Here is a 144,179-nt window from a genome sequence, read left to right on the forward strand (position 1 = left end):
TGAAAAGTAGTTGTGAGAGGGGACATCCCTGCCTCATTCTTGATCTTAGTGGGAAAGCTTTGAGTTTCTCATAGCACTAAGTATGATGTGAACTGTAGGTTTTTGTAGATGTTCTTTATTAAGTTGAAGTTTCTTAGTTTGCTGAGTTTTTATCCTGAATAGGTGTTAAATAATTTTTCTGCTTCTACTGATATGTTCATTTGATTTTTCTTTACCCTGTTGATGGTGGATTCCATTAGTTGATTTTTGAGTGTTGAACCAGCCTTGAATACTGGGGCTAAGTCTCACTTGGTCATGGTGTATCTCTCTTGGTCATGGTGTATAATACTTTATTTTTTTTGGATTTGATTTACTAATATTTTGGTGAGGATTTTTGCATCTGTGTTCATGAACATATTGGTCTGTCATTTTCTTTTCTTGTGATGTCTTTGTCTGGTTTTGGTATTAGGATAATGCTGGCCTCAGAATGAGTGAGGAAGTATTCTTTGCTCTATCTTATGAAAGAGATTATAGAATATTGATATTTCTTTAAACGTTTGTTAGAATTTACCAGTGAACCCATCTGAGCCTGTTGTTCTCTGTTTGGGTAGGTTATTTATTATTGATTCAACTTCTTTAAATTTTTTTAGAACATTTTTATTCATTTTTTGAGAGACAGAAACAGCATGAGCAGGGAGGGCCAGAGAGAGAGAAGGAGACACAGAATCAGAAGCAGGCTCCAGGCTCTGAGCTGTCAGCACAGATACCTCCCAAACACATGCAAGATCATGACCTGAGTCAAAGTCCGCCGCTTAACAGACTGAGCCACCCAGGCACCGCTGGTTTTATTTCTTTAATAGATACAGGTTTATTCAGAATGTCTGCTTTTTTCTTACCTGAGTTTTGGCAGATTGTGTCTTTCAAGGAATTGGTCCATTTCATCTGGGTTATCAAATATATGAGCAGAGTTGTTCATAAGATCTCTTTATTATTCCTTTAATGTTCATGGGATCTGTAGTGTTGTCCCCTGTTTCACTTCTGATATTTGTAACTTACATCTTCTGTTTTTTTCCTTACAGAGCCTGGCTTAGAGGCTTACTGATGTTATTGATCTTTTCAAAGAACCAGCTTTTAGTTCTATTTCTTGTTTTCAATTTCATTGATACAGCTTTAAAAATTTTTTTTTCTTCCATTTGGGTTTAACTTGCTCTTCTTTTTCTGGTTTCCTAAGATGAAAACTAGGAGGGTGGATGTTACATCTTTATTCTTGTCAAATATGTATACGCATTCAATGCTATAAGTGTCCCCCTAAGCACTGCTTTCACCCATCCCAGAAATTCTGATAAATTGTAAACATAGTGGCAGTGGCTAGGGAAGGAGTTTTAGGCTATGAAAATCTGAGTGAGGAAAGCCTGTGTTAATTGTTCAAATTATCTCTTCCAAGCAGTGGTAGCAGCGTGAAGATGGGGAAGAGACAGGATAATAAAGCACACTGCTCTCACCAAACACATCCAAGTGAAGTGGCACCGTTACATTAGGGATTTAAGATGCATTCAGGTACAACCCTATTTTACAGGTGACTAAGTTTAGATTGCAGTAATTCTTTTCTTGACCTAATTGAAATGTATCAAAATGTAACAAAGCAGTATCTGTGTGTGTGAACAGAATTTGCCATCCTCCCTTAAGGACTGGGCGATGATGGTTTCTGAAATACTTTTTGAGCACAATTTTCCAGACTGGGCTTGGAAACTAAGATCTCTGCCGAAGCAGAAGAGCTCAGCGAGCAGAGGTGCCTGGAACCGCTGTGCGGGCACCGTCGGGGTGGCACGAAGTCGGGAGCCCAGCGCGCACCCGCGCGGGAGGGCCAGGTGCCACGCCTCCTGGACACAGGAAAGCGGGGCATTGACTCTCCTTTGAAGCTGAGACCGCTAACTCACTGAGCAATGTCACAATGTCACTACCCCTTTTCAGACTGTGAACCCTTGGAGAACATTCCTCAATCACACAAGGAAGATTTCTCAGTAAAAAAAAGGAAAAAAAAATTTTTTTTGCGAGAAGGTGGCTACTATTCTTCCCATCTTTGTAGTGCCCGCAGCGAAAGGAGGCTCAGAGAGTGTTTGGAGCTCAGTCAACACACCATCTCGGGGCCCAGGCCCGCCGCGGCGGCGGCAGCAGCAGCGGCGGCGGCGGCGGCGGCGGCGGCGGCGGGAGGACCCGGCGCTGGGGGCGCTGAGCGCCCGCCGCGCTTCCGGAGCCCCGTAGGAGGCGTCAGCGGAACGGGCGGTTCTGGCCGCGGCGTAAACAAGGGCCGGCTGCGGCGGGCGGCGAGTGGCGAGCTGGAGGCGGGGCGGGCTGGCTGGATTCTAGTCCCGGCCCCAAGCGGACCCCCTTTCCGCCCTGCTCCCGGCGGGCCCCGCCGCCGCCGCGCCCCCGACCCGCGCCCCCGACCCGCGCCCCCGACCCGCGCCCCCGCAGCGCAGCCCAGGCAGCGGAGGGGCTGTCCTCCCCGAGGAGGGCTGAGAGGGCGCGGGCGGCCAGCGGGCGGCCTTAACCCCGTCCCTGTCGCCGCCCCTTTCTGCTCGCCTGTCGCCGCCGTGCATTTCTGCCTTTTCTTTTGTCTCTTTCCCCCGCGCGGGTGTGGGGATTGTTGGTGAACAAACGTGCAGCCTCAAGATGGCTGATGGCAACGAGGATCTGCGAGCGGACGACTTGCCAGGGCCAGCCTACGAGAGCTATGAGTCCATGGAGCTCGCCTGCCCCGCCGAGCGCAGCGGCCACGTAGCCGTCGGCGACGGGCGCCACATGTTCGTCTGGGGCGGCTACAAGGTCAGTGGGCGGCCGGCCGCGGCGGGCATCGCTCGGCTGGACCCCGAGTCCGGGTCGGCGGGGGTGGGGGGTAGGGGGGGGCAGAGCGGCCGCCCGGACCCCCCTCCCCGCGTCGCGACTGTGCCCGTCGGTGCATTTTCTTGCGAGCGGGCTTCTCCTCACCGGTCCCCTAATCCGCGCCGAAGCTCCTGGGCTGCTGTCACTCCAGCCCTCTGCTTACGGGGCCCGCGGCGGCCCTGGGCGCTGTGGACTTTGGAGCGTTGTTTGGGGGAGGGCACTTTGGGCGGCGCACGACTACGATACGTGTTATGTTTTAAAAGGTGGGGCGCGGGTGGGAGATAAGAGAGGTGACGTTGTGTGATGTCACTCTTACCGTTTGTCGGCCCGCTTAGAGCACTTCATTCTCTGGAGCTGGGGTCCTTTGGCCCACGGATACCGTTGCTCGCTTGAGCAGTAATCGGGGTGTAGGAAAACTCTCTAGAATTCCCGAAGGCCGCAGGGATGGCCTTATTCAACCTTCCCGCCTGTTCGGGAGGCCTAGCTACACCTGTGCAGATGGCCGTCACCCTGCTGTTTGAACATTCCAGGGCTGTTATGCTTTCAACTGAGAAAGAGTTGACAATTTTCAGAGGAAACCCCTATTAAGAAAACTAATGGAGAAGGCGCCACCAGCAACCAAAAAATGAGTAGCAACAATTGTAACTACCAAGTTCAGCTCTCTGACCCCTGCTCATAAACAATGTTTAGAGCCAGTTGCATTTCTTGTTACCACTGGCTTCTTGTTACCAGGTGTCTCCTGTTTAAACTTTGTTCTCTAGTTCTCCTGCCCTTTTGCTATTAGAGCTTCTCAGTAACGATCCATATCCTAGCACTGGCTCATTTCATTCGCTGGGGTTGCTCTGAGACATTCCTACCAAAAGTTAACTCTTTTTAGTCCCGTTTGGTCTTAACATTGATCTCCCTGCCCCCATTTGCTTGAGATCTGGTCCACTACACCTGTGTGCTTGATGACTGACTTTATGACTCTGGTAATAGGTTTTAGCTTCTTGCACGTTGACGTGGTCATAACTGAACACTTTTGAGATGACTGTCAAAAAAGACAGATGGAATAAACCACTATAGCTGTCCTGACTAATTTAGTTTAACCACAAAAGCATTTTTTTTAAATTTTATTTTGCCAGTCCTAATTAATCTGTAATGCTTTCCTCAGCCCCCAGTGAATAGCTGGTTAGAGGACGGTACTTGGTAGGAAGAAGAGGCAGTTATGTAGTGACCCTTATTAAAATGTCAATCCATTGGAGAAAAGTTAACCTGTTAGTCAAGCACACTGTGGTCTAAACTACATATTCATAATTCTGTTTGTAAAAATCAGCAGCATTGAAGGAACAGGACTTTTCTTTGGGGAGTGGGGAGAGCGAGGGTTGTCATGAAGGACGATTTTTTTTTTTTTTAATGTTTGTTTTTGAGACAGATCAAGGTAAGTGCAGAGAAGGGGGGCTGGGGCAGAGGACCCGAAGTGGTCTGTGAAGGGTCTGTGCTGACAGCAGAGAGCTGGATGTGGTACTTGAACCCATGAACTGTGAGATCATGACCTGAGCCGAAGTTGGATGCTTAACAGACTGAGCCACCCAGGCACCTCAGGAACGAAGGTTTCTGATGGTGAGTGTTTGAGGGCCCAGAAGTCTAGGATTTAGGCAGGATGACCAGTGATGACCAGTGAAGTGGAGTGGTTCCAAAACCGGCTGTCCTCAGTATTTTGGCTAGAACTCTGAAAAGCCCTTGGATATTGTTTTTGAGGGCAATAAACCTTAGCTTCCCACACAGTAGTCCCTTTCCCTCTTCAGACCAGGCTGAGCTATTCCAGGTGAGCCTGCTGTCATGCTTCCAGCCTTCTTTTAAGTGGTGGAATAGAAAGAGAAATGTCTACAAGGCCACGTGCACTAATTCTGTATGGTACTCAAGCTTATTAGACTCTGACACCCATTCTCCATGAACTGCTGTTGTTCACCGTATGTTGACATTGTTCAAAAAGTGGGGAGGTTCAAAGGCTAGGAAGGTCAGGCAGTGATTAAAGTTGCCAATTCAGGGAAAGGAGGGTAGAATGCTGATTCCACAGTTACTTGCCAAGTAATCTTGGGCAAATTACTTACCTCTCTAAAAAACCTGTTTTCTTGTAATCTCAACTACTTTTTAGGGTTGTTATGAAGATTAAAGAAAGTAATCCATTGGGGCACCTGGGTGGTTCAGTCTGTTAAGCGTCCGACTTCAGCTCAGGTCATGATCTCACGGTTCTTGAGTTCGAGCCCCGCATCAGCCTCTGTGCTGACGGTTTGGAGCCTGGAGCCTGCTTCGGATTGTGTCTCCCTCTCCCTCTGTCCCACTTGTGCTCTGGCTCTCTCTCTTAAAAATGAACATAAAATTTTTTTTCTCTTAAAGAAAGTAATCCGTTGATAGTGTTCAGATAGTTCTGGCATATGGTAAACTTATTCTGTTAAGAATTACTATCTGAAGGGAAATGGAGCAGAACAACGAACAGAAAATTTTGCATATTGACCGAATAATTGCACACTGGCAATTCTGCCGTCTGTTTCTTGGTAGAGAATGGATGGATGAGAGTAAAAAATGGCTAGAAAACGACACGTGTTAGTGTGAGTCAGGCACTCACACGGTAGAGCAGTCTTTAGTGCGCAAACCATGGCATAGCTGACCTCTCCTGAAGTCATGCAGCTGAAACCTGGTGAATGGTCTGTTCAGCATAAAGTGACATTAGAGATTTCCTAGAGATTTCGTAACTTCCTGCATCATTGCACCTGCTGCATCAAAAACATGAATTAAGGGTTATCTATATTAAGCATTACTTTGAGTATGTGGCCTGGAGCAAGGAAGATTGTCCATTTGATAGTATTGTTAAGACCCATTTAACATCTCATAACTCTTAGTACTATCTCAAGGTAGATATGAAAAAATGTACAGTAGTGCTTCTTTAGAATACCAATTATTTTTTATATTTGCTATTTTTTTTATTCTTAGAGTAATCAAGTCAGAGGATTGTACGACTTTTATCTGCCTAGAGAAGAACTATGGATCTACAACATGGAGACTGGAAGATGGTAACTGTGGATATTATGAGGGGGACTAAAAAATTCAAGTAAGGTTGCAAATAAAAACTCCGTGAAGCCCATTCTAATAAAACTATTTTATTTGAAGATGCAGAGTTATCTCTATGTTCTAAAACCAACCTTGTACTAGCTTGGTTCAGCTGCTAAGCTTAGATACATTAGCAACTCTTCAATAATTAGTTGGTGATTTTATTTTTTAAGTTTATTTATTTTGAGAGAGAGAATCTCAAGCAGGCTCTGTTCTGACACAGGCCTGGAACCTACGAACGATGGGATCATGACCTGAGCCAAAATCAAGAGTCAATATACTTAACTGACTGAGTCACCCAGGCACCCCTACTTGGTGCTTTTATGACCTTCGAAGAAACTTGTATTCAGAGCTCTATGTAGTATCATTGTAATAATAAAGTAAAGAGGTAGATAGAGGCTTCCAATCCTGGAATGAAAATATTATAAAAGTTCCATATGATGTTTTTTCAAGATGTTAGATCTTCTGTTACGTGGAAAATGAGAAAATAATTTCTAGATTGTATCTGCTAGAAATAAAGGTGGGTTTTATTTTAATGAGCTCTGCCATTAAAGTTTCTATACAAATCTCTTTAAAATAGTGTGTTTTGTTTAAAAAAAGAAGTTAAATTTGCCTTCCATACAACTGGGGATATTCTGAAAAGGATCTTTTGCCAGTCTTGTGACAGTGGTCCTCAAAGAGGCTCTTGGCAGAATCTTAAGAGTTCAACTAAAAATGGGGCGCCTGGATGGCCCTGTCGGTTAAGCATCCCACTTCGGCTCAGGTCACTGTCTCACGTTTGTGAGCTTGAGTCCCACTTTGGGCTCTGTGCTGACAGCTCGGAGCCTGAAGCCTGCTTCAGATTCTGTGTCTCCCAGTCTCTCTGCCCCTCCTCCACTTGCCCTCTGTCTCTCAAATAAATGTTGAAAAAATTTTCTTAAAAAGTTCAACTAAAACTAAGTCAGGATTATTTCTGTACATAGCAAATCAGTGTTAATCTGAGCTGTTGGCTCATCTTTTTTTTTTTTTTTTTTCAAGAGAGAAATTGATAATGGTATTCCTTTAATAGGGGAATTCTACGAATTTTTAAAAAATTGAGCCCCATAAGGAATTTGTAAAACTAAGCCTGCCAAAGTTAAAGCTTAAAGTGATAGCATAAAGTGATAGAGTGAGCAGAAGGCCTTAACAGTCCTATTAATACTGTGAATCTTAGGCCTTTTTGATTCAGATTCATTTTTAGATTCAGAAGGATTTAAAGCATGCAAAGCACTCCCAGGAGTGCCTGGCCTAGAGAAAGTATTACCCACGTGCCTGTCGTAGTACATTAGGTTTGAATCAGATTCATTTGAATGGCTAAAAGGTGACTAAATAAAACACACTTGTGGAATTAACCGGTCAGGAGTGGGATGTTTTCCTTTTAGGTACCTGGGTGACTCAAAACCAAAAACAAAATAGCCACTTATGGTTATATCAATAAAGAGCAGGTTAGTTTGAGAAACATAAAATGGTGCGCTCCTGGGCTTCCAGAGCTTCTCACCGTCCCTGTGTGTGGGGTCAGCTGGCGCAGCCTGTGGAATGGGTGAACAAAGAGGAAGGAACTCATTCTTTGAATTAATTTTAGATGTAGACGAGACTCCCAGACTCTATCTAGCCGGCCAGCCCATTTTATTTTTTCCCTTTATTGTGGGGATAGAAGAAAAACAAGTAACTTTTGCATTTCTTCTCTTTTGGGAAACATTTACATTCAGTCTTTTTGGCCTCAGGAAAAAAATTAACACAGAAGGGGATGTTCCTCCTTCTATGTCAGGAAGCTGTGCAGTGTGTGTGGACAGGGTGCTCTACTTGTTTGGAGGACACCATTCAAGAGGCAATACGAATAAGGTGAGTGTTTCTAAGGATTGTGGTTTAAGAGCTCAACTAAACATGGGGTGCCTGGGTGGCCCTGTTGGTTTTTACTCTTTTTCAGACAACCTCCAATTTCTAAGGTTAGCCCATACTTATCCCTGTCCCGGTTAAAACATGCATGTCCTTGATAACGGTATGAATGTGCATTTTAGTATTTTGTCTATCAGTCTGTATTTCTCTATGCCTTTTGTAAAGTCAACTTTGATAACTTGTTTGCAGTAATTTCCTGAGTGGGTTTTCTTTGTGCTCTTTGCAGCTGTGGTTCTCTTAGAACCCTGGGGTGTTAGATAAATATTAGCAAACCAAATGAAAACAAGATGCAATGATGAGGAGCAGGGTAAAATGAACAGACCACCACTCGGCTATGAGGATAAATTAATACATAATTTTGTATACTAAAATTCCCGTAATATGGTACCATAAGGTACTGTTGTTCAGACTTTGTGTTTTTTCCAAATAGGAAAAAGATTAACAGTTGTTTTCTCAGGCCAGCAAGACACAAATATCAATCAGAAAGATGCATATGATTTAGGGAGTCTCTTAATAAATTTATTTAGCAACGTAGCACCTTATATACGGAGCACTTGGTTAGACATTGGAGACACAGAGACGAATGATACAGTTCCCATCTCTAGGTGCTCACATCCTAGAGGGGATACACATAATAAGTAGATGGTTCCAGTAGCATATGATAAGAAGATACATAGAGCCTGGCTCATAAAATAGCTCGGTAAATATTGTTAAATCTGAAAAAGAATCCTTGACATTGTGTTTGGCAGGATGGAGGAAGAGAATAAGTAAAGTCTTTAACCAAGAGGGTTGAATAGAATCATAACTGGGAGAGGTAGCCAAGATGCAAGTATCAGGAGGCAGAAATATAAGCAAATGTTTTGTTCACGGAAATGCTAAGTGGTTTGGTGTGACTGGAGCATATGGCTGACAAAGTTTCAGACTATTCCTAGGAGCTCTAGGGATTTCTTTGAGATGCCTTGGGACCCCTGTGGGAGGAGCGTCATGGTGTTAGGCAGGCTTCAGATCACCCCCCTACCCCTCCATCTTAACAGGTGTAGCTCTACTTCAGTTAGGCTTTTGCTTAAGATTTTGTGTGAAGTAAGGGTTCTGTGCCTAAAAGATTTTGTGAGGCACTGCTACAGGCTGTAGTGGAGGTGTGTGTGTTTTAGGGCAAGGAAGAGAAAAAGAACCTTAACACCACATGAAGCAGCTTGGGGAAAAAAAGAAGCCGTGGCTTTAGGGGTAGACAGAAATGGCTAGAGTTGAGTATTTTTAAGTCTGATCAAAAGGAAGCTTAGGAGTCTTAGAAGAAGTAAAAAGATATACATATAATGGCCAGGTCTCTTCAAGTATCTGGATGTGAAACCTTGGAAAGACAGACCAGTACTTAACTTTTAAGATTTATCCTTTGCTCCCAGAGTTAAGTAGGTGCTTAAGACATGTTTGTTAAATTGAATTTGAAGGTGAAATTGCTAAGTTGAATTCTTTTGGTGATACCGTCTTCAAACCCATAAATAAGATGAACATAACTCAAAGTGCCTAGGTAAGGCACAATATACTTCTGTTCCTTCATCCAAAAAATGAGGCTGTTAAACTGAGAACAAACTGAGGGTTGATGGGGGTGGGAGGGAGGTGAGGGTGGGTGATGGGTATTGAGGAGGGCACCTGTTGGGATGAGCACTGGGTGTTGTATGGAAACCAATCTGACAATAAATTTCATATATTTAAAAAAAATGTGGCTATTAGGAAAAAAAAAATGAGCTCAACAGGGTGCTTAGCGACTTAGGTAATTTATATTCTGGCATAAGTTCCTTATGTATATTTGGACCAGTAACAGTCTATAGTCACAATTGTAGATGCACTGAATTAGATGACATTCCTATAGTCATAAATCACAACAAAACTAAATGCCAAGGTTGAGTTTCTTTTGCATAACCAAATCTAACTGAAATCATTGCTTCTGACAGTTCTACATGCTGGATTCAAGGTCTACAGACAGAGTACTACAGTGGGAAAGAATTGATTGCCAAGGAATTCCTCCATCATCAAAGGATAAACTTGGTGTCTGGGTATATAAAAACAAGTGAGTTAGCCCCGTAGGTTTGGGTTTTTATGTGCAAAGTGGTTTGCCATTCAAGTATCCATAGCCCATAAACACTGTAACCCTAGAACATAACTTCTAGGGCCCATATGAGGATTATGTGAATTAATACATCAAAGCACTTAACACCTAAGACATAATTAGGCACAGTAGGCATTATTCTATGAATAAGAATTTTCATATACTCAAGCATGCCTTCTCAGTTCCTAGCATGACAAAAGAAAAACTTCTTGTAACTTCCTAACCTGTGGATTAGAATTTTTAGTGTCTTGGTTTTTTATCAAACAGGTTAATATTTTTTGGAGGTTATGGATATTTACCTGAAGATAAAGTATTGGGAACTTTTGAATTTGATGAAACATCTTTTTGGGTAAGTGAAGTTTCATATTTGTATATGGTCTACTTAGTATGTTCAAATAATACATCTTATGTCTGCTAGTCTTGTTCATTTTGCCTTGTTCATAAACCAGACAAGGATATGTAAGTTTACAAATATTATTTGAAAAATAACTCAGATTCTTACTCATTTTCTGTAGAATTCAAGTCACCCAAGAGGATGGAATGATCATGTACATATTTTAGACACTGAAACATTTATCTGGAGTCAGCCTATAACTACTGTGAGTTACTGAAGAATAATGAATTATTAAAGTAAGGCTACCTAGAGGAGAAAGGGAATTGGGAGGTGGTGTAAAATTGACAGTTCATTCTTGTTTTTCTGGAGAAAATCCATTGCTTTCATTATTCTCCAAGAAGTCCATACCTCAGAAAAGTTTAATGAATGTGTGGACTAACCTGGCATCTACTATCTAATAGATGTTAAGGGGTATTGCTTATAACTAAATAAATGACCTGGCAGTAGACTGTTAAGTAAATTTCTTTTTTCTCTGACGCAGGTGTCTTATAATGTGCTACCTTTTTATTTAAAAAATAAATAAATAAACAAGCATTCCATTAACTAGTGCATTCAGTAATAATATCTCCAAAATCTAAAATTACAGCTCCCAGGGTTAGTACTGCTGTTGACTAGACATCTGCACTTGAGCTTAAAAGCTCAAGCGTCTTGCATACCCTCATCCCACCTCCAGAGAAGACTGGTGTTTATTTTAAAAAATTGCTTTTGTGACTTTTATAGGGTAAAGCACCTTCACCTCGTGCTGCCCATGCCTGTGCAACTGTTGGAAACAAAGGCTTTGTGTTTGGAGGCAGATATCGAGTAAGTTTGTGAACAGTTTCAATGATTTGCTTATGAGTCATTCAAAATGATAATTACTTAATTATCCTTTTTCAGGATGCTAGAATGAATGATCTTCACTGTCTTAATCTGGATACGTGGGAGTGGAATGAATTGTATGTATCACTTTAGATAATTTCTAAAATTTTTTAATATTTTTATTCTGTTAGCATAGAAATTTAAGCAGGTAAATAACTGAATTTAAATAAACATGATGTCTAGATCCTTAAATAAGGAATTTTATTTTTTTGATTTCCTGTTCCACAACATGTGCTCAATGTTTGTTGAAAAGGTCTAAAGTTCACTCTGCCTTCTAAAAACATAGTTAATACCAAGCATGCAGCTATTAATACCAAGAAGCTTTTGGGGCACCTGGGTGGCTCAGTCGGTTAAGCATGTGACTTCGGCTCAGGTCATGATCTCCTGGTTCATGGGTTCAAGTCCCATGTCAGGCTTTGTGTTGACGGCTCGGAGCCTGGAGCCTGCTTCCTGGATTCTGTGTTTCCCTCGCTCTCTGCCCCTCCCCGACTTGTACTCTGTCTCTGTCTCTCTCTCTCTCTCAAAAATAAATAAAACATTTAAAAAAATTAAAAAAAAAAATACCAAGAAGCTTTTTAAATTTAAAGTCTCTTCTGTCAAATATTCTGTATAAATTTTCACAGAAAATTTAAATATTTTTCCATATTAAACAGTAGCTACTTTTAAACACAGATATTGTAACTTAGCTATTATTTTCAGAATTCCACAAGGCATATGCCCAGTTGGCCGATCTTGGCATTCACTAACACCAGTTTCTTCAGATCATCTCTTTCTCTTTGGAGGATTTACCACTGATAAACAGCCACTAAGTAAGTCCTTTAAAAATATAAGAAATCATTATCATTCATATGTAATATATAAATAGAAGAAAATAATTCAGTCTATTTTAGTTGTATCAGAAGGCTACAGGGTTGGTTGGAGGTTTGCTATTACTTTTGATCCTATAATAAATTTATAATTGTTTTTGTACTATAACATCCATCTATTCTGTCCAGTGCAGCCCTTAAAAGCTCCACCTAAGGGTTGTGACATGCAGAAGGCTTACTTGATTAACTGCAGGGAAAAACCAGGATATTTACTTTCTCTTTCTACTTACAGTTTATTACCTTTCTTGCTAAAGCTGTGCCCTTTCAACATGAATGTCTCATTGACAAAATAACGTATTTCATGGCTCTTCTTTCTTCGCTTCAATCAGGTGATGCTTGGACTTACTGCATCAGTAAAAATGAATGGATACAGTTTAATCATCCCTATACTGAAAAGCCAAGGTAGGAAGTATTTAAAAAGTAATTCTTGTACATCTTTATGGACTTCAATTACTCAGTACAAGACTGGGGACACCTGGCTGCCAGTCAGTAGAGCATGTGACTCTTAATCTCAACCCTGAGTCCCACACGTTGGGTATAGGGATTACTTAAAACCTTAAAAAAGATGTACAAGACTGGTAATGATTGAGGAAATTGTGGCTGCATTACATCCACTATTCTTATGATAAACACCCTAGCATTCACTAAGGTTTAACATCCTACCTTTTTTTTTTTTTTAATGTTTGAGAGAGAGAGAGTGCACACGTGTGAGCATGAGTGGGGTAGGGACAGAGAATTCCAAGCAGGCTCTGTGCTGGCAGTGTGCAGATGCAGGACCCAGTCTCAGGAACCGTGAGATTGTGACCTGAGCCCGTATCAACAGTCAGATGCTTAACAGACTGAGCCACCCATGCGCCCCTAACATCAAACCTTTTGAAAGAAAAGAAAACCAATGCTATCCTTGTATTAAATGCTTTCTTTTCTGTCATGGTGCATGAAAAACAGGGCTGGATGTTGACTTCTGCTGTTTTTATCATAAAATTGATGTAGTTAAAATTTATAATCAAGGTCTTTACTCCAGTGAATTGAACTGCTTCTAGGTTTGTCACTTAAAAAAAAAAAACTGGAATGTATATGGGGGGGAAATCCAGAACTTTCTATTAGATTGGTAGGAGCACTGTATAACAAATACTGAATCAAATCACCCAAAAAGAAGAGTTATTTTTGTTAATCTCAAGAAGAATTCTTACAAAAACTGCCAAAGCAAATGATATAGTCACAACTGGTATTCAAAGCATATTTAGGTAGGTCAGCCTGCATTTCCCCACAAGTCTCTAATTTAAGTACACTTATGCCATAAAGGCTTCATCTGGCAGAAAAATTCTTCCATAGAATTACCAGGCCTGAGACTTTGAGTAGGTCAGGCAGATTCACAGCATCCTTCAGATTTTTTCTTTAATGTCAACTGACCCTGCCTATGAAAAGAAGAAGATTGAGAGGGCATGTAGCACACATCTCCCGTAAGATTTTTATTGCTAACAAAGACCTAGAGAACAGATCATTCAGTTCAAACCCATCATTGCATAAGTTAGGACTGGACGAGATAGATAAAATGGTAACATCCAGATAAAACAGACATTAATAGATTTTTCTAGCTTTTGCTACTTAAGATAATTGCTGCTCAACATTAGGTTTTGGTCTGTACTGAGGATCTCTAGTCTTTATTTCATCATTGTGTTCGTAGTGTAAATTGTCAACTTGGTGTCTGGGTAACTTAAAACTCTTGTTTTAAATTAGATTATGGCACACAGCTTGTGCCAGTGACGAAGGAGAAGTCATTGTTTTTGGTGGATGTGCCAATAACCTCCTTGTCCATCACAGAGCTGTAAGTGTATTAAGTATACTACCCTGTATTAAAGGACACTTCATATTTCTGAAACTTGTGGAGTACTTACTTTTTAATATGTTCTTCATTTTCTATTTTTCAGGCACACAGTAATGAAATACTTATATTTTCAGTTCAACCAAAATCTCTTGTAAGGTAAGTAACTTTTTACTTGGTACTCAGATTATTTTAAATTAGTGCTCTTGAAAAACCAGGCTTACAGATAATTTAAAGGCAATGACAAGTTTCCATTGATAAAACTAGTTCTTTAAACAAAGTGGGCTTTTGTTTTTTTGGTAATTCTTCAAACAGTAAATTTATTTTTCTCTTGTCCACTTTCAGGCTAAGCTTAGAAGCAGTCATTTGCTTTAAAGAAATGTTAGCCAACTCGTGGAACTGCCTTCCAAAACACTTACTTCACAGTGTTAATCAGAGGTTTGGTAGTAACAACACTTCTGGATCTTAAGGCTTCATAGATAATGCCTCTGATCACCTTGCATGGACAGCAATTCTGTAAACATCAGAGAGTGGCATCGTTTGTATAATTATATGCATTGTTGTAGTTTGCAGCTTTTTGGTTTTAATGTGCATGTGAATGGCCTAGAGAACCTATTTTTGTGTCTAAAGTTTACAATAAATGTATTTAACACCAGTAACTGTCTTCTATTAAAGCAAAAGAAAATGATACTTGGCTTTTTACCCCAAGGAATGGTTATTATATTTCCTTTTTGGTAACTTCAGGATATATAGCTATAGAAACATACTAATTATTCTTATCACTATCAAAATGGTGATGTTTTTTTTAATTTATATATATATATATATTTAAATAGCAAGAGTAGTCTGTTGTATTTACAACACTGGCTATATGTATAATTACAAAGTTGTTTTTTTTTTACATTAATTTCAAATGGAAAAACATTATCAACAGGACTAAGCTGGTAAAAGAAATTTTGGAAGGACCAACAGCTGTTTAGTGCTTTGACCTTAATGCTTTGGTATAGGGGCTGGGGCAAATGGTCATATTGACTGTAGGTAGCCATTGTCTCATCATTTAAAAAGTGACAGCTTTTTAGTTCATAAAAGAATGGAAATGACGTAGGACTTTATTCTCCATTTGTTCGGAGACAGAAGAAGAAAGCTGTGTCAGGAGTCTTTAGTGGTAAGCCTAAAAGTGCACTTATGATATCCTAGGTTAAGATACTCTGTAACATGCTGATAATTACTAGAGGTAGAAAATAAAATGGTACAGAACTGAATGAGATTACAAGGAAGAAGTGAGGATGAAAAGTGAAGTTGTATAAATGAATGGAAATGATCAATACCATTTTTTCTAGGTGTTGTTTCTTAGGCTGAATTATGTCTATTTTAAATCTGGTCTAATATATTTTTTGACAAGTACAGGTAACGGCAGAAGGCTTCCAAGACTTAATCCTAAATGTTTAACTGCCCCCAAGCCCCACCACCGCACCAGAACACGAAAAACCACCTGTGACTGGCCTGTAACAGAGCTCTGACACTGTACACGGTAGACGACCAAGTCAATGTCCGAGCAACTGAGCCACTTCACTCCAGTTTCTGTACAACATGAAATGAAAACTTAGTATTAACCTCCCAAATTTTAAGAAAACGTAGGAGAATAACTACAGATGTATACAATTAGCATTTAACTGTCCACAAATATTTTAGGAAATCCTATCCGCGTTTCCTCTCTATAAAACTGGAAAAAAAACAGTAAGTCCTTTTGGCGAATATAGCAAGGCAATGTTTAGTTCATTTTTAAATGCGGAAGTCTTGTTACATGGTGTGTTTTCATCTCTGAACTTCCAAAAGGCTATAAAATTGGCTCTTCTCAAATATTCTAGGGTTTCATTTCAGCTATTTTCTTTTTACATTCAGAAGATTGGGTGCAGACACTTTGACTTTGCCAGGAATATTTCTTGATAAATCCGTGTCCTAAAAAAAGAGAATTGCTGAATATCTTCACATGCTATATGGTAGTCATGTTTCTTTTATGATAATTATGTGCCCTCTGCTGTCAAAAGAAAGGCATTTCCAAAATTTCCAACTGAAATGATCTTATTTTACTTCTTCTAGTAAGACAGCATTTTCTACCAAAACAAGAGCTGCAGCTTGGCATGTATTAAATAAAGAACCAAAAGTAGAAAAGTATAACTGCTAACATTTTTAATTGCACCACCCATCTCCAGACTTCTGGAGGAATACTTTACCTTTACACTGCGAAATAAGTCTTTTTCTCTTGCTGTTGCTTCTTTGGAATGCATGAAACTATTCAAGGCTGTTTTTGCAGCTGTAAATAGAAAATAGAAGAATCTACTTCTGTGCAGAGAAGAAGCGATCAAAATCATTCATAAAAAGATTTTAAATACCTTTTCCCTTTTTCTGAACTCCAGGAGTAAGTTTCACTTTGTATCTTTAAGAAGGAATTACATGTATTACTAAATAGAAATTTCAAAACAATTCATAACCATTATGTCAGCTATTTTGAGTAAACTAAAGACGACTTACTTATAGTTTGTCATGGTGGAGTAAGGGGCACAAATTGGGATGGCAAATAGTAATACATCTTCAGGATGTGGCTGCCCTGTCAAAGAGTCAAAGAGATTTTCCTAAAAGGGAAAAGAAAAACAATTATAAAATGCATACTAGTCCTAGAAAAAGGAAAACTCTAATATTTCAACTCATATTTTTATCATTTTTATCTTTTTCTGATAGATCTTTTTCCCCCACCCTTCCCTCGATAGACCTTCAGTCTTAAGACCAAAAGGTATTTATACTTCTATTCTTTACTAAAAATTTCTTCCATAGCATAATTCTCACATGATTTTCAAAATGGCACTTGTAAATACATACAAGGGAAAAAGGAGAAAAAACTTGTTGGATAACAGTACATTGCAGAAAACTGCTATGGATTAAAAATAACGTATAATAATGACCACAAATAGATTTAAATCCATTGCATGGAAATGAGACTGATACTTTGGCTAGACCAGTAGTTCCTGACCACGGGGATTTTTCTGTCCCCATTCCCCACTCCCCTCCGCCCCTGGACACTTTTGCCTATTCTTAAGGAAGAATCTTCTAGCCTTCTTAGAGTTGCTCTTTGGTGGGCTGCCTATAAGATGAGCCGTATTTATTTAGCAACATGAATAACCTTAGACAAGATGCTTGGTGTTCAAGTAGTGTTTACTATGTGCCATGGACTTCTCTAAATGCTTCATGTGTATTTTCAAAACAACTCTCTCCTGGTAAGGACAATTATCCCCACTCTTCAGATGAGGAAACAGAAGCACAAAAAACAATGGCTCAAGGTTGCAATTATATGTAGCAAAGTTAGGATTTAAACCCAGAATGTTGGACTCCAGAGCCTGTGATCTTGTCTTAGCTTTTAAAGTTTTAATTAGTGCTTGCTTCGGCAGCACATACACTAAAGTTTTAATTAGTTAGAAACTGTGTGTCAAATGTTTTGGGAACTAGACTGTAGTCATTGTGTGTCACTGTAGAGACCCCAACACAAAAATCATACCTCATTACCCTGTTGATCCAGATCTTGCTCTTCCTGCTCCAAACATAAAATTTTAAAAGTCAGCTATAACTTAAATTGAAATTCCAAATGATTAAAAACTATGAGGAGAAAAAAATATTAATATAGCAAGACTGTCACATTGAACCAACAGGTTATGGACCCCAAGAATGTATTCTTCAGTGTCACAAAACTCTAGTGAATTAATTTGTGCATCTAATATTTTATTTTATTTTTTTTTAACATTTATTTTTATTTTTGAGACAGAGACAGAGCATGAACGGGGGAGGGTCAGAGAGAGGGAGACACAGAATCTGAAACAGGCTCCAGGCTGTGAACTGTCAGCACAGAGCCCAATGTGGGGCTCGAACTCACGGACCGCGAGATCATGACATGAAGTCGGATGCTTAACTGACTAAGCCACCCAGGTGCCCCTGTGCATCTAATATTTTAGAGAACAATGCAATTCAAAGAGAAAAAGGATTGTTCTCTGAAGTTTTTTTTTTTTTTTTTTTTAAGGACTTTCACTTGGAGTACATGCTAAAACAGTAAAATGTAAAATGCCAATTTAAAATTACAACTAAATCTGATGTTTGCCAAAAGAAAATGGAGAATCCTAGGGAACAGAACTTTTATTTTTTAGTCTTTCAACAGTTCTAAGAATTTTTCACTATTAAGGTAAGCTTAGGGGCGCCTGTGTGTCTCAAGTTGGTTAAGCGTCTGACTCTTGATTTTGGCTCAGGTCATGATCTCACCAACTGTGAGCTTGAGCCCCACATCGGGCTCTGTGCTGTATGGAGCCTTCTTGAGACTCTCTCTCACACACACACATAATAGGTAAATATAAAAGAAAAAGGTAAGTTTAATTTTGTTTTGCTTTGCTTAGATTATCTCCAAATAGATTTTTTATGTATAATTCATTACACCCCAATATTTATGAGTTTACAGTTTACAGAATTACAAATATGAGAACAGTGTAAAAAAATCTGAGGATCAAACTGAGTTATAACATCACTAAACAGTAACATTGTCCAGAGGAAAAAAACAGTAACACATTTAGAATCCCTGTAAGCATTATCTGCACTGAACAGAGCAAACCATTCTAACCAAAGCTTTAACTGCAATAAATAAAATACAGGCTAAGTGAAATTTTTTCCAATTTTATAAAATAATCATTTGCTCAAGATTTCAAGATCTCAGGCAACCATCTTAACTGGAAAAAAGTTAACTTCTAACTGGTTTTTCAACCAGAGCACTTGGCAGTTTCAACATTATGTAAGATAATACAGCATATATTCTCATAGAAAAATCTAGACTAGCGCAAATTTATTCCTACTCCTCTTCAAGATAATCCCAATTATTTGTCTTATTTTAACGAAGTTCCCACTAGAATCAAAGCCTCTCCATACAATTCTTTTCTAAAGGCTTGTGATAAACTACTTACCTATGAACATGACCATTTTTACGCTTACATCCTGGAAATGTAGTCTTTTAGGTTGTATTTCTAAAATGACTTTTCCATTAAGGATAAAGTTACCACTTGTCCTGGTTTTAGCACTTGTAAGCCTCATATTTTGGGAACCTGAGGTGGTTAGTGACCCTAATTAATGAAGCAAAAGCCCACATATGTGTGGTAGCCTTACCTTGTCATCATGTGGATCATCTACAGCCAAGTCTTGTAACTCTGGAGTTACAACCTCAAGGGAGGGAGTTTCTTTCTTTATGCTTTCTGAAGCCCTTTGTCCACCTCTAGGTTTCTGGGGCTGTTTCTTCACAGGTTCATCCTTTGTTTTTCCTTTCTTCCCCTTCTTCCCCTTTTCTTCTTTGTTTGAACCTGCAGACTTTAATTCATAGAGGTAAAATAATGTAAGTATGTTCAATATTGTCAATATTTTAAAAGTTTTTTATTTATTTGTTTAATTTACACCCAAGTTAGCATACAGTGCAACAATGATTTCAGGAGTAGATTCCTTAATGCCCCTTACCCATTTAGCCCACCCCCCCCCCCCACAACCACTCCAGTAACCCTCTGTTCTCCAGATTTGAGTCTATTATGTTTTGTCCCCCTCCCTGTTTTTATATTATATTTGCTTCCCTTCTGTTAATATGTTTTGTATCTTAAAGTCCTCATACGACTGAAGTCATCATATGATATGTCTTTCTGTAATTTCGCTTAGCCTAATACCCTCTAGTTCTATCCATAGTTGCAAATGGCAAGATTTCATTCTTTTGATTGCCAGGTAAGACTCCATTGTATATATATACCACATCTTTATCCATTCATCCATTGATGGACATTTGGGCTCTTTCCATACTTTGGCTATTGTTGATAGTGCTGCTGTGAACATTGGGGTGCATGTGTCCCTTCGAAAAACCATACCTGTATCCCATGGATAAATGCCTAGTAGTGCAATTGCTGGGTCCTAGGGTAGTTCTATTTTTAATTTTTTGAGGAACCTCCATACTGTTTTCCAGAGTGGCTGCACCAGCTTGCATTCCCACCAGCAGTGCAAAAGAAATCCTCTTTCTCCGCATTCTTGCCAACATCTGTTGTTGCCTGAGTTGTTCATTTTAGCCATTCTGACAATGGTAAGGTGGTATCTCATTGTGGTTTTGATTTGTATTTCCCTTAAGATGAGTGATGTTGAGCATGTTTTCATGTGTCAGTTGGCCATCTGGATGTCTTCTTTGCAGAAGTGTCTATTCATGTCTTTTGCCCATTTCTTCACTGGATTATTTGTTTTTCGGGTGTTGAGTTTGAAAAGTTCTTTACAGATTTTGGATCCTAACCCTTTATCTGATATGTCTTTTGCAAATATCTTCTCCCATTCCGTCGGTTGCCTTTAGTTTTGCTGATTGTTTCCTTCTCTGTGCAAAAGCTTTTTATTTTGATGAGGTCCCAGTATTTCATTTTTGCTTTTGTTTCTCTTGCCTCTGGAGACACGTTGAGTAAGAAGTTGCTGCAGCCAAGATCAAAGAGGTTTTTGCCTGCTTTCTCCTCGAGGATTGATGGCTTCCTGCTTTACATTTAGGTCTTCCATCCATTTTGAGTTTATTTTTGTGTCTGGTGTAAGAAAGTGGTCCAGGTTCATTCTTCTGCATGTCGCTGTCCAGTTTTCCCAGCACCACTTGCTGAAGAGACTGTCTTTATTCCACTGGATATTCTTTCCTGCTTTGTCAAAGATTAGTTGGCCATACGTTTGTGGATCCATTTCTGGGTTCTCCATTCTGTTCCACTGATCCGAGTGTCTGTTTTTGTGCCAATACTGTCTATATTTTAACAAAAATGTATTGAATCCTACCATATGATAGGCCGTGGTCTGGATGCTCCTTAAAAAAGGAAGAGGGGCGCCTGGGTGGCGCAGTCGGTTAAGCGTCCGACTTCAGCCAGGTCACGATCTCGCAGTCCGTGAGTTCGAGCCCCGCGTCGGGCTCTGGGCTGATGGCTCAGAGCCTGGAGCCTGTTTCCGATTCTGTGTCTCCCTTTCTCTCTGCCCCTCCCCCGTTCATGCTCTGTCTCTCTCTGTCCCAAAAATAAATAAACATTGGAAAAAAAAAAAAAAACAAACAAAAAAAAAACGAAGAAAAGACTTTTAGATGTTACTTACCCCCAGCAATTTCATGATGAGTTCACGTTCTTCTTCATCTTGGTCTTTGTATTTTTCCTTCATTTTTTTCATTTTACTCTACAAAATCAAAAGATTTTACTTGGAATACTTCAGTTAAAAAATGTCAACAAATGTTTGTAAAGAAAAGGTGCTCCTGGGGCGCCTGGGTGGCTCAGTCGGTTGAGCGTCCGACTTCGGCTCAGGTCATGATCTTGCAGTCTGTGAGTTCGAGCCCCACATCGGGCTCTGTGCTGACAGCTCCGAGCCTGGAGCCTGCTTCGGATTCTGTGTCTCCCTCTCTCTCTGGCCCTTCCCTTCTTGAGCTCTGTCTCTCTCTCTCTCTCTCTCAAAAATAAACATTAAAAAAAAAAATTAAAAAAAAAAAAAAAAAAAAAGGTGCTCCTATTCTCTGTCAGAAATGGTTACCAAGCAAGGTACCATTATAATAAACAACATGGAGGCCAAGAAGATGGATAAACCATAGTCCTCAGCCTCAAGGAGTTTACCATTTGGTAGAAAAAAATACATATAAGAGCAAGGATAAATTAATGCAACATATTCTAAATGCAAACATTATTCCTAAGATACTTCAGAGAAAGAAATTTCTTTCAGCTTAAGCAAGAACTGTGGGGAAGAAATAAAGTAAAACTTGAAAGTCTTAAGTAAATTTTATAGTATCAGGGATTATATAAAAAGCAGTATTATAAGGTAAAAACAGGACAGTATACTAACAGCAAGTTATTGCATTTGGTTGGAGTCAGGATATACATATAGAGGAAGAACAGGAAACAAGGCAGCAAAGCTAGTCTGGATAAAGGCAAGGCACTTAAGGCTTTGAATTTTCTCAACAAACTGGCTTTAATCTTTACCTTTTACCTGGGCTACACTTCCAAATCACCTAGTAATTTTTTTTTTCGTCTAGTAATTTTTAAAAACAGACATCTAGGCCTGACCTCCAAAGATTTTATTTTTGTCTTTATTAATCTTAGCTGGGGCCCAAATACAAATTTTACAAGATCTTATAAATCTTGTAAAATCTTTACAAAAAGATTTCTTTAAACAGGACACAAAAAAAACTATAAAAGATTGATGATTCAGATTTCATTAAAATTAACAGATGCTGCTCATCAAAAACACATGAAAAAAAAGCAAGACTGAGGGTGCCTGGTGGCTCAGTGAGCTGAGCATCTGACACTCAATTTTGGCTTGGGTCATGATCCCAGGGTCATGGAATCAAGCCCTGTGTTGGGGCCCTTGATGAGCATGGAGCCTGCTTGGGATTCTGTTTCTCCCTCTGCCCCTCTCTCTCCAGCTCAAGAGGTCCCTCTCTGCCTAAAATAAAAAAATAAAAAAAGGAAGCCTGAAAAGTATTTCTAACCTATACATCCAAGAAAAGACCTATATTCAGAATTTCAAAGAACTCATATACATTAATGACAAAACTGGACAACCTAATTTTTACAACTGGGCACTTAAAAAGAGGACAGATGTCTAATAAACATGAAAAAGTGTTCAATATCATTAGTATTCAGGGTCATACAAATTAAAGCCAGAATAAGACTGTGGTATATACATGCTTGAATGACCAAAAGACCCCTGACGATACCAAATGTTACAATGCAGAACAATTATAATTCGGATATTCTGCTTGAGAGGAAATTGGTGAAGTACTCCAGAAAACTGGTAGTTATCTACTAAAGCCAAACACAACATGAATGCTATAAATCAGCATTCAACTCTTAGCTATACACAACAGCGATTAAGATTTTTTTTTTTTTTTGGTGGGAATACTAATTAGGCGCAAGTGTGGGCTTTCTGGAAGAGTACTGGAAACATTTAAGTATCACATGATGGTGGCTTCACAGATACATGTGTGTTTAAAAATTCACTGATCTAAACAGTCTAGATTTGTGTATTTTACTGTATGTACATTATGCCTCAAAAACAAAAACAAAAACAACCCTGAAAGGGGCGCCTGGATGGCTCAGTCTATTGATCGTCCGACTTCAGCTCAGGTCATGATCTCACGGTTCGTGGCTCTGTGCTGACAGCTTGGAGCCTGGAGCCTGCTTCAGATTCTGTGTCTCCCTCTCTCTCTGCCCCTCCCCCACTTGCACTCTCTCTCAAAAAAAGTAAAAGCATTAAAAAAAAAATTTCTTTTTAACCTGACAGTAAAATGAACAATATTATCATGAAAATGAACCAAGAAATGGAAAACCCAATGAACAGAACAGTTTGGAAAACAGAAGTTACGAAACTCAACTTTGAAGAAACAAAACTGAATGGACCTATCATCACTGGAAAAAATTTAATTAGCATATACAGTACAACTTTGGTTTCAGAGCATAATCTGTTCCATATACATGCTTATAGTCCTAAGCACTTGTATATTTTTTGTTTTAATGTTTTATTTATTTTTGAGAGAGAGACAGTGCAAGCAGGGAGGGGCAGAGAGAGAGAGACACAGAATCCAAAGCAGGCTCCAGGGTCTGAGCTGTCATCACAGAGCCCGACACAGGGCTTGAACTCAGACCATGGGACTGTGACCTGAGCTGAAGAAGGCCGCTTGGCCAACTGAGCCACCTAGGTGCACCCCCCCTCCTTTTTTTTTTAATGTCTAAGCACTTGTATATCAAAGTGAATTTCAAGAACCATTGGCTCCATTGTGATCCAGCATCACATACTACTCATATTCCAAGATATTGCTCGTTTATCATTAGCTAAAATTTATTAGAAATGTGTGCTGCTCTTGTGAAACACTCACAGAACAAGTTACTGGTGCAGCCTCTCTGGAAAACAGTATGGAGGTTCCTCAAAAAACTAAAAATAGAACTACCCTATGACTCAGCAATTGCACTAGTAGGCATTTATCCAAGGGATACAGGTATGCTGTTTCTAAGGGACACGTGCACCCCCATGTTTATAGCAGCACTATCAACAATAGCCAAAGTATGGAAAGAGCCCAAATGTCCGTCGATGGATGAATGGAAAAAGAAGATGTGGTGTGTGTGTGTGTGTGTGTGTGTGTGTGTGTATACACACACACAATGGAGTATTACTCAGCAATCAAAAAGAATGAAGTCTTGCCATTTGCAACTACGTGGATGGAACTGGAGGGTATTATGCTAAGTGAAATTAGAGAAAGACAAAAATCATATGACTTCACTCATCTGAGGACTTTAAAAGACAAAACAGATGAACATATGGGAAGGGAAACAGATATAAAAACAAGGAGGGGGGACAAAACAGAAGAGACTCATAAATATAGAGAACAAACTGAGGGTTACTGGACGGGTTGTTGGGGGGGGGTGGGCTAAATGGATAAGGGGCACTAAGGAATCTACTCCTGAAATCATTGTCACACTATATGCTAACTAATTTGGATGTAAATTAAAAAAGTAAAGAGCCAAAAGTAAAGTACAGAAACCAAGAGAGGGGGATGAACAATATGATCTTCGTGTACGTGACTTCTTCCCAAAATTGGTATTTTGTATAACGAAGGCAGAAATTTGGTCTTTCTTGTTTACCACTGAATGTGCAGTACCTAGCAGGGTAGCTGGTACAAAGTAAAAGTAAAACCTTGCATTGCAAGTAACCTGTTCTGCATGTGTTCCACAAGACAAGCAAACATTTCTAATAAATTTTAACTTGATAAATGAGCGATGTCTTGCAACACGAGTATTACGTGACACCGAATGTCACATGATCACAAATTTCCTGATTACAAAGTGCTTTGGATAACAAGCATATTTCCAGAACCGATAATGCTCACAAACCAAAGTTTTACTATACTTAAAAACCGACGCACAAACTGCCAAAATACCAGGTCCAGTTATAAGCAAACGCTATCTATCACATTTCAAGGAACGATCTCCATTTTATACAAAGTTCTAGAGAGCAGAAAAAGGAAAACCTTCCAAACTTATTTTATGAAACTGGTATAACCTAGATAGCAAAACCCCAAGGGCAGTATGAAAAATCAGAGGCCAATTTAATCGATTTTCTTAAGTAATTTACCACATTAACTAAGGGAAGAAAAAGCATAAGGAAGTAAAAGAAAAATGCAGAAAAGGCATTCAATAAATTTAATATTAAAAATAACCCTTCATAAAGGCTATCTACCAACCAACAACTCCCAGGAAACATCCCACGATGATAAAAATCTTAGCAACAGTCCCTTTAATGTATAATTAACAAAGATACACACTATTATTACTTCTATGCAACACTGTACTAATGTTTGAGCCAATGCAAAAAACAGAAGTAATAGATATTAGGATTAGAAGAAAAGCCATTATTTGGAGACACTAATGCTGCCTACAAATGGAATACTAAAATGTACAGTAAGATTACCTAATACTAAATCAATGTAAGAAAATCATCTCCCCACAAACCAGTAATGATAGGAAGTGAAAGTTTTAAAAATATACCATTAACAAAAAGTAAGAAAAATTATAAGCAGGAACAGATAAGATGTATAAAACTCTATGGGAAAATATATCTTTACTGAAGACTATAAAATATTCTTACAAGACTATAGTCACATTCAAGGACAGGTAAACTCAATGTGGTAAAGATGAAAGTTCTCCACAAAATTATCTAAAACTTCAATGTCTTTTAATAAAGATCCTCAGGATTTGCCTTGGAACTTTATCTGCAGAATATTTCATTGTATGAAAGCACCATGTTATTTTATGTTGTTGGGCATTTAAGATTTTTTTCAATTTTCGGTTTGTTTTTTGCAATTACAAATATCAACCTGATGAATATTCTTATGCTAGTGCATGCACATGATTTTTTTAGGATAAATTCCTAAAGGTAGAATTGCTGAGTCAAAGGGTCAATACGTTGTTAGGACTCTTGATGGGAATTCCCATGGTGTGCACTCAAACATTTACTGAATGACTGAATACACGTTTTCTATTAATTTGATGGGTGGAATTTCCTTTTATCACTTTTTTTTTTTTCACATTTGCCATTGGTCTTTCCATTTTATAAATGGTTCTTTTTGTCACCTGGAATTATTTTTTTTTAACATGACTAACCACTAATTTTGAGTATTTGATACTTTCCCCAATAATCTGTAATAGTATTTTATCACATACTAAATGTTTAAATATTACAGTTAAGGTCTTATGTCTAGATTTTATTCAGTTTCACTTTTTGTATTTGGCTTTTTCTATGTTAATACCATACTGTTTTAATAGTTCTAACATGAAATGTTTTACTACCTAGTAAGGAAATCCCTCTTCAATCTTCTTTTTCAAGATTTCCTTAGCAACTCTCTAATATTTACTCTTTGAAATGAACTTTAGAATTATTTTATCAAGTAAGTTAAAATCTCAATTGTGATTAAAGTCATGTTGAATGTACAAGTTTATTTACTTTGAGAGAGCATGCACGGTAGGCAAAGAGAAAGAGAGGGAGAGAGTATCCCAAGCAGGTTCCACACTGTCATAGTGCAGAACCCAATGTGAGCTCGAACTCACAAACCATGAGATCATGACCTGAGCCAAATTGAGAGTCGGTGGCTTAACCGACTGAGCCACCCAGGTGCCCCTGAATGTACCTATTAATATGAGGAGAATTATATTCTTCTCTTCCATATGCTCAGCATGTCCCTTTATTTTTTTGAGGTCCACTGGAAAAAAAATCCAGGAAATTGTGACCACTATGGATGGAGGGAAAATCATAAAACATGACCTTTATTAAGATTTCAAAGGAGGGGCGCCTGGGTGGCGCAGTCGGTTAAGCGTCCGACTTCAGCCAGGTCACGATCTCGCGGTCCGGGAGTTCGAGCCCCGCGTCGGGCTCTGGGAGGATGGCTCAGAGCCTGGAGCCTGTTTCCGATTCTGTGTCTCCCTCTCTCTGCCCCTCCCCTGTTCATGCTCTGTCTCTCACTGTCCCAAAAATAAATAAACGTTGAAAAAAAAAAAAATTAAAAAAAAAAAAAAGATTTCAAAGGAATTTAATTTTTATAGTGATAAATGGATACATATTAGCTCATAATTTCCTCTTTTTACACTGCTACAGCATTTTTTAAAGTATATTCTGTATCTACTACCTCTTCCTTCATTATCCACCTTTAATAAGAAATACAGGACCTCTAACCAAAATCTCATTAATATTTGAAAAAAAACAAATATCACTAAATATCACTAATGACCAGCACCAGCTGTTACTAGCAGAGTGTCACTAGCAAATCACAATCTTCTAATTCTTCTTCTACATAAAATGAGAGCTTGTATCTAGATGATCTTCAAGGAACATAGAACAGTGATCTCCATGTTCCCCAAGCCTTGTCTCTTTTTAACTAATTTTCAAAGAAACTCACATAGGATTATTTTTTTGCCTACATCTTTTGTTTCGCTTAAACTTTAAAAAAATTAAGAGCCTCATAACTTCATTTGTGAGCCAAGGAATACTAAGTTTAACAGTTCACTCCCAAGTTTTATTACCTTTTGTCCTCGCTTCATTGGCTGCACAGCTGGGACACTTTTGCTTGTGTTCTGATGAGTTTCAATGTGTAGAGCATTTTCTTTTTCTTTGTCCTTTACCTCTATCACTTCTAAATCCCCTGAGTCACTTGGAAGCTTTTTCTTCTTCATTTCCCTACACATAAATGAAATGGGAACATCTAATTCTTTGAATTTCAAATCTTTAGTGCCTTAAAATAGTACAGGGGAAGGAGAACATGTACAATATGTAAAAGATCATGGCTCCTGCTTAACTTCATAACCACCAGGCTACACTATAAAAGAAGCACAAATCGTCACACTGGAAAAAGTTGAAAATTTTTTGTTCATGGATTTATCATTCTGTCAGCCAGGCTTAATACACCGTTACACCCTTTACTTATCCTTACTCAGTAACCACATTCAGTCCCTCCACACCTTAATGGCCAGGCACTGGGATCTGTAGTCTTAAGTTAGCATGGCCTTGACCGATCTTAAATATTCAATAAAATATCTGTTGCCAGGTTAGTTGAATAAATAATGGATAAAAATATGCAGATTAAGGAGGAGGGGGAAATTCTATTACTATGCTATTTTTCATGTGCAATCTTTTTATCCCCACTGCCACTGTCTAGTCCAGGTCCTCATCACTTCCTATCTAGACCTTCCTCCAGTGTTTCCCCATAATCTGCTCTATGTGAACTTCTAGTCTTCCTACCTATATTACATTCCCATTTAAAGTCTCCCAAAAGTGCTCATCACTTTCAGGAGAAAGTCCAAAAATCCTTAATTTATCATTCTAATAACTTCTCCACTTTTGGTCCAAATTCACTTTGCCAATCTTACCATCTACCAGTTCACAAACATGAACTTTTTGCTCCTTTCACCTCAGTCTATCATTTCCCCAAAGCACTATGTGTAATATTTCCAATTCCGTGCCCTGTTCTGTTCATGCTTATTTTCTTCTGAATCTCTGACCATCTTACCTTCATTTACCTATAAATAAGTTCTAACACATTTTTAAGGTATACTTATGATGGTATTTCCCAAAACACCTGAACTCATAGCAATTTCTTACCCCTGAACTACTGTATCCCTACCATATGGCTCTTTCCTGATCCAGGACTCAAAAACTTCTCGAAGGCACACATTTTATATTTTACCTCTTTGTATACTCAGTATCTAGCATAGTGCCATGTCCTCAGAGAGATCACTGAAACTGTTTCATGACTACCTTCGTTAAACAAAAAGGCCTATCGTCCACTCCACCCTAGGGTCTCTAGAGTGCTTTACTAGCTGTATAGCCTTTTTCTTTTTTCTTTTTTTTTTTTTTTTAGCCCTATAGTGGGTTTTTTTCTTTTACCCTATAGTTGTTTCTTTCCTTCTGCTTCCCCCTTTCTACTTGCCTTCCGAGGCCTGCTATGTTAAAAAAAAAAAAAAAAAGAAAAAGAAAAAAAGTCTTTTTATTAAATAAAACTTTCCTAGTTATTTTCAAGTATTCCTGTCAATATTATCCTAGAACCAGTCAATTTAATGCACTGCAATCGCTATTGCATATATTTACGTAACAAAGGGTCTCACTCACGTTTCTTTACCTATATAACTGATTGTAGTGACAGATCAGGGCTCTAAAACAGAAAAACCTATGAGAGCTGAATATTAAGAACTAAACAAGGTTTATGCTAAATCTTGGTAATTTTAATAAGGGAAGTCTTTGGAATAGCCAAGTGATCTGTCATAACTGAACTGTCGGTAAGAAAAAAAATTATATGCTTTTCAGTTAGATAACACAAATATGTTTACCTTCTTTCCTTGGCTGACAAATGTCTCCGGCTCTGTAATTTACTGTCACTCTATTAAAATTAAAACAAAAAAAAAAACACAAGCAAATACAAACAATAACATCACTACTATTAATTTTTCAGAAAGTAAAATTAAAAAGTACAAAATTACTCATTGAGAAGAACATGATGTTCTTCACAGAACTTTGAAAACAGCTTACCATACTAGAAGATTCTTCTTTTGAAGCCAATTTCTGGAGGGACCTATGAAAACAGAACGAGGCATCTACTAGGTTGTAAAAGGCATTCATTTAAAGTCTGCTGGGGCGCCTGGGTGGCGCAGTCGGTTAAGCGTCCGACTTCAGCCAGGTCACGATCTCGCACTCCGTGAGTTCGAGCCCCGCGTCAGGCTCTGGGCTGATGACTCAGAGCCTGGAGCCTGTTTCCGATTCTGTGTCTCCCTCTCTCTCTGCCCCTCCCCCGTTCATGCTCTGTCTCTCTCTGTCCCAAAAATAAATAAACGTTGAAAAAAAAAAAAAAAATTTTAAAGTCTGCAAACATTCCCGTATCATACGCTTAATTACTGGCAATCCTACAAACTTTCAAACATTGACAAAATTTTAAAAAACATAATCAAGTTGCTCATCTCACACTTCTAAATATATTCTTAAATAGCAGACATGTATTGAACACTTACTATGTCCCAGGCACTGCCAGATGCTTTATATACAAATAATCTTCACCAAAACCCAATGAAAGGAGTAACATTCCATTTTCACAGAGAATGAAACTTAAGCTGAGACACAGAGTAAGTTACCCTATGACACCCCCTAAGACCCAATTCTGGTCAGACTCCTAAGGTGTTCCTAATTACTCCAGTGATAGAGCTTTCAGAACTATGTTATTGTTTACCTGGTGATCAATAAGACATTAAAGATTAAAACACCTATATATATTTTTTTTAATGGAACTGCCTCTCTTACATTATTAGCATTTATATTCATTTACTTGTTTCTATTTTGACCTACTTTGGCCATTTTCATATTTACTGTATTTTTCTACACTGGGTCCTCGAAATTTCTTTACAGAGATCTACCCCCCAATCAAACAGTAAAAAGATAATAAGACTGTTGGACAGTGGAGGGTAAAAGTACTGAAGTCAATCATGTTATTATCTTTGTAAGGATTAACTTTTCCATCATTCCCAGCTATAATAGGTTTTAATTACCTTTGAGATTGAAGGTGGGACAAATCAATGGTAGTGTCAGGATAATTTAATGTGTCTTCACCTTCATCCATCATTTCAGCAACAGGTTCCTGATCTTTTACCACTTCTTCAGATTCTCCTTCATCTTCCGAGCTCTCTTCCTGAATTATTTCATCATTTAGCTCATCTCCACCACTGTGAATAGTGATATCCTCCTGGTCAACCTGACTCATAAGCTCCACTTCCACAGGAGTTTCGTGTGATTCCTCTTTATCTTCGTCACTGCTACTGTCACCTCCGTCTGTAGAATCATCATTAAGAAAAGTCAGAGTGCTATCACCATAACAAACCTAGAGGATTACCTTGAAAACTTCAAAAACAATAATATTCTGTTGACTCTCTGTGTCTCCAAGACATCACCAAAAAAAAAAAAAAAAACAAAAGCCTGATCACATCCCCAAAGGGTACTCAGACAAAAAAGGATTCTCTTGTATCATGAACTGGTTGGAATAAATGCTCTCCGAGATACTTTACCACAATAAATATCTTGGACAATGCAACCATTTCTATAACGAAAACTTTAACTTGTCTTGGTTAGGTATTTCCAAAGAGGAGGACAGGAAAAGTAATTCCATAAATTCTACTGCTGTTATTGTAATTTGCACATGAGAAGTGAAATGAGACAATACATGCAATATAATTGGCACACAGAAGGTATTCATACCTTTGCAAAACAAACAGTGTCTAGTAATAATATTACCTAATTGGCTCCCTAATAAAAGGAGATGCCATCACCATCTGACAAAGACGGTTGTGAGAATTCAGTTAAGAATAATGTAAATAGGGGCGCCTGGGTGGCTCAGTCGGTTAAGTGGCCGACTTCGACTCAGGTCATGATCTTGCAGTCCATGAGTTCGAGCCCCGCGTTGGGCTCTGTGCTGATAGCTCGAAGCCTGGAGCCTGCTTCTGTTTCTGCGTCTCCCTCTCTCTCTGCCCCTCCCCCATTCGCACTCTGTCTCTCTCTGCCTTTCAAAAATGAATAAATGTTAAACAACAACAACAAAAAATAAAAATAACGTAAAGAACTTTGTACAGTGTCAGAAACATTGTGAAAATTCAAAAAAATAAAATCTTGTGATACAACAGTAGTCATAAATGAAGCCGCAATATTACTCCTAAAGAAGAATGACCCTAGGAAAAAGAATAACTGTAAAAGTAAAACAGTGGGCATACTTTCCCTATTCCTTCAGGTAGGTGAGTAAATTTATTCCAGCAACCACAGTTGCTCTCTCCTTGAAGCAAATGTATTATTACATCAAGCCAAAGTCTCACATGAGAAATTCTACTTATTATAAATTCATCTCTGTATAAGTTCTAATTATTAAATCCAAAAGTAAATGCTCATTCACAAATACCTGAGTCTATCTTTGCTGAACACATTTACATATGACCCATTAAATACCGAAGTTTTACTACATTTGTTTATATAGTAGTTATGGTCCAATTAAATACTTTATAATTCATTAGAACAAGTATGTTTAACATTTCCAAAAACAAAATTCAGTAAAATTGACAGCAACTGTATTTTTGAAATTTCAATTATCCCAAAGTAGATACGATCTTCTAAGAATTCAGAAGCAAAACTAGACAAAAGGTAACACTATAAGCTACTTTATTAAAATCTGTAAACTACCTAGTTGTTCCATTTCTTCTGATATGAGTTCACGTGTGCAACTTGCCAATGTTTCCATGTCTTCATCCTGCACTCTGACTTTTCTTTCACCCCGATGTCTCCAAATACAAGACTCATCTACCTATGGAAATAGTTATTTTTCACTGATGAAACTTTAGGTAAGACTAAAGAAAATTTAAAAAAACATTAACAAAGAAGCTGAAGGATACCTTAAAGAGGAAACTAAACCCCATCATTAGATACGAGGGAGGAAGGAAATTCTTCTTTCCTATAAAAGATAATAAACATAAATGTTAAAAATTGTTTTTTTCCATTTTATGCTTACAAATTATCTGACACCAATGGTCACATTTATTTGGTCTTTTCTCTGTCATGAAGGAACACAGAATTTGGCATTATGTATAGGAACAGGAATTAAGAAAGAAAAAATATGAATGCTTGCTCTCATCTTTGGGTTAGTCAATCCCTGAATAATCTTTTAGAAAAAAAGGTCATGTTATATGAAAGCACATCCTCGTCAAGAAAAATATCTATGGAGATGACATAACAAATGCTAAATCTGCCACAGCAGCACAAAATTTTCCTTATTTAATAATAGATTTCATATATGAAATCATAATAATTTCTGTTCTGAAAATATTAGTAAGTAATGGTCCTCAAACCGGTTTCCATAATCATTACCTCGTATCATGAAGCTTCCTGTTGTCAAATATTCTCCAGTTGGTGCTGTTTTAGACACCTGAGGAACACAATACCACATCATACTGTTGTCTTAAGACACGTGTTTTTAAATTTTTCACTCAAGAAAGTAAAGTCATATTTAAGTAAATAGCACCATCTCCTGAAAAGTTTATGATTTAGTAAAAATTCTCAATACTGAAATATCTCTTCAAAGACAGAAATACCATTGGCAGTAACAAAGAAAAGAAATAATGAAGGATATACTACATTAATAAATTTCAAATGCCATGGATTAGAGGCAGAACTTGTTGACACATTTCCTCTGGTTTGAGATATAATAGGAAAAATAAGAAAAGTTTAATAAAACTATATTTACTAAAATAAAACTATACTGGGGCGCCCACCTGGGTGGCTCAGTCGATTAAGCACTTGACTTCGGCTCAGGTCATGATCTCATGGTTTGTGAGTTTGAATCCTGCATCAGGTTCTGTGCTGACAGCTCAGAGTCTGGAACCTGCCTCAGATTCTGTCTCTTTCTCTGCCCCTCCCCCACATGTGCGTGCATGCACTCTCTCTCTCTCTCTCAAAAATAAACAAAAAAATTAAAAAACAAACTATATTTACTAAATAAAGTCCTTTCCTAAGATACTGTTTTGGGGGTAGTAAAATAACCTTTCATTTTAGGAAATAAAATGATGTATTTAAAAATTGTATGTTATCTGCGAAACCCCCAAATCTGAGAGTACCTTTGTCATAGTTTTTGGAGGGATTAAAAGCACACTAATTTCACCATTAAAAAACCTGTTCAATGAAAGAATTAAAACCACTTTTATAACAGGTAAAAAATATAATACCAGAAATGATATTAATTTCCTGAAAACACAGTATCATAGTATAAGCAGAAAATAATGACTATAAATAGATACAAGATGAACCTAAGGGAGGATAATAGTAATGAACTCTTTATCTTGCTGTATAGCTGTAAGACCCTGTAATATATCATTATCAATTGCAATTATTGAAAATGTGAAACAGAAAATTAAGTCAAATATGGAGTGAAGTATCAAGTAACAGCAATAACGACAAAGAAGGACAATTACTAAAGCCAAATGAATAAAAAACACTGGATATAACTATTTTTCAGGAAGGGCCAAAGAGAGATCAGAAAATTCCAACAAAGATGAAGAGGAACACTCTTCATCTTATATAACTGCATAAATCATTCTCTTCCTTTAGGTGTCTGCTCAAATCTTACTTTCCTAGAAAGGCCTTCCCTGACACTACTTTCAAAATGGTAACCCCAATCACTCTTTAGTGCCTACTCTGCTTTAAAGAAAAAACGTTATAGCACTTGTTACCAGACATTATGTATGTGTTTTTCTCCACCACCAAAATGTCACCTCAATCAAAGTAGGTACTTTGCCTTGCTGACTTCTATACCCTCAAAATTTGGTACACAATAGCTCTTAATAAATTAAGAAAAAGGACCACAGCCCTTATTACCTGATGATGGTACACCCACCAAGCACTAGTGATAACTCGTGCATCCCAGGCAGCACTGTAGCAAAGTGCCATTGTGCCGGCTTCAGTCAAGGTCCGAGGCGGAATGGGTTCTCCTGTGATATAAACACCACAATGCTTCAGTACCCAAGTACAGAGTTTCTATACAGCAAGACCTGAAAATCACATGCAACATGATGGATTTGATCCTCTTACATCTTAAATACTGATACCACATTTTAATTTCAGTATTACATGAAGTTATGATTTTTATTAACAATATATTTACAACATCACTCACATTCAGGGAAATGCAAATCAAAAACCACAATGGACTATCACCTCACACCTGTCAGAATGGCTAAAATCAAAAACACAAGAAGTGACAAGTGTTGGCAAGGATGTGGAAAAAAAGGAACCCTTGTATACTGTCGGTGGGAATGTAAACTGGTGCAGCCACTGTGGAAAAAAAGTATGGAGGTTGCTCAAAAAATTAAAAATACAACCAGCATATGATCCAATAATTGTACTACTGCGTATTTACCCAAAGAATACGAAAACACTAATTCAAAAGGATATATGCACCCCTATGTTTATCTCAATATTATTTACAACAGCCAAATTATGGAAGCAACCCAAGCATCCATCAATCGATGAACAGATAAAGATGTTGTGTACACACACACACACACACACACACACACTCACACACACAATGAAATATTATTCAGTCATAAACAAGAATAAAATCTTGCCATTTGCAACATAGATGGATCGATCTATAGAGTATAGTGCTAAGCAAAATAAGCCAGAGAAAGACAAATACAATATAATTTTACTCATATGTGGAATTTAAGAAACAAATGAACAAAAGAAAAAAAAAAGAGTCCATCAAAAAACAGACTCTTAACTAAAGAGAACAAACAGATGGTTACCAGAGGGGAGCTGGGTGGGGGGATGGGTGAAATAGGTGAAGGGGATTAAGAATACACATTTATCTTAATGAGATACACAGAATTGGTGTAATACACAGAATTGGTGGATCACTATCGTATACCTGAAACTTACAGAACATTGTATGTTAACTATACTGGCATATGTTATGCCAGATAAAAAAATAACAATTACAAATATATATTTACAAAGCAGGTTTTTAAACAGTCTAAGTAAATAAAACAAATCAGAGAAGAAATGCCTTCTCACTTATGTCAATAACTCTAACTTCATTCCAGAAAGAATCACCTAGAAAAGCCTAGTCAAAGTTTGAATTCTTCCAGAATTACTATAAATCACCTAAACTGTCAAAATGAAGAGCATATTAATAATATATCCCCACAATTAGATTTCAAATACTTTTTAATTGGGATGTAATTCATGTACCATAAAATTCACCCTTTTAAAGTATATAATCCAATGGTCTTTAGTATATTCATAAAGCTACATAACCATTACCACTAATTCCAGAACATTTTCATTATCCCTCAAAGAAATCCTATATCCATAAATAGTCATTCTCCATTTTCCCAGCCCCTGACACTCATTAACACACTTTGTGTTTATGGATTTGCCAATTTTGGAATTTCGTATCAATGGAATCATATATGTCTGGCTTCTTTCACCTAGCATAATGTTTTCAAGGCTCATCCCTGTTACAGCAATTATCAGTACTTCATCTCTTTTTAAGACTGAATCATATTCCATTGAATGGATATACAACTTGTTTATTATCAACTGATGAACATATGGGTTGTTTCTATTTCTTGGCTATTATAAATAATGCTGTTAGGAATATCTGCAAACAAGTTTAGTGTGGTCAGTTTGTCTATATAACTAGGAGTCGAACTGCTGGGTGACAAATTTTATGGTTAATTAAAAACAATTTTTTTTTTTAACGTTTATTCAATTTTGAGAGACACAGCATGAGTGGGGGAGGAGCAGAGAGAGAGGGAGACACAGAATCCAAAGCAAGCTCCAGGCTCCGAGCTGTCAGCACAGAGCCCGATGCAGTGCTTGAACTCACTGACTGTGAGATCATGACCTGAGCTGAAGTCGGAAGCTTAACAAACTGAGTCACCCAGGTGTCCCCTATGGTCAATTTTTTGAGGAACTGCCAACTCTATTCCATAGTGGCTACATCATTTTCCATTCCCATCAGCAGCATATAAGGGTTCCAATCTCTACATCCTTCCCACACGTTTTGTCTATTTTTTTTTATTACGACTATTCTCCTGGGTGTGAAGTGGTACCTCTTTGTGGTCTTGATTTGCATTTCCCTAATGATGAATGATACTGAGGATCTTATGTGCTCACTGGCCATTCGTGTATATTTGGGAAAATATCTATTTGAATCGTTTGTCATTTAAAAACTTTTTTCCCTTTCTGTTGTTGAGTCTTAAGAGTTCTTTGGATACTGGTTCCTTAGCAGATAGATAAATGACTTGCCAGTATTTTCTCTTACTCTGTGGGTTGTCTCTTCACCTTTTTTTTTTTTTAATGTTTATTTATTTTCAAGAGAGAGAGAGAGCGCCAGCGAGAGACAGAGTGTGAGTGGGGGAGGGGTAGAGAGAGAGGGAGACACAGAATCTGAAGCAGGCTCCAGGCTTTGATCTGTCAGCACAAAGCCCAATGTGGGGCCCAAACCCATGAACCATGAGATAATGACCTGAGCTGAAGTCTGGCACTTAACCAACTGAGCCACCCAGGCACCACCCCCCTCCCCCCACCGTCTTTTCATTTTCTTAATAGCGTCTTTGAATTAAGGTTTTTAATTTTGATTTGTCTAATTAATCTGTTTTTCTTTGGTTACTTATGCTTTTGATGTCTTATCTAAGAAATGACTGACTTCCTGATTCATTATGAGATTTATGCCTTAGTAACAGTTTTATAGTATTAGCTTTTAAGCTTACGTCTTTGATGCATTTAATTTTAATAAATGCTGTGAAGCAGGGGTCTAACTTTATTCTTTTGTACATGGATATTAGTCCAAGCACCACTTTTTGAAAACAGTATTCTATCTATCCCCATTGAATGGCTTTCATACCCTTGTGCAAAGTCTACAGACTATAAATGAGAACTCTCAATTCGCTTCTATGATTTATCAGTCCTTCCTCATACACCTTGCTGTCTTTATTACTGTTGCTTTACAGGAGGTTTTGAAATCAAGAGGTGTGAGTCCTCCAATTTTGTTCTTCATTTTAAACATGATTTGCCTGACCTGGGTCCTTTGCATTTTCATGTGAATTTTAGGATCAACTCATCAATCTTTGTTAAAAAAAAAAAAAAAAAAAAAAAAAGGAAGCTGGAATTTTGACAGATTACATCAAATCTGGAGACTAATATGGGAAGTACTGCCATCAGAAAAATATCAAGACTTCCAATCCATAAACACTGAAAGTCTTTCCACTTAAGTCTTCTTTAATTTCTTTCAATGATGTTTTTTATATTTGGGGTGTATATCTTGCAACTTCTTTTTGGTGAATTTATTCAAATTTTTTTTTTTTTTCAACGTTTATTTATTTTTGGGACAGAGAGAGACAGAGCATGAACGGGGGAGGGGCAGAGAGAGAGGGAGACACAGAATCGGAAACAGGCTCCAGGCTCTGAGCCATCAGCCCAGAGCCTGACGCGGGGCTCGAACTCACGGACCGCGAGATCGTGACCTGGCTGAAGTCGGACGCTTAACCGACTGCGCCACCCAGGCGCCCCTATTCATATTTTTTTAATGCTATTATAAATGGATGTTTTATTAGTTTACTTTAGTACCGTTCATTGTGAGTGCACAGAAATACAACTGACTTTTATATATCATACAAATGTATCCTGAACATTTGTAAAGTTATTAACTAATAATTTGGGGGGAATTCCTTGAGGTTTTAAACATATAAGATCATGTCATCTGCAAATGGAAATAGTTTTACTTGGTCTTTACCAATGTGGGTATTTTTTCTTTTTATTGCCTGTCTACTTAGAACATCCATACAAGGTTGAATAGAAGTAACAAGGATAGGAGCACCTGGTGGCTCAGGAGGTTAAGTGTTTGACTTCAGCTCAGGTCAAGATCTCATGGTTCTTGAGTTCGAGCCCCGCATCGGGCTCTGTGCTGACAGCTCAGAGCCTGGAGCCTGCTTCAGATTCTGTGTCTCGCTCTCTCTGCCCCTCCCCCACTCTTGCTGTCTCTCTCTCTCTCTCTCTCAAAAATAAATAATAAGCATCAAAAGATTATTTTTTTTTTCAACGTTTATTTATTTTGGGGACAGAGAGAGACAGAGCATGAACGGGGGAGGGGCAGAGAGAGAGGGAGACACAGAATCGGAAACAGGCTCCAGGCTCTGAGCCATCAGCCCAGAGCCTGACGCGGGGCTCGAACTCACGGAGTGCGAGATCGTGACCTGGCTGAAGTCGGACGCTTAACCGACTGCGCCACCCAGGCGCCCCTCAAAAGATTATTTTTAAAAATTAAAAAAAAAAAAGGGACAACAACAGACATGTTTGTCTTGTTCTGGATGTTAAGGGGAAATTTTTCAGTCTTTCACCATCAAGTATGATGTTAGCTCTGGGTTTTCCATAAAAATCCTTCACCAAGTTCAGGAGTTCCCTCATATTCCTAGTTTGTTGAGTGTTTCTATCACAAATATGTGTTGGATTATTGCCAACAGCCTTTTCTGCATCATTGAGATGATCACGTGGTTTTTGTCCTTCACCTATCAATACATTGATTAATTTTCATACATTAAATCAACCATTCCTGGGATAAACCCCTTTGTCACAGTGTACAATCCTTTTAATATGCTGCTGGATTCAGTTTTTTAATATTTTGTTGAGAAATTGTGTGTGTGTTCATAAGCAACACTGGCCTGTAGTTTTCAATTCTTGTGACGTCTTTGATTTTGTTATGAGGGTAATACCGGGCTTAGAGAATGAGTGAGGAAGTTTTCCCATCTCTTCTATTTTTTGGAAGAGTTTATGAAGCACTGGTGTTCAATCTTCTTTAAGTTTGGTAGAATTTGCCAGTGAAGCTACCTGGGCCTGAGCAGGGTTGTTTTTTGTTTTTGTTTTTTTTAATTTTTTTAAATTACTATTTCAATCTCTTTACTTGTTATAGGTTTGTTTGATTTTCTATTTCTCCTTGAGTCAGTTTAGCTAGTTTGTATCTTTCTAGGAATGTGTCCATCTCATCCAAGTTATCTAATTTGTTGCCCTACAACTGTAGGTAGCATGCCCTCACAATCCTTTTCCCCCTCAGCAAATGTAACTTTTTTTTTTTTTTTAACGTTTATTTATTTTTGAGACAGAGACAGAGCATGAGCAGGGGAGGGGCAGAGAGAGAGGGAGACACAGAATGTGAAACAGGCTCCAGGTTCTGAGCTGTCAGCACAGAGCCTGATGCGGGGCTCGAACTCACGGACCATGAGATCATGACCTGAGCCGAAGTCGGACACTTAACCGACTGAGCCACCCAGGCACCCCAGCAAATGTAACTTCTAAAGTTATTTAATAAATGCTCCAGACACAGACTAGAGATGTGACTAATGTTTATCACAGTGAAAAGTTCATTCTTCATTTAAAGAAGCCATTTATGACAGGACTTCATTCTGCTGTCTTACTGCACATTCGCCACCCAGAATACTACACAAGTATTGCTAAAATGGTGTTTTATAAGAAGCAGCTAGGGCACTTTTTCTTTTAATCTTCTTGATTTCTGCAAAGTTGGTAGTAATTTCCCCTCTTGTGTTCCCAATTTTAGGAATTTGAATCTTCTCTTATTTTTTTGGTCAGTCCAGTAAAAGTTTTATTAATTTTGTTGACCTTTTTTAAAAAAAACAAGTTTGGTTTCACTGATCTTCTCTATTGTTCTTCTATTCTGTTGCATTTGTTTCCACTCTAATCTTTATTAATTCCTTCTGTTCCTTACTATGGGTTGTATGCTTTTCTTTTTCTAGATCTTAATGTTACACTTTTGTTAATGATTTGAAATGTTTCCTCTTTTTATAAACATTACAGCTATAAACTTCTAAGCACTGCTTTAATTGCATCTATCATTTTGATATACTGTGTTTCATTTCACTCATCTCAAAGTATTTTCTAACACCCCCCTATGATTTTCTCTTTGACACTGGTTATTTATGACTGTGCTGTTTAATTTCCACACATTTGTGAATTTTCCAAATTTTCCTCTAGTAGTGATTTCTAATTTCACTCCATTATGGTCAGAAAACTTACTTCGTATGATTTTAGTAGTTTTAAATTTATTAAGACTTGTCTTCTAGACTATCATATGGTTTAGCCTGGAGAACATACTAGGTGCACTTGAGAATTAGCCTACTGTTGTTAGGTGAGGATATCAGAGATTTGTATTAGGTCTAGTTAATTTAAATTATTTGTTCATATCTTCTATTTCCTAGTCAATCTTGTATCTAATTATTATATCCATGACTTAAAGTTAGGTATTAAAGTCCTGAAATATTATTGCTGAACTATTTCTCTCTTTGAATCTGTCAGACTTTACTTCAAGGGTATTCTAGGGCTCTGTTGTTGGGTGCGCATATATTTATAATAGTTATAAATATGTTGATGAATTGACCCTTTTATCATAATAAAGTGTCCTTTAACTCTATTAACAAATTTTATCATATAATAAGTTTTGAATTAAAGTTTGGAATAATAAAGAGAATAAATAAAGTTTTGAATAATAAAGAGAAATATATTACCTGTTGGATTCTTAATTACACAGCTAGTAGCTCCATGAAGATCAGCATGTACATAAATGTCCCCTTAAAGACAAATGAGAAATAATACTTTAAGTCCTGTTCCTTTTTTTTTTTTTCTTTTTAATGGTTTTAATGGGTTCAAAATCCAAAGGGGATAAGAAGGCATATAAAGTCCATTTCCCACCCCTAGGAGATCTCTCATAGTCCTCCTTATAGGAAACAGCAATGGTAATATGGCAGATTACTAAAATCGTCAGTTCCTCTCTCCCTTGTTAGCCACACCTCTTTGCTCTGTGACCCTGAAGCTTCTCCCATCAAGTGGAGTCACTTCCCAATCTCTCGAATCTGGACCTGCCCTGTGATCTGCCTTAGCCAGAATATAGCAGCTGTGACCAAGTGCCAGTTTTCAACCTAGGTCTTAATAGGCCTTATGTGCTTCCTCCCTTTCTCTCAGAAACTTGCTGAGTTACCATGTAAGCAAGTCTAGGCCAGCTTGCTGGAGGGTGAGAGATGAGTCATCTAGCAAATGTAAAGGTCCTAAGGACCATGGATATTTGACATGTATGATGAGCAGTCAAGAGGTCAGACTAAGGGAAGAATGGTAAGAAATGAAGAAGGAAAGAAGCCAGGAGGCTTGTAAGCCACAGTGAGAACAGTGAGTTTTATTCTATGTGTGTGCTACCAATGAATAAACAAATGAACAAACAAATGCAGGAGTGAGATCTTTCCTCTTTTGTTAAGGAAAAAGGAAAGTTCCTAACAAGTAAAATGAGCAGCCATTGCTTGCCCCAACAGTTCGTCTGGGATTTGGAACTCAAAGAAGAGAAAAACTCATACTGCCCCAACACAAGCTGAGCTCACAGAGAACAAAGCTACAGAAGAGAGAGACCATGCCCTAAGCACCATGGAATACCATGATCCCTGCTGCTTTCTTTTCTGGTCTGGGATCTGCAGTGGGTATCAGATTAGTTCTGATTATTGGTTTCTGATACCCACAGTGAAGGTTCAGCCACAGCGAGGTGGCTGTTATCAGCAAAGAAAAATAAATGAGAAGACTTACATACACCACAGGGCTTAAGTTCTTTTTCTAAATATGGAAAAAAAAGTTACAAACTTCCGCACTAAAAAAACAAACCTTTAAAAATTTGATCCACACTAACTTTGGAGGACTGAAAGCTATTTTGTTATAATGTAGAAGAGAATCAAAAGTCCAACACTGCAAGATTAGCTCACCATTACTACTTTAGGAATATTCACTTAAAGTGAAGATTAAGTGTCAAAATGCATATTCAACAAACCATAAACCATCAAGATAAACTCCTTCTACCAATTAAACCTGTGATAGAAGATGAAAATCTACATCTAATATTGAAATAATTGATCCAATTATATGACAAAATTCTTTAAAATTTTTATCTTACCTAAAAAATATTTTTTTAAAATCTTACCTACCTGTTGTCAAGTATCTTTTCACAATCATTTCATTCTGTTGCTGATCTCTTCCACCTATAATTAAATAGTTCTCTGAGCTAACGAACCACAGAAATTTCTCAAACCTACCAAATTGAAAGAAAAAAAATTAACATTCTTTTGCTTTATAGTCACCTTAATTCACATCCTTTTTGCTAACAAAATTCCAAGACGCTATCCTACCTTGTAGGTTAAGACAACTTGATGGTTTAATTTATTAAAGCATCAAACTGAATTTTATTGAAATCTTATCATACAAATTGGCCAAGGATATTCTTATAAAAGTCTTTAGAAGTAATTAAATTCTATGTTTGAAAATATGTTCTCTCCTTATCTCCCTCTCATATAGTCCCTTCTTAAACTCAAGGATAACATAACAATGAATTACACAAAGCAACAACATACAATGTCACACGGTCCCTAGGTTTAGTTTTCTTTCAGTGGGGCACTGGCTAACTTTTGAGGCCACAAGTAAGAAAGAAGTTTTCTCACTCTGTCCTGAATCAACTGAATACTTACATATGTGGTATTCTTTATACTTTTATACTTCTAAAGGTAATTTTTGCTCTATAAAACTAACTTTTCTCAAAAGAAAAAGTAATTTGTTTTTCATGATTAATACATACCATCATGATAAAAAGTAAAGAGTATATATTTGTATAACATTTAGAAAATGACAAAATAGAGATGAACAGAAATGTTTTCTATATTACATATGACTATTTCTTTGACTTAATCTACAATTTAAAAACTTCTGATTAAAAATGATAGATTAAGCACTGGCATTAAACTCCCTTTTAACACTCAAAATATATAATAGCACAAGTATTGTGTTCCTGTTTTCTCATCTGATTTTTTATTAATACATATACATGGTTCAGAAATGTTTTAAATCAGACAAAAAAGGTATAGTTTAAGATCCTGCATCCCCTTTCAGTTCTCATTACCAATATCAAACAGAAGTCCACTGTTACTAGCTTTCTGTATATCCCTCTCCAGAGTTTCTTTATACATATAAAAGCTTTAAAAAATGCTTATTCTAAACCTTTTCTTTTAAACACAACACACACTATTCTGCAAACTGCTTTCTTTTTTCCACTTAAAAATGTTTTCTTGGAGCACCTAGCTGGCTCAGTTGATGAAGCATGCGACTCTTGATCTCAGGGTTGTGGGTTCAAGTTCCACACTGGGTATAGACATTACTTAAAATCTTTTTTTTTATTTTCTTAAAAATTTTTTTTTTAACATTTATTTATTTTCGAGAGACAGAGCATGAGCCGGGGAGGGGCAGAGAGAGAGAGAGAGAGGAGACACAGAATCCGAAGCAGGCTGCAGGCTCTAAGTAAGCTGTCAGCACAGAGCCTGATGCAGGGCTCGAACCCACAAACTGTAAGATCATGACCTGAGCCCAAGTCGGATGCTCAACCGACTCAGCCACCCAGGTGCCCCAACATTACTTAAAATCTTAAAAAAGTCATCTTCATTGTTGAATGGATGTACTATACTTATTTAACAATTCTTCTATTGATGGTAGAGAGGTTTCTAAAACAACATAAATGCACAAGTACAAAGACAATGAGAAGCATAAGGATGTATTTCTAATTATTTTAGTAAAGGAGCATAACAGGAAAAAAAAAATCAGGAGGAGGCAAAAAGACAAAGAATAAAGAACAAAATAGAAAGCAAACAGTAGGGGCGCCTGGGTGGCTTAGTCGATTAAGGGTCAGACTCTTGGTTTCAGCTCAGGTCATGATCTCACGGTTCAGGAGTTTGAGCCCTGCATTGGTTACATGCTTACTGCAAGGAGCCTGCTTGGGATTCTCTCTCCCTCTCTCTCTCTGCCCCTCCCCCCACCTCTCTCTCTCTCTCTCAAAATAAATAATCTCAAAAAAAAAAAAAAAAAAGAAAAAGACAGCAAATAATAAAATGGATAGATTTAAACCCAAATATATCAGAAATTGCATTAAATGTAGTCAATTCTCCAGATTAAATGTAAAGACTGTCAGACTGGAAAATGATATATACACTCCTTTAAAATATTAAAATATAAGGATATAAAAGGATTGAAATAGAATGATGGAAAAAGATTTATCATGCAAGCACTAACCAAAAGAAAGCTGATGTAGTTTTAATATCTCACAGAGAAGGGAAAAAGAAGTTAGAAGTTAAAGGAACATCTGATTACAGTTAATAAAAGGCTCAATTCTACAGGAAGACATACAGCTTTGTATTTATACTGCCTCATATATATAAAGCAAAAAATGGCTGAAATAAAAGGAGAATGACACAAGTGCACAAGTATGTGATCTTTTATTTATTAAAAAATAATTTTTTTAATGTTTATTTATTTTTTGAGAGAGGGAGAGAGACAGCATGAGTAGGGGAGGGGCAGAGAGAGAGGGAGACACAGAATCCGAGGCAAGCTCCAGGCTCTGAGCTGTCAGCACAGAGCCCTACACGGGGCTGGAACTCATGAACCATGACATCATGACTTGAGCTGAAGTCGGACATTTAACTGACTGAGCCACCCAGGTGCCCTTATTTATTTAAAAAAAATTTTTTTTAATTTTTTTTTTTTTGAGAGAGAGAGACCAAGTATGAGCGGGGGAGGGGCAGAAAGAGTGGGAGACACAGAATCTGAAGCAGGCTCCAGGCTCTGAGCTATTAGCACAGTTCAAATAGGTCTTAAACTCGTGAACCGTGAGATCATGACCTGAGCCAAAGCTGGACACTTAACCAATTGAGCCACTGAGGCACCCCACAATTATGTGATTTTTAACAAAACTCTCAGTAATTAAGAAAACAATCACTAAAAAAAGAATTAGTGGGGGCGGCTGGATGGCTCAGTTGGTTAAATGTCTAACTCTTGATTTTCGGCTCTGTGCTGACATCATGCAGCCTGCTTGGGATTCTCTTTCCCTCTCTCAGCTCTCACACTCTCTCTCTCAAAATAAATAAACACTTTTTAAAAAAATTAGTAAAGATGCTAAAGATTTGAAAAACATGATTGATGGATGTGATCTAATTAATATTTAGAGAGATGCACTCAACAACTATACAACAAACACTCTTTTAAACTATATACAAAACATTTGTAAATAAAGTGGACCATAAATATGCTGGACCATGAAACAAGTTTCAACAACATATGTCAAAGGGTTGAGATAATTCAGAATGCTATCTCTGAACATTATGCAAATTAAGCTAGAAAGCAATGACAAAAATATAACCAAAAATCTTCATAGGTTTGGAAATTAATAAACATTACTTTTAAATAAGGCATGGGTGAAGAAATCACAATGTAAATTAGAACACATTTTGACATGAAAGATAATGAAAACAGTACATAACAAAACTTTTTAGTTACAGTTAAAGCCAGATTTAAAGGGAAATTTACTGCCTTAAATACTTATCAGAAAAGAAGAGAAGCTGGGAGTAAAAAAGCAATATACCAAATTTCCATCTCAAGAAATCATAAAGGGATATACAAATGAATCTCAAAGAAAAACAGAAAGAGAAAAATAATAAAACTGAGAGCACAGATATAATAGAGGAGATCAACAGTTAAAACTGGTTCTTTTTTTTAAGTTTATTTATTTTTGAGAGAGAACGCACTCGTGCGCAAGAAGAGCATAAGCGGGGGAGGGGCAGAGAGACAGGGAGAGACAGAATCCCAAGCAGGCTCCATGCTACCAGTGCAGAGGCTGACGCAGAGCTGGGTCTCACAACCATGAGATCATGACCCGAGCCCAAATCAAGAGTTGGATGCTTATTAACTGACTAAGCCACCCAGGTGTCCCAAGAACTTCTGAGACATGAAAATTACAAGTCAATCCTATTCATCAATAGAGATGTGAGAAAAAGAAAGGAAAGAGAGAGAAGAGCAACAGAATTTTTAAAAATGGAAAAACCAAGGGAAAAGTGATCAGGCTCAAGAAGCTGAATCCCAGGCTGACAATGGAAAAAGCCAAGAAACAAATCAATCTACACTGTGTAACCCATAAAAAACTTAAAAACAGCACAAGGTACTGCTAGAAATAGGTTAAGCTGGGGTTAAAAAAAAGGAAAAAAGTTCCAGCTGTGAACATGGTAGTAGCTGCTCCTTCCACATCCTAACAGAAAGCCAGAAGTTAATGTTCTACAAAGTGTACGAAAAGGATCTTCAAATTAGGGGAAATGTGGCACAGTTGTAAGTAGGAGAAACATATGTAAAACAGCAATTTAGTAAATGTATGAATTACTGGGTACTAAGCCTCTGCAACCTATTATTCCCATTGGGCTTCCAAAATGCTGACAACCAGCTCTTCACTTTCCAAGCAGGGGAAAAACAAAAAACACCTTTCCTGAAAAATGAGACCAGCTGAGGAGGAAAAAAGCTAAACACAGTGAGAATTCCACACAAAATAGCCCCCATACATCATTTTATAAGCCTAACCTCCCACAGAGAACTTCCAATCGGCATTTTCATGCTCTACTATAAAATGTGAACAGACAATACGAACAGACAATTAAGGATCACAAGACAGTAATAAACGTCCTTAACAAAAGCTGAAGACAAACCCAACAAATAAAAGAATATTAAAAAAAACAAACAAAAAACCAAGGGGTGCCTGGTGGCTCAGTTGGTTTAGCGTCCGACTTCAGGTGAGGTCATGATCTCGCGGTTCATGGGTTCGAGCCCTGCATCAGGCTCTATGCTGACAGCTCAGAGCCTGCAGCCTGCTTCAGATTCTGTGCCTCCCTCTCTCTCTCTGCCCCTCCCCTGCTTGCACTCTTTCACTCTCTCTCAAAAATAAATAAACATAAAAAACAAACCAAAAACCAGCAAGAAAAGAATACTTTTAAATAAAAATATACCAAAACTACTCTGATTATAAAGAACTTGAGCAAAAGTTTTTAAAAAGTAACAAAAAAACAAAAACACTTAAAAATTCAGAGGAAGGACTGAAAGATAAAGGAAATCTCTCAGAATATAGAACAAAAGGATTAAAAGTTGAAAAATAGAAAATGCAAAAAAATTGGAGGACCATCCAAGGAGTCCCATATTAAATTTTTTTTTTTTTATGTTTATTTATTTTTGAGAGAGAGACAGTGAGAGCCAAGTGGAGTTGGGGTAGAGAGAGAGGGAGACAGAATCTGAAGCAGGCTCCAGGCTCTGAGCTATCAGCACAGAGCCCGGCGAAGGGCTCGAACTCACAAACCGCGAGATCACACTGAGCTAAATTTGGATGCTTAATTCGACTGAGCCACCCAGGCGCCCCCAAGGAGTTCCATATTTAATAAATAAGACTTCCAGAAGAAAACAAACCAAAAAAAAAAAAAAATCCGTAAGAAATATTTCAAGAAAATTAATCAGAACTGAAAGATTCCAAATTAAGAGACTCGGAGTATTCAGCCTAATAGATTAAAACATCCTCGCCAACCTACATCATTGTGAAAATTTGGAAAACTGAGAGGAAAAAAATTAAGATCTACAAGTTTACAGAAAGGCAAAAACAAATTTTCAATAAAATATAAACTATCAAAATGACATCAGACTTCTGAAGATCAAATTTGAAGCTAATGCAATGAACAATGACTTTAAACCTTTTCAAATCAGAATTCTATCAGCTGCACAATTAAATAAAACAATTGTTTTTTACATATCAAAACTTCAAAAGCTTTACATCCTATACACGCCTTCTTATGTAGCTTCTCGAGTACACATTCCATCAACGAAGAAAAGAAGTAGGAGATTCAGGACAGAGAATCCAACACAGAGAAAGGTAAAGAGAACTTCCAGAATAAAATAAAATGAAATCTTAAGATCTTTAGGGTAACCAATTTAGAACAAAGTAGGTCAAAATCTCAGGAGAGACTTCTGCAAGATACAGATAGAATTCCAATGTGTCTGAACACACCTGGAAGAGGAAGGTAAATGAAACAAAACAATTACCACCTTCACGAAGACAAAAAGCTGAGCAGGGAAGGAAAAGAAACAGTGTTATATGACTCAGCTGTGACTACACTAAAATATTATTGTATATTAATGCTGGATATCTACCTTGACAAAATTATGTCCCTTTACTGGGAGGCTGGCTGGTGTGTATCTGTGTAATGGAGCACCAAATGGAAAGAATAAAATCTTCATCTTCCATAGTGGGAAGTCATTGACAGAGTATAAAACAGAAATACCAAGAAGCAGCAATATAAGCACATTACTAAGAGGAAAGGAGGTAAATACCAAAACAATTAGCTAAAAGAGCTAAAAATAGTTTCCATAAGAGAAGAGGCAACAGGACTAGGGGTAAAATACTGCAAGGCTACTGGTTTTTGCAACAAGCTTTGTAGAACTGCTTGATTTTTCTAAACAATGTACATGTATAATTTTAATTAAAAAACAAAAAAACTATATTTTTAAAAGGTAGAACACTTACCAGTATACTTTTCTTGCTTTCTGAATAGAGGTAACTGTTTGGACTTCTTTTAACGTTTGCTTTGTTTTTTTTTCTGCTGATTTAAATGCCTATTTATAAGAAAAAAGTTTTTAAATAATTTGTTGACAATGTATTTAAATAACACTAAGTAAATAAGACAAGAAATTATTTTTAAACGTCACAAAATGGCAACTATTTACATACATACACCATATACACACAAAATAAAGATTTGTGCCTTAAATATTAAAATAATTTAAGTCAAAGGTTAATGTATACAAATATTTGCTCAAGACCTACAAATTTTAAAAAGTTTCATTTGTTAACAGATACTGAGTATCTATCATACGATAGGTTCTGGGCTAGATGCTGGGACACAATAGTGAATAAGAGGAAGTCCTCACTCTCACCCTACTAGAGGGTTGAGGAGAAGACATGAATATCAAACACATAATCATTCAAATAAACATGTTAAGTGCTTCTAAGGATGCTATGAGAATATAACAAGAGAACCTAACTTATAAATGCTTATGGTCAAAGAAGGTATTTCTAAGGAAATGGCATTTAGGCTGAAGTCTGAAGGGTAAATGGAATTATCAAGGCAAAGAATAGGAAGAGCACTATAAGCAAAAAGAAAAGGCCAACTTCACCAAGAAAGTAGTGATTACACAGTAAAATGTCAAGAAATGAGGTTGGAGAGAGAGATAGAAGACAAGTCATGAGGGCTACTCATTTAACAGATACACATATTTTTAATGTTTATTTATTTTTGAGAGAGAGCGTGCGTGAGCAAGTGAAGGAGGGGTTGGGGGGGGGTGGTGGTGGACAGAGGATCTGAAGCAGGCTCTGTGCTGACAGCAGAGAGCCCCATGCCAGGCTCAAACTCACCAACTATGAGATCATGAACTGACACGAAGTTGGACCAAAGTCGGATGCTTAACCAACTGAGACTCCCAGGCACCCCTCATTTAACAGATATTAATGTTACTATGTTCAAGGCAATATTCTAGGGGCTGGGACAAAGCAATGAACAAAACAAAGATCTTACTTTCATACAATCTACATTCTAGAGGAAAGACAGATCAAAATATGTTGGGAGGGGTGTTTTTTAAGAAGAAAAAGCAGAATAAGAGGGAGTGGTTGAGGGTACTACTATTCTTTTTTAATGTTTATTTGCGAGAGAGAGAGAGAGAGAGAGGACACCAACAGGGGAGGGGCAGAGAGAGGGAGAGAGAGAATCCCAAGCAGGTTCCATGCTGCCAGTGCAGAGCCTGATGCAGGGCTCAAACTCATGAATCATGAAATCATGAACTAAGCGGAATCAAGAGTTGGCCCCTTAACCCACTAAGCTTACTAAGTAGTACTACTTTTAGTAAATATGGTCAAAAAGGCCTGTCTGGGGCATCTGGGTGGCTCAGTTGGCTAAGTGTCTGACTTTGGCGCAAGTCATGATCCTGCGGCTCGTGAGTTCAAGCCCCACATTGGGCTCTCTGCTGTCAGCTCTGAACCGGCTTTGGTTCCTGTCTCCTACTCTCTCTGCCCCTCCCCAGCTCGTACTTTCTCTGTCTCAAAAATAATAACATCAAAAAAAGGGGCACCTGGGTGGCTCAGTCGGTTAAGTGTCTGACTTCAGCTCAGGTCATGCTCTCACCATTTGTGCATTCGAGCCTGTGTCAGGCTCTGTGCTGATAGCTCAGAGCCTGGAGCCTGCTTTAGATTCTGTGTCTCCCTCTCCCTCTGCCCCTCTCCCACTCAAGCTCTCTCTCTCTCTTTCTCAAAAATAAACAAACATTAAAAAAATTTTTTTTAAACATCAAAAAAAAATCTTTTTAAAGAAAGGCCTCTCTGATAAAGTCTCATTTTAGTAGACATGCCAATGAATGGAAGGATCAAACCATGGAAACTTTAAGGGAAAAACATTTTCTGTAGAAAGAGCAACAAACACAAATGCCCCGAGAAGGCAGCATGCATCACTGTTACAGGAACACCTAAGATCCCAGTGTCACTGAAAAGAGTGTAGCAAGAGGAATGCAGGTGATTAAATTGGAGGGGAGTGGATCAGGTAGGACCTTACAGGGCAGGAGAAGGGCTTTGACCTGTCTTGATAAGATGGGAAGCAAATGGATTTTGAACAAAGAGAAATAATTTCATTTTTTATTTAAAAGGATCACTATGGCTACTGTTTGAAGAACAGACTGTAGGGGGGGAAGGGTAGAAGGCAGAGACCCAAGAAGAGGCTACTGTTACAGTCTATGTGAACAGAAATGACGGGGGCCGGGATTATTGAGAAGTGGTCAGATTCTGGTTATACTCTACAAAAGACCTACAAGGATTTGCTGATGGACTGGATATAATTTATGAGAGAAAAGCCTAGGATGACTCCAATACTTTTAACTCAAGCAAAGGGAAAAAGGAAGGTGCTATTTATAGCATGGGGAAGACTGGGGAAGGAGCAGGTTTGGGGAAGAAAATAAACACTGGAAATACATATAATTACAGCAAAATTAAGTTTGAAAGTTATTTCTGAATTAGAAAACCTCATTTAAACGAAATAATTAAAGCCACTCATTTAAAGCAGAGAAAAAAACAATTCACATTCACTCTAAGAAATAGTAAGTACCTTCTCAGCAGCTTCAACGGTCTTTTGTGTTTTCTTAGCAGCATACCTCTTGTGATCATAGTATCTAGAAAAATGCATTTCTCTTAATTTTAAGTAAAATTAAGCTATTAAAATTTTAAGTAAAATTAAGCTATTCTTTACCTTTCTATTTACGTTACTTCTAATTTTACACATTCAAATCATATGGAACAAATTTTGCGCATTATGCAACTTTGTTTTGTATGTTTTGAAAACAAAGTTGTATAATGCACAAAGATTTTAAAAAGTGTTTTCACCCCAAAGCACATACATACGTAATATATATACATATATTACCCTTATTATCCTGATTTATTGCAGATATTTTACTTACAATTCATACTTAACACTTACTTTTTGGCATTGGCATATGCTGACAAGCTGAGATCAACATCAACAAGTAATGGCCTATTTTTCTGAGGCTTCTGCAGCTGTTTATTCTTTTGCTTTTTCTTTTTTCCTTTTGGTGCTTCGGTTTCATTTTTTTCAACAGTGATGTCACCATCAACATCGTCATCTTCCTCCTCTGATAACAAGTATGGATTTCTATTAAAAATATTCAATAGTATTTCACTAATGTCAATGACATCACTTTTTTATTTTCAATTTTTTTCCTCAATGAAATTATAAAGTTATTTGCAGTATTTAAATAGTTGCATTATTTTAATGTAAATAATGTTTTTTCTGTATCTTCAAGGATAAACTTCCAAATACAAGAGAAAAAATTTTAAATGAATACAGTGAACAATTAAACAGCAAAATAAAAACAAGCATTAACTGCTTAACTAAGAATCAAACTCACCTTAGTAGCATTGTAACATGGTTTGTTTGTAGTTTTAATTCTTTAATTGCACTTGCAACAGGGTCTCCTTGAGCTTGGGCTTCTTTCACAATTAACCCAATTTCTGTCCAATCTATCTGGTTGGCTAAAGCACTTCGAACAACCTGAATAGCTCTGTCAACTATCTGTAGGTTCATTTCTATGAGCTCTCCTTTAAGTTTGTCTATTTCCTTAAGAAACAAAAACAGTTACTGTAATACCATGTTAAAGTTATGTTTTTAGTTTTTATTTTAATTCCACTTAGTTAACATACAATGTTTTATTTAAAGTTACCATTTTTGAAATCTGGGAAAAAGCTAAACAGAATACCTGAGCCTGTTGAAGAGCTTCTAATCTGTTTTCGTGATCCTTCCGGACGTTATCTAATTTCTTCAATGCTTGTTTTTCCTTTTGTGGGCAAAACATATTTTTTAAAAATTAGTTTTCTTCTGCCTTCTGCACCTTTCCTCTCTTACATCCTGAAACTCTCCCTCCTCCACTTCAACCCCACAATGCTGTCTGAGGTTCCTGCAGTCCAACACCCAGGTCTACCCTACCCCAAAGTGTTTCAAGCTCCCAAATTACCTCTCCCCACTACCTACTTCCCATTCCCTATATAGGAATGTATTCTGACTACAAGACATTTTCTTCTTATCACATAACTGTAAAGTTTTAGGGAAATGCATTCTTAAAGAACACAAATTAGGGGCGCCTGGGTGGCGCAGTCGGTTAAGCGTCCGACTTCAGCCAGGTCACGATCTCGCGGTCCGTGAGTTCGAGCCCCGCGTCGGGCTCTGGGCTGATGGCTCAGAGCCTGGACCCTGTTTCCGATTCTGTGTCTCCCTCTCTCTCTGCCCCTCCCCCGTTCATGCTCTGTCTCTCTCTGTCCCAAAAATAAATAAATAAACGTTGAAAAAAAAATAATAAAAAAAAAAGAACACAAATTACCAAAAGAGCTTCTTTTTAAGTTATTGCTGCTTTTAATTTTCTCAGTATTATTTCTACAGAGTACTCTTTTTCTTAAATTAATGCCACAAAGTCTCACAGTAGCTAATTTACCTTCTATATAGCATTTTAGCATTTATCATTTGCATTTCAAGGTTATTGATTTGAGGCAAATTTTCTAATACTAGTAACAGAATCATCAGTTAATGAAGGTTTGAATTATGGGATGTAGTATTTAAAAGATTTGAATCATAAGAATGGTGACTATTAAAAGAACACAAAGTGATTACTAAAATAATTCATGAATATTCTGATGCACATAAAAACATGCAATCCAATGTTACTGCTAAATACATTTACTAGCTAAAGTGCTGCCACCGTGTGGCAGGCACACTATTTAATTCACTCAACCCACCAGCTTTGAAATTGTGCTGTTAATTTTTTAAACAGAGGGGAGGGCACAGAGATTCATATAATTCCAAACTTTTGCACATGTACTTCAAGAATTTATTAATATTTTTGAAAAATTAAATCCTCTTCAAATCAACAGTGACTGTGGCTAATTTCTAAAACAACTCTGTGGCAATGCTCCAAAATCATGGTCAAATGTACCAAGAAACAGAGCATATTAAAACTTCCTGTGGAGTTTGAAAGCCCACTTAGAATAAAACCCAGTTTAATGAAAAATACACTTATTTGTACAGAAAGAACGTTTCCCTTTCTTTTGGCCTACTTAAAAATCTCCTTGGAACAATGTTCCCTTAACAGCAAAGGTTGAAAAGCTTTGGGTTGCTATAATAACCCATATTATACTAGGGAATAAATAACAGGACTCACCTTCCCATTGTATTTTCCATTTTAGAGAATATCTTACGTACAGATGGAACAAACGAGGGAATGCTTTTCAACAATGAGATCTCCCCTGGACCATTATCAGTGAGCCAAGGGATCAGGGCATTCCCATACTACTGCTGAAACATGAAAGCATCGTCTACACAGCAAATCACACCAAGCCTAGTTAGTTTAATGTTTTTAACAATACCATACCTGTTGTAAAGCTTTTAAATCTATTTTCTGACCTTCTATCTTGGAATAAAATTCATCCACGGCCTTATTTAAAAAACAGAAAAAGACAGTAACTGGTTAAAAAAAAAAACAAAACAGGGTCTCTACTTCAACTTAGATACACAGAATTTTAGAGTCCATTTTGTTTCATAACACTACCCAAAGAACTTGAACAGACTCCCAGGAAATGTATTATATAGCTCAAAGGGCCAAAAATCAAATTAAGTTCAAAGCTTTGGTCCTTCATCTTGAAATAAAGTGACAATAAAAATTTCCAACAGTTTTTATTTGTGACTGCAATGATCTTTAATGCTCAGATACAGTGATTGTAAACCAAAAATATTTTTAATTTATCAATCCAATCAAGTTGGTATTAATAACTCATATCATACTAACTGGTCAAAAAAACAGAATTGGAAAACCCACCTTGTCAAATGATTCAAATTCTATATATGGACATTGTGAATGTTGAGAAAACAAGAAAGGATGAAATTCCTCATACCTGCAAAACATATTTATTATATCATTCAAGAACATTAATAAATATCCAAAGTAAACTGACTCATGCCTATATGCTTACGTGAGTATGTCTTCAGTTGGTTTATCTACTTCCAAGCTTGGTTTTATTTCTCTTTTCTGAATGATGTACCCCTACAAAAATCCAATATTAAAATTCATTTCTCTTCATAGTTAAGATGTATCTTCCATGACTGATCCCGATTTTATTAAACTTACAAAATTATTCTAGTTTTAAATAATCTGCTGCATTTGTCTATTGATTGTATCAATTCTCAAAATGATGTTTCTAGGCTCAATAAGTATTATTAAATAATACTTTTTTTCATATGGACAAGAAAAATAAGGAATAAAGAAAATTAAAACTAGTGATTTGATAAAACGATGGGATTATCCGTGTACATTTTGCTTTTTTCTTCCTAATTTTAGATATTCTGCAACTTTAAAAAGTCAATAGCACTTTACTTTCAGGAGAAAAAGTCTTAGGTTTCCTTTGTTGGTAAGAAATTTTAATTCATTTTAAAAACTGGGCAGGTGTATCTGCACTGAATTTAGCTGGAATTAATCAGAACTTCCTCTGAACTTCTAGTATAAAGTTATACTCTGAATAGGGAACAAAAACAAGATATGAGATGATTCAGAGGATGTTTACCTATTAGAGTGATGTAAATTGCTAATTTTTTAATTAAGTGCTAGCAATTAAAAAGTATTTCTCTAAATAATATCAACCTAAGAGGAATTATTTTCAAATTCCTCAACTTTCCTGGTATGCCAATTGTGACCTGACCTAGTACTTTCTATAAAAAGAAGAGAAGAAGGGCGCCTGGGAGGCTCAGTCAGCTAAGCATGTCACTCTTGATTTCAGCTCAGGTCATGACCTCAGGGTTCATGAGATCAAGCCCCATGTCAGGCTCTGTGCTGACAGGGCAGAAGTCTGCTTGGGATTCTCTTTCTTCCTCTCTCTCTCTCTGACCCTCCCCTTGTTTGCATGCTCTTGCATGTGCATTCTCTCCCTCTCTCAAAATAAATAAACTTAAACAAAAAAAAGGAACAGAAAAAAATTATAACCCAACAGCAATTAGAAAAAAAACACCAAAAAACCCTAGAATAAGCATATTACAGATGTTGAATTTCCAAATTAACAAAAAACTTACATGTAGTGATCCCTAATTCACTGTGAATTCTGAAAATCTAAAGAAATAAAACCACAATATACAATAGTACAATATACAATAATAATATGTGGTACTACCTTTCCACTGAAGTTGGATGTTGTTTTCATATAGTCTTCTGCTTTCTGCAGACAAACAAGTACTTTTTCAAGGTCTAACAGAACAAAATGGAAAAAAGGAATGCCAATCAAGTGTTAATTAACTATTACAAAACCATACTGAAAACAGAAAAGTGCTTATGAAATAATAAAAGTGTTCAAGAAAATTAAATATAGTTACTTCGTGTTTATAATCAGTATATGTAAATAAGAATATGTTTTGGCCAGCTTGTGATCCCAATAGTTTTTTACTGAATCCATCTTTACCCTCATGATGTTAAAGATACTTTGTTTATATACTAAATTCCCATATGTATGTGGGCCTGTTTCTGAATTTTTCATTTTGTACTTTTTCAAAAACTATTAGGTTCTTAATATACCTTTATCTGTAAAAGGGTTATTCTCCATCACTACTGTTATTTTCCAGAGTTTTCCTGAACATTTTCACATGCTTTTATTCCACAGTATTTATTTAAAAAACCAGAACACTGCAATTGCAAAAACAATACCACCTGTTGGCATCTTGATCAGGATTGCACTGAATTAGTATGTCAAACACAAAGTCACTCACTAAAACATTAATTTGTATTTTTAAACATAAAAACATTTACAGCATAAAAATTAACATCCCCAAATCTTAACTGATATGTAATCCCAAAATATAAACACGAAGAATATATTTTTGTAATTTTACATGAGAATCTGCAAATAAATTTGTCAAAAGCCAAGTCTTCCTTTTCCCTTATGTTTCCTGTAATTTTTTACTGTCCTAATCTGGCAATTTAGTTAGATTCCCTTAAGTAGTTACAAAAGCCTCATTCATCACATAGACACACTACAGTTCTTATAGAATTAAAATGCATGAATAAAGCTATTACTAAAAGCACTCCAACTTCCTAGTCAGAAGGTGAATAACTCAACTACATCAAGTGTTATACCAGATCCTACCTCAAGTATGGTAACCACTTCAATTATTCAGGGGAAGGAGAATATTGTAAAGTTGAAAAGTACTAAGGTAGGTCAAGAGACTGAAATGTGAGTTACCAGGGATAACGTGCCACATTAGAGCAGGAAGCCAGAAATACCATATGGATAGAACATTCATAGACCTGGGGCGCCTGGGTGGCTCAGTTGGTTAAGCGTCTGACTCTTGATTTCGGCTCAAGTCATGATCTCACAGTTCATGGGATCAAGCCCCATGTACCTCTCTGCCCCTCCCCTGCTCACATTCTTTCTCTCTCAAAATAAATAAATAAATAAATAAATAAATAAACATAAAAAAATAGATCAAATATTTTATAGTTTTTACAGATTTACTACCTGCTCACTTTTATTACTTTCCCAGAAAGAATTTTCATAGTTTTTTAAAAAAGGAAATACATGAAAATGGGCAAAAATCGTAGAATGCAGCCATACCTTTACTTTCAAATTTTTCATCCACTTTGACATTGCCAGAGAATCCATTTTCTATAAGACAGTGTTCAATGAGAGCTGGTCCATAGGCTGTAAAAGCAGAAGATATTATTTTTAGTATTCCCCTATATAATATTCAAAATATAATACAAAATTTACATCCCAATATAAATATCTACTCAGAAGTCAATGAAAATAACAATTTACTTATTTTGCTTTTTATGATTTTATGATTTTATTTTTTTACTTTACTTATTTTGAAATGTAATTAGAAATGATAATTCAAGTACTTACAAAAATTTGAGACTACAACTGCAGAAGTCAGTGCATAAATTTTATAAGAATTTAATGGAATTGAGCCACATATAAAGGATTTCAAATCAGGAATGAAAGACTGCTTTAGCATCCAAAAACTGGTTAATACAATACCCCATATTAATAAGTTAATTTTAAAAATCCAAACTTAACAATTTTATGTATGCTATACTAACAGTTGGAAAGCTGTAAAGGTAACTTATTAATGCATTCTAATTTCAGAAGAGAGGACAAGTGACTCCCTAATGCCCAGTAACTGAGGATACCTGCCTGCCCAAGTCCTCTCCAGACTCATCAGTATAGGGATGAGCAATGATTTTTCAAGTATAAGTTTATTGGATTATCTTTATCCTGATTGAAAGTACCTGACAGATTCTGGGGTACCCTGAGACACACCAATTAAAAACAAAAACAAAAACTCAAGTGGTTATTAAATCAAAGATTCACAATGAAAAGAAAAAAAACACAATTTCTCAGAATAGTACACTAGCACTAAAATGCTAGATAACATACTATCAGTTTATTTAGCTGTATTGCTTTTAAATAAAAGCTAACACATAAAGGTCAAACTTCATGTGGTATAACAAATTCCTCTTTCCTTAAAAATAAATTCTTATTTATTCAAAAGATAATTTTAAGCTCCCTTCTACATTATCAAGTGGTTGTAATACTCTCGAGTTATAAAAGATTTAAATATATTCCTGAAAACTACATTTTCTTGCAAACATTTCATTGCTCTATTTAGGCTTACTCACGAAGTAATGGATTAAGAACTCTCTTCAGTAGTTCACCTTTAGGTGCACTGGCTATTATTTCAGTCAGTCTGTGAAAACAAAATTGACACGCCTCTCATTATCTTTTATTTAATAAAACTTACAGCAATATTCATATTTACAATACTTTCATTTCCATCAAATTGCCTAATCATCACAATACTCTAACATACAAGAAGAATTAGTTCACTTTGTAGGTAAGAAAATGGGTCATAAAAGTAATTTACCCAAGGGTAGTAGGTTCCTGAGCAGCAGACTAGGACCTGAAACCAAGTCTTCTAAGAAAAATCAATACTTTTCAACTTAGTCATATTGTTTATTGAAAATGTGCCCATATGTGTTAAGAAAGAGATGTTCCTATATAACAGGTAAATGTTTGTAGAGCTTGGTGATAGATCTTAATACCTGGAATGGCTTTACCTAATTATGCATTTAGTAAGAGCTCTTAAGGATGCTGTTTGGCCACTCTGATCCCCAGATCAGCAGCACAAACATCACCTGAGAACTTGTAAGAACTGAAAATTCCTGGGCTCTACAACAGATCCACTGAATCAGAAACTGGAAGCAGGGGCAGGATATGTTTTATCAAGCCCTCCAGGTGAATGTGACGCATGCTAAACTTTGAGAACCTCTGCTATAGCTATTAGCAAAACCTTCCAGCCAGAAGAGTACCTAAAATCAGTACCTTATCCTACGGTACTCCCTTTTCTTAGCTAAACCATTTCCATTTGTACTCTGTGCAAGATAGCCATCTGTCTTCCCACAGAATAGCTAGTAAGTTCCCTCACTTTACCAAGAAATCATCAACACCTGAAGTAACACCAGACTTAGATTAAAAAGACACACAGCTGCTACTTGCAAATGAGGTTTAATTGCTTACATGCATATTTAAATAGTTCAAGCAGTCCAAATTTAGTTATTTTATGCAAATGAACAAAATATTTTATGTGACAGTTCTTTAATATTCTGACATATGATCTATTTTACCTTTTAATACAACATGAAATGAGTTTAGAAACAAAACATGTTACCTTTCCAAAGTAAGCAAAGGTTCAGCAGCTCTAGCATGATCAACTGGGTAGCGTTCACGAACAGCAAATTTAACATCATCTGACTCATCAGTTCGAAATCTTAGTATATTCAAAATTAGGTACTCATAATCTGTAAGAACAATGTTTCCCTGTAATAAAATAAAATATAATTTATTGCTTTTCCCAATCATTCTTGAAACTTCTTAAAAAGTGAGAAAGAAAATGGGGTCTCTTAAAAACCTGAATCAAAGCTACAATGAAGTTACAAACAAAAAGCACTTGAGTCACATCTAAACAGTGCTCCTTGCACTTGTCCATCATAGACTGAAGTAAGATAAACAAATAAAGGACCCCAAGTTTGAAACATAATGAAGGAATATAAAGCAACTTTAAACTCACTGTCTGATCATTCTACTGAAGTCACTAATGGAAATACAACAGTTATCACCTACTTTTCACAACTTTGCTTTACACCGCCTTGCTTTTACAAAAAAAAGACCTATATTAATACCGGTCTTCACTGACCGAAAGAAATCTGAAATTAATTTTCACTTTTATGAAAATAAGGCAAAAAACAAAAAAAAGCACTCAGTTTGTTTGGCAGTGACCTGTTATAGAGTCAGCAGGCAACTCAAGCAGTGAGTCAAACCCCATTCCCTGGGAACTTAACTCAGCATTTCAGCATCAAGCCATCATAGCTTTGAACTGTGAGCATCTGTGCTTTACCTCTACTTATTTTGTGCATCTATTAGTAAGATATGTCCTTACAGTATCAGAAAAGCCTAAGAGAAGGTATTTTCTGGGGATGTTCAAAAGTTTTTCTATATAAATTGGTGACAACTGCTTCTTTGCTTTATGCCATTTCAGCTTACAAAAGTTTCCATATGAACGCTCTACTTTCGGAGAGCAGGAGAAACCTGTAGTCAGTTAACACCTTGATGATCACCAGCTAAACTTACTGTTGTCCTTGCAGGAGGTAGGTCTACAAATACCGTGGCTTATTAAAAACAATTCAGAACAGACAGATATTTCAGAAACCAAATAAAGAGATATTTATACTTTCATCTGCAATTTGTCTTTGGATAGCAATAGTTATGTGGCAAAATCAATACAGATAGTTACACTTTATACCCACGTGGTTCCACACTTGTAATGTAGCCCAATGTAAAAACTCCATAAAACCAAAAGCTAGATGCTTAAAGATATTCACTGCAGTTTATTTCCAATAGAAAAAAATGGAAACAGCCTAAATGTAAAAATTGAGGAAATTGCTGAATTATGATATATCAACCTAACAAACTATTTAAAAGCTGTTAACTTATGAAGACTGTTTTGAAAAAGTAGGAAAATGTTTATAATCTTAAGTAAAAAATAGCAAGACACAGAAAAAAATCTGTATCCTAGGAAGTGGAAAGCAAATATATGGAAAAATGAAAGTATCTATTAAAAAGTTAAGATTAGGGGTGTCTGGGTGACTCAGTCAGTTAAGCGTCTGACTCTTGGTTCCAGCTCAGATCATGATCTCATTGGTCTGCAAGTTCGAGCTCCACCTTGGACTCTGTGCTAAGCATGGAGCCTACCTGGGATTCTCTCTTTCTCTCTCTCTCTCTCCTCCCCCACCCCATCCCTCTCCCTGACTTGCAGTCTTTCTCTCAGAAAAGAAAAGAAAAGAAAAGAAAAGAAAAGAAAAGAAAAGAAAAGAAAAGAAAAGAAAAGAAAAGAAAAGAAAAGAAAAGAAAAAGTTAACTGAAAGAGCAAAGTTTGGGTGAGGGCTTGGAAAGAAGTCCACATAGTGTCTGACTGAAGAAGATGTAATTTAACGTGACTTGCAAAACAGACCCAGCCATACAGCCTGGCACAAAGAAGGTGCTCAATAAATGTTTGTTGAAACAAAGCATGCAGTTATCAAGAATATCTGGCAGATTCCAGCAAGGCAGTTACTTTCCTGAAAGCGTTTTTTGCCTTAAACCAGGGTTTCCCAAAACTATTCTGTAAGATGGTTCCCCCCACCTCCATAAAAAAAGAACTCTGAGCAAATAAAGTTGGCAATTCTGTGTAACATATCCTTCTCTAGGGGATATACACATCACATTATTGCATTAAAGGCACTGATAAGTCCTAGAGTTAAAAAAAAAAATTTTTCCCCCTTTATTCTCAAAGGCCCTCAAATTTTAATGGCTATGGGACCTATTTTTCTAGGTACACCTATTATCTAGGGAAGGTAGTATCTAAGAAACATACTTTGGGAAATATTGTGCTTGACTCTGATGTACTCAATAAACTACTTTCTGACCTTAACTTACTTTCTCCAGCATCTTTCTTATTGGAATTTTATTGCAAATTAATAAACTGACTTTGTTAAATGAATTTGAGCAGCAATCACCTCTTTAACCAAGGTCTAATCAACTCTAGATAGACCATACATCAAAATTCCAGACATGAAGCCTAGGAGATCAAACCCTGGTATAAAGAGAGGGAAGAGCAATCTTCAAGATCTACTGTTAAGAGTCAACCAACCTACCTCTCTTAAGTATCACAATAACTGCTGAAAATTCCCAAGCACATACTTTCATGTATAAAATCCTTTATCTGTATTTCCAACTCATCAATACCTGGACCTCTGAAACCTAGGCAGTATGCATACTAATAGCTCAAACCCCTCAAAATAGAAAGGCCCTAAATGCAATGGGGTATCCTGGATTGGATTCCAGAACACAAAAAGGGTATGTACTACAAAAACTGGTGAAATCTAAGAAAAAGTCTGCAGTTTAATTAACAGTAATGCGTCAGTGTTAACTTCTTAGTTTTAACACGTGTACTGTGATTATGTAAGAGGTTAACATTAAGAAAAATGAAGGATATACAAGAACTTTTCATATTATCTTCACAACTTTTCTATAAATCCTCAATTATTACAAAATGAAAAGGTTGTTTAGATTTTTTTAATTAAAAACAATTTTTTTAAGTTTATTTCTTCTGAGAGAGGGAGGGAGCATGAGCAGGGGAGGGGCAGAGAGAGAGAGAGAGAGAGAGAGAGAGAGAGAGAATCCCAAGCAGCCTCCACACTGCCAGTGCAGAGCCAGATGCAGCGCCTGAACTCATGAAACCGTAAGATCATGACCTGTGAGCCGAAACCAAGAGTCCTATGCTTAACCAACTGAGCCACCCAGGTGCCCCTAGTTTTTTTTTTTTTTTTTTTTTTTTTAATTTTTTTTTTCAACATTTATTTATTTTTGGGACAGAGAGAGACAGAGCATGAACGGGGGAGGGGCAGAGAGAGAGGGAGACACAGAATCGGAAACAGGCTCCAGGCTCTGAGCCATCAGCCCAGAGCCTGACGCGGGGCTCGAACTCACGGACCGCGAGATCGTGACCTGGCTGAAGCCGGACGCTTAACCGACTGCGCCACCCAGGCGCCCCAGATTTTTTTTAATAATAGCAAAGATTACACAAAATCATTGTATGCAAAGAATTTTTACATATCGTTAAGGGCTAAGTTTAAATTGAAAAAGGAAAAAAAAAAAAAAAAAAAGGAAAGGTCCGTGCCTGGTACATAAGTTTAAATTTAGAATGTAAGCATATTGACCGAAACCTAAGCATGCCTTCAGTTACATTCTAGAGATTTTTTCCCCCCACAGATGAAAAAAGAAAAAAAAAAAAAAAGGTGTTTGGGTTTTTTGTTTGTTTGTTTTGATGGTGGTGGGAAGAGGGGAAGGAGATCATAAATAAGACACCATACATAACAGTGGTTACCTTGGAATGAGGAAATGGTTTGGGCTAGGAAGGGTAAGACTTTCCATTTTAATTTTATGTACTTCTCTATATACTGAGAATGTATTCATGAACTACTTGTATAAACATATCTAATTTAAATGGTAGTCTAGATAATTCCAACCAATGTCCTACTGAGAAACAGAAAAACTGGACAAAATACACAAAGCTTGTATTTTAAGAAATCAAAAATGCAAGCAAGACAGTAAACCTTCACAGGACCAAAACCTAGGAGAAGAAAACTCAGAAAGATGAGTCACACATCCCTAGGATCGTTTGTCTAACAGTTAAGAAACAACTGATAGGCTAAGAAGCTGAGCATAAATTTTGATAGACTCATGGAACAACTAAGGGGAATAAAAACTGGAGTTCAGAGCCCAAGTGAAAGGTGACTGGGGCAGTGTCAGGGGCAGATATCCTGATAAGTCCTGAGAAATCCAGTTCTGAATAGTGACTCTAAAAGGCTGCTTCTTAAGGGAAGGTGTGAACCAGAAATATACCAGATTTTCCAGGCCCAACTTCTAATCAATTCAATTCTTGATTGGAGTAAGGTAATCTGGAATTAGCTGTACCCTTAGCCACTTGTCAAAAGCAATTATCTTCTCTAGAGAAAGACAAGTCATTCTGGATCTCAGACTACAACTACTGTTTTTTCTACTCAGTTCCTGGCACAAAATGAAATAACCAGGCATGTGAGGAGACAAGACAGTGTAATTAAAATCAAAAGAATCAACAGACAATAAAAATAGCAATTCCAAGTGATTCTTGTCTGGTAGCAATAAAATTAGTGAACTGGAAGACAGATCAAAGAAAATCGGGCTGAATTTCCCAAAACTGATGAAAAACATCAACTCGGATTCTAGAAACCCTATGAACCCCCAAAAGATAATTACAAATAAGAACTCAACTAGGCACAGCAAAGCAAAAATACTGAAAACCAAAGACAAAGAGAAAAAATTTTAAAGCATCCAGATAAAAAGGCCAGATTACCTTCAAAGGAGCTGACAGATTTCAGTAGAAATAACAGTTGCCAGAAGACAATAAACTATTATTGTAACTGTCAAAATTTATTTAACTAATGAATAATAAAACCACTAGATGGTAAAACTGGTTGTAAGAGAAATGAAATAAATGAACTATTTACAATGAGAATAATTGTGTAAGATTGTCAATTCAAGGCAGTAAGACTGTAACCACTGAGGATATCTTTTCTCTGGACAGAGACAATTTGAATCTCTACTGGATCAAATAACTTTCATTGCTATCAGGCAAGAATCATTTGCATTGCTATCAGTTTTCTACAAGTTAAAGTCTACACTTAAAGAACTGTAAAAAACAGAACAAAACATAAAACCCTAATCAATAGTAAATAGCAAATTCAAGATACACAACTCTAGAGGAAAAACTAACCCCCATAAGTGCCTGCTAGACAACACCCAGCAGGATACTAAAATGACAGTTTGGTCCTTTTTGTCTCTTTTCAAACTTTAGATACTTTTTTACAGTCCTTTCTCATCATAACATCTAAAATTATTTTGATGACAAATATACATAAACACAAGCTACTCTCATTGCATCTTGGCCTGATTTACATAGGTCCAGCAAGAAATGTTAAGTAACATAAATATATCTCCTCAGATATAGTCAGCAAATCTAGAGTCACAAGATATGAAGCAATTACTAAAGCCATAATAATGACTGCTGCCTGGAGAATTCATAAGAAATCTGGGATTTTATTTTCAAAAGTTTTCTATTATCCCAGAGACTTAAAAATTAGTATTTGAAACCAAACAAAAATCACTACTGATTGTGTCAGTGGTAGACCTATAAATACAGGTAAATTCCTCTTTAGAGTTATTCAGATCTACAGTTATTCAAATCTATTCAAATTCTTTACCACCAATAGGCTAGGATCATATATGCCACAGAATAGGTAAAAGATCAGTTTCTCAGGATGTTTTGTGGACACTGCTTCTACATATAAAATATAACCTTTGTCATACCTAGTTAAGTGAGACTTATTCACAAATATGACACCCTAAGTTTGACCTAGTTTGCACAATTTGCCTTATTATATCTTGGTAAAAAGAATTACAAATTCTTATTGAACCTATGTAAACATACACATTGCCATTAGCTGTGTAAAAAAAAAAAAAAAAAAAAAAAATCTCAGTAAAAAATCTCATTTGTTCCTAAATTCTAAAGGATCAATGAGAGGAAATCACCCTTTAATTATATATCACTCCAATTTGCAGAAGTACAGACTACTAAGGATGAAGAGAAAGGTAAAGGGCTCTATCATACATCACCATAAAATATTCATCATAACACCAAAAATATTCTAGAAAATAACTAACCACAATTAGATTCTCTCCAGTTTATTCAGTCCTGTGTAATTTATTTTGATCACCCTAGAACACAGGTTAGCACTCTATTTTCATGGAAGCACTTGCTTCTAGATTAAAATGAGTCTTATAAATCCTACCTTAGCCCTCTGATATATTTTGGTATTTGTCTACACACTGTTGGCTCATACAACATGAGTCTATAAGAGCAGAGGCCAGCAAACTTTTTTACAAAGCAAACTCTGTAAAAGGCAAGACAGTAAACATTTTAGCATTTGTGGCCACATATGGTCTCAGTTGCATATTCTTTTTTGTTTTTTAAGAGCCCTTTTTAAAACATAACCATTCTTAAGCTCACAAGCTTTATAAAAAGGGGCCACAGGCTGTAGTTTACCAACTCCCATTTAAGAGTATCTGGTATGTCCTTCTACCAAGGTTCTGAACCTGACTTCTTTGTTGAAGACCCAATTTATAATGACAAAATTATAGGGACAGAACAGATTGGTAGTTGCCAGGAGGGAGGGATGGTGGGAGGAAGAGTGGGTGGGTATGACCATAAAGGGGTATCACCAGGAAGATCTCTGTGGTAATGGAAAAATTCTGTATCTTGATTGCAGTAGTGATTACATGAATCTACAAAGGTGGTAAAATGAACAGAACTAGATGCATACATTGTACCAGCATCAATTTCCTGACTTTGATATTGTACTATAATAACGCAAAATGTAACAACTAAGGGAAACGGACATCTCTATCTCTGCAACTTCCTGTGAATCCACAATCATTTGAAAACAATAAAGTTTTTAGAAAAAATTTTTAAAGAGGGTATCACACAAATTTCAATTGACCACTCACTACCTGAGACCACACACAAAAATCAATTTCAGATGGGCTACAGCTGCTGTTCCCTGCCCATATTTTACAGTGTAACAGTATTACACAGATAATTAACAATACAACAATGAATTATCCTTCATCTCACCACCCAAATTTAACTTACCCTATCATAGAGCTCAATGATTAAGTGATAAGCAGCTTCATCACTTCCAAATTGAAAATCTACAATTCTATCCACACCAAGTTGTTTTGCACTGACTAATCGCCGACTCTTCAAATGTTTTCGGCACTAGTGGGAAACAGAAGAAAAGGGCATTCATATAGTAGAAGTGAATTCCTAACCATTTGGTATTGGCTTGTAAATAAGCTTCCTCTTTTCATTTCCATCAAGAATAACATTTAAAAAATAGTAAACAAAAGCCTGCAGATGATAATCAAAGGAAAAACACTTTCTGTCAGGACTCTGACTGCTAACTCTGAAACAGTATTTTGTACTTTGCCCTATAGAGAAATGTACTCTGTTGTTTATATCACTGCTAAATCTCTTTTTCTTACCCTGATGACCTCACTCAAAGCCATAACCTTTTTTCATAAAGCCTCATTCCAGTCTCATCTTTTAAGGATCCCAAATTTCCTTTGTGTTCAATATTAATTAGTGGTTTCCACCAAACTTCCATTTCAAATACAAATTCTGAACCATGAGCTTATTGGTATTCTGTAAGTCAGTCTTCAACGTACATCCAATTACCTTCTATTCCCACAAATGTATTAATATAGCCCAGACAGAATCTTTCTGGTACTGTCTCCAAAGCTTTTGACCAACTTAGCTCAAATCCAAATATAATAACTCTTATTCCTTATCAAATCCCATTCTTCCTATCCCTAGTCATGATGTTCTTTTCTTATTAGCAATTAAAATACAATTAACGTTTTAAACCCAAATATAAATTACTTGGTCAACACCTATTGCTTTAGATTATATGTACCATCCTTTAGTACAAATATTTAAGTATAACATGAACCAGAAACAAGACTACTGTGTAGTGCCTAAAAATTCTTACCACTGTTTCTAATTCTTTAATTTGGAAGGTTGCTTACTCAAGACCAGTAAGAAAGAATGCTTTCAAGACTCAAATTCAAGATAAATTTTACAGAGAAGCTAATATAAATTCACCTTTAAAAATATATACAATCATTTTTAGAACCAATGCCAACTCTTTCATAACCAAGAAGACTTCTTCTCCAGACCTAATAGTTCAAATTGACGAAAATTCTCATTTTATGTACTTATACATTCAGGCAGATATAATAAGCCTTTTCAAACTTCTAACAATCTCTCCCTCCTATATTCAATAGTTCTAAGAGTGGTCTATAATGGTTTTGATTTAAACAGTGACCTACATATAGGGCTATTTTTAAACTCCCAGGGGAAAATCACAATCCTCCCAGAGGCCCCCAGTAGTATTTTTATTCAAGAAAAACAAAGTTAAAATGGAGATAAAAGGCATCCTTGAAAGGAACAGAAATCCACACCATGGAATGGAGAAAAGGGAAGATTACTTATCATGAGTATAGATGGGCATACAGTACATACATAATGTTTGTTTTATTTATTTCCTTATTAGCAGCTTGGTGAAAACAACAGTGCCACAAAGCTATCACTGGCATCCCCAAATGTAAGAATGAAGAACAATCACTGTGATTTGCCACAACTGAGCATGACTGTGCCATACAAAGGTAGCAGCTCTTTATTTTAAATTATTTATCATGTGCTTAACACTGTGTCTGCTCCATTGGAGGGTATCTCTCTATATACATTTAGATTAACATGTACACCTAACTCATAAAATTCTTTTTCTTTTTCTTTTTCTTTTTTTTTTTTTTAAGAGTGTTTGGCCTCCTATTGGTATAGCCTGATTTGGGGATTTTTACACAATCCCAGTATCATGTATCTTATCATCTGTAAAGCTAAAATAACCGTTCTTCATATCCACTGACATATTAAACAGCTCAAAATATACGTTATTAATTTATTTTAAAAAATGCTATACAAATACCAAGTGTCACCATTATTATGGACAATTCCCAAAAGAACCATTTGGGGTTACTATAAATTAAACTTTTTAAGAGTTTGATAATTTTGTGACAGGCCTTGTGATTTGGGAAACACTTACCTAACTTGTAATCCAAAACAGATTCTAAGTTGCTGGGGATAAGATTCTTCTCTGTAAAGCCTCTAATGAAATAACACAATGCCAAAACAAATAAATTTCTGAAGGAAAGTGAGGAGGAGAGGAAGAAGGAAATTAATACATATGGAGCCCTAATATGTGTCAGGCATTGTGTTAGGTGCTTTACATGTTACTTCAAATAATCCTCACCAATAACCCCAAGGGGGAGTTATTATCCGCATTCTACATTTAAAGAAACTAAGTTTCAAGAGGTTAAGTTACTTTTCTGGGTTTATAAAATTATTTAGCGGCAAAATCATTAATTCAAAGTTAGGTATATTTGATTCTAATGTCTTTCTTCTGTACCACATAAACTTTCAGTATCTTTGTTATGCCAATAAACGGACAGGTAATACGTCCACAAATGCAGACTCTCTGTTTTAATAGAAAAAAACAAAAAAAGACAAAAGCAAAGAGAGAAGTGAAAAGTAAAAAGATATGATTGGTAACATACTAATGTCATTGAGTATTTCAATAAAATACAGATTGGCAGCTCAAAAGTGAGCTGCAGAAAACTAGGAAAAGGTTACGGGGGGGGGGGGGCATATCACAGAAAACCAAGAATACTAGAAGATAGGATATGAATTCAGAAATTTGGGAATCATAAAAGGTAAGAAACTAATGAAAATGATGCTTTAGAAAAATTAACTCTGGTCTAACAAAGAACTGTTTTGATAGCAAGAAGTATACTGTAATTCAAAGGACTTTATGGGAACGTTATACAAGCTTAAACTAGAATAATGACTGTGGGAACTGAAAGATCTAGAGCATACTGGGGTGTGAAGGGTAACAGGGAGAAGTCAATAAAAGTCTACTTTATTCATCCCAGTATCTATCAACTATTTTATCTATACTTTATTCATAATAGTGAAGGAAAACCAAACATTTTAAAACTTAAATTGTTAGTGACCAATCTCAGGGCCTTAAAATTTAGCTTCAAGTATAACTTAAAGTTTACCTTCATGGCAAAACTAGATGGCATCATATTCTTAGGCCACTCAAATTCTGTTGTGTGAATTCGTATGCCAGATTCAAGTAAAAGCGTAGCTTTAAAGTCTGGTCTGTGGAAGAAAAAAGTTAAATTTTTCTTTAAGGCATTTGTCAACGCTAACTCAATAAAACAGACTAAAAGTGCAGGTTAAAAAAAAAAATCAATAATCTCATATTTAATTACCAAAGATCAAACAAGCCTGTAAAATGCTCTTACTTTTGAAGACGAATAAGATAGGTCTTATTATCCACATCATAAACATTGTTTACTCTCATTCCTAGTAAGCTGCAAGAGAAAGGAAACACGTAACAACATCTGAAATACAAAACTTCACTCAAATTAAAGCCGCAGGAGGAAGCAGGGCCTTCAAAGAGGGGATCTTCAACTCAAAGGATATGGAGTCAACCAGGGAGCAGAGTGAAGGCCACCAGGCATTGAGCCCAAAAGAAGTGTAACTTCTTAAGAACAAAAGTTAAGACAAAAAGAGCAGTCCTAGGAACACCATGCAATGCCCTGCGTCCTTGAAATGACCCGATATTTCTAAGGAAATATCTAACCCCCTTTATTACAAAAGAAAAAAAAGGTAACAAAACTCTGGAAAAAAAAAATGACAAAACTCACACAGCTGCATAACAGAAACCAGATCAGAATGTTACTTTCAGCTAAAACGCCAATATTCCGTCTCCTAGGAATGAGGAGGAGTGTCAAAGAAACCAGGCCTCCGGTCTGGAAACCCCTGAGGCAAAAGACTGCTGGGCACCCCGGCGTCTACTTGGTGTCTCGTGTCTTAATAAACGTTCGCTGCCAGACCGGGGCAACTCAGGCCAACAAGGCGAGAGCTCGGCGAGGGCCCCGCCAAAGCCTGACACAAGATCCGGCGAGACAAGCAGCCCGGGAGTGCGGGGTGTGGGGCATGCGGACGCTGGGGTCCCCAGATATCCCGAGGGCCGCGGGAAAGATGTCACGCGCTCGCCCACCCAGGCCTAGCCAGGTCCGCAGAGGAGCACTGGGGGATTAAGTGGAAACATCAGGCTGGTCTTTTTTTCCACCACGGGGCACCGGCCTCTGCCTTCTGCATTCCCCGCAAGAGCCTAGTCACCTATCGCTCAGTACCTGGCATTCAGCTCCGCGAGTACCGCGCGGAGGTCAATGGTGCTGAAGCGAGTCTTCATGGCGAGGTCTGAGGGTCGCTATCGCAGTTTTCTCCACTGACTACCTGACTCAACGCCGCTACTCTTATGCGCAGGCGCACTTGGCCGAAATCTACGGCCGCGCAGAAGACCCAATATTCCTTGAAGCGAACGTGTTTGCGTCGCTTTTCTGAAGAATTGGAATATCCAGTCGCCGTCAACTAGCTTTTCGTTATACCAAAACAATTAGACATAGATCCGAACTAGTGTCTTGAAACTGCATTCCTTCCTGGAAAGCTGACGGACTAGTCCGGTCACCTTTCCCTCTTGTGTTTCAGTACTCAAACTGACCTCCCTAGCGACCTCTGCTGGTCATAACAATTTATGATGAGAGTACTGGGAGGATTTCCCCTAAATGGGCGGTAGGGTTCGGTATGCAAGAGCAGTGAGCCCTTTCCATTCGGTTAACTGGACGAGTAGAATTTTGAAATATAACGAAACGAACTACCTACAATTACCTACAATTACCCTCAACAATAAAGGCGAAGAAACGTTCAAAAAAGAGTTCCTATTTTGATGGACGCTCTCTGAAGAGCGTTTTGCGATGTCTTGTGGGATTCTCGTCTAACCTCGGTCTTGGCATCCCCTTGCCTCAGCATAGTACCTGGTATACAATAGGAACTCCGTAAACGCTTGGCAACCTGAATATTCAGGTGTTTTGCTACATAATGTTTTGAAATGAGATACAAAATAATAGAAGATTGCCCCACCATGGGGGACTCGTGGGGTAGTAGGAAAACTGCCGGGCAAGAATGCAAGTATGCCACTTCTCGTTGTGTTACGATAGATACAAGGAAAGAACGCAAAAGAGACAGGGTCTCGCTATGTTGCCCAGGCTGGAGTGCAGTGGCTATTCACAGGCGCGATCCCACTACTGATCAGCACGGGAGTTTTGACCTGCTCCGTTTCCGACCTGGGCCGGTTCACCCCTCCTTAGGCAACCTGGTGGTCCCCCGCTACCGGGAGGTCACCATATTGATGCCGAACTTAGTGCGGGCACCCGATCGGCATAGCGCACTACAGCCCAGAACTCCTGGGCTCAAGCGATCCTCCTGCCTCAGCCTCCCGAGTAGCTGGGACTACAGGCGCGCGCCACCGCGTCCGGCAAGGATCCTGAGCCTAGGGAGGATTCTCCAGCCTGCCGGCTGCAAGTCGTCACAATTTCCAACAGCAGAAGGCGACTGTAAATTCGAAGGGCGCCGATGCCGTTTCAGAAGAAACCGGGAATTGTAGATGCTAAGGGGTGCTGCCATAAGACATACGGTACAGGGCATTACTGCATCGTAGGGCACAGTAAACCATGCTGAAGAACTCAAAATGTGAAATAAACCATTTGGAGAGTTTAGGAAAGAGTGGGAGCCAAGTTTGTGCTCCAAACTGCAAAAATGAGAGGTCCGGCTAGACATAAACAATACTAAAGTTATTATGTTGGCTCTGAAGGCATCCCCAAAAGATCGCCTAGATATCTTGCATAAAAACATACGAGTAAAACTCCACAGTGAAAGGGACGACACTCAGGTGTTTCTTTAAAAACAAAAACTGAAGTACTCAGCAAAACTCCCTCCTTAGGGCACTAGACAGGTAAGATAGGAGCAGGAACACTAAGTAATACAGGGAACGTCTGCCTATCAACTAATTCATTCATTTCTTCTGCTTTGTCTGTCAAGGAAAGTGGGCATCAGAAAGAGCATGCAAGAAAATACTTAAGGGAGAGAAGTAGATCAAGATAAGAGTAAAAATGACCAGAGAACTGCATCAATTACTATTGAATTCTATCATTCTAGTTTTTGAATTTCTTTGAGAAAATTCTGAACCAGGAATACTTGAGGACTTGTTGGGGGGAAAAGAGGAAACAGGAGGTGGGTAAATCATCTGATTTTCAAAGAGTAGATAAAAGTGACTATTTGAAACCACAAAACAGGTGCTATTAACATTTGGCCCAACAAAAAATTTAGAGAAAATTATTAATGGGTGACTTATCAGCACCTAGAATCATGATTCTCGAACTTTAGTGTGCATTCAGTAATTACTGTGGAGATAATTAAAGCTAATTCCTGGGCACCACACCCAGAGTTATTCATTAACTTTGACTCAAGGTATCTGCATTTTTCGCTGCCGAGATGAAAGGGGCCTCTGGCCCATACTTGAAAGTTCACTGATCTCTAGAAGATGAAGTGGTGATCACTAGGAACCAATGTAGTTTCACTTAAAATAAGATATTTAATCTTACTTTCTACTCAATTCATGGAAATATTCTATATGTAGTCTTTGAGATTTTTTTAAATTTGAGGTAAATTCACTAACATAAAATTCACCATTTTAATTCATCATTTTAAAGTGCACAATTCAGTAGTTCTGAAAATATTTACAATGTTGTGCAACCATCTCTGCTATCTAGTTCCATAAAATTAGGGTGCATTTGTCACTTAAGACCTACCCACCCACTTTGGAAGTTTCCAATGGACACTTTTCACCACAACAGTGAGAAATATATTTGTGAGGGGAGCCTCAACATCTTTGAAGAGCTCCATGATCACTTTTCTCTGTAGGCCAGAACCTACTGTGGGGAACTGTTGCTACTAGTTTGGGAATCCTAAATGCAATGGGAATAACTGGATGGCGAATTGTCAGGGTCCAAATGGCAGCATTCCATCACCAAAGGCAAACTGGGTATAATTACCATAGTGGGCAGCAAAGTCAAAACAGCAATCAGATTTGTCTGACTGGAGACCTGTTATGCTGGCTGTTTGATCATGGTGTTCCTAGCAGAAAAATATATGGGAAGCCTACTAAATTCTCACTTGATCCATATAAGAGTTCTAGCTCAAGTGAACCAAAATCTAGCCTGAATCATAAAAAGTCATAGCCCTTCAATCAATTTCCAGACTTGATCAAGTTTACAGGCCCAGCGCCCCTTGAAAGAAAGGGAGTCCAGGTCCCCTTAAGGAAGGACCCTAGTAAACTTCCAAAAGTTTATACTGTTAATCTCTCTCTTAGTCTTCCCCAAGGGGACCTATGAATGTTTAACAGGGTAACTATGCTTTGGGATAAAAAGAAATGGTCAGTAAATCATAAAACTGAGTGTTTTTATTTTATTTTTGAGAGAGTATGAGTGGGGAGGTACAGAGATGGGGGGACTGGCGCGGGGGGACAGAGTATTCAAAGCAGGCTCTGCGCTGACAGCAGTGAGCCAGATGAGGGACTCAAACTCATGAACAGTGAGATCATGAGCTGAGCTGAAGTCGGATTCAACCAACTGAGCCACCCAGGCACCCCTGAATCATAATTTTTAAAAAAAAATCCCTTTTGGGGATTGCTGGACACTGACTCTGACCTGACCCTAATTCTGAGACACCCAAAATGTCACCTTGGTCCACCAATCAAAGTAGGGGCTTATGGAGGTCAGGTGATAAATCAAATTTTAGCTCAGGTCTGCCTCACAGTGGCCCCAGTGGATCTCCAAATCTACCTTGTGGTTATTCCCCAATACTAGAATGTATGATTGGAATAGACATACTCAGCAACTGTCAGAATACCTACACAGCTTCTCTGGCCTGTGGAGTGAGGGCTATTATGGTGGGAAAGCTCAAGTGGAAACCACTAAAACTGCTTCTACCTAGGGAAATAATAAACCAAACACAATACCACATTCCTGGAAGGGTTGCAAAGATTAGTGCCACCATCAAGGACTTGAAAGATGCAGTGGTGGTGATTCCCCACATTCCATTGAACTCACCCATTTGCTCTTTGCAGAAGACCAATGGATCTTGGAGAATGACAGTGGATTACTATAAACTCAACCAGATAATGACTTCAACTGGAGTTGCTACACCATAGTCTCATTGCTTGAGCAAATCAACACATCCCCTAGTACCTGGTAGGCAGCTATTGATCTGGCAACGTCTTTTTTCCACCTTTGTTAATAAAGACCACCTAGAGCAATTTGCTTTCACCTGGGAAGGCAGCCATCACTCTTCTACTTTAGGGGTATCAACTCTCCAGCCCTATATCATAATTTAGGTTCACAGGGTTTTGATCTCCTTTCCCTTCCACAAGATAACACACTGGTTCGTTACACTGATGACATTATGCTGGTTGAACTAGTATGTTGCACATGGTACAACAAAAAAGAAGTACAATGCCCAGTGGGCCTTTTGAATTTTGGAGACAACATATCCCTCATTTGCGTATGCTACTCAGGTCCATTTACTGAGGGACCCAAAAACCTGCTGGTTTTGAGGTACAAGAATGATTCCATTGAACTGGGAGTTTAGACAGCTGCCTTTTCCACTTTGGGCTCCTCATACCTCTGAATCAATGGCAAAGAAGGAGTTATGGTGCTTACTGGGGTGATTGATTGTTCCTGACTACCAAGGGGAAATCTGCTACTCCACAGTGGAGGTAAGGAAGAGTATGTCAGCAATACAGTAGAAATTTATTATGGGGGCACCTAGGTAGCTCAGGTGGTTAAGCATCTCTTTTATTTAAAAACATTTTTTTATGTTCCATTTATTTTTGAGAGCAAGAGAGACAGAGCATGAGCAGGGAGGGGCAGAGAGAGAGAGAGAATCCAAAGCAGGCCCCAGGCGCCAGGCTCCAAGCTGTCAGCACAGAGCCCAATGAAAGCCTGACACGGGGCTAAAACTCATAGACTGCAAGATCATGACCTGAGTTGATGTGGACACTTAACTTACTGAGTTACCTGGGTGTCCCTAAGCATCTGACTCTTGATCTTGACTCAGGTCATAATCCACAGTTTGTGAGATCGAATCCCTTTTTGGGCTCTGCGCTGACAGAGTGGAACTTGCTTGGGATTCTCTCTCTCCCTCTCTCTCTGCCTCTCCCCTCAAAATAAATAAATAAACTTAAAAATAAGTATGGTTTAGGAAGACATAAATGAATATCTAGTTGACAAGGGGTGGACTTGTGATAGTTAATTTTATGTGTTAGCTTGGCTGGGCCACCATGCCTAGATATTTGGTCAAACATTTATATTGTTTGTTGTAGTTGTTGTTTGTTTGTATAGTAAACCAAACACTTCAGTTTTTTTTTTTTTTTTTTACTGAACTAATTTTTTCCACTTTTTATTGTGTTTAAATACACTCTAAAGAAAATTTACCAACTAAACTATTTTTAAAATACATTTTTTAAATGTCTTTATTTATTTTTGAGAGACAGAGTGTGAGTGGGGAGGGGCAGAGAGAGAAGGAGACACAAAATCTGAAGCAGGCTCCAGGCTCTGAGCTGTCAATCAGAGCCTGACATAGGCTGTGAGATCATAGCTTAACCTACTGAGCCACCCAGGTGCCCCAAATATATAATGTTGTAAACCATCACCACTATTCATCTTTATAGCTCTCTTTGTCTTGTAAATCTGAAACTCTATACCCATTAAACAACAACTCCCAATTTCCACTGCTCCCAGCCCCTAAAAAACCTGCAAGCTAACAGCTCTACAACTTTGACTACTTTAAATACATCATATAACTGAAATCATACATTTGTCTTTCTGTGATGGGCTTATTTCACTTAGCATAATATTCTCAAGGTTCATCCATGCTGTAGCATGCTAGAATTTCCCTCCTTTAAAAACATTTTTTTAATGTTTATTTTTTTATTTTTAAATTTTTTTTAAAGAGAGTCAAGTTTGGAAACTTTTTTTAATGTTTATTTATTTTTGAGAGAAAGAAAGAGCACAAGCAGGGCAGGGGCAGAGAGAGAGGGAGACACAGAATTCAAAGCAGGTTCCAGGCTCTGAACTGTCAGCCCAGAGTGCAACGTGGGGCTCGAACTCACGGACTGTGAGATCATGACCTGAGCCGAGGTCGGACGCTCAACCGACTGAGCCACCCATGCGCCCCAATGTTTATTATTTTTAAGAGAGAGAGAGACATCTCTCTCGCGCGCACGAATGGAGGAGGGGCAGAGAGAGAGGGAGACACAGAATCTGAAGCAGGCTCCACGCTCTGAGCTGTCAGCACAAAGCCCGATGTGGGCTCGAACTCATGAAATGCGAGATCATGACCTGAGCTGAAGTAGGACGCTCAACTGATTGAACCACCCAGGCGCCCCTACAATTTCCTTCCGTTTTACGGATGAATAATATTCCATTGCATGTATATACCACATTTTGCTTATCCGTTCATCTATCAGTGGACACTTGAGTTGCTACAACATGTTAGCTATTGTGAATAATGTTGCTATGAACATAGGTGTGCAAATATCTCTTCAAGACCTGTTTTAAATCTTTTTCAGTACGTACCCAGAAGTAGAATTGCTGGATCATATGGTAGTTCTATTTTTAATTTTTTGAAGAACCATCGTACTGTTTTCCACAATGGCAATACCGTCTCACATTTCCACCAACAGTGCACAAGTATTCCAATTTCTCTACATTCTTACTAATGCTTCTTATTTTCTGTGTTTTTTTTCAAATTTTTTATATTTGCCATTCTAATATTTATGTATTTGCCATTCTAATGGGTGTGAAGTGATATCTTGTAATATTAATTTCTATTTCCCCAGTGATCAATGATGTTGAGCAGCTTTTCATATGCTTATTGGCCATCTGAATATCTTCTTTGGATAAATGTCTATTCAAGTCCTTTAAAGCAGAAATTTCTTTTGTATTTAAAAATTTTTTTAGTTAAAAAAATTTTTTTAGAATTAAAGCTAATTTAATTTAATTTATTTTTTTTTAATTTACATCCAAGTTAGTTAGCATATAGTGCAACAATGATTTCAGGAGTAGATGCCTTAATGCTCCTGACCCATTTAGCCCATCCCCCCTCCCACAACCCCTCCAGTAAGCTAATTTAATTTAATTTAATTTAATTTTTTTTTTTAATTTACATCCAAGTTAGTTAGCATATAGTGCAACAATGATTTCAGGAGTGATTCCTTAATGCCCCTGACCCATTTAGCCCATCCCCCCTCCCACAACCCCTCCAAGTAACCAACCTTCTGTTTGTTCTCCATATTTAAGAGTCTCTTATGTTTTGTCCCTCTCCCTGTTTTTATGTTATTTTTGCTCCTCTTCCCTTATCCTCATCTGTTTTGTCTCTTAAAGTCCTCATATGAGTGAAGTCATATGAAATGTGTCTTTCTCTGACCAATTTCACTTAGCATAATACCCTCTAGTTCTATCCAAGAAATTTCTTTAAAAAAAAAAAAAACAAAGTTTATTTATTTATTTTGAGAGAGCACAAACATGCACAAGTGGGGGAGGTGCAGAGAGAGAGAAAGAGAGAGAGAATCCCAAGAAGGCTCTACCTGCCAGCATACAGCCTGACATGGGGCTCAAACTCAGAACCGTGAGATCATGACCTGAGCCAAAATCAAGAGTCAGACATTTAACCAACTAAGCCACCCAGGCACCCCTTGAAGCAGAAATTTCTAATTTTCCCCATATATGCAGTTGCTTTTGAATGTCATAGTCTTTGTCATCTGGCTCCCCAAAGGGGGAAAAGAAAAAGGAAAAATATAAGAGAGGAGAAAAAGGGTGCTGACCCTTGCAATCCCCTGGAAGTTAGCAGGGGCTTCCAACAATGGTGGGAGATGCAACAACAATGGCCACCTACCTCTTTTCCTGCACCTCTGTGACCAGAAACTGCAATTGTCAGTCAGAGCATAGATGCTCAATATTTGGAAAACTGGGTCCTTTTGTGCATTCTGGCTGCCAAACGCTATGCAAGCTGCTCCAGGAACATGTATACATCTGCCTGCTGTGGGGCTAGGCGCTGAAATTGACAAAAGTTAACCACAGTTTACCATCCAAGACCTTTTCTGGAAGTTGCAGCCATTCAGTTCTGAAATAGGTACCCTAGACAGACTCTGCCAGTTGTTGTCTGCCATCCTTCAGTTGTTGTCTAGGTGGAGAGACAGATTCCTGGTGCTTCCTACTCTACTATTTTCCCAGAATCCTCTCTTTTGAACTAATTTTGGTAAGTCTTTATTTATTCCTTGTTGTTTGTGGCCACTGAAGTTCTGTTCCATTAGAATAATGTGCCACTAATGGTTTGACAGAGATTTCCTTAAATGTTTGAACCAACCAACCAAACAGACAAACAAAAGAATTCTCTCTGATTTTGCAGAATGGACTATGTTGGGGCACTTCAACATTTAGCATGTCAGTTTATAACTCTGCCTTAGCCTTCATTTCCTTCTTGTTCTGAGCCTGAAGTCCAGCCCAAAGTGAGAGCTTAGTGAGAGGTCTCTTCTGAGCATGCATTCTGCCTTGGGCATGTATTTGACCTTCTGGATTCCCTGGACTATACCAGAGTTGTCAGTCTATATTCCTCCAAGTACCTCCTTCCTCAGCTTCTTTCTTCTTAGCCTTTTTTATCTATTTTTTGCCCTATTAACTCTTGCCATGGCTGGCAGGAGCTAATACATTTGCCTTTAAATGCTTTCAACAAATACTGCTTGTGAAGCCTTTCTGGCCCTGGAAAAGCCCCCATGTAGTTAAAACAAAGGAAAACTTTCGAAGTGATCCTTTAGGGAGCCACCAGGCAGGTCAAAATGGACAACAATTTCTTGATAATTATATCTGTAATACTTCATCTGCTGTCAGCACTTTGCACCAAGAATGTGAACCCCCAAAAAAGTAAAGAACAAGAAAAGCATTGTTTTGGAGAGACAGTGGTATTTTTAAATCAATGACATGTGTACTCTAAAGATAAGAGAGTTATAAACATTAATATGACTATTTATATGCTCTTGAGATGGATGAGGCCCTTCAAAGTAAACACCCAAAGTATAAACCATAAAGGTTAAGACTAATAGAATAGTTGTGAATACATAAAACTTTTAAGTTAGTGTATATCAAAAATATTACACCATTAACACAAACTCTTTTTTTTTTTTAAAAATGTGGTTAACATCATGACATACTGAACTTCTTTCATGGATATTGTAGGAAATTGTAGTAAAGTATAACCAAGTATCAGGAGGGTGGCTGAAATAGACATTCTCTAATGGTGTTTTTGTACATGTTTTGTACAAATGTACAAGTGTATTTGTAACTGAAAACCATGCCTTAACCCAGGACAGAGTTTTTCGTATTGGCGATTTCAGGCATGCAAGCAGGCTAATGAATTAAATATACTCAGCAGAGCATAACAAGAATGCTAAAACTCACCTTACATGGATCATTTTTAAAAGATGGTCTCCTCCTCACCCTCAACGAGACAGAAGCTCTACAAGGACAATAATTTATCTATACTGTTTCTGCTTATCTAGTATAAATATATGATCTGGTAAATATTCGGCACTTACTTAAACAATTTTTTGAATGGGTAGATGGCTAGATGAATGGATGGATGAGTTCTAAATTCTTATAGTTTAAAGAAATACAAACCATGAGAAAAGGTATCAACCCTAAAAACTGGTTCAACATGAAAAGTTCTTAAAGAAAAAAAAAAAAAGCACAAGTATATTACAGAAGACAGTTACTGTAATGAGTTCTTCCCGACCTTATAGGGGTTTTTTTCAGGTACAGACTAACCTTGACCCCTCTCATGTATTTTCACGTGTTTTCTATTGCTACCGTAGCAAAGTACCACAAATTCAGTGGGTTAAGCAACACACATTTATCATACAGTTCTGAAGGTCAGAAGTCCGGGATGGGTCAGCAGGGCTGCATTCTTTCTGGAGGCTCTAGGAGAGAATTGGTTTCCTTGCTTTTTCCAGCTTCCAGAAGCTGTCCACAGTCTCTGGTTGGTGGCTTTGCAGGACTCCAATCTCTACTTCCAGGCTGTATTTATCTTCTTCTCTGACTCTGATCGTCTTGCCTCCCTTCTTCATAAGGATTCTTGTAATTACACTGGGCCCCCTGGGATATTCCAGGATAATCTCCCCATCTCAAGATCCTTAATTTACTCATACCTTTTACCATGTAAAGTAATATATCATAGGTTCCAATACGAGGATGTAGACATCTTGGGGGGGGGGGGGGAGAGGTCATTCATTATTCTGCCTACCACACTTCAGTTACAGAAAGCTGAGAAGTTCTCCTAGAGGTTGTGGAAAAGACTGAAGGGGAATAGAAACTCCAAAGCCAGCAGAGGTGGCAACTCAAATGCAGTCCTTATAGTCACAGTTAAGTCATTCTGGGCTAAATTTAGGGATCCATTGGGGGGGGGGGGGGGGGGGTAGGGGGTTGGGGGGGTAAAAAAATGTTCAAAGTATTTTTCTCCTATTTTCTGGGTGGAGTGGGGTAAAGATTTAAAAAGTAAAAATGCATTTCTGTATATTTCCATTTAGTGAAAGTGCATTGATTTGGAGGTGACTTTTAAAGTCTTCAAATGTCCTGAAGAATTGGAGTAGGACTTAGTCCATGAAGTTGTAGAGGGTAGACCCAGAAGCACCAGAAGAAGATATTTGTTCAAGGAGGGCCTTTTCTAACAGTTATTTTTGTTTAAAAAAAAGAATCACCTCAAAAAAAAATGGAATACCATTAGCTTTATGAAAAGCTTGCTACACTGTCCCTTTCCTTGTTATTTTACAAGTGGTGTAAATCTGTGTTTAGTGCTTAGTCTTTAAATTCCCAATAGATTATCAGATTAATGTTAAGACTGATGTGGATATTTGATCAACTTCCGCAGCCCCTAAAATGTCTGAATTTAAAAGGGAATCCTTTAAAAGACAGTTCTTTCATAGAGGTGAAATTACAGTCACAACCAAGAACTTCTGACAACTTGAAAATTCTATTCCTTCAAACTTTGCTCATGTATTTCCTTTTTAAAATGAGATAGGGACACCAGCCTTGCTCGAGGCAGCTCGGTGGCGGGCGCTGAGGTTTTGCTCTCCGCAACACTGAGTTGGCATGCAGCCGCGCGCGGGGGGCTCGAAGTTATAGGCGCTTCCTTCCATCTCTAACGTCGGCTTTTGGCAATCCAAGAATCGAGGGGAGACCGGGTGGCGGCATTCGTCCACGCTGGCCCCTTACCTCTGCTCTCACAAGGGCGTCTGGGCGCCTCCTAAGTTGTCCCCGCCACCCAAGGATGGAGTAGCAGGGTACCCCGTCGGAAGCTCAGCCCTATCCATAAACAGTTGAATGTAAGGATTCGGGTGAAAGGCTGCTGATCTGTCAGATCTTCCGTCTGCAATATTTGAAAGCAAAAACTTTAACCTAACAATGGTGAAAGAAGGTAACCTTTTCTGGCAGGACGTGGGGAGGAAAGGTCCGGGGAAACAGTGGTAACAGAGCAGCAAGCTGGACCGCCGCCAGGAGAACTTGGGCAATCTGGGGTCAGAGGCGCATTTTTGTGCTGTGGCCCGGCAGCCATTTTCTCCAACAGGCTGTGAGTGAACGAGCAGCCCCTGTTGGCGGCGAGGGTGATTAACAATCTTTAGCAGAGAAGTTTTGGCGATGGTCCGATAGGGGTCAGCAATGAGGTGGCTACTAAACGCCAAATATCCTGTGTCATCGGGTGAGTTTTAACCCTAAAGGAGACACAAAATAGGAGACAAACGTAAAATACTGGGGAGAGTCAGTAATATAGGCCACTTACATTTCACTTATTTTTAATGCGCCTATTAGTCGGCTCCTGAGCACATAAAAGATGGGGGGAAGCTTCTGCCGTTTATTTAGGAGACACAGGCTTCTCAAATCCAGAGAGCCAAACAAAAGAGACGGGGTCTCGCTATGTTGCCCAGGCTGGAGTGCAGTGGCTATTCACAGGCGCGATCCCACTACTGATCAGCACGGGAGTTTTGACCTGCTCCGTTTCCGACCTGGGCCGGTTCACCCCTCCTTAGGCAACCTGGTGGTCCCCCGCTCCCGGGAGGTCACCATATTGATGCCGAACTTAGTGCGGACACCCGATCGGCATAGCGCACTACAGCCCAGAACTCCTGGGCTCAAGCGATCCTCCTGCCTCAGCCTCCCGAGTAGCTGGGACTACAGGCGCGCGCCACCGCGCCCGGCGCTCAGAGAGCCTGCAAAGCAGTACTAGAGGCTGTGGTAGGATGACGTTATCTGGAGGCGGAGCAGGGGCGGGGCTGCGGGAATGGATACGCCCAGTGCGAGGCGGTCCGGAGGCTGAGGTCGTGTGACGTCTTCGGGGATGGGTTGCTGTCCTGCTTTACGAGGCTCCGAGCGCGTGAAGCCGCTTTCGCTGTTCGGGCTTAGGCTCTGGGCGTGTTGCTCCGAACGCTGTGTTCCTGTACTTAAGCCAGGCTTTAATACATACTGCACCTTTTCGAGGAAGTTACTTACCAGGGAACCATCTGTCCCTAAATGTCTCATTGTCCACAGCAAGCAGGTCCTTTCTCCGTACAGCTGTAAGAGGAAGTGTAACCTGTAGTAGCAAGGGGTTGGGGGTCTGCAAAAGTGCCGGGGCCCGCTCACTTTTCACTACTGAAATGCAGGAAGCCTAAGGGAACGATCTGCTTTTGTCGTCCCCGCATGTTCGTTGCCCGTTATTGTTGGAGAAAAATCGTGTCTGGGTGGATGGGCGCAAGGATTAGGATTTGGCAGCCTGGAGGGTTTTTCGGAACAGGTGTAGGTTAGGAAGGGGTAAGGAGAAGAAGGAAAAAAGGATTTCCAACCATAGTAGATCTCCAACCACCAGACTTCTCTGTCCGGTCACGATCTTCCTTCCCCATTCCTGTTTTCTTCTGGAAGGTAGTCCCGACTTCCCCCTCCGTTGCATCACCTAACTGCTCCCTCCTTCATAGATAAATTAAAGGCCATCAGAAAAACTTGGTCAACTTCTTGCCACTCCCTCCTCTAATACATCTTCAAGGAAGGACGACTTTGTTGTCGCTTCCTATCTCAAATCCAGTAGGTAAAAATTCCTCCATCAGTCATTTCCACACCCATCCTATCTCTCTTTTACTTGTGGAGATACTGAGCGTTCTTTCATCTTAAAAGCTCTCCTTTGGCCTTGCCTCTCTTTCCAAATGGAATCTGTGTTGTTTTCATGGCTGCACTTTTTTGAAAGCATGTTATACAATTACTACATTCACTTCCTAACATTCCATCTTTAGTCCACAGTCCACCTATACACGAAAACTATTCTGATGCTCCCATGCCTAAGCTCCCAACTGGCAGATCTAAGGGACCCTGTAAGACCTCTGTCCACATAATTTATCACCCTCACCCCCAGTTTGTGTCATTTATGACCACTACCTCCTCCTTGAAATGTTCTTTTCCCCGGTTCTTGTTGATAGCCTCTGACAGGTCCTTCAAAGCTTTGGCAGTCTCTCCTCTGCCAACGCTATAAATGTTGCTGTTCCTTGTAGCTCCCTTCTAAATCTTTATTTTCTTGCTATGCTCTTCATGAGTGATCTCACCAATTGTCAAGGCTCTCAAATCTAAAGCTCCAATATGATGCTCTTTCCAGAGCTCCAGATCTATATTTTTAGTGGCCTACTGGATGTCATCTTGAAATCATTCAACACTTCAAATTCAACTTTTGCAAGCAAAACTGACCATCTTCTGATTCCTACCTTCAAACTTGCCTGGCCAATTTCCCGTATTCTCACTCTTTGCCAAAATATTTATTTGGTCATTTCAGAACTCTTTCAGTCATCCTTGACCACTGTTTCATTCATTTAACAGCAGATATTTTTTTCTTGCCTATCCAATGACAGGTACTGTGCTAGATGAGATGAGATGTGATGAAAACAGACACTTGGGGGAAACAAACAAAAAACAGCAATACACACACACACACACACACACACACACTTGGGTACTTATCACAGTGTATACGCTGTGATAAGTATCATTCAGGAAACAAAGTGCTGAGAGAAAAGCAATGATGGGAAGAATGGGGAAGAGACATACTTTAGAGAAAGTAGTCAGGTAAGCCTCCTTGAGAAAGTGTCATTTAAACTGAGACCTGAAGAATGAGCTATCAGTTAAGGTACTTCGATTGCCAGCAATAAGGGTTATATGTAAACCAAAGTAAAGGAACTCCTCTGAAGAAGGAACTGATTTAAAGGAAATTGGGGAAATGTGGCAGAATGGTAGTTGTCCCCATCTGTTCTCACCTTTTACTAATATTTAGTTGGGTAGATGAAACCCCACTTAGAGACTGATGGGATTTGATGTAAGGTCCAAGAGTGAAAGGTCAAGAAACCATTGTTGAGACATTTTTGGTGCAAAAAAAGGTGGTTTTATTAAAGCATAGGTACAGAACCTGTGGGCAGAAAGAGCTGCACTGGGATTGTGAGGAACAACCAGTTATATACTTTTAAGTTTGTTGGGGCAGTAGAGACAAAGAAAGTTTCCAAAAGGATTTTCATTATGTTAAGACTTACAGGATCCTGGAGGCCTAGCTTCTGTCAAGCTAAGGTTCCTCTTTGCCACTAGTAAAGTATTAACATTAAGACAGTTGGGAGTTCCTAGAGGAATGTCATACTCAGTCTGTCTTAAGTATTTGTCAGTGGGCTGCAAGTTGTAAGGAAATTTAATTTTATCTACACTTTTTTTGCCTTTGTTCTCCACATCAGAAACCACATTTCCCAGTTTCTCCCACAACCAAGCGTGTTCAAGTTCTCACCAATGGAATATGTGTGCAAGTGATAGTTGCAGCCTCTGCATCGTTTGCTTACAAATAAATCTTTTGTCCTCTACTTCTGCTATTTTGCCCTTCCCCAGAGCTAGGTGGCGCCAGTGCAAACCCACAGCAGTGCCCCAGCTTTATGCAAATGAAGAAAGTGTCCTAGGGTATATAGCAGAGCATCAAGAGGAAAGAAACCAGGGTCCATTAACGACCTAATGGAGCTGAGCCACCCTGCCAGCCTTGGTCACTTCTACCTCTGGACTGTTACATGAGAATAAGCTTCTGTCTCATTTAAATTACTGTATTTGAGGGGGGAGTCTCCTATTATTGTAGCATACTCAATATTCTAATGGATATAGGGAAGCTCACAGATGACAACCCTGACTAACCAGAACTCAGAAAGGACAGGAACAAAAAGAGCTATAGGCATCTGCAGCTTACCCTGATTGGACAAATCAGCCTCAACCTCCTGTAAGAAGGGTCTGATTTTCTAGTTTGAGTCCTGTGCCCTCCTACAACCTCTATATTCAAATCCACTTTTATTATAATTATGTTGTAAATAAAACTTTTATGTTCTGTTTTTCTCATTTGTCAATATACTTTTAGTGGCAGTATAAGCCTCTCAATTTGATGCATAGCTTATAATGATTTAAATCTAACGACGGTCAATTACACTAACCAGTTTTCAATCATTCTATACATTTACCTGCATTGTTTTATAGATTAGTAATATGTATAACATCCAGTGTTAAGTCAAGTATTCACAAGCCTGAATTGGTGTTTGCTTTTTTTTAAGGTTTTGTAACTTTTTCTTCCAGCTTTATTGAGATGTAATTTACAAATAGAATTGTAAGCTATTTAAAGCATACAACATGAATATATATATATTATATATATTAAAAGGATTCCTTCCATCAAGTTAATACAACCATTACCTCACATATTTCCTTTCTTCCCCCTTTGGTAAGAACATTTAAGTTCTACTCTCTTAGCAAATTTCAATTATGCAATACAGTGTTAAAGTGTTATAGTCACCATATTATACATTAGATCCTCAGACTTTTTTCATCTTATAACTGAAAGTTTGTACCCTTTTACCAACTTCTCCCTATTTCCTCCCTCCCCAACCCCTGCTCAACCACTTTTCTACTCTTGTTTTCATGAGCTTGACATTAAAAAAAAAATTCCACATTTAAGTGATACCATGCAGTATTTTTCTTTTTCTGCCTAACTTATTTCACTTAGCATATGCCCTCCAGTTTTATCCATGTCACAAATGACAAGATTTCCTTCCCTCTCTCTCTTTTTTAATGCTTATTTATTTTTGAGAGAGACAGACAGAGTGCAAGTTGGGGAAGGGCAGAGAGAGAGAGGGAGACAGAATCTGAAGCAGGCTCCAGGCTCTGAGCTGTCAGCACAGAGCCGGACGTGGGACTCGAACGCACAAACTGTGAGTTCACGACCAGGGCAAAAGTCAGACACTTAACCGACTGAGCCACCCAAGCGCCCCAAGATTTCTTTGTTTTTAAAGACTGAATAATATTCCATCATTATGTATATATAGATAAGCATTTTCTTTAATCCATTAATCCATTGATGGATACTTAGGTTGTTTGCATACCTTCACTATTGTAAATAATGCTGCAGTAAACACAGAAGTACAAGTGTCTCTTCCAGATAATGGCTTCCTTTGGATATACACCCAGAAGTGGGATTGCTGGATCACATGGTAGCTCTATTTTGCATTTCTTGAGGGACTTCTATACTGTTTTCCATAATGGTTGAACCAGTTTACATTTCCACCAACTGTGCACATGGGTTCCCTTTTCTCCACATCCTGGCCACCATTTATTATCTAGGTTGTGCCTTGTTGTTTTAACCTATGTGCACGTTTTTTTAAAGTTAACTTTTATTTATTTAAGTAATCTCTGCACCCGATGTGGGGCTCCAACTCAGCACCCAGAGATCAAGAGTCACATGTTCGTCCATCTGAGCCAGGCAGGCACCCCTAGGTTGTTTACTTGTAAATAGTTCAACAAACTAGGTCTTGTCTGGCTATTTGAGGTTTTGCTTCTTCAAAACATAACCTGAATGAGTTAATTTTTAGGTGCTTATTAAACATTAGCACTCATCCCAAATGGTTTGTCTCCATACGTCCACAAAAATCCACTCCATGGAGCTCAAAACTTTTATACATTAGTCCTTCTGGGACACTAAACGACGAAGAGCGTGGAGTCAGACGAAGAGGCTTTCTGCCCAGGTCGGGAGAAAGGGCTTTAGGGCAAGCGAGGTCCGAGATTACGTCCTCAGCAGCCATCAGGCAAGAGTACCCGACAAGGCTGAGGCTGGCCAGGGCCGAAGAGGCCTCAGTTGCTAGGCCCGAGAGAACACCCGAGGAGGAGGCTCCCCGTGGCAGAAGAAAAGCAGGCTCAGAGGTCACAGAGAAAAAAAACTGGTGCAACCTGGGTACGATTGCCAGCCAGGATCGCGCAAGTTTACTCCAGGGCTGCAGAACGCGAGAGGAACCTGGAGGGGGAAGGCGGGGCCTCCGGGAACGAAGGTGGGCCACCAGGGGAGGGAGGGGCGAGGCCACTTCATGGAAAGGTGGGGCCTCCAGAGGGAAGAGAGAGGCGAGACTGCCCTGGGAGGAGAAGGGGCGGTCAAGGACCTGAAGTGGTTGGGAACGCTGGAGGCGAAGGGAGAGAGGGGGAGAGGAGGCGAGAGGCGGGGTTACCCAGCGAGCGAAAGGCTGGGCCCGCAGGGGAAGGGAGGGCGGCCGCCAGGGGGCGAGGCGGACAAAGTGCTCACTACCCCCTAGGTCCCAGGATCTGGCGGTCCGGTACTGGGCTGCATCATCCCCCCAAAGGCTCACCTGTCCCTGCCCTTTGACAGGCTGCCGGTTCGCCGCTGCTGACCACAGGAGGATCACTTGCAGGCGGCAGGATTTTCCTCAGGCTAGGTTATTTGCATTTCAGAGACAAGCCTCTGTGGGCTAACCTTGATTCTATTACATTTAATAAACGAACAATGCATTAAGGAGAACGAACACTTTGACATAATAAACGTTTACTTCTTGGGCACACCCTACATGGAGGAAGAGCCTTTAATATAGTTAATGATATCTCATATATCCAGAAACTCTTTTCTTGTGGCAGGTTTTAAAACTTAAGAACAAATCCTAGTAGTGGGCAAAATTATTCACCCTGTCACTCCGCTGGACCGATAAATATAAAAGTTAAATTTGGGAGTGCTATTTTCTTCAATTTGAATACGTTTTGACTTTCATCCAACGGTTCTGCGGAAATGTTTTAACGTTTTAGAACTTAGTAGAACTCCATCCGAGCCTGGCTATTTATTACATTGATTCTGATCTGGTGGAATAAATCACATGCCCACACCAAAACTTCAAATCCTGATATTTAACACTTGATCGCAGATATTGATTCTTAACGCCAGCGTGGCAAAAGCTTTCTGCTGTATTTAATTTATTCATCTTGAAAGTATTAGAATGCATTAGAATGTTTCGTTTTCATCAGATAGCGTTTGGAAGAGTGCTTCCTTTGTTTGGGGCCTCGGTTGACTTAGGCTAATGTCACGGCCAGCCAGAATAACTGGCAAATTGATTTACTTTTTTGTGACTTTCTGTTCTCAAGGCTAATTATTTTCCCAGGTTAATATATCAGAACAGCCTGGCTTTTGGTAGGAAAACAAGTACTTTAAGTTGCATACTGCTTTCACTGACTAAGGTGAGAGACGATCAAGATAACACTCTTTGCTTAAATCACTCTCATCCAACAACTAGTTATCGAGCACGTGCAAGGTGCCCTGAAGTCTTAACTGTTGGTTAATATTGGGGATAAAGGTTAATTTTGAGAATAAAAGTGTAAACAGGGAAACAATGAATCTGCTTGATATGAAACAAATAATGTGAATTGGTTTATGTCTATTCACCTTGGACCCTGAGAAAGGGCATAATTTCTGAGAGGAATGACTGGAAAAGTATCTAATCTTGCATGACTGCTGGCCCCGAGTATGGCTAATATAAAAATCCTGAGGTTTTTCCTATGTGGAGTTGGTGAGGAGGGAAATATCTTCCCCTAGACTTCCTCCCCTTGTCATGAATGGGGGGAAGAACACTGAGACCTTCCCAAGTTCAAATAGCAACCTACTTTCACTTTTATTTTGGAGGGGGGAAATTTTAAGCTTTTCTCTGTGTGTACTGAAGGAACAGGCTGCTTGTGTCTGTTCAAATGAACCCCCTCACTAAATGAAAGAGCTGTAATTCATTGTATGGCATACCTTATTTTCCAAGGAGGGCAAAGTCTGGCATGTGGCAAGAAATAAAGACAAAACCATTACACATTAGTTGCAATATTCTCTTAATGGAGACAATCTAGAGTCACCATGATGTATGGATAAACAATATTATATATTACCAAAAGTGTATTTGTATAACCAAGGCAAATATATACAAATGCTGAGGTATGATTTATCATTATCAAAACTAGTAGTAATGCTTTTATGCATTAACATAATAAGAATAATATAAACTGTAAGAGAGATTTACCCTTTTATGATAATTTTATTAAAATAGTAAGTCCCTGGGGCCCTCAGTTGGTTAAGTGTCTGACTCTTGGTTTCGGCTCAGGTCATGATCTCACAGTTTCTGGGTTCAAGTGATGGTATGGAGCCTGCCTGGGATTCTCTCTCTTCCTCTTTCTCTACCCCTCCCCTGCTCTTTCTCAAAATTAAATAAACTTTAAAAAAAATAAAAAAAATAGTAATTCCCTTTGTGCATTCATTCATTCATTCATTCATGAACTCTACCCATGAATTCTATATCATTCCCCACTAAGGAAATGGAATCAAAACCACAACGAGGACTGCCTGGGTGGCTCAGTCGGTTAGGTGTCCCACTCTTGATTTTGGTTCAGGTTTTGATCTCACTGTTGTGAGACGGAGCCCCACCTCAGAGTGCGGAGTCCACTTACGATTCTCTGTCTCTCTCTCTCTCTCTCTCTCCCCCCCCCCCACCCTCTGCCACTTCCCCACTCATGCTCTCTCTCTAAAATAAAAATAAATAAAATTTAAAAAATAAGATACCACTTCACACCTACTAGGAATTGCTATAATTTAAAAAACCAGGGGCGCCTGGGTGGCGCAGTCGGTTAAGCGTCCGACTTCAGCCAGGTCACGATCTCGCGGTCCGTGAGTTCGAGCCCCGCGTCGGGCTCTGGGCTGATGGCTCAGAGCCTGGAGCCTGTTTCCGATTCTGTGTCTCCCTCTCTCTCTGCACCTCCCCCATTCATGCTCTGTCTCTCTCTGCCCCAAAAGTAAATAAACGTTGAAAAAAAAAATTAAAAAAAAAAAACCAAAAAAAAAAAAACCAAACAAAACCAGATAATAACAAGTGTTGACAAGAATTTGGAGAAATTGAAACTCTTGTACATTGGTGGTGGAAATATAAAATGGTGCAGCTGCTAGAAAAACCAGGTTGGCAATTCCTCAAAAAGTTAAGTATACAACTACTTCATGGTCCACAAATGCCACTCCTAGGTAAATGCCTGAAAGAATACAAAACTGGGACTCACTTACTTATTTCCAATGTTTGTTACAGTGTTATTTACAATAGCCACAAGGTAGAAACAACCCAAGTGTCCATCAGCTGAAGAAGGGGTGGACTAAAGGTGGAATGGAATATTATTCAGCCACAAAAAGGAATGAAGTTCTGACACATGCTATGTCACAGATGCACCTTGAAAAAACATTGTGCTAAGTGAAATAAGCTAGACACCAAAGGACAAATAGTGTATGACTCCACCTACATGAAGTACCTAGAACAAGCAAATACATAGAGACAAAGGAGAAGTTGAGGGGAGCAGGATATTATTGCTTAATGGATATAGAGTTTATGTTTAGGGTGATGGAAAAGTTTTGGAAATAGATGGTACTGGTTGTACAACATTGTGAACATAATCAGTGCTTCTGAATTGTAGACTTAAAAATGGTTAAAATGGCAAGTTGTATGTTTTACGTATTTTACAATAGTGTATGTATGTGTATACATATGTATGTGTATATATACATATACACAAATCAGTTGGGCATATTTGTGTGAGTCTGTATCTAGATTCTCCATTGTGCTCCATTAATCTATATGTCTATCCCTCCATCACGATCACAGTCTTTTACTGTAACTATGTAATAACAAGTCTTGAAATTGAATAGACTGATTTCTCCCGCTTTTTTTTTTAAATTGTTTGGCTTTTCTAGTTCCTTTGCTTTTCCATATATATTGTACAGTAATTTTGTCTATAATGACAAAAAGTCTTGCTGGGATTTTGTAGGAATTGCATTAAACTGGAGAAAATTGACTGGAGAAAATTTACCATGTTCAATCTTCCAATCCATGAATGCAATACATCTTTCCATGTATTTAGATATTCTTAGATTTATTTAGCCAGTGTTTTGCAGTTTTTAGCATACACATCCTGTTCATGTTTTGTTAGATTTATTCTTAAATATTTCAATTTTTGAGTAATTATAAACATTATTGTATTTTTAATTTCACTGTCCATACATTCATTACTACCATATAGAAATACAATGCATTTTTGTGTTTATCTTGTAATCCTGCAGTCTTCTGAACTCACTAATTAGTTGTAGAAGGGTTTTTTTGTTTTGTTTTGTTTTTGTAGGTTTCTTAGGACTTTTCTATGTAAGCAATCATGTCTTTTACAAATAAAGGCAGTTCTATCTCTTCCTTTCCATTCTATATGACTTTTATTTCCTTTTCTTGCCTTAACACACTGGCTAGAACTTCCAGCACGATCCTGAATAAGAGGAGTGAGGGTAGATATCTTTGTCTTGTTCCTGATCTTAGGAAGACAGCATTCAGTCTTTCATCACTGAATATAAGGCTAGTTGTAGTGTTTTTTTGTAGATTAAAATTTAAAAAAACAACTTGGGGAAGTTAGTTCCTTTTTTTTTTTTTTTAAGAGCATTAACCATAAATAGGTCCTGGGGCACCTGGGTGGCTGACAAGAGTCGGTTAAATGTCCGACTCTTGATTTCAGCTCAGGTCATGATCTCATGGTTTGTGAGTTTGAGCCCTACATTGGGCTCTGTGCTGACGGTGTGGAGCCTGCTTGGAATTCTCTCTCTCTCTCTCTCTCTCTCTCTCTCTCTCTCTTTCTGTGCCCCTCCCGTTCTCTCTCTCTCTAATAATAAACAAACTAATAAAAAAACATAAATAGGTGCTGAATTTTGTCAAATGTCTTTTCTGCATTGATAAATATGATTGTGTGCTTTCTTCTTTAGCCTGCCAATATGGTGGAGTACATTGATTTTTCAAATACTGAGACAACCTTACATGTCTGAAACAAATTCCACTTGGTCATGGTGTATGGTGCATGATTGGTGTATGATTTTTTTTTTTTTTTTAGAGAAAGAGAGAGAGAGAGAGAGGAAGAGGCAAAGGAAAAGGGAGAGAGAGACTCAAGCAGGTTTCACACCCAGAGCAGAGCCCAATGCGAGACTCGATCTCAGAGCCCTGAGAGGATGACCTGAGCTGAAATCAAGAGTCGGATGTTTAACCAACTGAGCCATCCAGGTAACCCTGGAGTAGGATTTAAAATATATAGAGAGAGTAAAACCTTGGATTGCGAGTAACTTGTTCTGCGAGTGTTCCACAAGATGAGAAAACATTTCTAATAAATTCTAACTTGATAAATGAGCGATGTCTTGCAATATGAGTAGTATGTGATGCCAAACATCACATGATCACAACTGAGCCAATGGTTCTTCTCTCTCTTTCTCTCTCACTTGCTGTGGGATTGTGGGTGATCGTCTCTCCTATGCTCAGCTGCTTGGTCTCAGGCCAAGGTGTTTGGGAGAAATGAGTGATTTTTCAGAACGCTAGAAAGTGCCCACAACTAGCACTAGTGTATTTTTGTCACTTCAAAGCACCTATGGACGGTCCTTTGCTTTTCCATACAAGAGTAAGCTTAGGAATGCTTGGCTTCATTCTAGGTCAGGCTGCCTTTAGATATAGAACCTTTCCTTTTCTGCCTTATTGCCAGCTACACTAAATACAGTATATGACAAGAGTTTATTAATACTGTACTACAGTCAACATCCGAGCAAATACATACAATGGCCCCCATGCAGAAAAGATTCCATTGAGCCAATAGATAGCAGTGATTCCATTAGTGATAGTGAAAGTTGTCCTACACAATAACCCTCCTCTCTGTCTCCCTCACACCAGCCATGAAGGTTTTCAAAAGTAAGTGCAGGTTAATTTATTTTTCTTTATATTTTGTGTTTTCTTTATTATTTTGTATTATATTACAGTACTGTAATAATTTTTATATGAATATTTTGGGGTTGTAGAACAAATAATCTGAGTTTCCATTATTTCTTAGGGGAAAATTTGCTTTGATATATAAGTGCCTTGGATTACAAGCATGTTTCTGGAAGAAACTATACTCACAAACCAAGGTTTTACTGTATATTGCTGAATTTTATCTGTTAATATTGTTTAATCATTTTGCATCTTGGGGCCCCTGGGCAGCTCAGTCAGTTAAACGTCTGATTTTGGCTCAGGTCATGATCTCACGGTTGATGGGTTTGAGCCCTGCATCAGGCTCCACACTGATAGTATGTAGCCTACTTGGGATTCTCTCCCTCTTCCTCTCTCTCTGCCCCTTCCCGACTCACGCTTTCTTTCTCTCAAAATAAATTAAAAAAGATTTTCTGCATTTTTATAAATGAGTAATATTGGCCTGCAGCTTTGTAATTATTTGTTTTTCATATCAGGCTAATACTACTTTTATAAAATGAATTGGGATGTGGTCCCTCCTCTTCTATTTCCTAAAAGTCTTCAAATGTTTGGTAGCATTCTCTAGTGAAACCATCTGAGCCACCAGATTTCTTTTGTAGAGTTTTAAAATTATTCAATTTCCTTAATAATTATAGGGCTACTCAAATTATCTATTTCACATTAGGTGTGTTGAGGTAGTTTGAACTTTTTAAGAATTGGTCTTTAATTTGTCAAATGTACATGTGCAGAGTTGTTTGTAGCATTCTATTATTATCATATTGTTATCTGCAGGGTCTATTGATATCTCATGTTTCATTTCTGATATTAGTAATTTGTGTCTTTTTTTTGTCAGTCTTGCTAGATAGAGGTTGTCACCTTAATTGATTTTTCCAATGAACCAGCTTTTTTGTTTCATTGATGTTCTCTATTGTTTTTCTGTTCAATTTTATTAATTTCTGTTTTTTAATATTTCCTCCTTTGGTTACTTTGGATTTATTTTGTTCTTCTTTTTCTAGTTTTCTAAGATGGGAACTTAGATTACTGATTTGTGACTTTTCCTCTTATTCTCATGTGTGCATTCTATTGCTATAAATTTCCCTCTCAGCACTGCAGAAGCTGGTCCCACAAAATTTGATATGTTGCATTTTCATTCATTTCAATGTATTTTTCTTTCCCTTGAGACTTACTCTTTGACCCATAGGTTACGTGGAAGTGTGTTATTTAGTTTCCATTTAGAGACTTTCCTGTTACCTTTCTAATTTTCCAGTTTGATTCCATTGTGGTTGGAGAATATACTCAGTATTATTTCATTCCTTAAAATTTTCTGAGATTTGTTTTATTGCCCAGGATATGGTCTATTTTGGTGTATGTTCCATGGGTAAGAATGTGTGTTAGGTGAAATATTCTACAAATGTTGATTATATCCTATTAGTTGATGCCACTGTTCAGTTCTATAGCCTTGCTGATTTTCTGTCTAGTTTGTTCTATAAATTGTTAACAGAGAGGCACTGGGGTCTCCAATTATAAGTGTAGATTTATCTATTTCTCCTTCCAGTTCTATCAGTTTTTGCTGCACATATTTATGTTCCTTCTGTTTATATTGTAATTGCCTTTAATACATTTCCTCTATAGGGGTGCCTGGGTGGCGCAGTCGGCTAAGCGTCCGACTTCAGCCAGGTCACGATCTCGTGGTCCGGGAGTTCGAGCCCCGCGTCGGGCTCTGGGCTGATGGCTCAGAGCCTGGAGCCTGTTTCCGATTCTGTGTCTCCCTCTCTCTGTGCCCCTCCCCCGTTCATGCTCTGTCTCTCTCTGTCCCAAAAATAAATAAACGTTGAAAAAAAAAATTAAAAAAAAAATACATTTCCTCTACATACATTTAGAACCATATCAGATAGTGGTCTAAATTTTTGATGCAATCATCAAATGTAATTTAGAAAACTGAAGAAGGAAAATCTATTGCACTTACCTATATTTTTGCTTACTATGTTCTTTATTCCTTCCTGATGTTCCAAGATTCCTTTAAAAAAATTCCTTTTCTTTCCATTTAGAGAACTTCTAACTTCTGTTGGACGTTTTTTTAAGGCTAGGTCTGCTGGTGAAATTCTCTTAGTTTTCCTTCATCTGAGAATGTTTTGATTTCCCTAACAATATTTTACTGGATATAGGGCTCTGGGTTGACAGTTTTTTTCTTTCATCACTTAAAAAATGTTATGTTGCTTCCCCCTGGCCTCTATATTTTCTGGTAAGAAATCCACTATTGTTAAAAAATTTTTTTTTCCCTTGTGGGTAAGGTGCTTTTTTTCTCTGGTTGCTTTCAAGATTTTTTTGTCTTCAGGTTTTAGAAGTTTGATTATAATGTGCTTTGGTGTATCAGATTTATCCTATTTGGAAGTTCTTTCAACTTCCTAAATCTGTAGGTTTATGGTTTTTGCTGAATTGGGGAAGTGTTTAGATATTACATCTTAGGGAACTTTTTAGGCCCTACTCTCTCTCTCCTCTCCTGGGGCTCCAGTGATATGAACATTAGCAGTTTTGTTATAGTCCCACAGGTCTCTGAGGCTCTTCTTTATGTTTTTTACTCTATGTTCTCTCTGTTGTTCAGATTGGCTAATTTCAGTGGCTGTATCTTCCAGTCCACAAACTTTTCCCTCTGTCCCTATCATTCTGCTGTTGAGCCCATCAACTGAGCTGTTTGTTATTATATTTTTTCAGTTCTGAAATTTCCATTTGTTTTTCCTTGTATCTTCTAGATATTTGCTGAGACTTCCTATTTCTTTGCTGAGACTATTTTTTCAGTTGATTCAGCTGTGTTCACAATTGCTCACTGAAGCAATGTTATGATGGCTGCCGTAAAATCTCTGTCAGATAACTCTAACATCTTTATCGTTGTAGTGTTGGCATTTATTGATTGTCCTTTCTCACTCAGTCTGAGATCTTGGTATGATAAGTGAATTTTGGTTGAGATCTGAATATTTTGAATATTATAACAATCTGGACCTTATTTAACTTTCTGTTTTAGCTGGCTTCCTCTCACACCTCTCCAACAGGAAAAGTGGAGCACCATCTAATTACCACCAGGTTAGGTAGTCCTGGTTCAGAAGTCCAGGTTCTTCACTCCGACTTTGTTGACACCCTAATGGGAGGCTCCTTGTTACTGCTGGGTAGGGGTGGGAGTACTGGCTTCCCACCAGGCTTCCAGTGATACCTCCCTGGTTGGAAGGGATACAAATACCTCATTACTGCTCCCACATGTTTTTTCATTAACACTACACCACAAGTGGTGAGGGGTGTTGGGGATGAGTGAGGTGTTGGGAAGAAGGGGTGGCCTTGTTACTATGAAAATACTGACTCTCCACTAGGACTTTTCTGATTCTACCCCAGCAGACAGAAAGGGGTGCCTCCTGTCAATGGAGGTGGAAGTCTAGTTTTCCACGTGGTCTCCACTGACACCAAGTGTTTGCATGGGGCTTGTTACCCCCTGGTGGGGATAAAAGCCCCTATTCTCTACTCCACCTAGTGGTGGTGCACCTCATGAAGAGTCCAGCAAGGGTAGCAGTGCCTGGGTGGCTCAGTGAGTTAAGCTTCTGACTCTTGACTTTGGCTCAGGGCATGATCTCACAGTTCATGAGTTTGAGCCTAGTGTCGGGCTCTGTGCTGACAGTGTGCACCCTCTCTGTCTCTCTCTCAACAAAAAAAAAAAAAAAAAAAAAAAAAAAAAAAAAAAAGAAAAAAAAGAAAAAAGAAAGAAAAAGAAAAAAAAGAAAAAGAAATTCCAGCAAAGGTGGAAATCTAAGCTACTCACCTGGTCTTTGCTACCATGGGTGAAGGTAGGGCCACAGTCTTTTCTTTGTTGTTTGGCTGGAGTACACTGGTTATTTTCCAAAAGTTTTCTGTCTTGCTAGGTTGCCCCTTTCCTAATCCTTTGGCTAAAGAGAACATTCTTTGGTTAGAGTTTTTTGTTTTGTTTTTGGCATTTCTGACTTCTTAAGCTCCAAGTCTGGGATATATGAGGAAAAAGCAAACCCAGGGAACTCACTACCATGTCACTGCTTGGTCTCTAGTCCAGCTGCAGTCTGCTTTCTTCTCTCCGTCTTTCAGAGTTTTCTTATGCTTGTTGAATATGTAATGTCCAGGGATTTTTGCTGTACTTAGAGAGTGGAACTGGAAAAAGTATGTCTACCCCATCTTCCCAGAAGCGGAAGTCTATTGTATTAATTTTTATAATTGCCTTCTGTTTAGGGCAAGTGATGCTAATGGAAAAACTCCTCCAGTGATTCTGTGATGTCCTTTTCTCCTCCCACATTAAGATAACTATTGCTATAATGTATCAGAATACATTAAATTATTCTAAGAGCTCTGGGGGTGCCTGGGTGACTCAGTTAAGCATTTTCTGTCTTCAGCTCAGGTCATGATCTAATGGTTCGTGAGTTCAAGGCCCACATTGGGATCTCTGCTGTCCGCACAGAGACCCCTTCAGATCCTCTGTCTTCCTCTCTCTCTGCACCTCCCCTGCTCATGCTCTCTCAAAAATAAAAATAAATAAAAACTTAAAAAAATTATTCGAGGGGCGCCTGGGTGGCGCAGTCGGTTGAGCATCCGACTTCAGCCAGGTCACGATCTTGCGGTCCGTGAGTTCGAGCCCCGCATCAGGCTCTGGGCTGATGGCTCAGAGCCTGGAGCCTGTTTCCGATTCTGTGTCTCCCTCTCTCTCTGCCCCTCCCCCATTCATGCTCTGTCTCTCTCTGTCCCAAAAATAAATAAACGTTGAAAAAAAAAATTAAAAAAAAAATTATTCGAAGAGCTCTATAAAGCAATTCAGGGAGAGGTCAAAAGACCAGGTTACAGACTTGTTTAGAGCTTTTTATATAATGAATTAGATTTACCAGTAGGCCACTCGTTCCCACCCTAAATCTAATGTGGTTTTATTATGCAACAGTGATGGCAGTTATTATGCATTAGATATTTGTATATCGTATATAATTCTTCATAAGGCATAAAAGTCTGCAACTTTGATACATTTACTTTATTTTAAAAAATTTTTTTGCTTATGCACTACATTGTCATATTTTGTAAAGTTCGTACTTTTATTTGTAAGTAACAGCATCCTACTGGAGCTCTCTTTAGCAAGAAGAAAGGTAATTTTATACAAAGATACAGGATGTCTCATAAAACTCAAAGGTTGGTATGCAGACAGACACCAAGAAGGGCCTGGAACTGTGCACTGGAACCTAGGAAATAATCTGTTTTGTCTCTGCTCCTTTCTGTACATCTGTTTTTTTCTTCTTTGTCCCTGAAGACTAACTTCTGTCTGCCACCCAGTACTCAAGGCTGAATATGGCCGTGACCCAGTCCCTAGTTAGTAGGATATGGATCCACTGGGAAGAGACTGACTAATATGGCCCTTCTTCACATCTGATTTTAAATTCTCAGGAATGAGAATCTGATTGGCCAATTAGAATAATGAATCTACCTGTGGTCCAACTGGTATGACCAGAAATGTATGTGTTGAAGAGTCTCACGGAAAAACCAGGACTGTCAGGAATCTACTCCTATATTCCTGTGGAAGGGGGGCAGGTAGCTGTTTCCAAAGACATCCTATGCACCGGGCATAGGCTTATGCCTCTATACCACCCATATGCATCGGGAAACTTGTTCTACTCCTAGAATCTTTGATATACTGTTAAGGATGTGTCCATATCAAATTGTTATAAAGTCTCAGGTTAACCTTATATAACCAAGGTTATTACTGGGTAAGCATGTTGAATTCATGACTTATAATGTCAAAAAGGTATAAGCAGCGGAAAGACCCGTGTTTACATTTAAAAATGAAGTCCCGGGGTGCCTGGGTGGCTCACTAGGTTGAGCGTCCGACTTCGGCTCAGGTCATGATCTCACAGTTCATGGGTTCGAGCCCCGCATTGGGCTCTGTGCTGACAGCTCAGAGCCTGGAGCCTGTTTTGGATTCTGTGTCTCCCTCTCTCTCTGTGTCCCTCCCCTGCTCACGTTCTGTCTCCCTGTCTCAGGAATGAATAAACATTAAAAAAAATTTTTTTTAATAAAAAGAAATAAAAGAAAAAAATGAAGTCCCAATATCAGAAACTGCTTCAAGAATTCTAGAACTTTCCTTTTCCAGCAATAATCTAGTTAGTTTGGGAAGGTGGCACACTGGGTAGCTGACCTTCCTTCCACAGTGAAGAGACCACAAGCACTGTTGTCCTAGTTCACCAGAGAGGGTCATAGCACTCTAGACTCCAGTCTGTGAAATTGTAATGTTACCCTGAAGCCAGATTTTGGCTTAGTAGGTTTATATTATCTATTACTGTGGACACACAATCCAGTAGGTGTCTTTCTAAGCCTATTGAAACATAAATCTTTCTTAACACAGAAAGGAAACAAACCCATAAATTTTGCCCAGATAAATCATTGTTAAATTGGTTATAGTGCAACATTTACCTAGGATTTTACAACCATTTCCACACATAAATTTTGGACACTATGCTCAAAACTGTATCTTAGAATAGGACCTACTACAGACAGTTGTATACTGAAAGTCCAAAGGTACTCAACAGCAGAAACTGCTCCCTTGTTTGCTCTTGGTATGCCTATGACGTGTACACGAAGCAAAATAAAAGAAGGTTATGGAGGAGGAAATCTCATCTTAATCTACCTGGTTATGTTTTTCTAAGGAATCTTTCCTTTCTAACCCAAAGCTAGGTTTGGATTAGGTTAAGGTATCAGTTTACAAGACTGCCAAGCTCCCTTTTTCAACACAATTATCTCCTTTTCTCCTTTATTCCTCCCTTCTTTTTCTTCTTCCTTCCTTTCTTCTTCTTTCTCACTCATTTTTATATTCATTCATTTGTTCTCTCTCTGAAGCAGCACTGTGTGGCATTTAAAATCATCTTATTGGGGCGCCTGGGTGGCGCAGTCGGTTAAGCGTCCGACTTCAGCCAGGTCACGATCTCGCGGTCCGTGAGTTTGAGCCCCGCGTCGGGCTCTGGGCTGATGGCTCAGAGCCTGGAGCCTGTTTCCGATTCTGTGTCTCCCTCTCTCTCTGCCCCTCCCCCGTTCATGCTCTGTCTCTCTCTGTCCCAAAAATAAATAAAACGTTGAAAAAAAAAAAAAAAAAAAAAAAATAAAATCATCTTATTTATTTGGTTTCTAATCCATAAACAGTTTTAAATTTAGTGGCTTACCACCTTTTCTTGAGATTTGGACGATTAATTTTTTCTCTGGGTCCCGTAACATGGAAAGTTCTTCCATCTTTGCTTTCACCACCAACTTGGCCATTAGAAAGACTTCCTTGAGAAGCTGAATCCCTTACCAGCAAGTCAGAAAGTAAGGCAGATCAAATGCAGAATACTATGCTAAAGGAAAAAAAAAAAAAAACTAATATAAAGAGCTAATATTGCATGATGTTTTAAATCAGTAAATCTATTTGTTTAGTACCATTGTGACTCATTCATCAATCAGAGGTCAGTATTTTACTTACATGCTGTTTCCTTCATATATCTCTAACAACAGGAGAAAACTAACAAAACAGAAACAAAACAAGATAAAGCAAAAAACAAAGCCTATAAATTAAGAAATTTAAAGCTGGAACCACCATAAAGATAGAACAAGGTTAGTTTTAGCCCTCAGCTATTTGGTGTCCCTTGAATATCTTCCTGAAGAGCACACTATCCATACCAACACACAGCCATACAGTATGTTATTGTATAATAACAACACATCTGAGTAACTGATAGTACAGAGCCCGACAACTCTTACTGTAAACACTACACACAAACTATTGTTTTTATTACTTAATTACAAAGCTTGGAGGATTCAGTTAAGCAATCTGAATGACTTAGCTGCTCTGTTCTTAAAAAAAAAAAGAACTTTTTCAGAAAATCAGTATTGCACTCTTTGTCAGTTTAGACAGAAATAATAATCTTGTTTTAGCTTAAAAATACTTTCCTGATACCTAAAACCAAATTTCTGACATGATATGCTTCTTTTTTTTGCCCCAGAGAGAGAGGGGGGTGGGCGCAAATGAGGGAGGAGCAGAGGGAGAAGGAGAGAGAGAATCTCAAGCAGGTTCCATTTCCAATGCAGAGATGTGGGCAGAGATGTGGGCAGAGATGTGGGGCTCCACGCAGGGCTGGATCTCACAACTGTGAGATCATGATCTAAGCCAAAATCAAGAGTCAGACGCTTTAACAGCTGAGCTACCCAGGCTCCTCTATATGCTTCTTCTTAACAGGAAATGTTATGATTATCTCCAGGAAATGAAATATTTCCCACTCCAACAATCTTAATTCAAATGGTTGATATAAAAATGATAGTCATGTACTTCCATGAAAAAAAACACAACTTTAACTGGTTGGAAATGATGATTCTAGAATTCTACTCATCTGACTCCATCTCCAAATGGCCACATAATGGTAAAATTACTAGCATAATCAGATCTCTAGTTTGCACAATGTTAAAGATTTTTTACTCATTTGTTTATTATTTTTTTCATGTTTATTTGTTTTCAGAGATAAAGCACAAGCACAAGCGGGGGAGGGGCAGAGAGGAGGGAGAGAGTGAATCCCAAGCAGACTCCACGGTATCAGCTCGATCCCACAAACTGTAAGATCATGACCTGAGCCAAAATCAAGTCAGACGCTTAATCAACTGAGCTACCCAAATGTCCTAGTCAAAGATTTTATTTTTCATTCTTTAAATTAAAATGTTTGTCATTCGGCATTCTTATTTACAATCAAACTGACCATGGTTAACTTGAACTGAAAATAATTTTATTGGAAGTATATTAGGAGACCAAAGAATTGTCAGGAAGATTGTAGAGACAGAGAAAAGGCCCTGTTGAGACTATGCCACAGAACAGTTTTCTGGTGCTTTTACTATAACACTTGTTGCCATTGGCACTTCTGCCACCATCTTATTGGACTCAGTCACTCTGGGCACTTGTCACAGCAACTCTGTAATTCTGAATCTCTCAAAATTCAAAGCCTGTAGTAGGACATTGATTAATTAAGTGGTTGAGCCCACTTACCCAAACCCTAGCTACCAGGGAGATAGGAAAAGGAATGCATCTATTTGCCTGCCTTCTTCTTCCCTTCTACCTAGTTTGGGATTAAATCAAATAGGAGAGGTATTTGCATACTGAGCAGCCAAATGGCAAGTATCCACAGACAAGTTAATCTAGAGCTTATGAATTTGATCATCCTACGGTTGCCAAGTATTCCATCTTACTTTCTTTTCATTGGCGCTGACTAGTTGAGAGTGGTTCCATTAATAATTCAATAACTTTGGCTATAATGTTAGCATATTTTCAGAATACTTTTTTAACAAGAATCTCAGAAATATTTATGCCTTTTTCTGACAGGTCTAATATCTTGGTAAGTTATACCAGTGATTAAAGTATTACTGCACTATACTATGCAAAAAATTGTGGGTGGAGATATGTATCTTGGGGATGAGGAATAACAAAATAAGTAGAGTTCAGGATTCATAGACTTTTTAATGTGAAGGGAAGTTAGCAATTAGTTCAGTCGTTTCCAATTTTAGCGATACATTAGAATCACTCAAGGAGGCCTTAAAAAAATACTGGTGGGTAGAACTTCCAGCATAGATATTTTGACTTCATTGATGTGGGGTGGGACCCAAGCATTTATGCAGTTTTAAAATGCTCCAGGTGATTTTAATATGCAGCCAGGGCTGAAAACTATTGATCTAGTCCAGCTTACTGAGTTCACACAATTATTTGGTACAGTAGAAAAAAGAACACCAGACTTGGATCAAAAAAAATCTTAATTTGAATCTCCTCTGTACCATTTTATTCATCTTAAGAAAGTAGCTTACCCTTCTCAGTGGCTCAGCTCTTTCAACTCTAAAGGGAAAAAATAAATACTGCCCTAATCAATTAAGAGATGTCTCCATTGCAGAAATAGAACAAAATGATGATCAGTGAGGATGAATAACTTACCCAGGTTAAACCTAATCAAGGAGTGTTGGGAGTAATTTAAGGATGTCATTCAGCCTTTTCTATTCACTTGTGCCACTAGAACATGTTGCCTCAGTGTTTCTTTTTGTGGTCTGAAGCAGTGACTATTAAGCAATTTGCTAAAATATCAACTATAATTCAATGTGTTTTTAGCTTTATCATTTTCACCTTTAATATTGCTAAAAATGAGATGAAGTCTTCGTACTCAGGCATAGCTCAAGGTTTTGATTGGAATATAACTTTTTTTCTGGTTAAAGAGGAAGAACTAGAAAGTGATTTCTTAGCGAACACAGAAAGAGGACAAACGAGTGAACTATTATTTTGGTTCCCAGTGTCTCTTCAAATATTTTTAAATATTTGTATCCATTAAAGTTACCAAGAATACTTACAAATTAAAATTGTTTTCATTGTCTTAATTGGATTTTTTAGTTTTATTTTTGAGAGTCTTGATCTTCACTATGTTATCATCAAAAAATATTTGAGACTTGGCTTGCCTGGGTGGCTTGGTTGGGCGTCCGACTTCGATTCAGGTCACGATCTTATGGTTTGTGAGTTTAAGCCCCGCATTGGGCTCTGTGCTGACAGCTCAGAGCCTGGATCCTGCTTCAGATTCTGTGTCTCCCTCTTTCTCTGCCCCTCCATCACTTGTGCTCTGTCTCTCAAAAATAAATAAATGTTAAAAAAAAAATTTTTTTTAAATATTTGAGACTTTATTTTATGGTAGGGACTTCGGGTTCAAAAATGAAAAGGACATGAAACCTCTCTTAGAGAGCTTATAAACAGATATGTATAATACCAAGGGAGGGCTAATTCTCCTGCCTCAGTGTTTTGGTTGGAAAGGATTAGAAATTTTTCTAAAGATATGCTTTATAATAGCTTCTTATTTATTATTTATTTCTACCGCTAATAGTATTCCTGGGGCTCTAGTCTTCTTTAAACTAGATAGAGCTCAATGCTGGGTACGTCTAGACTAAGGGCTCAAAATGAAGCCATGAACAAGGGATGCTATCTTCCTCAAACAGGTATGTAGTCTGACCATTCTCACTGTATGATCAGAATTGTCATTAGCACTGCATGGGATAAAAAGAAATATATGACTTAGTCATACAGAATGAATAAGAGCTTTAGGAATTCAGAAATAGGGTAAATAGCATGGGTGCTATTGTTACAGACTTGTTCATCTTATTTGAAAAGCAAAAACCTAAGCCATTTTTATGAGTAAATCTTTTTCGTATAACATGGTATGTTAGTCAGGAATATCATAAGACAACATATGTGTTTGTTCAACAGATTAGAAATTATGGTGTTTTCTGAAAGGGGAGCCTTGTTTCTAAGTAACCTGGAGAAATCTTTTCATTTATAGGCTTTGAGTTAAAAAGCAAAGATCAATTTTTCTGTAGTGTTGGAGCATTCATTTGTGTTTAAAACTTAAAAGTGAAACAAGGTACATATTGAGAAATGTAATACTTTGTTTCATATATGCATATTTTAGTTTATGTGTAAAATATTTCAAAGAATGGAAATAATATTTTTTAAATTTACTATTTTTGAATTGCTCTCAAGAAGAAATCAAGAAAATGTTTCATCAATGGTATGATTTAATAGTTGCCTAAATTGTTACTTTTTACAGATATTTTTGTTTTATTGAAATTCAATTACTTTTCAACTGCCATGATTGTATATACAAAGTTAAAATGTTCACTGTATTTTCTGGCCATTATATTGTTTACGATTATTACTTAAAATAATTTATTGTATGATGACCCACTCTAGATATCCAATACTCTAACCCCAGACAAAAATAGTATATCCCTTTCCTTTTTTGTTTGGTCTTAGTTGTGTGGTATAAATGACATTCATTCATTCAAATAATGATATCCCTGGGGACATTATGTTGACAAAATAAAGTCTCTGCCTCAATGAAGCTTGCATTCTGGTGGAATATAAATGGAAGATGGCTTTCAAAAATAAACTTTTTAGCCCTAACACAGTGCCAGTGCCAGGAAGATGCTAAGTCTTCAAGCTGCTTCTGTTTTTCATTACAACACTCCTTCCATTGAAAAATAAATCCAAGCCCAGCAGATCAATCTCCCATCAACTTGGAAAAACTGGAATCTGCTATCAAAAACTATTATGTTGGAATGCAACAAAATACAATCCCTCTATTTGCCACATATAAATATATAACAATATATATATGTAACTACATAGTCAAATATAACAGTACTGTAGCACTTTATAAAGTACTTTAAAAATACTGTAATTCAGATTCTAAAGAATTGTGTGAGGTAGTCAGGGAGATAGCATAATGTGGGGGTTAAGAGAGGGTCCTGTAGATTCATGATTTAATCTCAGCTATGACCTCCAAAAAACAATTTATCCTCTTTGTCCCTGAGCTTCCTCATAGGTAGAATACTAATAATATTCAAAGTTACTTCACATGGTTGCTGTGCAGATTAAAAATATATATTTAAAGTACAGTATTTAGTACAGTGTTTGCCATAACTAACACTCAATAAATGGTGACTGTTTTTGTTAGCGATCATTCTTTGTCTGATTTTATAAAGCAAATGAAGTTTATGAAGGTTGAGGATTCACAGCTATAAAACGCAAGGCAACCCTTTGAACTCTAATCCTCTCACTCCAAAATCCTTCTTTCAGTTTTATGACAGCGCCTATTAAGGCAGATGGAAAGTAAATTAGACCCTTGTCAGAATATTAGTAACTCCAGTAAGTTTATTTTAGCTGGAGCTTATAAGGTTATCATTCAACCAATCTACCATTATCAAGTTTTCTTATATTGTGAAATGTTATCCTATGCTGTTATAGCATCTTCCTTTTAAAAAAAAAGCTATTTCCTGTTTTTCCTCCCCTTGGTTCATTTATTTTAAGCTTTCGCCTAGCTTTAACTCTAACTTTATCTCTAACCATTTGATACAAAAAAGGTTTCCTGAAGTCTTCCACAAACATTTTGTTATTTACCCTCCAACAGAGTACAAAGAGCAAGGTCGGCATTACACTTGGTTTACACATGAGATAACAAACTTAGCAAGGTTAAATGCCTAGATCCAGGCCTAGATCTAGTTAGTCTTTCTGATTCTAAACCGTATGCTAAGATTATTATCACTAGGCTTCTTAAAGTCAAGAGAGTGTGGGTGAGAAGTTACCGCTTATCACATTAAAAGGACGTAAATACTTGAACAGGAAAAGTTTTCACCTTAAAAAGCTGAAAATGCGCCAAGGCACGGGAACTCTTGGTAACACTGTTACTTTTAAGTAACGTGGACCGGTCATGAAGAGATATATAAAAGACAGGGCTCAAACACTCACAAGAAGGGTTTCATTGGTAACCCAAGCCTAGTAAAAGCGCCGCACTGTCTAGCAGATTCCACACAAAACACGGGCCTCCCACTTGTCTTTCAAGAAATGAACAGAACACGAGGGATAAGGGAGGCCAAGGAGGAGTTGGGGGAGACGCAGAAACAGCAGGACTGTAACAGCAGGCTGTTGTAGGGCTTTCCTGGGAGACCGAGGACACTCGAAGGCTGGGGCGGGATGGAGGGAACTCGCGGAGCACACGGCGGGCACCGACGTCTGAGAACAGGTCTGGAAGTAGCAAGCGTGGGGAGGCCTTGACCGCGGGAGCTGGCTGCCCGCGGCCCCACCCTGTAGAGCTCCCCAGTGGATTTGCTCCTCTGGTTTGAGGGGGATGGATGAGGAGAGCACGCGGAAGAGAAACGCAGAAAGTACTGGGGCCGCTATTGTAGCGACAGGTGGGCGCGGGTCAAAGTCCGAGTTTCGCGGGTCTAGGGTCTGGCCCCACCCGCTGGGCCTCCGAGCCGCCGTAGCCCCGCCCCCTCCGCGCGTGGCGCCCCTGACGCTTGGCGCGCGGGCCGCTCTCCTTACAGAGGTCGCTCTCGTTGAACGGTCGGCCTTGTTGCGCCTGCGTGATCGGGAGGGGAAGTGAGGCGGTTTCTTCGGCGCCTTTTCCGGCGGCGGCAGCGGCGGCAGCGGCAGAGCTGGGAGGAGGAGGAGGTGGAGGCCAGAGGGAGCCCGCGCTCAGGGCGGCGGCTGGAGGTAACCTCCTGGACTGAGCTGGGAAAGCGGGCCACCTCGGCCTACGCTCCCCTCTGGTGCTCCGCCAGTAACTCCCTTCTTCCTCTCTGTGTCTCTGCAGGCGGCGCACCAAGTTCCCGCGAGGATCAATGACCTGACGAGGCGCCGGAGCCGCGCTGACTCTCGGGTGGCCTGGGTCGGTGAGCCCGGTGCTGGTGGACCGGCGGGCGGGCCGGAGGGCCTCGGTCTCCAGCGGCGGAGTGAGGAGAAGGCGGAGGAGCGGGAACCGCGGCGGCGCTCGCGCGGCGCTCGCGGGGGGAAGGGCAGTTCCGGGCCGGGCCGCGCCTCAGCAGGGCGGCGGCTCTCCCGGCGCAGACTCAGGGCCCCGGCGGCAGCGGCGTCTGGAGGAATCAAGTTGTGCGGTCGGTGATGCCCGAGTGAGTCGCGAGCCCGGGCCTCTGCCCCGAGGAGGAGGCGACTCCCACGCAGGCCGCACGGGCGCCCTCGCGGCCGGGAGGCTTCGTTTCGGTTTCGCGGCGGCTGCGGCGTTGTTGGCTGAGGGGACCCGGGACACCTGAATGCCCCCGGCCCCGGCTCCTCCGACGCGATGGGGAAGGTGCTATCCAAGATCTTCGGGAACAAGGAAATGCGGATCCTCATGTTGGGCCTGGACGCGGCCGGCAAGACAACAATCCTGTACAAGTTGAAGCTGGGCCAGTCGGTGACCACCATCCCCACAGTGGGTTTCAACGTGGAGACGGTGACTTACAAAAACGTCAAGTTCAACGTATGGGATGTGGGCGGCCAGGACAAGATCCGGCCGCTCTGGCGGCATTACTACACCGGGACCCAGGGTCTGATCTTCGTAGTGGACTGCGCCGACCGCGACCGCATCGACGAGGCCCGCCAGGAGCTGCACCGCATTATCAATGACCGGGAGATGAGGGACGCCATAATCCTCATCTTCGCCAACAAACAGGACCTGCCTGATGCCATGAAACCCCACGAGATCCAGGAGAAACTGGGCCTGACCCGGATTCGGGACAGGAACTGGTATGTGCAGCCCTCCTGTGCCACCTCAGGGGATGGACTCTATGAGGGGCTCACATGGTTAACCTCTAACTACAAATCCTAATGAGCATTCTCCACCTATCCCCCGGAAGGAGAGAAATCAGAAACCCATTCATAGGATTATCGCCACCATCACCTCTTTCAATTGCCACTTTCTCTTCTTTTGAATTTGAACTCTGGAGTTACTGTTCTACGGTTGGGGAGGGGGGGGTTAGGGGTTTCCTTTTTTTGTTTCTTTTTTTTGTTTTTTTTTTTCGTTCTTTTTTTTTTTTTTTTTTTTGCTTTGCGTTAGGAAGCTCTGATCTGACATTTGCCATGAACACAAAGTGCTAGATGCTCTTAATGACTTCCAGCAAATGGGATGGGGGAAATATAGCAGTTTTTGGTAAAGTCCTTTATAATAATGGTTTGATTTTTTATTTCGAGAGAATCTTTTTTGCAATGTATGCTTTTTTCCTTTTTGCCCAGTTTCCTTATCACTTGCTGTAGATGGCTTATTTTGCATTCATGCAGACTATGTTGCAAGTCTGTTTCATCTAGTAAACTGAAAATTATTGCTTAATCAAACTGCCGTTTGTCTTTTATATTTAAGGCCTTTACCCCTCCCTTCTGAGTTTTACCTTTAACTTAGTAATTTCAAATGTGACCTTTTATATCTAAGACCAGTGTAGTAAACTTAGCCTACAGTGGCAAATCATGAGTAATGTCATTGTAATATGTTCCAGTTGCACATCAGTATGTTAAACAGGTAATGTAAGAAGTTTTTTGAAATGTCAGCTATTAAGTTCTGAAACATACATCATGCATGAGTAGGGATAAAGCTCAAGTTCCTTATTACATAGCCAACTTACACTGCATAAAGATACGAAAGTGTAACCCGTCAAGAACACAGGTTTTTTTTCACTGCAAAGTTAGCAACTTTGCTGTTTTCCCTCTTTTTTAACTTTAAAAGTAGACTTTTTCCAGAAAGTGGAGCAATAATGGTGTATGCCACACACACATGAGATCTCTGTAGATATCTTACGTGACTTTGGGGCAAAACTGGAATATATACTTTACCACGTTTCGAATATCTAAGACCGATAGTTAAAAAAATTATTAGAATGTTTACTTGTCCATTAATAAAGCATCTAACAATTCAAATTAAATACACCTTCTACTAGTTGGAAAAACACATTCCTGTTTTCACGTTAGAGCAAGTGATTAAGCTGAAGATAGAAGTCTTTTTTTATAGATGAGTGATCCACATCTCCATTAATTAGAACACTGGAAAAGATGTTTTATGAAAAAAGTATTTAATTCTGTTTGTAGGATTAACTCATACAAAGAGTAAGTCAGATATCCTGTTGGTTCATTAATACACTATCTCCTTTAAGGAAGGAAATGTGATGAATGAATTATGTGTAGATTTGAGGAATAACAAAGGGGAAGTAGGATGAAGAAAACGAACCTACAGATGACAATGAATGTAAACTTATTTTTCTTCAAGGGTAAGCATTGTGCTCACTGGTGATATCCAGGTCCTAGCAAGATTACTTGCTTAGCTTGTTAGGACCGGTAACTAGGTTATTGAGACCACTATGATTGATACTTTGAACCAAATGTTAATGCTTGATACAGAATTGTGAGCAGCATCTGGTTCTCATATAGCCTTAAGGATTAATTTTAGAGATCCTCAAGGAATTAAACATAGGGAATTTAAGAAATGTAGACTGCAAAGGCAGTATACAGGAGAAGGTAGAGTGGGTTTTGTTCATGAGGGTGTCTGAAAACTAAAATGGAGCGGGATATCATGGTACATAGTTGGACAGTATTGGTCCTTCGTGCTTTGGCCATATTGTATAACGGAGCTTTTACCAAAGATGTATGAGAAGCATAAGGCTATAAAAAGTTAACTATTCAAAGTAAAACTCTTGACAAACATTTTACTTAAAGCAGATGAGAAAAGGTGCTATGTTGTAGGCTCCTGATGGTGCAGAGGGATTTTTGAATTCAAAATGCAACTAAGGTACAGAGTTCTCAGTTTTGCTTTAGAAAGATCTCTAGAAATCAAGCTGACAGACACATCCGAGAACATTTTAGTTGCTTTTAAAATTCCCAAAGCTCCACCATAAATTTAATTCTTAGTGTTTTAAGTGATTGCATTTTAAGGTATATAAACATGGGTTATACAAATATCAATGCTATAGTAACATCCTTAGACAAGACAAGCACAAAGGTATAAATGCCTAAACTGGAGGAAACTTGAAACCCTCATCTTAATTCTTAAATGTAGTATTTCTAACTTGTGACAGACAGATTGATAGGCAGCCATTTTTTTTGTGTTTTAAAATACCTGGGAGCATAGTTAAAATTTTATACATCAAGTGATTGCTATTGAATGTTGCAGGTGAGATGTGGTGGTTATTTTTAGTTTATTTGAACTGTCTAACTGAAGGGGGGAGGGGGGAAGCAAATATTTGAAATTTGGAAAACCCTAAACTTTTTGGTAAGAACTTGTAATTTTCATTTACATTTTCTTGAAGGATATAAAAGGTGGATAATTGATGTAGTTAAATTGAACCAATAACTATTGGTAATCACGGGACAGGTAATTGTAGCCTGCAGAAAAAAGTTACAATCTAGAATTTAAAAAAGATCCTGAAGTTTTTGTTTAATTGCATCAATTTCTGTATTTATGTGAATTTATAAACTGCAGTAAGTTTTTGAATGAGGTTAATCTTGTCTAATATAAGTAAATGAGTCTGTAGACTGTGATCTCCCCAAACTAAAAAGTACAGTACTTGGAATTGTGTTCTTTATGGTTGTAGTGTTGGTAAAGCACTAATATGCAGAAAATAAAGGAATTACACAGTGCAGTTTCTCACGTTATGTTACTCGTTTGGACTAGATTAAGTGGGACATGTGGTGTGTTGGGCCATGTTATTCTCCAGGGAAATATGGTATAAATGACTCAATTTGGGAGTCACCTAGCTATTATAAGAACAAAAAAGATTCAGTTTGGTTCTTACAATGCTGAGTGTATAAAAAAGTTTTGTACTGATTTAATTCCACCAAACTTACTCAGATTTTGTGATAATTTAGGACACAAAAGCACTTGAAAATAATTTTGAAAAATTAAGCTTCTAAGCAGTTTCTATTCTACCATTTTTCCAAAATCACAACCTTAGTGTTTTTAGGAGTAGAGAATTGTATCTCTAAAGAATTGGCCTACAGAGTTGTCCTAACCCTTGACAAATGACTTTTACATTTTAAAGTTTGTCTTCTAAACCCAAAGTTGCTTGTCTCCTAAGAATGCCTGAATTGTAGCCATTTAGAAAGTAAGAGCAGATGAAGAATAACTTGTTGGATAAAAGGATTTTTTTAAAACACATTTCCTTTTCTGTAAGCATTCCCTCTTATATCAGCAATTTTTGTAGCTTGATTTTAGAATGTCTTAGTGTATTCTCTAGTGTGATTTACTCCCCACATTAATGTTAATATATTTACTGTGATTTACTAATGGCTGCCAAGTATCAATTTATCAGTGCTAGAAGTAGAAAATATTTTTCTCTTTAGTGGGTTTTTATGTTTTTCATATGTTTAGAAATATAGTAGCCATGGGGCACCTGGGTGGCTCAGTCGGTTAAGCATCTGACTTTGGCTCAGGTCGTGATCTTGCAGTTTGTGAGTTCAAGCCCTGTGTCCGCCTCTGTGCTGACAGGTCAGAGCTTGGAGCCTGTTTTGGATTCTGTGACTCCTCTCTCTCTGCCCCTTCCAGGCTCACTGTCTCCAAAAAATAAATGTTAAAAAAAAAGAAAAGAAAAGAAACATAGTAGCCATAATCTGAATGGTGGTGGAGCTTACTAAATTCCCAGTTAACCCTCAGTATCTTGCCAAGTATCTATCAGGGTATGATAAGACAAATCTTGTTGCTTGTAGGGAAAAATTGTAACACCACATACAACAATTAGAAACTTTTAAGTCTGCCTAATCATTGAACATAATGTATTTGGAGTATAACCTTCAATAGAATTAATTTTTTGTTTTGTTTATATTGAATGCTGAAGACAAAGTAGGAAAGATTGCAATATTAAGAAGTTTATGAAAAAAGGAGAATGGTGGGACATAGAACTGTAGAAGAGGTAAAGTAACTTTTCCCTGATTTGCTAAACTTTAACCTTGCCAAACTAGATTAGTGAGTTCAGTGGGCAAGGAATACATACGAAGTGAGATCAAAGAGGCAGAACAAGTCTGTAGAGAGGTTTAGGAATGACAACTGAAATATGTTATAAGTAAGCTAAAGTAATGGTAACCTTCCTGGGAATTAGTCTGTAAGAAAAACCATTTTGTGGGACAGTAAGAAAATGCTTTAATTTTGAATATTTTTTTTCCTCTAAAATGTTTTATGACTACTTGAAACAATTTTAAAAGCAAAGTATTTGTCAATCTTGTCCTTGAAAACTTTTCTACTAGTTAAATTATTTCATTTGGATATATATCTCCTCTGTAGTATTTGTTTTATAGTTGCAAGAGTAGATTTATTTATTGAGAGCCTACTGATATACCTGCTACTGGTCTAGGTACAGGAGATCCATCAGTGAAAAAAATACAATATCTGCTTTCATGTAATTTATGCTGGTGGGGGTGGGGTGGGGTGGGGGGAAATAACAAAGATCAAATAATGAATTAAGCTATGTAAGGTGATGTACTATGTATTACATAGTATGTTATATATATAGGAGGACAGGTAGGAATGTCTTCAGAGGCCTTATTGAGAAAGTGACATTTGAGCAAATACTTGAAAAATATCAGTGGAATTGACATAGTAACAGAAAGATAATACTGTATGATATAGAGCAGGGGTGGGGAACTGAGCCTAGGGCAAATGTGGCTGTGACCTGTTTTATAGGGAGTAAAGGAATGGTTTTTACATTTTTAAAGGATTTTTACAGACTGAAAAAACAAGGGTGACTAGGTGACAGTAGTTAGCCTGAAAAGCCTGAAATATTTACTATCTGGCCCTTATTAAAAAAGTTGGTTGACCCCAAGTCTAAACCCCAGTTTTTAAAATATTACCAAAATATATAGGAAATCCAACAATCCAAAGTAAAAGACCATGGTTAATGAATGAATGAGTCTTATCAAAACTTTAAGGAACAGCACATACAATTTACCACACTTGAACATTTAGTGATCCTTGAGACTTGTGATTGAGTAATCTAACCTGGAGGTTTTTTTCTCTGAAATTTAAATGTGTGGAATCAGTAGTTTTTCAAGTTCAATTTTAACATTCTTTAAGATCTTGTGAATCATTTCATTAAAATTGTTTTCCTTATTTTTATGGTAGTTGTACTGGTTTTTGGATATAAGTTAAATGTGTTTCCCTGTTGAAGGACCCTTTCCTCCAGATAACCTAGATTAGTTTGGAATAGGTTCAGATAACATCATAGAATGGACTTTTATTCAGTTGGTATTACTGTAATCAAGTCCTGAGTCCAGTATTTTATATTATGAAACTTTGTAAGAGGAAGTGTTTTGTTGACTTGGAAACTAACATGTCACAGGATATTTGGTTTCTTCTGGTGTTAATTCCTCCAAGTGATATAAACTAGGAAATTCACACATGAATTATTTCTTGCCTAGAGAGTTGTTCTATACTGCTTAGGTGGTAGAATGTAAGAATCTGTAACTGTCTTAAAAGAGAAACTAAACAATAATTTAACAGGAGTTATGGGAGTAAATTTTATGGAGGACATTTACAAATGGGCTTTAAAAAATAAAAGCACTTGTAGTTCATAGAAAGATCTATGTGAAACTGGATATTCATGACCATAAAAACTCGTTCCCATTATAACTAAATAGACTGTCCTGAGAAGGTCATAGCATTATGGGGGGGGGGGGGGAACCATTAAAGGAGTTACAGAAGCAGGGATTTAGATCTTTGATGTTTGTTCTAATTTGGCAAACTAAAGTGCTTTTTCTCTATATCTTTATTTCTAAGTCAGTTTTGTAAATAAGTCCTAGGTTGGAGCTAGGCCTAAGGATACCAAATTGGGAAACATTCTAAAAATATTAAGAGTTAGCATCTTTTGAATGTTTGTCACGTGCCAGACATTGTTCTAAGCATTTCATGCATATTCTATTCATCCTCACCAAAACTTGGGAGAAAAGGCTCCCATTTTATAGTTGAGAAAACTGAGGCTTAGGAAGGTATATGTTAATAAGTGGCAGAGCCAGACTTTGGACTCCAGCAGTCTGTGCTATACTATGAGTATGGCTGAGGTGAACCAGTGGTTAACAATGTGCTTAATATTTTTTTTTCAACGTTTATTTATTTTTGGGACAGAGAGAGACAGAGCATGAACGGGGGAGGGGCAGAGAGAGAGAGGGAGACACAGAATCGGAATCAGGCTCCAGGCTCTGAGCCATCAGCCCAGAGCCCGATGCGGGGCTCGAACTCACAGACTGCGAGATCGTGACCTGGCTGAAGTCGGACGCTTAACCGACTGCGCCACCCAGGCGCCCCTACAATGTGCTTAATATTTTGCGTGTGTGTGTATTGCTTATGAAAAGGTTAGTCTGAGTAATATAATTTCATGTTTGTCCATCACCCAGTTTTGAGTCCCTATATAATTTGAGCCTTCTGCATAATGGAGAATGTAGTATTGGACTCTGTTTGAGAATTATTTTTTTCTGTAAAAATCACATGTGACTACTTGGTAGATTGCAAATTTTACAGATCGTCATGAAAAAATAGAAGTTAGTTTTCGCCGAGTTGATTATTTGCATGCTTGTTTATACAGAGGCTCCTTTTGATTTAAGAAAAAGGTTTTAGAAAATTTAGAGTGTACGATTTACATTGTGTTTCTACCTAATAAATTCACGACTACAGACATTTAGGTGTTGTTTAATAAGTGAATTTCTTGCTTTTTAGATCCTATTGTAGCTCACTTTTTGTATGTGAGATTTACTTAACATTATATCCTCCTATCAGCGAGAACCTGGAGCCTAAGGTTACCTAGAGTGCTTTAATAATGTACTTTGGTGTTTAAGCCAGGACTTAAGAGTAAAATCTGATAATTTTGCTAAAATGCAAGATGCCATACTGAAAAATCCTGTTTTGTCAGTAATTTCTATTTGAGGTAGAAATTTAAGGCTAGGGAAGACATACGCTCGAAATGTTTAGTCAGTTATCAAGTGCTCTGTCAAATACTAGACAGTGCAAAGAAGTATTATATTGTGGGCTGGAATGGGCTAGGGAAGGCCAGTGGGAACTGAGTTGGACCCACAAAGGGGAATTACAGCATTATTGATTGTATGCTCACTGTGTGCTAGGCACTGTTCGAAGTGCATTATTTGCACTATCTCACTTAAAATGTGTAAGTAAAAGTGCATTGGTGGTATATCATATAGTATTTAGGAGATGGAGAATAGACTTGTCTGGCTAGGGTTGCCAGATTTAGCAATTAAAAGTACAGAGTGCCTTGGGTGAAGGAGAGTGGGAGGCACAGGCTTCCAGTTTTGGAACTACTAGGTCATGGGGATAAAAGGTGCAATATAGGGAACATTGTCAATGTATTATAATAGCATTGCATGGTGACAGATGGTAGCTACGGTTGTGGTGAGCATAACATAGCATATAGAGTCGTAAAATCACTATGTTGTACACCTGAAACTAATAGAACATTGTGTTCAACTCCAATAAAAAAGTAAAAGGTGCCCAGTGAAAGTTTAATTTCACGATCTTTAGTACAAGTATATTCCATGCAATATCCTAAAATTATATATAAAATATTATTGTTTATCTGAAATTGAAATTTAACTGGGTGGCCTATATGTTATCTGCAATCCTTTGTTTGACTTGAGTGGTAGAGGAGGAGATATGGCTCAAAATAGAAGTTGAAAACGCAGTTTTTAGAAGGCCTCAAGAGCTAGAGCAAGTAGTTTGGACATTTTTGTGTGTGTGATGTGAGCCACTAAAGTTTTAAAATATTCCCATAGTAGGAGAGACTCACAATGTTTAGGACTATTAAATCTAGTAGCTTTGTGTAGAATCCTCAATCAGGGTCATGAATAGAAACTGGAAGAAACAAATCCTTTCAAGAGACTTAATAATTCAAGAGAAAATGCAAAGTATAGGATACAGAAGATGAGAAACAAGTGAGATGAAATAAATTGGTAGACATACATTGTGGAGGGAGAAATAATGATTTTGATCCTTAATTTCTATGCAAAAGATAATGATGACATCATTGATAGAAACCAAGATATAGAGCACCTTTGAACAGAGACACTTTAATAATTGGGTAAAATGCTTCATTTGCAATCTTGATATTAAGTCTGTTAGGCATACTCTGTTTTGTAATTATTCTTAGAGCATTTTTGTACAATATAAATATAATGCAAGCTGCCAATGTAATTTAAAATGCTTTAGCATCACACTCTAAAAAGTAAAAAGAGGGACGCCTGGCTGGCTCATTCGGTGAAATGTCTGTCTCTTGAGTTTGGTGCAAGTCATGATCTCACAATTCATGGGATCTAGCCCTACATCGGGCTCTGTGCTGAAAACATGGACCCTGCTTGGGATTCTCTCTCCCTTTCTGCCCCTCCAGTTCATGCTCACTCTCTTTCTCAAGGTAAATAAATAAACATTTAATAAAATTAAAAAAGGTAAATATAAACAGGTAATATATATTTTAATAATGTTTTATTTAGGGGCACCTGGGCGGCTCAGTCAGTTGAGTGTCAGACTTGGGCACAGGTCATGATCTCCCAGCTTGTGATTTGGAGCCTCGTGTCGGGCTCTGTGCTGACAGCTCGGAGCCTGGAGCCTGCTTCAGAGTCTTTGTCTCCCTCTCTCTCTGCCCCTAACCCACTCGTGTTCTGTCTCTGTCTCTCTCAAAAATAAATAAACATTTTAAAAAATAATGTTTTATTTAACCCAACATATCAAATATATTATTTCAATGTCACTAGTATAAAATAATAAGATACGTTCCTTATTTCATGCAAAATCTTCAAGATGTAAGTGTATATTTTGTACTCGAAGCACATCTAATTTCAGACTAGCCGCATTCCAGAGCTCAATAGTTATATATGGCAGGTGGCCATCATATTGAACAGTTCATTCTTAGAGGGTGGTTATTTCTAATACCATGCCTACAATTTCGGAAACTGTACTAGAGAGTACCAGTTAAGATCATTGCAATATGATGAACCTTCTAGGCCAGGGATTCCCAAAATATGGTCTATGAGCCAAATCTGGCCCACTGCCTGTTTTTGTAAATAAAGTTTTATTGGAACATAACCATGGTCATTTATTTGTGTATTGCCCAAGTCTGCTCTTTCACACAACACAAGACCATACGGCCCACAAAGCACAAAACATTTACTATCTGGCCCTTTATAGAAACTTGCCAATACCTTTCTAGATCCCAAACTAAAGTTTCAGGGATAAAACACATACTATAACATTTAAATGAGTTTTCAGAAATAGTATTGAAATAGTTAAAAGGTAATGTATATATATATATTTATCCATTTATTCACCAAGAATGTATTTACTATGTTCTAGGCACTGCAGTAGGCCCAATAAACAGGAATAAATAAATGTCATTAATCTTTAAGAAGGTCATAGTTTCGTTGCAAATAGGGATGCATCCATAGATAATTACAAAGATGTGCTATAACACATGGTGCATTGAGCGTACACCAGTGAGACACCTTTCTCTGGCTAGGGAATGGGAGGTAGAGGAATGGAAAGCTGCAGAAGAAGAGGTCTGTCTGAGGTGAATTTTAAAGGATGAATAAGAATTATTCAGAGAGGAGGTGATGACATTTTAGTCAGCAGAACAGTTATATGCAAAAGTCAGGTGTTAGCATAGCACCATCACGAACTGACAGCTTCTTATGCCTGGAGCATAGGATGGACTTGTATTAGATGAAGATGGAAAAATGGTCAGGGGCTGGATTATGAAGTGCCTTCGTTTTTTATAGGAATTTTGGATTTTATAATTTGGGTCCTGAGAAAACCTTGTGGGATTTTTAAGCACAAAATCGCATGAGACTTACATTTTAGGGTGCTTACCAACTACTGTAAAGGATGAATAAAGGTCCTAGGCAGGAAACCTATTGTCGACTAGTTGAGAGAGATTTCCCTAGTTGAAGCAATGGGTATAGGGGTGGAGAGGAGAGAACATATTTGAGAAATATTTGAATTACATTTTGCAAAGTATATTCTGTAGAACACTGATCACCAAAGATAATCCTTTGGAAAAAGGCTTCCAAACTCTTTGGGAAATGCTTCATATTATATCTGCATTTGAGAGTCACAAGTCACGTTAGCAGTATATTGAAGGGTCTTAGAAGTCTTGCTTTAACCCAGTATTTCCCAAGCTCATTTAATCACAGAACCCTAATAATTTTTTAAAAAAACTATGCTGTGGAACAAAGGTTCATTCCAAGAACTATAGTTTAGGAAACCCTATTTTAGGCAGAATCACCAAGTTTTGGCCAATTGAATGAAAGGGAACAAGGGAAAAAGTCTACATGAGTGACTGTTAATGAAAATTAACATTTATAAAGACAAAAATTAGAGGGAAAAGAGCAAGTTTAAAAGCAGGAGGCCCAGTTTTGTCAGCAAGTTTTGGGTGCCTATGGCATGGACATCTACATGGAGATATGCAGTAGAGAGGTCAGGAGACATCTAGTCTACAGATAGAGGTTTACGTGGTAGCTTGTAAATGGGTTCCTGAAACCACAGATGGTAGTGAGATTTCCTGGGAGTGAGAAGAATGAAGAGCAGAGGATATGGAAGACTTCCTGGAGGAACGCTGATGTTTAAGGGGTGGGTGGAAGAAGAGGATATTAACAAAGAAGACCCAGAAGAAATGGGAGAGAATATCAATGACTTCATATCCTACAGGGAGATCAAGAAGGTTGAAGTTCAAAATGAATCCTTTTTTTTTTTTAATTTTTTTTTCAACGTTTATTTATTTTTGGGACAGAGAGAGACAGAGCATAAACGGGGGAGGGGCAGAGAGAGAGGGAGACACAGAATCAGAAACAGGCTCTAGTCTCTGAGCCATCAGCCCAGAGCCGGACGCAGGGCTCGAACTCCCGGACCGCGAGATCGTGACCTGGCTGAAGTCGGACGCTTAACCGACTGCGCCACCCAGGCGCCCCCAAAATGAATTCTTTAGAACTGACGTTAGAAAGCCATCAGGACCTTCCTTAGGGATATTTGAATGAAGTGGCCAGAAACTAGTTTGCAATGAAAGAGACAGGAGGCAGTAGAGAAGCTGCTAACAGAAGTGTTCCAAAAAAGCTGGGGATTAAGGGTTGATAATAGATGTTAAGGATGTGATAGTCAGAGGGAGATAGGTGCAAAAGTTTATATAAATAAATAAATTAATAAATAATTAATTAAATATTTTACATGTTAATATACACTTTAGTATACACTTAAATATAGAAGGGTCATTTAATTTTCAAGACATTATTTCAGGTAAGCGTTGTACGTATTGATTGTGGAGGGTGGAATAGGAAATGAGGAATATGTGCTTCCTACCACCAGTTTCCTAGAGGTAAGGAAAAATTGGAAAAAGAAGCCATTTGAAAAATGTTAATCTCAATTCCTTTAAGCTGCTCTTTTTCCATAGGTAGGGTTCTCCTCCTGAAAATGCCTACAAGGAACATGCCCAAGTAATTCTAGTCCCACGGCAACTACGGATGTAGATGGTGCCATCCCTATCTCTCAAATGTAGAAAGTAAGCCATGGTGGCCATGGCCTGTCCAAGAACTCATAGAAGTTAGTGATATAACTGAAACTCAAAATTCCTTTGTATTATTACTCATATAGTAATGGAGCGAAATTTAAAAGATTTTCTTTTTTTTTAAATGTATATTTATTTTTGAAAGAGCATGAACTGGGGTGGGGCAGAGAGAGGGGGACAGAGGATCTGAAGTGGGCTCTGTGCTGACAGCAGAGAGCCTGATGTGGGGTTTGAACCCATGAACTGCAAGATCATGACCTGAGCCGAGGTTGGATGCTCAGCCGATGGAGCCACCTAGACGCTCCAAGAATTTCTAATATGTAAGCATCGTGCTGATTAACTTAACCCCTATTTAGGTAAAATATAGAGTTTCCAATTTACTATGAAACTTCTCTTAAGATTTGCAAACCGAAGTTTAATACTTTCTGTCACCATCAGTTTTGAATTTTAGGATATTTTCTTCCATGATTTAGGGTTAGAGGGAAAAAATCTATAGGATGACAAAATGGAGTATAGAATTAAATAATGGTACACATTATTAAATAATTTATGTGTGCCTGCCAGTGTGCTACTGGCTTTAAATGTAATATTCACAACAGACTAGCAAAATAGGTGGTATTCTCTTCTATTTTACAGATAGGAAACTTAAAGCACAAATGTAAGTAATTTTTTTTCGTTCTTTCTTTTTGTTTATTTATTTTTGAGAGAGACAGACCATGAGTGGGGGAGGGGCAGAGAGAGAGGGAGACACAGAAGCTGAAGCAGGTTCCAGGGTCTGAGCTGTCACCACAGAGCCTGATGCGGGGCTCCAACCCATGAATCGTGAGATCATGACCTGAGCCAAAGTTGGACGCTTAACCAAGTCACCCAGGCACCCCAGTAATTTCTTTATGATGCCACAGCCATTCCATGGGAGAGCCTGTATTCAAACCCAAGTCTTGTTGAATCCAAAGCAATAGCCTTTAGGAAAGGAGGATTCTAACAAACTGTAATAAATTATAATTTTTTAACACTGAATTCAGTAAGTCATGGTGGCTGTGATCCAATAATCTGTCATCAGTCCAGTTTATCAGGAATACTTGTGTCTGATCCTGGAGACAAAGCAATATTTTGGAGGGACCGAGGCTTATTTGAATGTATGAAGAAGGTGCTTCTGTCCAATGAGTGAGAGAGAGTTGGCAATTAAAAAAAGGTTTTTTTAATGTTTTTATTTTATTTTTGAGAAAGAGAGAGACAGTGTGTGAGTGGGGGAGGGGTAGAGAGAGAGGGAGACAGAATCTGAAGCAGGATCCAGGCTCTGAGCTGTCAGCACAGAGCCTGATGTGGGGCTTGAACTCACAGACTGAGAGATCATGACCTGAGCCGAAGGGACACCCAACCAACTGCGCCACCCAGGCACCCTGAGAATTGGCAATTTTAAATAACTCCTAAACATTCTTCCTTACTAGATGCTAGAACCTGAGGGCATGGCTGATAAGAAAGGCATTGGGAATGGGGTGGGGCACAGATGGTGAGGAGGAAGAGGCCTTCCTCTCTCCTATCCTATATTAGAAGAGGTGACATCAGGTTAGTTTGAACTGTATTTCTATATGTCCTTAACTAGGGGATGGTTTTCAAGTTACTGTTTTTCAACAGCAGCATCAAGACACGTGACTGCTGAACCCCTTATAGTTGCCTGGATGTTGTCTTGCTTTCACTTGGGGAGGAGGAGCCAAATGTATTCTGTTTCTGTTGTGCATTTGGCCAGGAATTACGGGCTTGTACAGACATGCCTTTGATGTATTTATGTTTAATTATTTTAATTTGTTTCTGTCAATCTGGACTTTGTATTAGGTAAATTCATGAATTTATTCGCAAAGAACTCAACATTTGAGGTATATAAATATTTAAAGAATACATGGAAAAACAAGGTGAAGCACAGACTTACTTTCAAAGGTTTGCGTCGGGTAGCAGGGAAATACACATTTTAATGAAATCATCTTTGTAGCAGTGACAAGTTAACTGTTCATTTTTAGAGGTGGAAGAAAAACCCCTGGATGTTTTCAGTAACTTTCAGAAAATCCATGTAGCATGTGTAAGTTTGATCCACTGTTAATTGGATTATATGATAGGACTGCAACATCAAAAGTATATAAAAGCTTATAGAAAGACAGTTTGTTTAAAAGATTATGATGTGGTAGTACAGGAAAGCTAGCTTTATAGTATCAGCGGTTTATCCCCCCCACCCCGCCCTCGTACAGAATTAAAATTTGAGGGGGGAGAGGAAGGCAGGGCTGTGTTAAAGCCAGGAGGTTGAATCATCTAAGGAAATGAGTCAGTGGCTATGAACCATAACTTTCCTTTTTCTGAGGCTTTGACTTTGAGGGCTTAACGTTGAATTATTTTTAAAAAATCTCCTTGCTTGCTATCAGTAAATTGAAAACAATTTTTTTTTTTTTTTTTAGGAATTTAAAGATAATTAGTATTTGGGATTCATTTTTTTCTTTCAACAAATATTTAGCAGAAACACAGGGATATTAAAACCAGTAGTTATGTTTTAAAAAGCAGTAGTTACATACTTCAGACTAAGTAAATATGTAGTGATTTGGTAATAAGGGATTATGTCAGTATCTTTGTATATATATTTGGCTGTAGGTAACCAATAGTGATTCTTTTTTTTTTTTTTTTTTAAGGTTTATTTATTTATTTTGAGAGAGACAGAGACAGCACAAGTTGGGGGTAGAGAAAGAGGGAGAGAGAGAGAATCCCAAGCAGGCTCCACACTGTCAGCATAGAGTCCGACATGGGGCTCAAACTCACAAACTGAGATTATGACCTGAGCCGAAACCAGAGCCAGTTGCTTAACTGACTGAACCACCCGGCTGTCCCCCAGTAGTGATTACAATCAGCTTTTAAAACAAGATTTTTGAGGTTAATAACTGGTAACTCATTTATGGATTTAAGAGGAAAAACCTGGGGTGCTGGTAGCTATTGACAATCATATTTCTATTCGATACACTTGAGTTTTTTCCTAAGCCATTAACTGTTTCTTAGGAACACTGAGCCCGTGGGAACCTTGAGCCCGTAGGAACCTTGAGCCCGTAACTGAAATGAACACATTGCATTATGGCTTATTTTTTTAAGCTTTAAAGATCTGAGCTGTAATCATCAGGTTTGAGAGTAAAGACAGGTAGGTATCTCAGAGTGAATACTAGTGCTATTAAATGAAAAGTTTCAGCTTTTTGTGGTTGCTTATCTTTATGAGTTAAACTTTTTATATGATTGGATTGCATTTCTTATTCTTTTCAATTCATGACTAATACTTAAGATAGTGAATGCATTTCACATAAGAATCTAGTATTTAGAAAACTACTTGAGGAAACATCTTTTAATATTTTATTTTAATCAATCAATCAGTTAATTAACTTTTGAAAGAGGGAGGTACAAGTGAACGAGGGGCAGAGAGAGAGAGGGAGAGAGAGAGAATACCATACAGGCTCCACGCTGTCATTGTGGAGCCAGAAGCAGGGCTTGAACCCACCCGATGCAGGGGTCAAACTAAATGCATGGTGACCTGAGTGGAAGTAGGATGCTTAACCAACTGAGCCACCCAGGCACCCTACTTGAGGAATCTTAAGTCCTATTTTTGTCATCTACACAAACGTGAAATATAGAACAAAACATTAAATTTATATTCCTTTTTTCCCGCAGTTAATGTAATAATATGCTAGAGACGTCTTGGAGAAAATATTTAAATAAACGTTAATAGGTACTCTTATTATTTGTTGGATATGTCATTGAATGGAGATTTTAGACTAGCATGACAAAACTAAATTACATCCTGGGCCTAATCTTCCTAATTAGTAAGGTTGGCAGGGCTATTTTTTCTGTATACTTAGACGTGTTCATTTTTCTCCATTCATAACTTTGGTGATATCTAGACTTTTCTTTTCTTTACTTTTTCTTTCTGCATATCCCATCCTAATAAAACCTAAATATGTTGCCTACTGGTACGCCTAATAATTTTTGCCTTGCTGAGCCTCAAATCAGTGAGTTAGGAAACTGTGTGACTTTTGGATTCTGAATTATAATATTAGTAACACTAGAGGACTTAGGATCTGGAAACATCCTGTGTATGATGTTGTGAATGCCATTCATAGCACGGAGGGAAGACTGACAGTAGAGGAGATCCCTCTTTCCTCAAAGTGTCATATAAGACATTTTCTATCTTTTCATAGGTATTTTAGTTCCCTGCCTGACAGTGTTGATTTGGGGAAAGAGCACAGGGCTTTGAATAAGATAGACTTAGGTTTGCATCCTAGCCCTGCTACTCAATAGCTAAGTGACATTGGAAAGTTTATTTCTTCATCTATCTTTTCTAAAAATGGGAATGGTAATGTTCACCCTGTAGGGTTTTATCACTAAAAGTTGTAACTTAGGAGAAAGTCTCTAGCATAATACCTGGCATGGTAAGCACTCAATAGAAGTTGGTTCTAGTCTCCTTTTCCTGCTCTAGTTTAATAATTAAAAAAATTTAAAGTAGAAGTAAAATCCAAAATTTATGCTAGCATCATTGAAATATTTAAAGATGAAATTATATGACTTGGATTTGCATTCAATTAATCCGGGAGTAGGATTACATATGAAAATCTATACAATTGTTTGAGTTGAGTGAATATGTACATGGGCATTCATTGTATGTTTGAAAGTATCCATAATAAAAAGGTTTTTTTTAATGTTTATTTATTTTGAGAGAGAGAGAGAGAGAGAGTGCAAGCAGGGGAGGGGCAGAGAGAGCAGGAGGCAGAATCCAGAGCAGGCTCCAGACTCTGAGCTGTCAGCAAAGCCTCACGCAGGCCTTGAACTCATGAACCGTGAGATCATGCCCTGAGCCGAAGTCAGATGCTTAACCTACTGAGCCACTCAGGAGTCCCCATAATAAAAAGTTTTAAAACTTGTACTGTATGTAAAAAAATATTTAGTGAACAAAGACTTTCTCAAGGTGATGAGGAACCATCTATTTGTTGGTTGTATCTTTTACAAAAATGTTTATTTTTTTGAGAAAGAGGGAGAGAGAAAGGTGCAGAGAGAGAGGGAGAGAAAGTATCCCAAGCAGGCTCCACAATGTCAGTGCAGAGACTGACGCTGAGCTTGATCTCATGAACCTTGAGATCATGACCTGAAAGCCTCAAGAGTTGTACACTTAACGGACTGAGTCACCCAGGCGCCCCTAATTGTGCCTTTTTAAAGATGATGATTGAGAACAGGCATTATTGATTTATGAATGGTGGTAGTTTTTCCCCCTCAACTACACAAAATGAATAGTTCTTTGACTAAGAAGAAAAAATATCAAGTGGGAAGCCTGAAAAAAATCCTGAAGAAGTCAGTTTAAATGCTTTTGTCTAATTATCTGAGTCACTCCTCAGGGTGGAGGTGCTGTGGCATGGCTCACAGCCAACATAATTTTCAGCTGAAAAAAGAGAGCAGTTAGGCCAAGAAACACAGTAACCAAAATGACTACTATGATACGGGAACCAGCTTTATGTACTGACATTTTCTTTGTTATCTTAGGATAATAATGAAGAGCTACTGGCGTTTCTTCTTCTGAACCATATTAATTTTCTAAGAATGACTGTATACTGAGTTACAAACATTCGAATAAATTCCAGAGAGCAAACAAATGTGGACTACTTACTCATAGGGATATGACTGTTCTATACAGCATCGAAATATAGAAGGAACAAAAGACTTTCTTGTGTTTAATGATTGATTAAAGGCACATTGCTTACTGCAGAAATCTAAAGGTCTACTTTTTAAAAATGCCTGCAAATCTTGTTGGAAGAATTCTAGAGACCAATGTATTTGATAACCATTCCTGGAAAATAGAATTGCCATTGACATATCTAAACAATTGGATTCATAATATAGTATATAATTAATGAACTTAATATTTCAATCAGACTTGATGTTCTTGATCATTAATTACTTATTTTTAAAGAAGAAAATTAGAAGGGTCAATTTAGAGAGAACAGGAACTTTCACTTTCCTGACCTCCATTTATAGAGTAATCGTTTCTTTAAAAAAAATTTTTTTTAACGTTTATTCATTTTTGAGAGAGTACAAGTGGGGGAGGGGCAGAGAGAGAGGGAGACACAGAATCTGAAGCAGGCTCCAGGCTCTGAGCTGTCAGCACAGAGCCCGATGCGGGGCTCGAACCCACAGACCGTGAGATCATGACCTGAGCTGAAGTCAGCCGCTCAACTGACTGAGCCACCCAGGCACCCCAAGACTAATTGTTTATTTCTTAAAGCTTTCCCCAAGGGTGTTGGTATCCATACCATAACCCGGTGTAGTAAATTAATATTTAGATAACTTTTCATTAAAGTCTCAATTCAGAAATTGTAATCATTCAACAATGACACTCACCTGTAGAATATTACTATGAAAGAGGTATGGGCACCCAAAGTGCCTGTAGGCACCCAAGAGGTTGATTTAATTTTTAATAGGGTTGAGAAGTAGTAAGGGAAGAAGGAAGAGAGGGAAGGAAGAGACCTGGAAGGGAACTAACATTTATTGAAAATTTACTACTGTGGGTAGAAAATCCTTTTAGTACGTTATTTATCTTATAAGAACTGCTTGACATTACTTGAAATTAAGAGCAGTTGTTCCAAAGTCAGATGGCCTAGTTCCCCATTCAGATACATAATAGCATATACTACTATGAGACCTTGGGCAAAGATTGCATACGACATAATTATTCTTTTTTTATCTGAAATTTAAATTTAACTGAGTGTCCTTTATTTTATCTGACAACCTTATCACAGGGGATTACATTAGTGAAATCTTAGACATTATCTAGAACAGTGCTGGTGCATGTAAGTGCTCAATAAATGTTAGTCTTTATTTTTGGAATCATCCCATCCTACAAATGATGGAAAACTCAGGTTAAATAATTTTCATTTTTTTCCATAAGTCAAAAGTAGTTTACCTGGATTCTAATTCCCTGCGGCCACTTTAGAAAACTAGTTTAACAGTTCCTCAATGGTAAACATAGAGCTGCCCAGTGACCTGGCAACTAATCCAGCCCATGCTCTGGGATCAGATTAAACACTGTTAATATCGAGAGGTGGGGAACACTGGAGGCTATCTTCAAGGATGTCTACCATGGCATGGAATGGATGTCTACCAAATCAGGGCAGAAGATACTGCAGTACCCTACTCTGAGGGGTTGCCGATCTTTTTTTTTAGAGGGAAAGCAAAAGGTTAAAATATAAAAATACGAGAATTTAGAAGTCCCTTTTCAGTCCCTTAGGAGAACTAAATGCTTATAGAATAATTTAAACATATTGCAGTTAAAGAACTGAAACTCTCTCTTTAACACAAATTAAGGGTTTAATAGTTGGCTCTCCTAGATTCTGTGACCTTCAGAGAGAGTAGCTGCTGCAAAAAGACCCATAATGGGCGGAATATATGCGTGTCTACGTATTTTAGCTGGCTTTTTGTTAGATATATGTTTGAACTATCAAGTGAATGTTAATTTTTGTGCATAGAAGACTCGCATACATTTATTGGCTACTAGAGTATGTTACTGTGTGAAAAATATATAATGTGAGCAGGCCGTGTTTATCAATTTGTAATATCTTCTGCAACAACAAATAAAAAACAAACAAGACAGGCAACGGTAGCCTAAACAAGGAGGGGCTTATTTTCTCACACAGTTTAAGTCCAGCAGTAGGCAGTCCTGGCCTGGCACAGCCCAGAGAAATAATCGAGGACCCAGGAATCTGTGTTTCACCACTTGTAATCCTTAGTGTGCTGACGTGTTGATTGATGATACCACAATGGCTACTGCAGCTAGAGATATCTGTGCCCATTTTTAAGGCAGGAAGAAAAAGAGAGCAGCACAATTGGCCAGAATTGGGTCACATGGCCTCTCCTGGTTTGAAAGGATGCTCAGAAAAAAAGGCACTGACTCTCTCCAGCCTCTCAAGTGGAAGAGGACAAGGATGAAAAGGGTTGAGAATGGGTTTTGAGTTAGCTTTAATAAAGGGAATCATGGTAAAAAAGTTGACAAATACTGCTTTAAATGCTCAACAGGAATTGGATAAGTTTACAGGGGGAAATTAAAAATTAGGGGTACAATAGGAACCAAGAATTGATTGAACACTGTGGGTTAGTTCACAGGACACGGAGGAGCCCAGCCCTATTAGGTGGAGAATAATGTTGAGAAGTGATAGAATTGGGTATGAGGCTGAGATTGACTTTAATAGTTAATAGGACATCCCTGAATGGTTTTGAGCAGGGGAATAATGTGTGAAGAAGGGAGTGAGAAATATTTGCTAAGATGAATTATAAGAAGGTGAACTGGAAGGTGAGGAAGCTAAGATGTTGCTATAATAATGCAGTTGTGAAATGCCAACTATTAAGACTGAATCACGTGTGATTCTAATATTCAACTAATTTTGACCTACAACATCATTAGATTCATTTCATGTTGGAGGGGATGGTAGGATGTCCATATGGAGAGTCTGGTAAGTAAATGAAGACAGAGGACACAGACTTTCTGAGACTAAAGTATTGGAGAAAATGTGAGTATCTAGATAAAAGTAGGTACTTTCCATTCTATAGTTCCTGGGTGATTTCATTTCCTTTCAACGCTGAAGCTGTCACTTGCTAACGGCTTTAACCCCCACATTTATTTCTAAGCTCCACACTCTTATATTCAACTGCTCACAGGACATCTGCCTTCAGATATTTCAATGGACCCTTCCAACTCATCATGTCAAAATAGGTATCATTTGTCTTCCTTCGCTTTGTTTCATCTCTTTCATATACGGCTCTTATTTTTTGTCTCATTTAATGATATCAACATCCGACTTGCTGACTATGCTAAAAACTTTGAACTTGTCTTAGATTGTTCCTTCTTTTTACTCCCCCCATCCCTTTGCCCATAGACCTGATCATTTCTGCTTCTTGAATCCATTCTTACTTTCCATCTCCCACTGCCATTCTCTTAGTTCAGGCTCCCAAGACTTCTCTTCTGGATTATGAAAATGCCTTTTACTTGCTTAGGTCTTCTCTTAGGGGATCGTCCAAACTGCTACCCAAGGGATCGTTTAAGATACAAATACCACCTTGTCTCTTTCTTGCTTAACCGCTTTTAATGGCTTTCAATACACAACGAATAAGGTCTGAATTTATTACCAGGGCCTAGAAGAATCTTCCACAATGCTCACTTTATCTCCCACTTCACTTCCTGACACCCACCCAAGCCCTCTAAGTTCCTCCATACCAGACTTTTTGTCCTTTTCCAGAAGTGCTGTGCTGTGTCATAATTCCATGCCTTTCCGCTTATTATTCCCTTCGGCTGAAATCGTCATGTCCATCTTTGAACATTTTGGCCATCTTTTACTAATATCTCCTCCTTTGAGACTTCATAGATATCAGTCACACCCTTCTTTTTTCTCCCATTGTAATTTGCACTAACTGCTCATCAAATTATATAATTCTCGCTCAAGTGTTTTCCTCTGGCTCATGGACAATGTGGTCTTGGAGTGTCCTGGTGTCTTGTACAGTTCCTGGCTCATCGTTGGTGCTCCATCCATATTGGTTCAGTGCACTGACAGAACGTGGATAAGTTGTCCCCAGGAGAAAGACTAGGACAGGGGAGCAAAGCTGATCCAAAGGGATGCTCGTAATTAGAGGATGGAGAAAAAAACCCAATGGATCCATCAGTGAGATTAGGCAAGAATCATTCACTTAGCATGTTGTAGGACACTGTACTGACTATAAGGAAATATGCTGGTGTGTTAAGTTAATGAGATATTTATTTTGGTTTATCTTTGTCTCTGGTTACATCCAGTCGTCTAAAGCCAGACCTTTCTCTGTTACTTTGATTTGTAGTTTCTGAATAGCTCTTACAAGTACTGTCATATTTTCCTAAAGGTACTCAACTTATAGGTTTTTGTAACTGAAATACAAATTTTAAATTGGTGAGAAGAAGTACAGAGGGAAAATGTCTGAATCTAAAATCCCAGAGGTAAGTTCCTTCCTAGACACTTACCAAGTTGACAATGTTCCTTTGTCACATTTGGAAATTATACTTTCTAGGAATGTTATTGCTTGTGCTCACTATTGGTCTCCTGACTATACTCAGCTCCCACAGAGTGAAAGTGAGTATGAAACATGATGTTCAATCCCTTCTCACGCTCACCAACCACAGAAGTGGTATTACCATATAAAATCTAATTAGAGGCAAAACTAGCAACAATTATGCTCTAAATATTAATTTCCAATTGTTTATAACCTAGTGCTTAAACTCCACTGTATATATTTTGTGGTCTATTGATTGTCCCAAATATACATACTATTGCCTACACAGAATTTTTACATTAGTCTTCCCATTCCACTTGTTATTTAGGGGATCACTATGTTCATATATTCTGTTCAATGTTTCGTTTTTTACTTCCTATTGGCCTTGACTCCTAGGACTCTCTAAACTATTCTTCTTGGGTTTGTGCCATATTATGTTTGATTCTTTCTCCCCCCCCCCCCAAAGTTTATTTATTTATTTAGTTTGAAAGAGAGAGAGCGTGCACACAGCTGGGGAGGGGTGGGTAGGGGGCGTGGAGAAAGAATGCCAAGCAGTGCAGAGCCCGACGTGGGGCTTGAGCTCACAAACCACGAGATCATGATCCGAGCTGAAACCAAGAGTTGGATTCCTAACCAGTTGAGCCAGGCTCCCCTGTTTGATTATTTCTTAATCCAAGTCATAGCCTCACCAAACTCCTTCTCTTTCAATAGCCTATCTTATCACCAACATTGGCTCTTGATCAAGCTCAACCTGCTCATAAGAGATCCTGGCTTATTTAGCTTATTCAAAGTCACCCACTTGAATTTTTTTCTTAATTTTCTTCATTCTTTTAAAGTTTTCCTCTTGGAATTTTACCTTCTGTAGTCTTTCATTAAGGTTTTAAAATTATGAAAGTGAGCCATGTTCTGTATGAAAAATCTGGAAAATGCAAACACAACTGGGAGGGGAGAGGAGAATAGTTTGTAATTCCTCGACCCAACTACTAGCTTAGATATGGCTATTCTCTTTCAATTTTCTCTTAGCATGAAAATGTATTTCCCCATGTCATAAACTCTTTAAAGCAATTTGTGATTGTACTAGATGTTCCACTTTCAAGATTACGATGTCATTATTTTCTGTTAGAATATTAACTTAAAAGAAAAAGACCACTGACAATACCAAATTGCTTTCAAAGAGTATTAAACCAATGTATGCCCCGCAGTAGTATGGGAGTGCCAACCTCTCTGCATTTTTTTCCAGTACTGAATATTATTATGCTAATTTGATAGGCATATTTTTCTCTTTAAAGATGATCAAAAGCCCTAAAAAACAACACCAAAGAATTCATAAAGCTCATAGAGTCAGAACTTAGGAGTCAAAGGAAGCTATAGAAGCCGTCTAGTCCAGTGCTGAGGAGTATTGGGTATGGAACCAGAGGCAAGCACTACCCAGGATTCAAGATTTTCGGCATCTCTTATAATCTCGAAACAAAATCAGCCTTAGCAATTTTTTTTTTTTAAAGATTGAGAAAAGTTACAGTTATGTCAGCTTCTAGAAGACCTGGTACATCAATAATATTGGTGTCAACACACATTTCACCAGCTAGCTGTCCCACATCTTTGTCCCAGAAAAGGCCAAGTTAAGCCAGGACCATTCCAGTTTGTTTCGCCTCCGAAGTTTTGTTTCAGTTTGGCACATACTGACCACCAAGGTCAGTAAACAGAGAAAGGTCAGTCAGTTGGGATAGTCGAGGTATCCACTGACTGGGTCTGGAAGGCTATGGAGGGTGGAAAAGAGAAACCAGATGAAAATGGTATGAGTAAGGCAGACTCTTTCCTAAACCAAATTAAAACTCCTGTCATGTCTACTTCCAAGATGAAGAAAAGTAGCTGGTGAAAATCATATGCTTCAAAGCAGGTGGACTAGTCAAAGAAGGCACCCTTGAGTGATGGAGAGGTAATGCATAATAAAGAAATGCTTTAAGTTGCAGATATTGCATTGTCTGATTTTAAATTAAAAAAAAAAAAACTCACCAACCACAGGTATTTTATTTTTCATAAATAGGCCTTTGTGTGGCTCACTGTAGACTATGCTTTGGATATAGTATCCCAGAAGGAATTTTTTTTTCCCTCTCTCTCTCTCTTTTGCCCTCCTCTATTGAGTGCCAAAGCAGGCCAGATCCCGCTTATCTAGAGTTTATAATCTAATGAGGAAGACGGTGAATAAGGAAATGAACAAATGGATATTTTGGAAGAGTGAAATGCTTCCACTGAATGGTCACGGGAGTCTTTCAGAGGAGGTACTATTTGAACTGAGACCCAAACATAGACAAGGGACCAGCCTCGGGAAGATCTGGGAACAAAGTGTTTAATGAGAACATGGCAAGAATAAAGATCCTGAGTGGGGAGAAGAGTCAGCATGTCCCCAATATGCAGCTTTGGGTTTGGGTGAGAGATCATTTATGTTATATTCAGGAAGTATCCATCTATTGATGGGGTGAGAGGTTTTTTTTTTTTTTTTTTTTTTTTTTAATGTTTATTTACTTTGAGAGAGAAAGAGAGCATGAGCAGGGGAGGGGCAGAGAGAAAGGGAGAGAGAATCTCAGGCAGGCTCCCCACAGAGCCTGATGCGGGGCTAGATCCCATGTAACCATGAGATCATGACCTAACCTGAAATGAAGAGTCAGCTGAGCCACCCAGGCAGTTTTTAATCAAAAGGTGATATTGTATTTTTATCAAATCCTTTAATAGCATCTACAGAGATGACTAAATATATGATTTTTCTTTCTAGATCTATTATGGTGAATTACATTAATAGATTTTCCAACATTAAAGTAAACCACTGTTCCTAGAAGGAAACCTACTTGGTGTATTACTATTTTAATGTGCTCTTGGATTCTGTTTGCTGACAGTCAATATAGGCTTTTTGGCATTAATAATCATTAGTGCTATTGGTCTGTAGTTTTATTTTTTGGTGCTGTCTTTATCATATTGGTGTCAGCATTGTAGTCATTGATATTGTTACAAAGTAACACTATTAATAACATTATTATAATTATTAAGTATATTTAATTATAACTATTATAAGTTAACATATGCCTTATGACTCAGTCGGCTGAGCATCTGACTTCCAGTCAGGTTATGATCTCGAGGTTTGTGAGTCTGAGCCTCACGTCAGGCTCTGGGCTGACAGCTCAGAGCCTGGAGCCTGCATCGGATTCTGTGTCTCCCTCTCTCTGCCCTTTCCCCACTAGCGCATGCTCTCTCTTTCTTAAAAACAAATAAAAATTTTTAAAAATTTAATATTTATTTATTTTTGAGAGAGAGAGACAGCGTGTGTGAGTGGGGAAGGGGCAGAGAGAGAGGGAGATGCAGAATCTGAAGCAGGCTTCAGGCTCTGAGCTGTCAGCACAGAGCCCAATACATTAAAAAAATTTTGTAAGTTAACATACAAAGCAATACCATTAATAATATTACAAAGTAAGAATTTATTTTGTAGATTATTAATAATTTCCTTTATTTTCTACACAAAAGAGCAGTTTATTATCTTTTAAATATATTTTTTAATGTTTATTTTTTGAGAGAGACACGAGTTGGGGAGGGGCAGAGAGAGAGGGAGACACAACATCCAAAGCAGGCTCCAGGCTCTGCGCACTGTCAGCACAGAGCCCTACACAGGGCCCGAACCCACAAACTGTGAGATCATGACCTGAGCTGAAGTTGGCTGCTTAACCAACTGAGCCACCCAGGCTCCCCTACACAAAGGAACAGTTTAACATCGCAAATGTCTTGAACAATTTAACATTGTAGTTCTCAACCTCGGCTGCATATTGGAATCACCTGCGGAGCTTAAAATCTACTACTACCTCCCAGAGATGCCAATTTAATTGGTTGGGGGCGCAGTCTGGACTCCTAGATGTTTCCAAAGATTCTGAGGTGATTGCGATGTACGGCCAAAGTTGAGAGCCATTGGTTTAGCTGAAGTCTCCCAGTGAAATCATCTGGGTTATGTTCTTTTGGTGTGGGAGAGCTATGGGACCACTTTTTCTGTTTCTTCTCTATAGTTGATCTGCTTAGATTTTGTCTCTTTTGGGGAAGTTTCATTAAATTACACTTCCTTAGATAAATATTTGTATTATTAAGATTTTTCAAATTTCTTTGAAAGATTGAGAAAAGTCAACTTTCATGAATGTTTTAATTTTTTCTGTGTCTGACTATTTTTCCTTATGTTTCATTTATTATCTGTATTCAGGATTTGTCTTTTTTTCTCCTTGATTTGTTAGATAAGATTTTATTTGCCTTTTTGTTTTTAAAGCACCAGCTCTTGGGATTTATTTCTATTTTTCTCTGTTTTTTAATTAATTAGTCTCTACCTTTACCTTTATTGCTTTATTTTATTTTCCTTAGAAAAGAAACAAACAAGAATAAATAAACCTAACCATTTGAGTTATTAGAACTTAAAGTTTTTTTCTTTCCTTTTTATGTGGACATAAGTATTATCTAAGGCTATGAGATTCTCTGGAACTATTGTTTTAGTTTTACCCTAAAATCTTGTAGTGCTTCATTGCTGCTATAGTTTAGATATTCTCATCTTTGATCCAAGAGTTGTCTATTAAGGGTAGTTGACTTTGACTGGCTGGCTCAGTCAAAAGCACATGTGACTCTTGATCTTGGGGTCGTTAGTTTGAACCCCACGTTGGGTGTAGAGGTTACTTAAAATAAATAAACTTAAAAAAATTACTTTTAATGTTTATTTATTTTTGAGAGGGAGAGAGACAGAGTGTGAGCGGGGGAGGGGCAGAGAGTCAGGGAGACACAGAATCCGAAGCAGACTCCAGGCTCTGAGCTGTCAGCACAGACCTTGTTGCAGGGCTTGAACTCACGAATTGTGAGATTATGACCTGAGCTGAAGTCGGACGCTTAACTGACTGAGTCACCAAGGCGCCTCATAAACAAAGTTTAAAAAGAATATTCGATACTATTCTTTTCTGTTCTTTTCTTTCTTTCTTTTTTTTTTTTTTTTTGGAAGTGAGTTTTATTCTCTTATCAATAGAAATACTTCTAAATACACCCAAATTCTGTTAGCTGCTGATGCTGTGGAAAAATAAATAAATAAATAAATTCTGTTGCATCAGACACCATTATAAATCTTGTAAGAAATATCAAAATGAATATGGTGTTCTATCATTCCAAACTTTCAGATCTCTCAAAATTATTGAAGAACAGTAGGAATGAAACATCCTACATCTGATAACACAGAAACTTATCAAGAGAATACGAGTTCTGGGGCTCCTGGCAGGCTCAGTTAGTAGAGCATGTGACTCTTGATCTCTGGGCCATGAATTTGAGCCCCACATCGGGTGTAAAGATTACTTTTACTTTTTTTTTTTTTTTTTAAGTTTATTGTCATTGTTTTTGAGAAAGAGAGAGACAGCAGGGGAGGAGCAGAGAGACAGGGAGGTAGAATCCCAAGCAGGTTCCGTGTTGTCAGCACAGAGCCTGATTTGGGGCTCAAACTCACGAACCCTGAGATCATGACCTGAACTGAAGGCAAGAATCGGACACTTAACCGACTGAGCCACCAAGGTGTCCCCAGAGATTACTTTTTTTTTTTTCAATTTTTTTTTTCAACGTTTATTTATTTTTGAGACAGAGAGAGACAGAGCATGAACGGGGGAGGGGCAGAGAGAGAGGGAGACACAGAATCGGAAACAGGCTCCAGGCTCTGAGCCATCAGCCCAGAGCCCGACGCGGGGCTCGAACTCACGGACCGCGAGATCGTGACCTGGCTGAAGTCGGACGCTTAACCGACTGCGTCACCCAGGCGCCCCCAGAGATTACTTTTAAAACAACAAAAAAGAGGATACAAGTTCTTCAAGTCTTTCCATTTTTAAGTGTCCCTTGTGTCAAGAATTGAATTTTACCAGAGAGCACTTATTGGATCACCGTAACAGCAATCACCTATTTCAATGTTTATTTATTTTTGAGAGAGAAAGACAGAGAGAAAGGGAGACACAGAATCCAAAGCAGGCTCCAGGCTCTGAGTTGCCAGCACAGATCCCAATACAGGGCTCAAACTCACAAAATGTGAGATCATGACCTGAGCTGAAGTTGGCTGCTTAACCGACTGAGCCACCCTGGCAGCCCAGCAATCACCTATTTCAGATAGTTCCTGTGACATGTCCTATTTGTGTGTCTCTCCCTTGGGCACATCCTAGCCAGATTACTGGAACTTTTTTCTAGTTATTTAAATCAAAGATACCAGTTTGATTACAGAGAATTTGTGAATCTTTAAGCAGATAAGGAACCCCAACATTAAACTGCTGTTGAAGAATCTCTTCAAGTAAACATCTGAAGGCTGTAGACATCTCTGCATCTTTGTACCTTTCACTTCAAGAAGTGAAACCTTTCAAGAAGAAATCCTTCCGTGTCCTAGTCCATGTGGAGTTGCTGGAAAGTGAGAGATCGGAGCACAAAGCCACAAAGCTGGAGAGCACCGACATGCATTTGCCCTCCATGCTTCCACAGGAGCAGCCAGGATAGGTGATACTATTCTTTTTTTTTTTTTTTAAAGTCTATTTTGAGAGACAGAGAAAAAGCGTGAGTGGGGGAGGAGCAGAGAGAAAGAGAGAGAGAAAATCCCAAGCAGGCTCCACACTGTCAGCACAGGACAACACGGGGCTTGAACCCACGAACTGTGACATCATGACCTGAGCTGAAGTTTGAGACTTGACCGACAGCCACCCAGGTGCCCCTAGTTGGTACTATTCTTAATCTTCCATTTCTTTAGATGATGTCTATTAATTCTCTACTAGCAAAAATGATGAGATTAATTTATTTTCTCTTTATCTCCCTTCCCTTTCTTTTATCACCTAATTTTAACTATAGTATCTATTACCTATATCCTATTATTATAAAAAAAGATTGTGTTGTATTTTTTGGTAACTGTTAATTATGCTTATATACTCAATTGATTTCTCGGTGTAAAGAAAACTTTTAGCCCCAGGTATTAAAAAAATAGAGAAATCAGTACTCTTTAACTACTTCCTACATTTTCCCCATTCCCCTCTCAACTTTCTTATTCAGTTTCCACTTTGTCAGAGTTCACAGCATTAGAACTCGGTTCTGTAACTGCAATTCTCCATTTTGTTTTAGTTCAAGTACAACTATTAAATAGATTCAATGTTCATGGGCAGCTCTTTGCTGTAGGTTTTCCATTTATGTCTTGGTTGACTGAAATTTGTCCTTTGAGAGTTTCTTCAGATGGACCTCATGGGAACAATATTCCCTGAGTGTTTGCATGTTCAAAATTGTTGATTGCCTTTAGAAGTGAATGACAGTTGGGGGTACGTATTTTCTTTCTGGGAGATACTGCTATCCTAACAGTGAATGTCATCATGGGGAAATCTGAGGCTAATCTGATTTTTCACCTTTATAAGTGACTTGATTCTTCCCTCCCCCCCTTCCTTCCACCTTGGCTAATGAAAGCATCTCTATTTTAAAGTAACCTTTTAGGGGCTCCTGGGTGACTCAGTCGGTTAAGTGTCTGATTACTGATTTCCGCTCAGGTCATGATCTCATGGTTCGTGAGTTCAAGCCCTTCTTCGGGCTCTGTGTTGACAGTGAAGAACCTGATTGGAATTCTCTGTTTCCTTCTCTCTCTGCCTCTCTCTCTCTCTCTAATAAGTAAATAAACATTAAAAAAAATAAAAGACAAATTAAAAAAAATGACCTTATATCTTCAAAGTCAAGTAAATCTTCTACAACCATTCCAAGTCAAGATTTTTGTGGGATAGGGTGTGCCATTTCAGTCTGTAAATTCAAGTTGCCTTTTATTCCAGGAAAGTTTTTTGTTTTTTTATATAAATGTTTACTCATGTTTTGAGAGAGAGAGAGCATGAGTGGAGGGAGGGACACAGAGAGAGAGGGACAGAGATTCTGAAGTGGGCTCTATGTTTACAGCAGTGAGCCTGATTCGGGGCTTGAACTCATGAACCGTGAGACCATGACCTGAGCTGAAATCAAGAGTCAGACATTTAACCAACTAAGCCACCCAGACTCCCCCAAATTTTTCTTTTTGGCCCAGGATTTTGCACGTGAGACATTTTAGCCTTTTCTCCTCAGCCAATGAACAGAAGCAGCTACAGAGCTTTTCAAGGTAGTCTCTTTTTTCTCCTCATGAACACATGACTTCCTGTGAATATGGCTTATTTGTGGGATTCCAGTGTAGTCCCACCTTCTCTGCTATTCAAAACCAGGGAAACTCATTCTAGATAGCTAGGACTGCCAGAATAAAGTACCACAGACTAGGTGACTTCAAACAGAAATATATTCTCTCACAGCTCTGGAGGCTAGCAGTGCAAACTCAAGGTATTGGTTTCTTTAGAGGCTCTGAGGGAGAATCTGTTCCACACCTCCATCCTAGCTCCTGGTGTTTCTTGTCTGGTAAATGCATCACTTCAGTCTCTCATCTTCACATGGTGTTCTCCTCTCTGTATCACCCTGTCCAGATTTCTATCTTCTTATAAAAGACTCTAGTCATTTGATTAGGGCCCACCTCAATCCAGGATGACCTCATGTTATGTTGAGTCCATCTGCAAACACTATTTCCAAACAAGGTCACAGTCAGAGGGGTTGGGACTTCAACACATCTTTCAAGGGGACACAGTTCAACTTATAATACCACCTCATCCTCATTGTTTTACCGACAATGCTTTACGAACACTTCATTTTTCACCTCAGTATATGCATCTCATGAGATGTGAAGCCTTGGTGCCCTCCCTCAGTTCCCTTCAATGCCTTTGCTTAAACTCCATTGCTTTTGGTATCCCTTCAACCTATTTTGTGGTTAGGAGCCTCACCTCTTCTACATTTTTAAAAAATTTTTTTTTTTCAACGTTTATTTATTTTTGGGACAGAGAGAGACAGAGCATGAACGGGGGAGGGGCAGAGAGAGAGGGAGACACAGAATCGGAAACAGGCTCCAGGCTCTGAGCCATCAGCCCAGAGCCCGACACGGGGCTCGAACTCACGGACCCCGAGATCGTGACCTGGCTGAAGTCGGACGCTTAACCGACTGCGCCACCCAGGCGCCCCTCTTCTACATTTTTTATTGACGATGAGATTTTTATTCCTGTCTCTTGTTTCCTTTGTTTTTGTTTGGGCGGTTTCTAAGAGGTGAAGGAAATGCCAATTTTATGTGACATCTTCAAACTGGAAAAGCCTTGGGTGTTCCCCATTCTCGAGGGGTCATTGGCACATTGAATTGAACAAGAAAGGAATGTACACTATTTTTAATGCTTATTTCATCAAAATAGCCTTGTAATATCCTAGTCTCAGCCTAGCAGACACCAGTTCTATCTACCATTTCCTCACAGGTAGGAATTCGCAAAATTTACTTATATCAAGACTTAAAAATATTTCATAAGGATCATATTGAGCTGATAACGCAATTGCAATTATTTTTTACTTTTATACAACAGTGTTAACACTTCTTTCATTCTATGATAATTAGAAAGCTAATATTTATTTATTTTTCTCAGTGTATAACGAGTCTGTGTTGTATCTTTAGAACTATGTAGTGTTGAAAAGTCTTTTTAAGGTCTAAATGATTTTTACTCTAGTTGAGCCTTTCTAAAAATAAACATTTTAAGAAACCTAAAACTATTCTGTCAACTTAAGGGATTCATTTCCAGGAATAGCCATTCACTTCTTATATATAGAATACTTTAAAAATTCTTAGTCCCCAAATATTCCTGGAATCTGCTGATTTATTGAGATTTATTCTTGTAATACTTTCTACTAAGTCTACTAAATACTTGATTCCATTTAATGCTAATAACAGGCCTGACTTTTCAAGTCTCTCCAAGCTTGTCAATTTTGAATTATTGCCACTTCAGCTTCGTGTGATTCTCCTGAATGGCAGAGTCAGCTAAGTAATGGAGGCACTCAACATACAGAACTGCTCAGAACTACAGAATACAAAGCAGCTCATTTTAACCATTTGTCTGCTCAGGACTAGGAGAGGTATATAATGTAGTTACCCAAGTGATTTTTGCCACAATAGGCAGGAATTTGGGGAAGACGTCTGCTTTTTGAAAAACAACACTCCTGGCCTACCACTAACCTAATCATGTGAGAGCCAATGTAGCACAGTGTTCAAGGATGTAGCCTTGGAGCTCAGCTGCCTGGGTTCAGATCTTGGCTCTAAAAGCTGTGTGAACTTGGACAAGCTTCTTAATCTCTCTGTGCCTCAGTTTCTTCATCTGTAAAAGGAGGGTTGGGGTTGGGTTAAATGGGTTAACATAAGTAAAGCACTTTGAACGGTGCCTGGCCCACCTTTAGCACTGTATGAGCGTTAGCTATGAAGACAAGCATTAGTTACCGTCTTCATTTACTCCCTGGACCTACAGCCAAACCAGGAGAGTAGCAGCCAATGACTAGCTACACCGAGAAGTGCTAGCCTAGTGATTAGGAGGTGCTCAGAAACCACTGATGAAACAAGTCACTGACTGGAGAAGTTTTGTGTGAAGGAAGGACACCAAGCTCGAACCCTTATCTCAATATCTGCCAGACAGGAAGTTGCTTTCAAGAAATAAAGCACCTCAGAGTGCCTGAGTGGCTCAGTCAGTTAAGTGTCGGACTTCAGCTCAGGTCATGATCTCATGGTTTGTGGACTCGAGCCCCGTGTCGGGCTCTGTGCTTGATACCTCAAAGCCTGGAACCTGGTTCGGAGTCTGTCTCTCTCTCTCTCTGTCCCTCCCGTCTCACACCCTGTCTCTTTCTCAAAAATAATTAAACATTAAAAAAAATTAAAAAGAAAGAAAGAAAGAAAGAAAGCACCTCAAATCTCCAAGAAGACAGTCTGGCCCATGGGTGCTCTGTAGCTCTCAGTGGCATCTGAAGAGTTAATGGCTCTATTTCAGAGTGGGAATATTTAAGCCCCTCATTCCAGCCACAAGGAAGGAAGGGTAAGGTACTGAACACCAAGGAATGAATAGTTCCTAATGGTAAACAGATAGAAATTGTTGGCCCAGAAAATAAGCAACCAGATAAGATGAAAGAGATTAAGTAATAAAATTAAGTTACTCTATCTGCTCTGTTTTGTGAATATTTTAAGTCAGTAAAACCTTTCCCTTTTTATTTCAAGAACTTATGAATTTTTAATAGGTAAAGTTCTGGGCAAGGTGTTTGGCTTCCATTCGCATCTGTGTGGAAAAGGCTGCAGTATGGTGCTCATGACCGTCCATCTCCTCTGTATCCCCAACCCTCTATATCCCCAACAGACCTCAACTCATGGCTCCTCATGTGATATTTCAGTTTTCTTGTGGGATGACAAAGACCTGTAAATCTATGTTGGTGCAGGGGCGCCTGCATGGGTTAAGCATTGGACTACGGGTCAGGTCATGATCTCACGGTTTGTGAGTTCCAGTCCCGAATCAGGTTCTGCACTGACAGTGTGGAACCTGCTTGGGATTCTCTCTCTCTCTCCCTCTGTCTCTGCCCCTCCCCCCCCCACTCTCTCTCTCAATATAAATAAATACACTTAAAAAAAAAAAAAGCTATGTTGGTGCAAATAATAGGAGGCCTAGGGATAAGATAGAAAATAAAAGCCCTGTTTAATAGGTCAGGTGGTGCTATGAGAAGCCATGAGAGCTCCAATCCAGGCTTTAGGATTTACAGGCTGCTGATTTCAGGAAAGTTATTTAATGCCTCCAAATATATATATATATATAATAAATATATAATATTTAATATTAATATAATATTAATAATATATAATAATAATATTAATTATTAAATTAAATTAATAATTTAATATTAATATATAATAAATTTAATATATAAGAAAATATATTAATATATTAACATACATTAATTATAATGTAATTATAAACATTGTAATTATAAATTAATTATAATATAATTAATATATAATATATTAATACATTTTATTATATATTAAATTTATTATATATTAAATATGTGTGTATATATACATATATATATATTTTTAAGTAAGCTCTACAGCCAATGTGGGGTTTGAACTTATGATCCTGAGATCAAGAGTCACATTCTCTACTGACTGAGCCAGCCAGGTGCCCCTGAAGTTATTTAACCTTTCGAACCATATTTTCCCTATCTGTAAAATGGGGTTAATATTATCTTCTGAGGCTGTGGTGAAGAAGAAAGATAATCTATGTAAAATGAAAGGCACAAAGTAGGCCCTCAACTAATAGAGTGTTTCTCATTAGTAACTGAAGACAGAAGCATCTGACCTGATTATATTTAAACCAGCTTGGTATTTCCTGCCTCCAGCAGTAAGGTGAAAGCTAGAAATCAGGATTTTTAAATATATACACACAGAGATCCTATTCAAGATCTCTATGCATTATAGAATAATGGGGAATCTACATTTTTGGAAAATTATTCACTATAGCACACGATTAGAACAACACAGCCACTTGCTCACAATGAAACAAGTGAGTTCTGATGTTAGCTGTGTAGTGGTATAAAGTAAGATTTAGACTCTGAGGGCGGAAACTGTCCTCTTCAGGATTCCCGGAAACAGCTGCTCTGGTGTGAGGTACACAGGAAGTACCGAAAATGCTTGTTAAGTATTTTATTAAAGTGCACCTTATACATATTCATACACACATACATTTCGAGAGCTCACTTTGAGAATGAATCTTAAAAGAAAAAAATGTAGTCAAGCAAAGCTTTTGCACGGACTGCTAAGGTTAGGGTTGAACACTGATTTATCCTTTCTCATAGTCTAGGACCCCTGGTGCTGTACAAAGCAAGAAAGCCAGGGTAGGCAAAAAGATGGGAAGGAAGTAAACAATATGAACTGTGGTTCTATTAGCAGATGGACTTCAGGTTAAGTTTTTCTACCTATGTTTTAATTTAGTGAACATACTCCTTTAATACTTTTAAACCCTGATTTTTTCCCTCCAATCAGGGACATATAGGTATGGACATGTCCTACCCTCCACCGCTCCCTCCACCCACCCAATACTCATACTCCCTCTTACAGATGCATTCTTGGCTAGGCTGAAGCTAAACCAAACATTAAATATAGAACTAAGGATTGAATGAAAGTGTCCTTACTTTATTGTTTTCTTGAGATTGAAGTACTGATTGTTTTCTTGAGATTTAAGTACTGATGTGCCAGGCCTAAATAGCTTTGGTTCTTGTATACACCAGCTGAATTTACAACCCATCATTTTGTCCATGAACTTCAATTTTGATATTGGTTGAGGATTCCGGAAAATATTATCATACAACAGATTT

At 38.3% G+C, this 144,179-nt stretch overlaps 3 protein-coding genes across 5 annotated transcripts; 2 read left to right on the top strand and 1 right to left on the bottom strand.

Annotated features, from left to right (window-relative positions):
* Positions 1-2,652: 2,652 nt before the first annotated feature.
* Positions 2,653-14,565, top strand: KLHDC2 (kelch domain containing 2). The gene is made up of 13 exons (XM_045450912.1): positions 2,653-2,805; positions 5,836-5,915; positions 7,695-7,812; positions 9,816-9,931; positions 10,238-10,319; positions 10,486-10,569; positions 11,085-11,165; positions 11,241-11,299; positions 11,922-12,031; positions 12,418-12,490; positions 13,826-13,913; positions 14,017-14,069; positions 14,256-14,565. The coding sequence occupies exons 1-13, from the start codon at positions 2,653-2,655 to the stop codon at positions 14,377-14,379; spliced, it is 1,221 nt and encodes a 406-aa protein (XP_045306868.1). The 3' UTR covers positions 14,380-14,565.
* NEMF (nuclear export mediator factor) lies at positions 13,534-71,402 on the bottom strand. 3 transcript variants are annotated; one of them, XM_045450910.1, is made up of 33 exons: positions 71,050-71,402; positions 70,153-70,221; positions 69,904-70,006; positions 66,878-67,003; positions 59,762-59,910; positions 58,713-58,780; positions 57,646-57,732; positions 56,212-56,285; positions 55,024-55,094; positions 54,870-54,945; positions 54,426-54,488; positions 52,764-52,841; positions 52,416-52,624; positions 51,968-52,159; positions 51,596-51,659; positions 48,976-49,064; positions 42,542-42,645; positions 41,090-41,152; positions 34,386-34,498; positions 32,883-32,940; positions 32,411-32,469; positions 32,202-32,322; positions 30,530-30,809; positions 29,523-29,565; positions 29,324-29,373; positions 27,524-27,677; positions 21,066-21,143; positions 19,101-19,298; positions 17,461-17,493; positions 16,443-16,543; positions 16,304-16,347; positions 16,145-16,224; positions 13,534-15,869 (listed from the first exon to the last, which is right to left on the bottom strand). In XM_045450910.1, exons 1-33 carry the CDS (start codon positions 71,106-71,108, stop codon positions 15,792-15,794), a joined length of 3,234 nt encoding a protein of 1,077 aa, XP_045306866.1. In that variant the 5' UTR covers positions 71,109-71,402; the 3' UTR covers positions 13,534-15,791. The 3 variants fall into 3 exon arrangements, with proteins under 3 accessions (XP_045306866.1, XP_045306864.1, XP_045306867.1); XM_045450908.1 differs by having other exon boundaries at positions 17,461-17,496; XM_045450911.1 differs by lacking the exons at positions 13,534-15,869; positions 16,145-16,224; positions 16,304-16,347; ... (1 more) ...; positions 17,461-17,493; positions 19,101-19,298 and adding an exon at positions 20,664-20,801 and having other exon boundaries at positions 21,038-21,143.
* A 36,948-nt stretch (positions 71,403-108,350) lies between these two features.
* ARF6 (ADP ribosylation factor 6) lies at positions 108,351-111,938 on the top strand. The gene has a single exon (XM_045450913.1). The coding sequence runs from the start codon at positions 108,617-108,619 to the stop codon at positions 109,142-109,144; it is 528 nt and encodes a 175-aa protein (XP_045306869.1). The 5' UTR covers positions 108,351-108,616; the 3' UTR covers positions 109,145-111,938.
* Positions 111,939-144,179: the final 32,241 nt, after the last annotated feature.

The sequence above is a fragment of the Leopardus geoffroyi genome, chromosome B3 (assembly GCF_018350155.1).
Source record: "Leopardus geoffroyi isolate Oge1 chromosome B3, O.geoffroyi_Oge1_pat1.0, whole genome shotgun sequence".
Taxonomy (NCBI): Eukaryota; Metazoa; Chordata; class Mammalia; order Carnivora; family Felidae; genus Leopardus; species Leopardus geoffroyi.

Bases quoted from the DNA above. Each gene is read 5' to 3' on its own strand.
- ARF6 (XM_045450913.1), top strand. From the start codon at position 108,617: ATGGGGAAGGTGCTATCCAAGATCTTCGGGAACAAGGAAATGCGGATC.
- NEMF (XM_045450908.1), bottom strand. From the start codon at position 71,108: ATGAAGACTCGCTTCAGCACCATTGACCTCCGCGCGGTACTCGCGGAG. The intron at 34,499-41,089 runs GTAATATATTTC...TTTATATCACAG, and splicing joins TGTAATTAAGAATCCAACAG to GAGAACCCATTCCGCCTCGG. The intron at 17,497-19,100 runs GTAAGGCTACCA...TTATGTTTGGAG, and splicing joins ATGATCCACATGATGACAAG to CAGGAAGAGCAAGATCTGGA.
- KLHDC2 (XM_045450912.1), top strand. From the start codon at position 2,653: ATGGCTGATGGCAACGAGGATCTGCGAGCGGACGACTTGCCAGGGCCA. The intron at 2,806-5,835 runs GTCAGTGGGCGG...TTTTATTCTTAG, and splicing joins TCGTCTGGGGCGGCTACAAG to AGTAATCAAGTCAGAGGATT. The intron at 7,813-9,815 runs GTGAGTGTTTCT...TGCTTCTGACAG, and splicing joins CAAGAGGCAATACGAATAAG to TTCTACATGCTGGATTCAAG.